Source organism: Nannobrachium achirus (genome assembly GCF_963921795.1).
Source record: "Nannobrachium achirus genome assembly, chromosome: 3".
Lineage (NCBI taxonomy): Eukaryota > Metazoa > Chordata > Actinopteri > Myctophiformes > Myctophidae > Nannobrachium > Nannobrachium achirus.
In genome coordinates this window covers 18,660,310-18,804,488 of record NC_137812.1, presented here as the reverse complement: position 1 = coordinate 18,804,488, position 144,179 = coordinate 18,660,310, and the positions used below count along the sequence as shown (strand labels likewise).

General features: G+C 43.1%; 8 protein-coding genes across 11 annotated transcripts; all 8 read right to left on the bottom strand.

Moving 5' to 3' along the window:
* Window positions 1–11,635: 11,635 nt before the first annotated feature.
* Window positions 11,636–22,210, bottom strand: LOC308281669 (uncharacterized protein). 2 transcript variants are annotated; one of them, XM_080721904.1, is made up of 15 exons: window positions 22,024–22,210; window positions 20,679–20,780; window positions 20,074–20,469; window positions 19,565–19,666; window positions 19,160–19,392; window positions 18,877–19,055; window positions 18,630–18,723; window positions 17,212–17,556; window positions 16,483–16,536; window positions 16,071–16,134; window positions 15,802–15,893; window positions 15,580–15,694; window positions 14,319–14,597; window positions 13,681–13,857; window positions 11,636–12,457 (listed from the first exon to the last, which is right to left on the bottom strand). In XM_080721904.1, exons 1-15 carry the CDS (start codon window positions 22,094–22,096, stop codon window positions 12,243–12,245), a joined length of 2,520 nt encoding a protein of 839 aa, XP_080578030.1. In that variant the 5' UTR covers window positions 22,097–22,210; the 3' UTR covers window positions 11,636–12,242. The 2 variants fall into 2 exon arrangements, with proteins under 2 accessions (XP_080578030.1, XP_080578031.1); XM_080721905.1 differs by having other exon boundaries at window positions 14,319–14,594.
* Window positions 22,211–27,802: 5,592 nt separating this feature from the next.
* LOC308281673 (transmembrane protein 187-like) lies at window positions 27,803–39,665 on the bottom strand. Its single transcript, XM_080721910.1, has 4 exons — window positions 39,387–39,665; window positions 31,337–31,545; window positions 29,963–30,099; window positions 27,803–29,538 (listed from the first exon to the last, which is right to left on the bottom strand). The coding sequence occupies exons 1-4, from the start codon at window positions 39,605–39,607 to the stop codon at window positions 29,299–29,301; spliced, it is 807 nt and encodes a 268-aa protein (XP_080578036.1). The 5' UTR covers window positions 39,608–39,665; the 3' UTR covers window positions 27,803–29,298.
* Window positions 39,666–49,173: 9,508 nt separating this feature from the next.
* Window positions 49,174–50,349, bottom strand: LOC308281520 (leukocyte elastase inhibitor-like; the record flags this gene model as incomplete). Its single annotated transcript, XM_080721738.1, has 1 exon — window positions 49,174–50,349. The coding sequence occupies one exon, from the start codon at window positions 50,347–50,349 to the stop codon at window positions 49,174–49,176; it is 1,176 nt and encodes a 391-aa protein (XP_080577864.1).
* Window positions 50,350–60,230: 9,881 nt separating this feature from the next.
* LOC308281671 (uncharacterized protein) lies at window positions 60,231–74,041 on the bottom strand. 3 transcript variants are annotated; one of them, XM_080721908.1, is made up of 6 exons: window positions 73,883–74,041; window positions 70,127–72,561; window positions 68,553–68,679; window positions 61,071–61,143; window positions 60,544–60,678; window positions 60,231–60,352 (listed from the first exon to the last, which is right to left on the bottom strand). In XM_080721908.1, the coding sequence occupies exons 3-6, from the start codon at window positions 68,605–68,607 to the stop codon at window positions 60,334–60,336; spliced, it is 282 nt and encodes a 93-aa protein (XP_080578034.1). In that variant the 5' UTR covers window positions 68,608–68,679; window positions 70,127–72,561; window positions 73,883–74,041; the 3' UTR covers window positions 60,231–60,333. The 3 variants fall into 2 exon arrangements, 2 of the variants coding, with proteins under 2 accessions (XP_080578034.1, XP_080578033.1); XM_080721907.1 differs by lacking the exons at window positions 60,231–60,352; window positions 60,544–60,678; window positions 61,071–61,143; window positions 68,553–68,679 and having other exon boundaries at window positions 70,078–72,561.
* A 7,648-nt stretch (window positions 74,042–81,689) lies between these two features.
* Window positions 81,690–86,337, bottom strand: LOC308281519 (transmembrane protein 187-like; the record flags this gene model as incomplete). Its single annotated transcript, XM_080721737.1, has 4 exons — window positions 81,690–81,929; window positions 84,283–84,419; window positions 84,802–85,010; window positions 86,282–86,337. The coding sequence occupies 4 exons, from the start codon at window positions 86,335–86,337 to the stop codon at window positions 81,690–81,692; spliced, it is 642 nt and encodes a 213-aa protein (XP_080577863.1).
* Window positions 86,338–89,154: 2,817 nt separating this feature from the next.
* LOC308282052 (uncharacterized protein) lies at window positions 89,155–106,792 on the bottom strand (the record flags this gene model as incomplete). Its single annotated transcript, XM_080722400.1, has 3 exons — window positions 106,669–106,792; window positions 91,231–92,460; window positions 89,155–89,165 (listed from the first exon to the last, which is right to left on the bottom strand). Exons 1-3 carry the CDS (start codon window positions 106,769–106,771, stop codon window positions 89,155–89,157), a joined length of 1,344 nt encoding a protein of 447 aa, XP_080578526.1. The 5' UTR covers window positions 106,772–106,792.
* LOC308281518 (leukocyte elastase inhibitor-like) lies at window positions 94,429–95,604 on the bottom strand (the record flags this gene model as incomplete). The annotated part of the gene is made up of 1 exon (XM_080721736.1): window positions 94,429–95,604. One exon carries the CDS (start codon window positions 95,602–95,604, stop codon window positions 94,429–94,431), a length of 1,176 nt encoding a protein of 391 aa, XP_080577862.1.
* A 25,243-nt stretch (window positions 106,793–132,035) lies between the features above and the next one.
* On the bottom strand, window positions 132,036–136,078 carry LOC308281670 (uncharacterized protein). Its single transcript, XM_080721906.1, has 2 exons — window positions 135,893–136,078; window positions 132,036–134,568 (listed from the first exon to the last, which is right to left on the bottom strand). Exons 1-2 carry the CDS (start codon window positions 135,993–135,995, stop codon window positions 133,022–133,024), a joined length of 1,650 nt encoding a protein of 549 aa, XP_080578032.1. The 5' UTR covers window positions 135,996–136,078; the 3' UTR covers window positions 132,036–133,021.
* Between the last annotated feature and the right edge of the window lie 8,101 nt (window positions 136,079–144,179).

Genomic DNA, 144,179 nt, shown 5'->3' with positions numbered 1-144,179 from the left:
CTCCCTCTGTCTCCTCTCAAACCAACCAGACTCCACTCTCTACTCCCTCTGTCTCCTCTCAAACCAACCAGACTCCACTCTCTACTCCCTCTGTCTCCTCTCAAACCAACCAGACTACACTCTCTACTCCCTCTGTCTCCTCTCAAACCAACCAGACTACACTCTCTACTCCCTCTACAATTCCTAAGAGGGGGAGGAAGAAGAAGGCAGAGGATGGGAATGGGAACCCTTCTCATCTGCCTGCCCCCTCTGTCTGTCCTCCCAACCTGACCGTCCGTAAGAGAGGGAGAAAGACTAAGGCAGACGATGAGAATGGGAACCCTTCTCATCTGTCCCCCACCTCTGTCTGTCCTCCGCCCCTGTCCGTCCGTAAGAGAGGAAGAAACATGAAGTCAGAGGATGGGAATGGGAAAAGAATGAAGAAAGCGGGTATGTTGTTTCCACTAATAATAATTGTAATAATAATAATAATAATATAAGAAACTTAATTAGTAATGCACATTTCATACAGGGTTGCAGTTCAAAGTCCTGAGCTTAAGAGGACAGGCATAAAATAGTCCATGCAATATGTAAAACGTAATAAAATTAAAAGTTTAATAAGTAGATCAAAAATAAAATAATACAAAAGCTGCCTCTCCTATTTACTTTTTGGGGTTAAGGTTTCTTTTACTGGTGTCATGTAAGCCTGCTGTGGAGGATCTCACTGTTCTGGATGGAGTGTATGCTGAAGAGTCTGTGATGTATGCAAGGCCTCGGCTATGGAGTGCTTTGTAAATCTTTAGTAGGACATTTAAATCTACTCTGTGAGAGACTGGGAGCCAGTGGAGGTGACTGGTGTGATGTGTTCTCTTTTTCTTTTATAGTCTAACAGCAGTGTTTCATGAGTGGTAGTCTGTCTATGGTCATTTTTGGTAGTTCTGTGAATAGAGTATTGCAGTAATCGAGACGGCTGGTGATGAAGACAAGGATATTTCTTTCTGCATCTGGTTGTGACAGGAATGGTCATACTTTTGCTGTGTTTCTGAGATAGAAAGAGGCTATTTTGGTTAGTTTGTTTATGTGCTGTACAATTTAAAGTCAATTATGACTCCGAGGCTGGTTACATGTAGTTACCCCATGCTGCTAGATGTCCTAGGGAGTTCATCCCTTTTGAGTTTAGGACCTACCAGAAGCACCTCTGTTTTGTATTCATTTAATTTTAAAAGGTGTGTGTTCATCCTGTTGGTTATGTCAGTAAGGCAGGAGGTGAGTGAGATACTGCTTCTTTTGTAACCCTAGAATTCTGGGACGAATATTGAGAATGAATTGCAGATCTACAAGCTCCCATTTATGTGCATGTCTTAAAACATTTAGACCCGAGGATGATTCTAAAAAAACGCTTTATAAAGCCTTGTTTAATGTTTATACTTAACGGTGCAACTTGTCCTTTGTGGGGAAATTGGCAGACAATACACACTTTGAGCTTGCAGATCTGGTATTTTCAACATCCAAGTCTGTCATATGGTGAAGTGTAAAGGAGGCTTTAAGAGTTTGAAAGATGAATGACTTGAACACACGCACGTGTTCCCAGATTGAAAGGTGTAACAACATATAGGTTATACCAGTCTGAATGTGTTGTGTACATTCTTTGAAAATATCCAAACTACAAGCTTATAGAGCCCCTGGGATTCAACCAAGTATAGGGTTTAAGTGGTTAACCACTTTGAACTTGTAGATGGGCTGTTTCCGCTGAATGTTCCCTGGGAAATGCTTAAGGTGTTTAATCTAATTATGGGGCTTTGTGTGTGAAACCCAGATGAGTAATATTTGTTTGCCAAATACTAGGGAGAATCTCACATTGACACAAACTATTAACCCATTCAGGCCTAGAGTTATTGAATGCTTTAACCAGGGAAAATAGCAGATATACAAGCTCACAACGCGGCACCGAGTGCCGCGCTTCAAGCTTGTAGATCTGCTATTTTTGAAAAAGTCGTGCAAATGTGTGCAAATCTTTGAATATATGTATGTTCAAAGCGAACGTTTGTAACTCAAATTTTGCTTCTGGGTGGACCCTGGAACTACATATTTTGAGATGGGGGTCCGTGGCCAAATAAATATCAGTTTGGGGGTCCTTGACATGAAAAGGTTAGAGAACCACTGACATAGTAGTCTCTCAAGAACCGACTAACTGAGCTCCAGTTGAAGTGAAAAGGACCTTTTCTTTGATGATGGCTGGCCAGATTGCTGACATAGAAACATAGGGTTTTCAAAAAACCTTTGAAGGATTCAAAAGACACTTATAGAATCGGGTCAAAATTCAAATTTTCACGATTTTTCAAAAATAGCAGATCTACAAGCTCTGGGTTAACAGGGTGATTTTGTATTGTCCAGGGGGGCGATGGGGAGCCAGTGCAGTGAGGGTCAGAATGGGAGTGATGTGTTTGGTATTTGCACACTCTCATCAGGATCCTAACAGCTCTGTTCTGGATGTATTGTAGCTTTTGAACACTCTTGCTACGGATCCCGATGAAAAGTGCATTTCAATAATCCAGCCTAGTGCAGACAAAGCTTGGAGCAGCTTTTCAGCATCAGGCAGAGTGAGGTTTTTTGCCTTCCTCTGCTGCAAACATCTCAGAAATATTATTTCTGAGATGTAAGAAGGAAGTTTTGGAGAGGTATTTGATATGGGCCTCATAGTTGAGGTGGGGGTCCATTTTAACACTTAGGTGGGTGACAACTCATGAGAAGTGAAATTCCTGGCCAGAGAAGGTGATCAGTATACTAGATCTTACCCGTCCGATCCTCGGCCGCTCGCGTCTAAAGATCGCCTATTTAGAGTCTTGATAAATACCCATACAGTCTTACCCGTTTAAGCCTCACCCGTATATTTATAGCCTGGATCATCAATAAGGATCCCCTCAAACACACAGAGATTTTCTTAATTGGCCTTATCCACAGCAAAGCGTTTATATCGTTTTACAACTTACAGCATTAACCCACATTGTCATTGTTTTGTAGTTGTCATTGTTTTACAGTAAGACATTATGATGTCATGTGAAGCTTGACCAATCATGGAGACACCACCCTTTGACCCTCTCTGATTGGCTATGGGCATAAACACAGACACAGATTTGGCCAATTTATAGACATGTAAAATATTGCAGGTATTTATGAAGCATCATCATGGCTTAATTAATGAATTGTCTTTATCCTTTAAGGTTGCAAGAAATGTTCCAAGGAAACACAACTCTGGCCATATAAGGATGTCATAGACACAAGGACACATCAGGTACAAAATATAAAACCCTCTCTCTCTGTCTGTCTCTCTCTCTCTGTATGTACACACACACACACACACACACACACACACACACACACACACACACACACACACACACACACACACACACACACACATAGGGGATATTTCTGTTTGGTTGATTATTGCTCTTGTAACAAAGCTTCTTGGCAATAACTGTTAGGGTCGATTCATACTTAATGTTTTTTTTTCTTCGTTTCGGCTCTGTCTACCCACCACCCCAATCCTCTGAATGACTCCATATCATAGTTTAGACAGAGCCAAACCGAAATAAACTCTGCTCTAAAAGTGGAGTACGTAGCGACCCTTAGGCTGTTGCTATGCATGTTTATTTAACATTTAAATTGTTCCCCATTTGTAGTGAAAATGCAATTATGGAATGACCGGAATTTGTGTTGATTTTCTTTTAAAGAGAGTGTGGGGTATACCCACTCTTAACAGACGTCTGGTAAAGCCCCTGATATGCGTAGCAATTCTTTCATCAATACCAACCAACAACGACCAGAGTAGTCAGGCCATTGGCAGCGTCATTGGATGAATCTTTTTGTGCCTTTGCGCGTGCAAGACACAGAAGTACATTTCCCCCCCTTTAGCCAATACCCAATTGATGCCTCTGGTCGTTGCTGGTTGATATTGATGAAAAAATTGCTACATCTATCAGGGGCTTTAGAGTGGGGTCCTACGGGGTGACACAGAGCCCAGGAGGTGCGTGACTTTTGAACTCTCCCCTCTTTGGATAAACCTCCATTAGAAAATCTTTGTAAGGGTGAATGTATAAATTAAAGCCTGTCTCTCAAATGAGATTATAATGTCTGTTATGCTCCGTTCAGACTGGCAGATACAACAGAATATATAGACAGGTATAATGGCATATCAGTGTCTTTGTATCTGCCTTTGTGAAGAAAGCATTAGAGTGGGATCCCCTCCATAAGATGTTTGCCATTGGCAGGAATGTATTTTCTTTTTTCTCTCCCCCCCCCCCCCCCCAACATACTACTCGCTGTGTTTAATCAATCTGTACATTAATTATCTTTAATGTGGCCCAGATCAGACACAGGTCTAAATGGGTTTATTAAAACAATCCACTGTTAGTGTAAGTTAACTTCACGTCACCAGGCTTTTTGCATTGCGGTAGTGTTTGGCACTGTAAGGTAATTTTAGTGCTCAGCACTCAGATCTCAGTTAGACTACTGTATCTAGTAATTTGCACGAACCAATTGTACACCAAGAGAAACCAATCACAATGGTTTGATGTGCAGATGAATATTTAATTGACATTGTCCAAGCCTAATGGTCTCACAGTGTAAAGATACAGGAAGCTGGGAGATTGAGTATGGGAATGACATGTAGCAACTGGGGACTCTGTGTCAGGGGTGGTATTTCCCAGAACCACTTGGCTATCGGACCCACAGAACCATGTTAAGTTGTATTTGTTTCTTTAGGCTGATCATCACTGAGACAAGCAACAGTACTAAAATATGTTATGCCTTAACCAGTGATTTATTATACTGTGTGTGTTTGTTTTTAGGGGAAACAAGAAGCGCTGGTGTGTTGGCAGCCTTGCCCTGCGTGGTAAGAACATTTTGATATTATTCAATTTACACTATTGCCCTAGCAGAGGGAGTAACTTCTGGTTGATCCCACAATTTTTCCTTTCCTCTCAAATTCGCCTTAAATTAATATTTTGGAAGGTTTCACCTCATCTATGTGGTGTTGCAGAATTGTCGACTGCCCACATTTTCACACCAAAAATTTGGAACTTTCGATTTTAAGGTCTCCATTCAATTTCATTTGATTTTCGATACGATATAGGATATACTTTTTTGTATACTCTTTTTACAGCACTGAGAGCTATATGACTATTAATTTGACTCTGAGTCAACTCCTTTGTTTGAGGTCTGTGCTCGGTGGGTGTCGCCTCTCTTTTTTTCTCGCCACCGTTGGCTGTTATTGAATCCGTAGGAAACGGTGGGGGAAAGAGCGCTTCTTTTCGCCTCACCTGCGTCAGGGTTACTGTGGTTAGGTTAGGGAGTGAAGACTTCAATATATTGTCCTAGGCCAAGTCAATGCCTAAGATGCAGTATAGAGAATAGTGCTTTCGCCATCTTGTTTTTAAAAAGAAAGAATGTTGCAATTTTAGATTGTGTTGGTTCCCCTGGTTCATAAAATCATACAGGTCATCTTGTAGTTTATGTCCTGTGGGTTTTATGTGTGAGACTGTGCATGGCACGATGGTCAATGATGGTCAGTTTTACTGATATTAGGGTTTGGGTTAGGTTTAGGCATAGAGGTTAACATTCACCCGTGTGGTCCAAGTGACCACAGCCGAGCACTCCAGACCTCCGCTCCAGCCAATCACAAGCCACCCCTTCTAATTTATTCAACTCTGTCTCCTACGGATTCCATTATCGCCCCCCGTTGCAAGCACACGTGTGCCGAATGCACAGAAAAAAACATAACAAAAGCCTTCTGGTTCAAACGTGCAAGTGATTCGCAATTCGGATTTCAATTCACTGAATCGAATGTCAATTTCGATTTGAATTGCGGTTCGCATCGGAATCATAACAGCCTTAACTGTAGGCAATAGGCTGCATGATACTCATGCAAACACTTTTTTTGCCCTGGGCACCAAATCTCTTCACCAAAAGTAGATGATCTACAAACTCATAACACATCTCGGGTGTGAGGCGTTGTGAGCTGTTAGATCTTGCTTCAAGTGGTTAATGTAAGAAGAAAAGAAAATGTGTCCCGGACACACATTTTCTCTAAATGAATTCCTCTAAATAATGTATTTTTACTTTACAGTGGCCGAATCTGGGATGACACATGGGAGCCAGCTGATAATTATCCAGAGGCCAACCAGTAGGCGTACGGCCGTTCACCTTTGTTGAGGATATGCCAGCCAAATGACCCCCCCGACAGGCACACACCCCAGCTTACAGCACACCAGCACCTCACACGTTCGGGTTTACAATACTGTTCGGCTGCCGAGCGGGGGCTTTTTTGTTTATTGTTACAAAATATACATGAACCAATTCAGCCTTATTCCAACCATTTGAAAATAACGATCTACAAGCTCACATTGAGTTGCAATGCAACACATTTTGAGCTGATCAGCTATTTTCATGTTTACATTTGGTTACTTGAAATGGGACCTTCTTGTTCCTTCTTATTTTATTTTATTTTATGGTTCTTTGAATACTTTTTGATGCTAATAATTTTGCACTTTTACTGATGCCAATTTCGTTTTACCCAAGTGAACAGTGAATTACAGACTTTTACTTGTAACATAATATTTCTTTGTAAAAGATGTGAGTACCTCCACTGCCCTTGTGAAAGGCTATATTTTGTTCTGTGATATATTTATTTTTTGTTTCATTAAAAGACATTTGCACATTGAATGCTTTGTTTCTTCCATGTTATCAATCTAGAAATACAATGTATGCAATTATTGTTGAACTTGTATTGAGTAACAAAACAATAGGAACCACAGACATGTGTTTGCCTGTATACATAATTTCACTAGCCATGTTATTTAACTTTTCTTTCCCCATGGTGTCTCCATTTTAGCCAGTGACCTGTAATGTTACACTAGTGCGTTTCACACACTTGGTTGGTGTCACATCAACATAATAGTTACAGTATATCTTTGACTTTACAGTAGTGAAAATGCCTTGTATACCAATCTGCAACTATAATGTACTAACAGTGATATTAACTATTTTGTCAATCAAATTAATGACTAGCCTACTAGATATACTAAGCCGGATACTCGAGTCTAGGTAATACAGTCACCTACAGATACACTACAACTCTATGGACAGTTGAATTAATACTATGTAAGCTACACTACATAACTATTAAGAGGCAATATATAGGCTACCATCTCTGCAGTGAAATAGATGACGCAACTATCTGGCGCTGTAGTGTAATACCTGTTTGCACCTGTAAATGTGATGTCATTCTTCAGACTCATCCAAGAGAACATGGTTTATAAAAATAAATGAAGTTGATGCAAGGAAATATACAAACAATGAGAATGTAAAGCCATACTCCTTTATGGCTTTAAAGCTATAAAATGTAGGCATCATATGCCACTCATCTATACTGAGTGGCAAAACATAAATCATCGTGAAGCATTTGAGTATGGAAGCACTTGTTGGGAAACCCCACACTCCTGACTGACTCTTCATGACGCTGCATGCATGATTTATGACATGAAAATGTATGTTTTCCGGAGGGGTAGTAGCATGCAGACAATAAACAAGGTGATCTAGGATTGGAAGCCTCGAGAACCCTGTGTAGCCGTAGAGGAAATGTCCTCAACAAGTGTTACAGAGAATGACCTGTTTGACCAATTTATTTTGTATCATAGGCCAAGCCATAAACAAAGAACAGACTGAGCTGTTTTCTGACCTTGTCATTTGTCATTTTAGACATGACTCTCCAATGCAGAATGTACTAGTCGAGGTCCATCCTGTTAGCCTGGAGAATAGGGTTCTAATAGGTTTCTTGCTACTTTATCTTAGTGGCATATGATATGATGCATACCCTCATTTAGTTATTACACTATAACAGTAGGAGTCATGAGGATTCAGTAGGAGTGAGGAGTCTGGAGGATTTCCCCAACGAGTGCATCCAAACTCCAATGCTTCATGCTGCTTTGTGTTTTGACACTCAGTTTAGAGTGGCATATTATGTATTGTTAAAAAATCACTGAAGATCTGGGGCCAATTTAGACGTCATTATGGCCTACAGTCTTACTCTATTAATGCCCCATTGGCTTCTAACCATGCATTTCATCCCTCCCTGCTAGATGGTGTCTTCTCAACCTGGTCGGGTCTTGGTATTCGTACCTTTAAGGACCTATATATTGAAAACGTCTTTGCATCTTTCCAACAACTTGCAGATGAATATTCCATTCCCAAACAGCATTTTTTTAGATATCTACAAGTCCGCAACTTTGTCCGTAATACATTTCCTGCCTTTCCCAACTTACCAGATGACACTGCAATAGACACTTTCTTGGCCCCATTACCAGTTCTTAAGGGTGCAATCTCACAGATTTATGAAGATATTTGTTGTTTGCGCCCTGAATCACTGAACACTATAAAAGCCCGCTGGGAGGAAGATCTGGGGGAGGAAATAACCGAGGAGATATGGGATGCTATCTTACTACGAGTACATGGGTCCTCTATTTGTGCGAGACATGGTCTGATCCAATGTAAGCTAGTACATCGTATCTATTACACTAAGGCTCGGTTGGCTAGAATTTATGACAACGTATCTTCTGAATGTGATAGATGTAAACATTCTCCAGCGGACCTCATTCACACGTTCTGGCTTTGCCCCTCCCTACACAACTATTGGACTGAAATCTTCCACTCTATATCAGACATAGTGGGGCAAAGAGTGGAGCCTACTCCCTTGGGTGCTCTGTTTGGGGTCTTCCCCTCACTACCATCTCTTTCCAAATTAGAGAGGGATGTTTTGGCCTTCGTTACTCTGTTGGCCAGGAGACTAATTCTAATTAACTGGAAATCCCCTACCCCTCCCTCATACACTCACTGGTTGAGAGACACTTTACACTGTCTCAAATTGGAGAAAATTAGACTCGCACTGAACGGCTCCACCGAGAAATTTGGGAAGATATGGGGTCCTTTCCTTCATTTTGTTACGAACCTGAATCCATCTCTGGTTGAGGACATACTATAAGGATACAGGAGGTCCATTGGGGTTTGGATATGATGGGTTTGCTGTGTCGGGTGTGTTGTCCTGCTATGCGGATTATATGGATTTCATAGACGTGGATGTGTTGTTTGACTGATGTTGATGTTTTTGTTTTATTTTTTGGTTGTTGTCTTGTCTTTTTTTGTGCTTGCTTGTCTGTAATAACATATTTTCTTTATCCTATATTATGTATATTCTTTTTTAATTGTTTTGGGTGAAAATGTCAATCCTCATACCACTGTTGTATATTTGATGTTTGTACAAAAGAGGCTGCTACTCTTATTATTGTACCACTTCATTGCCTTAAATGCTTCACTTGAAAATCAAATAAACAAAGTTAAAAAAAAAAAAAGTGGCATATTATGCCCACCCTCTATTATTGTATTACTCTATCACACTGTTACACTATTATGCTATCACAATAGTACTATATGACACTATTATGTTTTTAAAATATTACACTATTACATAATTACACTATTACGCTATTACACAATTAGAATATTACACTATTACACTATTACACTATAACACAACCCTTGGTGTCAAGTTTTACACAAAGCTCCATTTCGAGATTCCCAGGCCCCGTATGTCTTCGCCAGCTTTCTGATACTCATTACTTTCATACAAACACATTGTTAACACTATGTTATAGTTAAAAAGCATTATAATCTGCTAAGTGATTATATACTATAACAGATTCCTGTAATTTGGTGTTGTAGTATATTTACACTGCCAGCCAAAGCCAGTAATCACCTTTTAAAATCATATTTTGGCAGTGTGTGGTAATAGACTGGTCTACAATGATTAACATAAAATATGTTTATTGTGCTCAAGAAATTTCCCAACTCCACACCTTGAATGCTGTCCGCAAATTTGCCCTCCAGCTATTGTGAAAGAAAGCATGATTTGCAGTTTTGAATGAACTAAAATGTTATGAAATTGCTTCATAAGAAAACAGACATTTACATAAAGTAAAGTATTACTTGCATAGAATACAAAATATACAAGCTGTGATTTCCTGTTCTACAAGTAGCTTTAACTCATTTTATTCAGAATCAGTCTTATTGCACATTTACAGGCTATACAGATGCCTGTATTAATCTTCGGAGGAAAAGTATGTCGCCCAGAGGCAGCACTGCCAGTTACAAGATGACAGATAAACAAGTACTTTCAGATACAGCAATAGAGATGAATACATTCCAGAAGTATAAAAAAGGAGGCGTTGGAGCAACAAGGAAGGTTTATCTGGCTTTTATTAAGGTGCAGAGAACTTTATAAATCGGAACAGCATATCCGCGTTAATCACACCTTCATACGGTACAGAAGGAAAACAAAAGTAAATGTTTCGGCAAAGGTAAGGCTTCTACTTAGTATGAGTACTGTAGTGTCCACCTTTAAGTTTCTAAAGATTCACACAACTTGCAAATATTAATACTAAATGAGGCTCTCATACAGGATTATAAAATAATTATAAAAAAGTGTGAGCAGAGGATATTGTGGCGTCCCTGTTACATTCAAGACAGAATAACAAAAACCATGGTTGACCAGTTAACTGACCCCCCGCAATGTTCTCACAAAGAAACTTCTGTGCCAGGGACACTAAGAACACATTGAAATGAATACTAATGTTCTCAAATTCCAAATCAAAGCCTGTGCCCCAAGCCTGGAATGTCGTCATTTTAGAGGCAAGGCCACTTGGCCTTTGGTGTTGTCCATTTTTGGAGGGCACAAAGGCCAAATGCCAGGGCAGGAAGGCCATAAAATAAAACAAGATTTTAGTCCATTGAAAGAATTTGTTGAATTTAAGGGTTAGGTGTGACAACCTTATCTGCAGTGAAATAGATAAATGAGGCTATTTACTATCTGATCTATACCCAGCCCTGCACCAAAGTCACTGGATTGGTTTAAAGATGGGGACTCGAGGAGTTAAGATTTCAGAATCTCAATAAAAGAAACTGGTGTCTGCATGACTAGAAAGAGACACAGCTGTCTACATGACAACAAGAAAGACACTGGTGTTTACATATAAACCAGAAAGTGACATGGTGTCTACATATTAACCAGAAAGAGACACTGGTGTCTGCATATTATTAACCAGAGAGAGACACTGGTGTCTACATATTAAACAGAAAGAGAAACTGGGGTCTACATGGCTGGAAAGATACACCAGTGTCTACATGACAAGAAAGAGACACTGGTGTCTACTGTCAACATATTGACCAGAAAGAGACAGAGGATAAAGTGGTACAGTCAGCTGGGGCATTAAGGCCACTGTCGCCTCAGGTCATGCCATTGAGGGGCACAAGGCCAAACTGAGGTTTAACAGCGGCCATAGCATTCATGGCCTTCATGAAATGCATCCCATTCGATTCTCAAACATCAAAATGCGTAAAGGTATGAAGCTGTCTGTAAGTCACCATGTCCATTATGGAACCTATAGTAGCCTACCTACAGCACATACTGTGCAATAGACATACTTCTGTACTGTAGCACAAAACACTGTTTAGCAGGCAACAAGCTGATGTAACAGGTTTTGGTTAACGGTAAAAAAAAAAAAAAAAGATTATCATCCTACAACCAGCCATCCAAAATATATTTTTTGAATATAGAATGTGTTCCAGTTGGAATGTGAAACAGGGCAACAAGAAAACAAGACATTTGGCCTCTGGGCCTCCTGAAGAATATCAATGGTTTAGATGGATGTTTACTGTGATATTGTAATATAAATCTTATTTCAGGGGTTGACAGTAAGGTCTCAGTCCATGTCATGTTCTACTAAACACTGACAACAGCACATTAGGCAAACAGTGCTCTTATTTTACATTCCCCAGACAAGAAGAAAGAGTGCTCTTGTAACGTTCAGGCGTTTATGGCCGATATCTCATGTTGTGTTTAGAAAGATGGTTCCGTTGGCGACTTGGCGTACCCTCTCAAACAGCGGAGAGGGGACGTGCTCTCTGTATCCTCATGCGTTCTTCATAAATGTTTGGATTGTGTTCCTTGCTGAGGGCCAGAGTCACTGACCTCCTCTCTCCTTCTCCTCTCCCATGCTCCATCCAAAACAACACAACACAGCCCTGCTGTCCCCAGTCGGGCAACCTGAAAGCAAACTTCACCTGCCAGAGAGTTTTATTTATCTGCCAGGGGCAGGTGGGCAACCCTTAGTTCAGTAGTCCACATAGGGGTAAAATCGGGGTAAAAGAGTTGCCTATTCTAAATCGTCCTCAGACAAGTCGGAGTCACTCTGATAATCATCATCAGCATCTGGTGCGTTATCCAAAAAGCTGACATTCTCTGCCCCAGTCAAAACTAGCAGGTAACGTTCCCGTGACTGCGTCATCACTTTTCGGAGGTTCCACTGCTTGCTGAGGAGAATGCATTGCAGCCCTTTCACCCCCTCTTCGCTAAGGTCCCACGGTGAGTCTTGGGGGAGAACACAACATAATAACTGTTACTTGCATTAATCAGCGGTTTCCATTATATTCATGCAATGGTGTAACACTTACTATGCACCCATGCCTATAAAGTGTTATAAACATACTTATACAGTTTTAAGCATAGCACTCATAAATAATGCTTTATAAAAATAACCATAACACATTGTAAAGAATCGTATAATGACTTATAAGGCCATGTAAAAATGAATTGGAGTAAGCTTAGTAGCTTACTAGTAAGACGCCTTAGTGCGACATGCGACCTCACCCTAAAGGGCGAGGTCGCGCAAATTCTTGGCCATCTGGCTAGTGATGTATTTCGGACCAGTTACCCATATATGGAGATCCATGTATATATTATATGTACATCTGACTATATAGCACATCTCTTTTATGACCAGCCACACAGATATGGGCTGTCTTCCTCCATATATGGGCATTCCCACATGAAACCCTGTTAGATATGGGCTTAATATTGATGACATCAGGGAAGAATGGTTCCCATGACATCACAACATACAATATATTTTATGCCCATACATAGATATGGGCTTAATATTGATGACATCAGGGAAGAGTGGTTCCCATGACATCACAACATACAAGATAGTGTATGCCCATACATGGAGATCCCTATCTGAACCAGCCACACAGATATGGGCCATGTCTTGACCATCTGACCAGTGATATATATCGATGACATCAGGGATCTTCATATATGGACATAAAAGGGATTCTGGGGAATACCCATATATGGACTTTTACAAAGGTGATGTCACATGTGATATCACATGTGATATGTCAAGGGAACCAACCCATAGACGGTAAAAATGTGTACACACACGTCTACGGACACAGACAAGTGTCCGTAGACGTGTGTGTACACATACACGTCTATGGACACAGACAAGCTGTGACATTTCTCATGGTAAACTGCGACCTTTGTCGCAATAAAACTATAATTACAGTTGTAAGCCAATGACAAACAAATGTATAATGGTTAAATGGTGCACTTGTATATCGCCTTTTGTCCTAGGATTCACATGTTAATTGTCATAGTTGAAAGACAATGTCATAATGCTTTATAATCACTCTTCTAATGCATTATAATAATTGTAAAAATACATTATTAAGAATTAAGATACTTTGTTGGGGCTTATTATAATTATATTGTGTTATAAGCATACCTAAATGTGTTATTGCAATACATACTTATCAGTGTCCCAGAAGATACACTGCAGGACAGCTCCTTAAGGTCCTGGGCATAAACTGAAAGGCTTTTCCAGTGATGTTCCATCTCCGTCACCAGGATTTTCTTCTCCTCTGTGAGTCTCCTTACTGACATGATGATGTCAAACGCCCGTCTCTTTTTTCTGAGATCCACAGAACCTGAAATGCATTTATGACAAAGATTCACAGAGAAAATGAGTAGGATTAGCCAACAGACACTTGTACACTCAACAAGCAAGTGTGTATATTATGTGTAATTAAAGGGGGAGACCACCCATTTTCAATATTGAACTATGTCATTAATATACCTTAGAGGAGTTGTGTGGAAATAAAACAAAAGGTCCCCCCTCTTCTGTGTTGCCTAGAACTGGAGGATTGATTTTGGGGTTTGTATTGTAAAGTACAATGTGTGATGTCATCAAGTTGTGATTTGCAATACAAACCCCAAAATCAATCCTCCAGTTCTAGGCAACACAGAAGAGGGGGAACGTTTTCTTTTTTTTTTCTCCTTAACTCCTGTAAGGTATATTAATGACATAGTTCAATATTGAAAATGGGTGGTCTTCCCCTTTAATTATAGGTCAGATTTGGTGGATCAGTCAACAGGCTAGTGTACATACCACTGTCTTGTAGCTGCCATGGCCATGCTGTTTCAACAGATAGGATGGTTTCCATGACCAGGGCTTCTGTGCCAGGAACCATCCTGTTGTACTGCTCCACAACAGAACCTAGGATCTCTTTCTCCTTCCTTATCTTTCGAAGGATCCTGGCACGAGCTTTGGATCCGTCAGTGTCTTTCTGCAGACGCTGAGACCTCCTCTTGATCCCCAGCACCAGCATCTCTATCTTGTTGGACAAGGCATCTGGGCAATCTGGCTCATCGGCAGTAGTTGTTGCTGCTGCAGGGAAGAAATAGATGGATACAAAACCACAGTATAAGACATGGATTAAGAAACCAAATGTCAGTGAGCTCAGGAAATTTGACCATATCACCCCCATTTTAGCGTTCTTCAATGGTTACCCGCCAGAATCGATTTAAAGATTTTACTTTTAAAGCTGTGAATGGACATGCTCCCAGTTGACATGCTGGAACCTTACAAGCCTGTGCACAGCCTCAGATCCTCAGACAAGGCACTCCCAGGGGCTTCCACCCCACAGTTTATCACAAAGGCTGCTGGGGCTTTTGAACGGGAGTGTGTCACTGTTACTACATGTCATCTTTTCGACACCCGACTCTAACCCTCACCCTAACCCTAACCTCCGTGGAGTGAGTCGCTAACCCTCCGGTCTAAATGATGGTCGTTCGAAAGAGCGAGATTTCCCAATTTTGAACCCCCTACCAGTCGACCTTGCAAATTCAGTCATCTTTTAAATCCCCTCTTAAAAAACATACTCTATGTTAAAACCTTTTCTTAAATTCTTTCTGACATTTTTTTTTAATAATATCTGCATGTGTTTGTTACATTTTCTGCCTACTGTGTTATTTTATTCATTGACCTTTTGAAGTAGTTTTTCCTTAATTGCTTATCATGTTGCTCTTTTACCCTGCATTGTAAAGCACTTTTTGGCAATGTCTGGAAATGTGCTGTATGAATAAATTCCATATCATTATAATTTGTTTTGCCAATAATTGTACATACTTTAACCCCTGTGCTTAAGACGTCTCCTCGCCCTCCACCACCCCAGCTAGCACTTTGTCGTTTTGGATGTGCTTTTATGCACAGGGATTCAGAGCCCTATTGGTCTGGACGATGAATGTATCAGTTGTTGAACTTGACTGAACATACAAGATTCCAGAAATATAACTTTAGAACACATTATGCAAAGCCTAGATATGATTCTGCCACATAATGTGTGCATTAACAAAAATCAATTCCTCACCTTCTGCCCACTTCTGGACATCCTTTGCCCAATCCTCCAACTGGCTCTCTGCCACTGCGAACTCGACCTTCAATGCTTCTAGGTTCTGCAGTTGGCTTTGAAGACCTTTGACGGCCTACAATGACAAAGAATCAGAGACAAGAAAACAATGTTGTCTCAAACAGGTCAAATACTGCCACATGGAATATTAAAGATCTTAAATAACATCATTGTTGTCATTACCTTCTGATATCGGCGACTCAGTGAAGTGGTTAAAGCGTCAACCTTTTGTTGATTCCAGTGGATGGCCATTAAGCTCAACATATCTGTGCGTCCTGCAAATATAAATGTATGCAAATTTGCCAAAAACATTGAAAATGCCAATATTTTGCTGATTACAGCACATGGTCATTCGAGTCAACATGTCTGTGTGTGCTGCATATTTAAATTCATGTTAACTTATTATGTAAGTATTATTATACTAGTATACTTTTTTGATGTGGTCATCTCACCTGCTTTAGACATATGTTTTGTGGTCACTGCAATCCGAGAGAGGAAGGCATTGCATTGCTCTACCTAGATAGATAGAATGATAGATACCTTTATTATCCCAAGGGGGGAAATCGGTTGCCCAGAGGCAGCACAGCAGTTAAGGTTACACGCAACAGTATGAAAAGGAAAAGGTACTGTTATGTATAGTGAAAAAAGGCTAAAAAAATATGAAAAATCAACAATACACGTCAGTAGCTAATAAAAACCTAGAAAATAAAGTGTCTATAACAGTCAATGCTCCATAAATGTCACCTCAAAACATTAAGTAATACAAAGGTAAAACGTAACAATGCATTGCAAAACAAGAAGTGTCCTTAGCCCCAAAAAGTGTCCATAACAGTCAATGCTACATAATGATATCACGTATCTCACCTCCTCTCCCAAAGTTAAACCAGCCCCGTCTAGATGATTTCCACTCCATTTCACCTGGGAAAATTGTATACAACAAAAATAAAATGCACAGATTAGGGTGACATCCATGTGGTGATAAAGTAATTAAGTAAGTAATACTATCACATAACCAGTAAGACTCCCTAATCGGGAGATAAGCGACCGTCAGGTCGCAGCGTGATTCTAGGCCAAAATGTGTAGGAGAAGTGTCAAAAAATGTTTGTAAAAATCAGCCTGATGGTGGCGCTATATGGGACAGATCCATGTTGATGAGATGAGAGTAGACATACTGTGTACCGATTTGCGTGATTTTATGGCAAAATCTGTAGGAGCAGTGTCAAAAAATGTGTTTGCAAGAATCGGCCTCATGGTGGCGCTAGAAGAGGGCCATGTGAGACATATCCATATTGATGAGATGAGTGTAGACATACTGTGTACCGATTTGCGTGATTTTAGGGCAAATATTGTAGGAGCAGTGTCCAAAAATGTGTTTTGCAAGAATTGGCCTCATGGTGGCGCTAGAAGAGGGCCATGTGGGAATTGATGGGTGGAAGTTGTGGGTTGGCAGGCAAGGAGTGTGTGTGCAAAATTTGGCATGGATCGGGGCAACGGTTGCGGAGATATGAGCAGGGCAAAAGTGTGACGTGTGACGTGTGACAGACGGACGGACAGACAGACGGACAGACAGATCACATAATAATGTTTTCTTACTTCACATTTAAAATCGTGGGCCTTGGCGTGAAATATGCTGAGAAAAGGTTTCATGTGAAGCAGATGGTTTAACTCTGGACATTTCTCTGCAACTCTTTGAAGGTATGGCCAATATTTGCATGCTACGTCCATGCAGAAGAACTTTATTTGCCTATCGGCCAGTTGCTTCTGCAGGTACAATGGGTATGCAAATATTTCTCCCCTGAACATATTCAGAGCACCAAGTAGCAGTCCATGACGGCACGCCGCAATCTCCAGTCCGTGCTCATCAATGTTGCTTGAGGAACGGCTGGATACCTCTCTGGCAGCTGTCCACTGGCCACCACAAACACCTCTCCCAGGGACCTACAATATGGAAAATTGACGATGAAAAACCTTTCGTAGGAGCCAACTAGACTGCACTCTGTCGAGTTGCCGACTTGCGTCTTGTTATTTATATTAGGTCGCACTTCATGTTGGTGATGTCTGTCACGTCACCCTTTATTTTTTGAAATGGTTTTCCCATTGAATGACCAACACAGACACAAAAGCCACAGAAACACTGAACGCAGTACTTGCGCACTCTGCTTGCACAGGTAACAAAAGATCAAACATCATCATCCAGGGTGGGAACACAAAACAAAAGTACAACAAAACAAAGCATATATATGAATCACCACGTCAAATATCTGTTATACTGTTAATTCGTGAAAGCATAGATAGATGATTTATTTGTCCTTACAGAAATTCTTTTTGCACAAAGCAGCCATCAGGACACAAAATCTCAACACATAATACACAAACACAATACGTGAATGACAGAACCCACAAATCACCACTCTAACCTAACGCAGACCTGTTTGTGTAGGGCAGATGGGCGGGCGCGGTGAGTCTCTCCGCGAGTCTCTGGCCAATAGCATGTGTTCTCCTCCCCCCTCCCCCCTCTGCTCCTCTGCTCAGTGCAGAGAACGCTGCTGTGTCATGACGTCAACACATTCGGTGCGACGCTCTCTGCACTCTGATTGGTTAGGGAAATTCTACACTTCCTCCAACAGTGATCATAACGCGATCGCCCAGGCTTCTTTTTCTTCCGATCGCCTAAAGAAGTCTGGGTTTCCGAGGCTAACAAATCACTGACATGATACAAAAGTAGAATAGGCCACCAGTCATAATATAAACATTTTATGCGCTGAACTGAGATGGGACTTTCAGAAGCCCTATACTTGTGGGAACAAATGTCCTCGAAGCCCTAGCCTGCAACCCAAGTACGTGTACTCTTCCACAGTTTCTACCCCATAGACCAACCAGCAAACTAATCCACTCCTCCTCGATAGCTTATCTCATCATGATCCTCAATCAGACCAACGATAGCATGAACAAGTAACCTCAAAGTGAGAGGAGAGCGCATTTTGAAATATAATTATAGTATGCAATCTTACATGATTGGTGCTCTGGTGTATGTAGTCCACAAATCTGGTAACATCTTCATCCCTCGCTATGAAGACTCCATCAAAGATGGGCTTTTCCTCAGATCTAAAAAATAAAGAAAATTCAACGAAAAAGAGAAAGAGAGAAAGAAAGAATCAAAGAAAGAAAGAAAGAATACTCAACAACATTTTAAAATATATTTCAGCCTAAGGTTCTTGTTAATATAAATGCTGTTACATTATACTCATTTTGAAGTACCTGGATGCGCTCTTAAAGCGATAATGTTTGCGATTTCCATCGACTGAAATTGCAACCATTTCTGGTGTGCAAGCAGGACACACAAGGGGCTTCTCCTTGCACAGTTTTTCGACCTCATACTGTACAGCTGCCCACTGAAAATAGCTCTTCTGGAAGGCATCTGCATGGATCTTCCCTGTCTATTTCAAAAGAACAGCTTATAATGTGCAGGCAATAAATAAGAAACAAATTAAATGCACATAAAAAAGAGATATCCTGTAGACTAAATAAGTTAGATACTCACACGGCCAAAATGAACAGTTCGCTGATCCAGCATTTTTAAAAATGCTTGGCAGGACATTCCTGGTGAAGCCATCTTAATTTTTTCAAAGGAGAAGAATATATCCTGGGCATAAACTGTTGCAAACTGAAGTGTTGCAGGCCAGTAATTGCTACGAATTAGATCGTTCACTTCAGCAGTCCAACTGGCTTGGCATGACTCGCAACGCAGGTCAGGCATACTGAGATCATATCGCCCTAGAAAAATCAAGGAGATGCCCAATGTAATGTAAAACTTAGCATGGCATAAATTAGTCAATGGGCATTTGTTTGATTTCATAAATACACCTATGACAAACCTTGTGGGAATTACTAAGTACAAATATTTTTAAGATGCTTAAAAAAAAAGAAAAGAAAATTACATCCTTACCGTCCATTGTGATCACAGCAACAGCCTTTCCTGGGTTGACCCTCAATGCCTCTTTAGCACAACAACATATACTTTCTGGGATCCGCACGGGTACAAAGCGCTCTGAAAAAGATCATACATTTGAATATAGATCATTTGTCTCAAATAGGAAATACAACATTACGATTGCTGGAACCATTTGAAGAGAGTGAATCTTTACTTGAGAAAGGTTAAAAAGAGTCCATTGCCGTAAGACAAATAAAAATCACACTCGTGTGAACTGAGCGGTGGTGTGTGTGTGTGTGTGTGTGTGTGTAACAGCGCCCCTCCCTTAACATGTGTGGTCAGAAAAGGTTACTGCAGGCTACGGACACAGAGACAGACATACAGACATACAGACAGACAGACAGACCCACACACACGGCCACGTATAGGAGCGTTGTGACCACCGCTCAAAAAAAGGCTTTGTTTAAGTAATGAGATTAATGATCTGAGGATATGTTATGGTGTACTCACAAACAAGAACTTACCACAACGGCAATGAACCTTGTCTACAATACACGTCGTTGGAGGCAAAGGCTGGAAGAACCCTGCCGTCATGGCATCCCTGTTGTGCATCACGTTTCTTGTGTCTGTGTGCGTTTTGATGTCACATTCGGGACACAGGAATGGCCGTGGTTCACATCCATGGCAGCAGACAGCAGCTGGACTGAGGGCACATTGTTGGCACATGTGTGTGCCTACATCTGCCCTCGCTGCCACGCTGTTAATCAGCCGGGGTCTCTCTGTAAGCCATCTCTCTAAGAGAGAGTGGTTCCGTGTACTCCAGTCAGAGGAAGCCTGGAGGGGAGCTGTTGGGGTGGGTGCTTGCTCGATGGAAGCGGACACAACACTCAGGGAGTGCTGGAGCTCTTGTATGAAACGCTCTGTTAAGATAGTATGGGATATTGAAAGGCAACATTGTTATGTTTTACAATATAATTTGTATAATAATGAGTATAATAAGTATAACAATGGCTGTGAAAAGGGTAGTTGCACATTTAATTTGGTAAACGTGTAATACAAATATAATTAACATTCAAACTCATTGACATATTATTATGAACATATAGCTTTGCACTAATGAAATACACACCAACAGCATCTGCAGCAAAGGAGACCTCAGAGATTGTGTCAGGAACATCGTTGTCAGGAACAGGTTTCTTGCCACCTGGATGAGCCTTCCGACTCGGACCAGCTATAACAAAAACAAAACACTCATGTCAACATTTACTCTCTCCTCAGTGTCCTCCCGGCATGTGCGCTTAAGCCATTTCAAATTATCAAGAATGCCGCAAAGCATGATTGGTCTTCAACCAACCAAAGATTTCACGTCTACCCCTCTTCTTTGCTCCCTCCATTCACTAAAACACCCTGGACAAACCACTCGTCCTAGATGCTTCTTAACTCTTCCTAGACTCTTCTCCTCCTAGCCCTCAAACTGGGGAATGAACTCCCCATTGAAGTTAGAATTGTTAGAAAAGCAGACTCACTCCGTAGCTCCCGCCGTAATCTGAAGACACCTCTTCAGACCCCACCGTAGCCCATAGAACGTACTATAGCATTTGCCTTCCCTTGACCACCGTACAAGCTTATGCAATTGCTAAAATGTAATTTAGATTGCATTTTTACAGTATATAGACTGATGTTGAGGCTATAGTGTGTATAGCTTCAATGTACATATTATTGATGTGTGTTGTTGTTTTGATTGTTTAGTTTTATTGATTTTATTGAAAGATTCTTGGTCGATTACTTGTTCTATGAATTTGATGGATTACCTTGTGCTTTCCTTGTCTATTGTAAGTCGCTCTAGATTAAGAGCATCTGCTAAATGCATAAATTGTAAAATCTATAACTATATAACTATCCTTTTTGCTGTGACGGTAGTTACTGGTTATTATCATGAGATAATATTATCATAGACTATTTCCCAAACCATAATGTGGACAGTTCAGTCACTTATCTGCCTAGGAATATGCACATTTGGTCATTTTTTACACCTGGGGGTCCCCCAGGGTCCTTGGAGGTTGTAGTTTGGCAGGTAAGGAGTGTGTGTGCAAAATGTGGCATGGATGGGGGCAACGGTTGTGGAGATACTGTATGAGCAGGGCAAAAGTGTGACTGACTCACTGACTCACTCACTCAGGGACGGACAGCCGGTGGAGGTTTTGGTAGTAAAAAAATGATAATTAATATTAAAATGATTAATGTTAAAACCGTAAAAGCTTGAAAAACATATTGAGTCAATCTGGATCGTTTGATTGAACACATGCTCTGAAAATGCACGCGATCCACCCACATGACCACGGAGCATGGCAGCTGATAAGCTGCCGGGTGAAGTGGTCAGATGGGTGGGTGGATCGCAAAAGCTTTTTAAATTTAAAAGTGGATTTTAGAATCGGCCTCAGGTCTAAACAAGTTAATGGTATAACAATACTGACCCTGATTTCTGGTTGATCCTGGCCTTGCAGGGATGACATTTCCATCGCTGTCTCTCCTTTTCCACCTCACCATCGGTGCCTTTGCCTTCTTCGCTGGTGTTGATGGTGGTCGCCATTGTGGCTCTGGAGGAATCACGCTATTGAGACTACTGGCCACAGCTGCTGCTTTTGTGCGCTTTAAACTCCTTTCGAGTTCCGCAACCAGAGCATTTGGATCACTCATGGTGACGGATAACAACAAAAAACAGACAAAAACAACGATAAGACAAACAAGGGTACACACACACACACACACACACACACACACACACACACACACACACACACACACACACACAATAAGAGAAGGGTGTGGGGTTGGGGGGGGGGGGGGGGGGGGGAGGGGGGAGGGCGGGCGAGAGAGAGAGAGAGAGAGAGAGAGAGAGAGAGAGAGAGAGAGAAAGCGAGAGAAAGAAAGCGAGAGAGAGAGAAAGAGTGGCTCTTAAAAGTGCCTTTTGGTTTTTGTTGTTTGTTTAGGAGTTTGGTGGTTAGGAGAGTTTGGTTGGAAGGATCTGTAAGAGAAAGCAATTAAGCAAACTATTCAGAATGTCAATGTACAATAGTAAACACAGCCCTTAACCAGATATACAGAATCTTATACTTGTTCATATAGCCCAAAAACACTTTAATAGCTGCATACACTGTAATCCTGAGATACAGAATACACACAGACAGAATAGACCCTTATGGCAGTGGTTCTCCACGTTTTTCATGTCAAGCTAATTAGTACATAACATCTCAGTTTTAAGAGCTAGATCCATAAGCTCACAACATGTACATTGCAAATAATGCTTACGTTTCGTTTTGTCTTAGTGGTGGCAGATAGAATAAATATGGTAACCATGGGACAGTCCCCTAAATAACAACACACAAATGAAGAGGGACACACAGTGTAACCGGTAGTCGCCGGAAAGAAACTTGCAGAGATTTTCAATTCTTGTATTTGTTTTACTGAGAATAAGGTTAGAAATAATCTTTCCATAGAGCCCCAATATAGGTGAATTTGAAGTTGTTTATTACAATCAGATAGCAAAAAACTGTTTTGATGCATTGGCTATTGCAACCCTAGATTCATCCGATTAAAATAAAATCTAGTGTTGCAATTTGCGGCTAAGGTTAGGTTTAGGCATAGTTTACAAAGGTACGTAAGGATATTAAGTATTTCAATGGAAAATAACAAATAAGCCCGAGTTTCCTTTTAGTTGACACTGTACCAGTGAACTGTACTGTCATGAAACTGTACCTTTTCCTATCCAAAACAACTAATAAATACCACATTCAATCAATCAATCAATCAAAAGGCATTAAATATCAGCCCCTTTAATTCTACTCTATGATGAGCCCAGCAAGCTCATGACATGTTGTTGATGTTGTTGAGCCAAGTATAGCTTATCGTAGCTCCACAGTAAACCAGTTTTACACTTATACAGACCGAGCAACGTGCTACTTGATACACACCCTAACATGTTAACAGCGGTACCCCGTGTTGTGGTCCTATGATTTAGTGTTTAGTTCAGATTAAACAATGTATTTTATATAAACAAATGGAAGAGAGAAAATGTATTGGTCTTACCGCGCTGAGTTGAAAACAAACCGCAATGAATTATGGGAGGAGCAGAGCAGACGTAGATGCGCAGAAGTCCTTGCGTCATGACGCTTTTACCATCACCATAGCAACCCCAGTGTACACTGCTCTGTCTGTCTGAGCAACCCGCGATTACAGACAACCTTCAGAATCAACTTCAACATTGTTTACGTCCTAAATGTTACAAAAAACATGACATCGTTTTGAGAAAACATAAATGCTGCTATTTGTTCCAAAACGACTGCAAAAGATTGCTGCTATCTGTTTCAAAAAAATTCAAAGCAAGCCAAACCCAACGTTGGTTGCTATAACGGCATTTCCGGCCAAGAGAGGATACGGAAACGTTGTGTTATGCGGACGTGGTGACAATCCGGATGCAGTAGGCGGGATCTAATCAGTAAATGTAATCAGGAAATGAGAAATAACGATGTATTGCTGTACATTTTCATAAATTAGGCATTTCAGAGACAGAATAATTGATTTATGGACAGGCGCATCTATTATATAGATATATTATATTAAAAAAACAAGTTTTGATCAAAGCTTTACTACTGTCAATCATGTCGTGCATGCGGAAGTAATGTGACGTGACGTCACGCGTTGGAAACGTTAAATAAAAGTCTCGTTCTCAGAGAATACAAAACTATTAAATACAAAACTAGGATGGAAATGCTCACACATATTTACAGGTTTTTGTGTGTGCTGGCGTGTGGTTTGGTGCATTTTAAACAAGCTGTTTAGCGCACGTTTTGGATTTCTACCCTCCAAAGCTGACGTCAGCACCAAGAAGTTGCTGAGAAATTCGCTGAGTGCGCATGCGTGGGCGGGCAGAGACGGAACGGTCTGCCGTCTTTAGAATGAATGAATGTCTACGAGTGGACCCTGGAAGGCAGTTATTGCTGTCGCTGGCGGCCAGAGAAGGCAACCACTGCCTGCACCGGCTTCTGACGAATAGTAGTTCTCTGCCTTCGTCGATGTGATAATGTGTTGGTCGTTGAGTGGCTGGAATTGATAGTTTCCCAGTCTGATTACACTCTCCGTTGCCTGAGCGCACGCTGGCAGGCGCTGATGGGGACCCCACACAGCGTGCGCGCGCGCACCTGCAACGGAGAGTGTAATCAGACTGGGAAACTATCAATTCCAGCCACTCAACGACACAGCAAACAAAAACGTCAAGAAGACAAATGATTAAATGGATGTGTTGTCATGTGGTATGTCTAGCATGGTTATATATGTGAGATAAATGAGTACAGTATAATATTATTAATCCTCAAGCCCAATTGGCAGGAAGGATTCATAACAATATAGGCCTACAGTTTGCAAATTATTGATTTTTAGACAGTAATCATTATTATAAATAAACTAAAAATTGATGATGATAATTATATTATTATTATTATTATTATTACCCTAATTATATTCTTCACCAACATTTTGTAAAAAAAAAAAAAGAAAAAAAATATTGGTTTCGAGCATAGTGCTATGAAATTAGTAGGATTATTTGTTAATTGACTTCTTCACTCAACATTTGCAGGTCCATATAGGCAGGACCAGAACCTCAGGGAGTGGGTGAGGAAAGTCATGGCCATAGGCTACCTCCCCATTCCCACCCTGAGGCCAAATTTCAGGGCCTTCACTAGGAGCCCAGTCACCCGCCAGCTGCTGCGCCAATATCCCCCCATAGGTGACTTCCTACAATATATGGAAGACACCTATGTGGGGGGTCAGGCATTGTTCCCACCTGATGTCTGGTGCGTGTATGGCCGCCGCTCCGACAACAGGAGTAATAACTGGGTGGAAGGTAACACCATAGATTCATTTTATTATTATTATTATTATTATTGATCAAGAAGTTATTGATATTGATATTGTTGTTGTTGTTATTCTTATTCTTACTATATTAATCTGTCTGTTCTGTTTGCTTCAATAACACTGAGCAACAGGAATGAAATTCCAATGCATGGGCCATGTGCTATGTGTGTGCTTATGAATCTATGATTATTTCAGCTTGGCATCACAGGTGGAACGTGCGGGTGGAGGGGCGCCGCCCCTCCCTCTGGGTCTTCATCCGCAAATTGAAAGACGAGCAGACAAGAGTGGAGGCGGTGATCGGCCATGCAGACCGCGGGGATGCAGCACCGCCACAGCGGAGAAAATGGCGGGTTTTGGAGGACAGGTTTGAGAGTTTGATTGATTGAATTGATTGAAGACTTTATTAGAAGTTTGCATAGGAAAAGGTACAGTTTCATATGACGGTACAGTTCACTGGTACAAGGTCTACTAAAAGGAGATCCATGAAAAGACTAAGCTTATTTCCACAGGAAACCATTAAAGTATCTCATATAACATTGAGTTTCTTTACACTAAGGATAATTAAATAATAAAAGGCTGTATAGGTCCAGGGACAGGAGGCTTTGGCCTATTAGATGTATTAGTCATTTAAGGAGCATCCACAGCTAGAAGAACAGCGAGGATCTGAAGTTGGCTTGTTGAACTTATTGTGGTCAACAAAAATGTTTTCACCTACTAACATTATTATTGTATATTAATTAATCACCAATATTAATTACATAATGATTTTCTCAAACAGGCTTCAGAGGATCCGGCAGCAGTATGAAATCGGAGCCAGGACCCTGGACCAATATTGGGATGCGGTCCAATATTGCGTCCATAATTTTCTTTAGACACAGAGCTTTTTTTTTTTCCTTTTTTTTTTGATATGATTTAATTTCAAATAGAATTTAAGTTTATGTTTGCATTTTTAGAACTGGAACAGCTCATTTAATTATTTGTGGACAAGTACACTAGGTGTATGGTTAATTTTATTTCTACTTGGGGAAATCCCCTTAAGGCAAACCCCGATAAGGCAAACTGGGCAATGTACTGCCCGGGTCTCCTACCGTACTGATAGGGCAAAATTCCAATCTCCTTTTAAGGCAAAATGCAACAGAGTAGCCTCCTTTTGTTATGGTGAAATGAATAAAGAATTTTGAGCAATACAATGGTTATATGTCACAGTTATTGTCCACGACATTGCAAGCGCCGCGAAGGCCAGCGGACCTTAAATTATTTCCAATTCCAATACTTTTATTTCTACTTCAGCATAAGGCTGATATTGTACTTTACTACACTTCAAGTCTTTGTTTTTTGTAGATCTGATTTTCCAACTTAATGCATACCGTATATACAGTGGTGCTTTGGTATTTTCGTTTCAGGGCAGATGGTCATTTATTGATCTCATGTGCACGCGCACACTCGGCTGTAGAGACTATTTGGAAAGTCTGTGAGCAGATCTAATTGTGGGGATACAAAAACGATGTTTTCTAGTCTTAATTGCATTATGATTTTGTTTTCTTGTTTCATTTAATTCAATTAGAAAATACAGCGCTAATACAGGCAATGAAAGATTGGGCTCATGGTAGATCATAGAGCCATGTGCGGGTTAAATCCATATTATATAATATAGTTATGTTAAATCCCCCTCCCGACAGTCCGCTCCCATTATAGATTTCTGACCTAAGGCCCGTGGCCGTCCCCTCAAAAAATGATTTCATTTCCTCGATCGTGCATAGTTTATTTTGTGAGGAGTTGCTCAGAGAGTCAGATAAAAGGAAAGTGCCACTGGAGTGAGGAGAAATATTGTATGTATCCTATAGGCTATGCCTAAAATAGAATATTGCAGGCCAAATCGTGGCAAATGGAGACGTTTTACGCGCGGCGAAAGCCTGGTGATGCGAGGTTACGCGCGGAGCGGGCTGCGAGGAGAGAGTGATAGAACAGAGAGGGAGGGCGAGAGGAGAGACAGGGAGAGAGGAGAGATAGAGAGAGACGTTGAATATACATTCATATCTTGCTAAACTAAGTATAAGCTCTATATGATTTGTCTGGTTTATTGCAGGGTTTATCGCCGCTGGTTTTATTTTTTGATCGCCCGTTTCCGACCGAGATAAGCGCCGCAATTTTGCTGGGGTGCACTGTTGATTTGTATACATTTGAAAACTTGAATTGGGACATTGTGCATGAGTAGGCCTATACCGTTGTTATACTTACATTTTTATGTTAATAATCATTCATAATTCCATTGTTTTATTTGCTTTTTTTGCCGTGGAGTAAATCTCATGTCTACTTTGAAATAAATATACAAGTTCAGCTGTGAAAGATCACATTTTAAGCCTGGGCTTTGTTTAATTTGGCTTCTAATTTAGTGTGTAGACAAAACAATAAGTTAAGATAATACAATGTATAAAAAGCATAAGTAAAGTGTCCCGTCTCACAGCTGTGCGTGTTGAGCGCAGCTACAGCTCTGGGACGAAAGCTGCTGTTGGATGTTCTAAAAGGTCTGCGTTTAACTGTAAATTCTGCCTGGCATCATAACTTAGTTTCGAATACCGTTATGTGGTAGATGTGCGCACATTGTGTGTTGGGTCACAGGGGACGGGGACGGTGGGAGAGAATTAGAAATGAGTAGGCCTATAACAGACATTCATTGAGAATTATAGATCAGAAAAGGCCTTCTGAATGTTGATGGGTTTTTGGAGAGCTGTCCAAGAGCCCCAAATTACGCATGAACGAGAAGTAAGCTGCGTTTCAGAGAGAGAGAGAGAGAGAGAGAGAGAGAGAGAGAGAGAGAGAGAGAGAGAGAGAGAGAGGCCGCCGCTGCAATCCATTTTGTGCCCGACTGCGCACTTTTTCTATGCACCACCCACATATCAAATTAATTAAACAGAGCAGGCATCACAACCATTGATCTGGCATCACGCATGCTTGCTTGCATGCATGCATGCATGCAGTGATTATTTTTAGGCGGCGAAAATATGAGTTATTATGATGATCATGATTCTTTTTTCTTTTTCTCTCATTTTTTGGTGCACTTTGGCAGCGATGCCCGACGCACAGTGCGTGCGCGTAGAGAGAGAGAGAGAGAGAGAGAGAGAGAGAGAGAGAGAGAGAGAGAGAGAGAGATTGTGTTATAGGCTATTCGGAATGGAGGGGTGCTACAGAAAAATAAATAACACCGCCATTTCGAATAATAACGTCAATGTTCGAAAAGGCGGTGCTGTTTCCTTTCGGAATGGCGGGTCTTATATAACATTTGGACACACCGCCATTTCGAAGAATGGAATTCAATGGTCGGAATAGCGAGATTTCGGAAAGGCAACGTGCACCCGGGGGTCCGTGGCCAAATAAATATCAGTTTGGGGGTCCTTCAAATGAAATGGTTTGAGAACCACTGATATGGTAGTCTCTCAAGAACAGCCTAAGTGAGCTCCAGTTAAGCGAAAAGGACCTTTTCTTTGACGATGGCTGGCCATATTGCTGACATAGAAACCATAAAAACCTTAAGAAGGATTCAAAAGACACTTATAGAATCGGGTAAAAAATCAAATTTTCAAAAGTTTTCAAAAATAGCAGATCTACAAGCTTGCAGCGTGGCACTTCGCTGTGAGTTTGTATATCTGCTATTTTTCAATAGTTAAAGCATAAAATAATAATACACTATGGGTTAAGACAATCAAAATAGAGCGCTGAGGATTTCACAGTGCAGATGGGGGTCCCAGCTAGGTAAAACATCCTATCAAAAGGGGGTCGTGGCCTAGAGCATATCAGAACTGGGGGTTCCCTTGACATTCAAGAGGTTGAGAACCCCTGCTCTAGTCCATGTGTATGGTCCTCCTCTGGGTGAGGCTGGTCAGGAAACAGAAGCTGTAGTGCCACTGGAACACGTCACACACCTTGGACCAGAAGTGACCCGTCACGCGCTGGAAAGGCTGGAACTGGGCCAGCCAGTGATCCAGCAGCTTCAGCACCACGAAGCCCACGCAGGACAGAGCCGCCAGCAGGAGGTATCTCTGGGAGCGCACGTCTCCATGGGCCAGCTGCACCCGCACCGCCTGGAAACCAGGGTTTAATAGGGTTAGGGTAACTAAGACTGGAAACCAGGGTTTACTATGGATAACTAAGACTGGAAACCAGGCTTTACAATGGTTAACTAAGACTACATGAAATAACTAGAAATGGAAAAAAGTTGTGCATACACAACTAACTACAGTCATAGAGAAAATGTCAAAGAATCTTCAAAAAGAGCAAAAACAGCAGATCTACAAGCTCACAATGGCATTTGAAAATGGTTCGATTTTTCAGACTTTTTTTTTATCCTTCCCTTGAATAATCCATATGGTACAATAAGAAACTAAAACTAACTCTAACAACTAATACAAACTTCAAAACATAAATACCAAACTAAATTACCACACTTGCTTTAAAAACTAATCAAACTAATGAAAAATGTATTATTAAGTGATATAATAAGCGTGCCTGGAACAAGGTGAAGGCAACATGACAGCCCAACGCCACCTCGAAGCCATTCTCATGGAGCAGAGCCAGGCTGTAGCTGAGGATGGAGCACAGCTCCACCTGCAGGGCGTATCCAGAACTCCACACAGGACCATGGGCTGGAAACAAAGGTGGGAAATGTAAGCCATTTACCATGAGAGGGAGTGGTAAATTGCTTTTCTACCACTTTTTCCATATAAATGAAAGAAAACACAGTTGTAACTTGCAAGGATCTTTAGTTACAATCATTAATTGTTTCAGAATACACATATACTTCCGCCACAGCATATAGTCCCATAAACAACAATGATTGCAGCCACATTCACTGGCCAAAAACAGACAAACAAAGCAAAAAAGACATCATAACCTAGGCTACTTGTCATAAATATTAAACGGTGTCCGGAGTGCTGATGTCGCGCGAAATATACTGTTATATACAGTAAAGCTGGTGTGGGCTCACCTTCGGTCCGGCTATCACTGTGGCACTGGTGAAGTCTGCGATTCGTTTCCATCGCACGTCCACGTGCACGCAAAGTGCTCCCATCCAATAGAAAACAATGGATTTTCTCCAAAAAATACTTTTGATGCCAAGAATGGCATGGCGTTCTCGCTAAAATAGCACAACCATGATAACATAGATAGATCCTCCTCCTTGTTTACCATCTGAACCGGAACTAACGGTGGGTCAATCGTGAAGGTCGTCAATTGGGAATTGTGAGCTCAATCTACTTCCGGCCTTCAAAATAAGAGAGTAGCCGCGAATGGAGAAACTGGCCGGCACTTTTTGGGAGGCGCATTGATCTTGGAAATGTTAAAACTCAGAGGGTTGTTGGCCTATTTACCACTGTTTTAAACCAATCAGATTCCAGTATTTGAACATGTGAACATGTGAAAGTGGTAGAAAAGTACATTTTAAATAACTGTATTTAAAGCTAGCCCCTGTCCTGTTCTACCCCAGATTTGAACCCAGGTGAAACCAGTGAAATCCTTTGTTAATAATACAAATTCGGAAATCTAAGAGTGTACAAATTATGTAGCCTGGAAACCAGACGAATCTGCCACAGCCTAGACAGATTGGTCTGGCACTCCTCGGTTTGAATTACATTTTGCTCACCCCAGAGTGGTGGGTGACCAATCAGAGCTCACTATTCCAAGTGGGACATTCTTTTGCTGTGACCTTTGGCTATGTTTGTACTCTGTAACCGCCCAGGTCCGCCCTTTTGGAAATGAATCGTCCACACCAAAGTTTCAGACTAATAACCACGCAGTGGCAGACAAATGATGGTCCACTTGGTTCCGTGTTGTACACTCTCAGAGTTACACCATACTTCTACTTAAATAAAATAATGTGCTTACTTCCTCCACCGCTGGCTATGTAGTGGCTCCACACTGGGACCCAGGCAAAGATGGGCAGGGTGAACCACTGGTCCAGGACCGCTAGGGGGCGCTGCAGGGTGGCGAGGCGGGCCCACTGGATGGGAGCGTACAGGATGGCCATGAGGGAGAACACTTCTCTCACATAACAGCTGTCTGCTGTCTCTGCGCTGTTCCTCTGTCCTGTAGGGCTGTCAGTCACCACCATGACATTATCAATGACCATTCACTGTCATCCCGTAGGGCTGTCACCACCATAACATTATCAATGACCATTCACTGTCATACAGTAGGGCTGTCACCACCATGACATTATCAATGACCATTCACTGTCATACCGTAGGGCTGTCACCACCATAACATTATCAATGACCATTCACTGTCATACCGTAGGGCTGTCACCACCATGACATTATCAATGACCATTCACTGTCATACAGTAGGGCTGTCACCACCATGACATTATCAATGACCATTCACTGTCATACCGTAGGGCTGTCACCACCATGACATTATCAATGACCATTCACTGTCATACCGTAGGGCTGTCACCACCATCAATGACCATTCACTGTCATACAGTAGGGCTGTCACCACCATGACATTATCAATGACCATTCACTGTCATACAGTAGGGCTGTCACCACCATTACATTATCAATGACCATTCACTGTCATACCGTAGGGCTGTCACCACCATTACATTATCAATGACCTGACTGTCATACATATAATAGACATTCATGATTCAAAGGTAGGGTAAGTACATTTTCTTGGGTTCAAATAAGTGTTAAAGGACTAGTTCAGCCCAAATTATGTATTTTCTATCAATTACCCGCCAATTTACATTCCTATTAAGCCAATAATTTAATGACCAGCGGAGGAGACTCCCTGTTGACCGATGACCCGGTCATCAAATTGTTGACTAAATAAAAATCTCAGTGAATTCAAGGCTTCATGTGCTGTGTAATAAACATTTATAACTCAAATATTTGCTTCTGGGCTGGGGGGTCCATGGAACAACATATTCTGAGATGGGGGTCCGCGGCCAAATACATGTTATTTTGGGGGTCCTTGACATGAAAATCTTTGGGAACCACTGATTAAGAGGAAGGATTTAGAAGACATTCATAGAATCGGGTGAAAATATAAGAATAATACTTGCACAAATGTTCAATATTTTTTTTAAATAGCAGATCTATGAGCTCGCAGTGCAGCACTCAGTGTCATAAAATATGCGTTCCAGGCCTAAATGGGTTAAATATCTCTATATTCTTCTGATAGTAAGCTACTCATATAGTGTTTGTTCAGTAACACAGGTCTCAATGTCTCTCCAGCTCTTTAACTCTTATGCTGCCATGGCCGAAAATCCCGGAAAAATCCCGTTGTACCACCCTGCCATGCCCGTAGATCCCGAAAAAAAAAAGAAGAAAAATCCCAATTTTTTTTTTTTTTTTTTTTTTTTGACCCCAAAAAATGTAGTAGGCATGGCGTGATTCCTAAACCCACCAGGATTGAGTTAAGACCCGCCTCCTCTCGATAATCTTAAGTATGAAAGTGCCCATGAACGTTAGTGCTGCTCGCTCAAGTGCAAAGTACCTACTACCTAGTACTGATCCATTACAATAATACACGCAGCATAATAGGCCCAACGCCATATCCAAACCATAACAATTTAACTGATAATCAGTAAGAGTTTTTATTTTGAGCACAGTAGTGACAAATTAATAGCTTTCTCAGTACGTTTTTCTCTTTAGCAAAGTTACAAAGTTTTCCCTTTATTAAGCACAGTCAGTTTCAAGTTTTTTTTAGCACAGTTTATTTTGAGCACTGTAGTGAGAAATTAATAGTTGTGCATTGTGCAAATGCAGGCTTTTCTCAAGTACAAGTCTTCATGCCTCTGACTTTATCCACCCTCCATGTGTCAGGCAGGGATTTCAGCCACTCCTGGAAGTCCTTGCGTTTCCGCGAGGCGGGTCTTAACTCAATCCTGGTGGGTTTAGGAATCACGCGTAGGCATGATAGCAATCGCGAAATCGCATGTTTAACCCCCATAGCAACCCCATCTTCCAAACATGGCAGCCATCTTTGTTTACATTTTAGGAAAACATAATGGCTGTTATCTCATGAATGCCTGAACGGATTTCCATTCGGATTTTTTTGTTTGAAAGCTGTGAGCAAGGTGGACACACGTGGTGCATGATCTAGGCATGGGTGTGCATGATCCGTGCACTATGAATTACATGGAAGTCTATGGAGACGAATGGCATCTGAGAGTACGAAGGTATTGTTAAATGGCAGCAGTTGAGTTTTAATAAACAGAACATAGTGTAACGACCCTGCAAGAGATCCGGCTGTAACGCGCTCCACCAAGTGAGCTAGCTCTCTTGGTGTTGCGGGTTGCTTGCCTTGTCTGCTGAGTGGGGGGCCGGGGTTCGTCTCCCGTTTGGAGGCGAACTTCCCAAATCAGTCTGCTAAACGTTACAATACATTTTCACTTAAAATTGGGATACCAATGTTATCCAGACCAGGATAGAGAACTGGGATACTAAACAAGTTAAACTTCAAGTGACGACACAACTAAATGAGCAGACATAATTAGAACTGGAACATTATAATTAATAAATGGGTAGTATCTCCTGATTGGCTGAAATTGGCAACCCACCTGAAAATGTATTTTCTGAATATTAAAAAGCTGGGGTCACAGCTGGGTCATGTGACTGAACAAACACTCTTGTCTAGTCTATAGCAATGATGATCAGTATATACTATAGGCCTATAGTGCTTTAACAAAACAACACAAACAAGGTTTTAACCAAAGAATATCACTATAAATGTGTACAGTAAGTGTCATTTTTTTTCTCCAAAAGATTTGTATTTATTTATTTGTCAATACGTTGTTTGTTCAGTAAACTTATCACCAGAAATGACCGAACCATAATGGAATTAAGCCCTTGGGCTTTATATAATCATATCACTGACTGTAGTCTACTATTTGTAAAACTGTTATTAAAGAATTCATTCATTCAATCATTTCAGGAGACGATCACTTGGGTTAAGATATACTTTATTGACCAGAATGAAGGCAGAAAGCAAGCATCACACAGCATGGCATATTGAGCACCCTACTATAGAGACAGCATAGAATCTAAGCCTATATCTAAGCGCATAGTATTGGCAGCCTACCTTAGCTCTACTATAAGACAGCATAGAATCTATAGCCTAAGTTAGCATGGTTTGGCATGGGGTTCTGCCTCGGGCCATGGCTCGCTGAACCCACGATCCTCATGTTACCATGAGCATCGAGGGCATAATTTAGTTACAGCGAGCCCTGGCCCGATACCCCCCGAGGGGGATCAAAGGCAGAACCTGAAGGTGGCGCTGGGGTGGTGGCGGGGCAGTGCTATGCAACAAGACTGAGTCCCACCATCTGACTTCCCTAAGAACTATGGGTAAGGGGGGGGCAGGACCTAGTGACCCACCCCCCTCCGCGCGCGCGCTCCCTTGGGACCGCCCCCTGAACTAGCTTTGATCCTTACGAATCGTCGCACTATTTCAGGAGACGATCACTTGGGTTAAGATATACTTTATTGACCAGAATGAAGGCAGAAAGCAAGCATCACACAGCATGGCATATTGAGCACCCTACTATAGAGACAGCATAGAATCTAAGCCTATATCTAAGCGCATAGTATTGGCAGCCTACCTTAGCTCTACTATAAGACAGCATAGAATCTATAGCCTAAGTTAGCATGGTTTGGCATGGGGTTCTGCCTCGGGCCATGGCTCGCTGAACCCACGATCCTCATGTTACCATGAGCATCGAGGGCATAATTTAGTTACAGCGAGCCCTGGCCCGATACCCCCCAAAACTACAAACCCCCAAAGCACGCCAAAATCTCAGAATCCCATGCCAGTGCTAGCCAACTGCGAGGAAGGCAGCTCTGCTGTGACTCTAGCGATTAAGTTATCATTACTGCGGGGCAAACTATGAACTGCCTTCCTGCTAACGCAAAAATATAATAATTAAGCATATTAGCATCTGGCAGAGCGAATATTACTAAGGCAAAATACTAAGCAATGATATTGGCAGCTTGCCAAAAACGCTATAAGTACTGCTAAAGCAATTTAATAATTAAGAATGTTAGCAGCTGGCAGACCGAACCAACGGTGAGGAAGGTGGTACTGCTGACTATAACGATATACTGCAATCTGACTGAAGCCATACTAAAACACCCTAGAGAAAAGCAGGAGCAGCAACATGGACGTATATATATATAGACAGCAGAACCAGAAGCAGCGATGAAACCTTTAATTCATATAACTACAGCGCCATACAGCTTCACATCCTACCTAACTAACACCCCAGCAACCACCTAGCTTTTGCAAGATTGAAATATTAAAGCGTAATATTTATCGTGGCCCGCAACCTATCAGGGGCGCGTGCCCCGAGTAACGCAACAGAAGCAGCAAATAAAACACGCAACCTATCAGGGGCGCGTGCCCCGAGTAACGCAGCAGAAGCAGCAAAATGAACCCTATGGAACAACCCTGCTAATAGTGCCTGCAGCACTATTAGCATCAGCAGCAGAAGCGTTAACTGAAACGCGTCCAACTCCAGCTTGGAACCATTACGCTTCGGTCAGTCCAGTGTTGTGTGTGCTTGATAGCTTGGCGTGCAGGATCTTGAGTTAGCTGAGGGCACCAGAAGTGCTGGTGGTGTGGCTGCTCCGATCCGGAGAGAATGCAGAGTGAAGAGGGGCGGGCCGCAAATCTGGCAGCTCTCTCCGGGGGTCGTGAGACGAGGACGTCGGGCAGACAGCCCGGTGTTCAGCATGGACCTGCTAGAGTGTGGCTCCTCAGGGCATCTGGGAAAGCTGCAGCTGGCGAGAGGAATGGAGTTCCCACCGCTGGTGCTGGAACTGCAGCTTCCCATGTTCCCTTGCGACCTGGCGGTGGCGACGACGGTCGCAGCCTGACAGCGCCTCCGGAAGATGGGCCGGCACCACAGGCTTCCAGCACGACGCAGCGCTGGATCATGCTCATGGTAGCAGCAGTAATAGCATTAACTGATGCTGTAGCGGGCGGGCGGGCAGCCGGACGGGAGGGCCGACAGGCAGGTGGGAAGGCAGGCGGGCGGGAAGGCAGGCGGCGGCGGGCTGGCGGTAGGCCACTTCCGTCTGCTGAATATGGCGCGTGCAGGCGGGCAGCCAGGCAGGCATGCGGGCGGGAGGGCGGGCGGGAGGGCGGGCAGGCAGGCTGGCAGCTCATGGTAGCGGCAGAAGTAGCGGAAGCTGTAGTAGCAATGCCCTCTCCAGTGCTAACCGACTCCTGACTGGTCTCATGGAATTATGCAGTAGTGGACGAAACTATAAAGATAAACATGTTAGCAGAAAACACTCAGCCGCTGCAGCGCGACGCTGCAATGATGGCATGCTGTAGCAGCCGCTATGCAGCGGCTCCGGCAAGAAGCTGAAAGGACAAACCTGATGTTAGCAGCAACATGTAGCAGCCGTGGCCCAAAGCTATAAAGAAAAACGCGATTTAGTGGAACATGTAGCAGCTTTAGCATAAAGCTGCCATGCTATTCTGATGCCGTGGCGGGGGCATGCCGCAGCTCCGGCCTGGAGCTGTAATGATAAATCTGTTAGCAGAAAACCTCAGCAGCTGCAGCGCCATGCTGCTATGGCGACCTGCTGTAGTAGCAGCTATGCAGCAGCTCCAGCATGAGCTGAAAGGATAGAAATTATGTTAGCATTTAGACATGTAGCAGCCGCAGCAAGAAGCTAAAAAGTAAAACACGATTAGTGGAACATGTAGCCGCTTTAGCATAAAGCTGCCATGATAACCTGATGACGTAGCAGTGGGCCTGCAGCCACTCCGGCTTGGCGCTGAAATAACAAACAGAATGTTAGCAACCAACAAGTATTCGCTTTGGCGTGAGCTGCAGCAACAGACATGTAGCACTTTAGCCTGAGCTGAAAAGAAAGCATGGCGTTAGCAGCCTTTATCCTGGAGCTGCAATGGTGAACATGATGCAACAGTCCTGTGGCCGCTTTTAATGTGATTGTAAAGATAAACAACTCGTCATTTTTCACTAGCAGTAGCCTTAGCTGTAATTATTAGCTCGAGTGCCGCAGCTACGGAAACACCGCAAGGACATACAGTGCGATACGCAGAGACCCAGAACTATAACCTTAGATTGAAACAATACGGCAGCTCGATAGAGGATAGTATCCAATGACTTCAACGCTGCCACACTCGACGCCGCCCTGATGCCAACAGACACGCGGCAGTTTCTGGCCCGAGCTGCAAACAAACAGATGTTAGCGTTTTCACCAGAGTAGCATCGGCAACCATCATCAGCTGCTATGCCAGCAGGCAGCCGCAGCTTGGGCAAAGCTAGCATTAACCGAGACCAGGCAAGATCCTCATGAACAGCAAACGAAGCCTGTATGCTAAGCTTGTACAGTGCGCACAAGCGAAGCATAGACATGGATAATACATGCGCATCCCTGCCCTATGAACTGCGCGTGCACACAAAATAATATAATAACGAAAAAGAATCGTAACGGACCAGATGACCTGGAGGTAAAATGCTAGAGAGAGCCACATTACCCATGTGCTCAGAATGCGCAGACCGTGCGCCACCCTTCGCTTCCCTCTGCTAGCCTGTATGCTAGGTAGCTGCTGACCACGGACACACGCAACCCCCATGGAATAGGCAGCTTGAAGAGTCATTACGGAACGTTAGCAAACCTCTTTAGCTACATGAGTTCTGAGTTGCAAGCTAGCCGACCATCAACAGACAGCTCGTGGCTGGAATGAACGATGGCTCCTACCGTAGCAGAAGAGAATATTTAGCTGGAGCTACCGAGCATATAGAGAAGACTACGATTCCCTGCATGCACTAGCGAGTTCAACTGGTGACGTCAGGACAGACAGGCACGACTTGCGTTAGCGGAAGCAAAACATTGTTGCACGTAAACTGTGGCACCTATGAGCTTGCGGGTTTCCTCCTCTCAGGAGCCCACGCAGACAGACATCCTTTATAGGCTTCTCAAAGAGGCGATTACTGTATTTAATAATTCATCCTGCGAGGGCTTCTACGCCACGGTAACTGGCAGCAGCCCTACTGTGGTCCAAGAAGCGACAGAAACCATTTATTTACCAGCTAACAGCATCCTTACCGAAATAGCCGGCTAGCAATAGCCACCTAGCTCCTAGCTGACTGTACATTAAACCTGTTGTTCCGCGCTAGCTGATACGGCCCGCGCCGTTGCAAAGCACTGACATATCGACAAACCCAACAACTGAGATTACTTTAACTCATGGTAGCCCAGTATAGGCCCACCAGGGCACGAAATAAGTTAGCATTTAGCCCGTAGCCACAGCCAACTTCTATGATACTGAGTTTACCTTTAGCAACTTTAGCAAGCCTGTAGCACCTTTGAAATAGCTTTAGCAAACAAACAACTGAAAGTACAGAAATCAGCTAGGCACCAGCAACGATAGCAAGCAATCTGAACCTTGAAACAGCAGTTTAGAATTCAGCGATTACCAGAATAACAATCTCAAACTTCCCATACAACCTGGCCAATAACACAGCTTCTTAGTTTGGCAGCTAAGAATATGAATTGAGCGATAGTAAAATAGCAGAAACAGCCAGAAATACTCAGCCCAGTTAGGCACCCTCTCCAAGCGGTGGGCAACAGCACAGCTACCTGCAAGCAACAAGTGTGGCACTTGTGTGTGTACTGCAGCGTGGTAGCAGCAGCAGTGCTATGCAACAAGACTGAGTCCCACCATCTGACTTCCCTAAGAACTATGGGTAAGGGGGGGGCAGGACCTAGTGACCCACCCCCCTCCGCGCGCGCGCTCCCTTGGGACCGCCCCCTGAACTAGCTTTGATCCTTACGAATCGTCGCACTATTCAATCAACCAATCAATCAAGTAATCACTCAATCAATCATAACAGAGGTAGTATACCCTCCCCAACCCAATAATAATGTAATAAGTGTGCCATGCATACCTATAGATGAGCAGCCAGTAGATGCCCATCAGTACGTATGCCAGGTTGATCAGAGAGTTGCAGGGCATGGCCAGCCAGCTGGGCAGATGTTCCACTCTCCTCTCTGCGTAGTGAGAGGAGTCCACGTCCACGTGCACGCTGTCCAACAGAGACGTGCACCACGCGACGGCGATGCACGCCAGGTAAACCACTGACACGTGGAACAGAGCCCGCTTCATCATTAACACAAAATAGAGTTCGTTTTTGGATCGTTTAGCAGAGCTGCCTGTCAGTGCGAGAGCTGTTTGTGGACTCTGGTTTGGACTTTGTTGTTGTTCCGTATCCTCCTGAGTCACATGGTGTTGAATGCAGTGTTTCCATTGGTCTAAGCGAGAGTGTGTGTGTGTGTGTGTGTGTGTGTGTGTGTGTGTGTGTGTGTGTGTGTGTGTGTGTGTGTGTGTGTGTGTGCACGCGTGCGTGCGTGCGTGCGCGCGTGCGTGCTTGTCTTTCTTTCGTCATCACTGGCAGTATTTAAAATAACTTTAGTTCAGCTCCAAAATGACCTTTTTTTATACTGACCCCATGGTGAGTAAATCAATAATACTTTTTTTTGGAGCTGTGTGGAACACAAGCTCCCTATACGTGGCCGTGTGTGTGGGTCTGTCTGTCTGTCTGTCTCCGTCCGTGTCTGTATGTAGCCTAAACTTCGGCGCGTAACTAGTGCCGCACCATTTACGCCACTCGCGCAATATATACATCAAAATGTGCGGCTCGGCCGGGAATGGTGTTCTATTACCTTTCGTTCCGATCCGCCTTACCATGCCGACGTAATCGGCAAAAAACTACGCTTAATTGTCCCCATTGACTTATAATGGGACAATGCAAGAAATCACTTTCAAGTATTTTTCTCTCGTAAACCATAGGAGCTACAGTTTCAAACCTCGGAGAGGAGATTCATAATGATTTTAAGAATGAATCGAAAAATAATTACATCACTCGGCCTCATGGTGGCGCTATAACGGCCCACTTTACGTTTTGCCCCGTAACTCTTGAACAGTAGATCGGAAAATTAAAATTCTTTTTTCCCTGGATTCCATGGGTCAAGACGCATCTCCCCATATAGGCCACGCCCATTTGCGCCAGGATAGATTTTCCGCCATCTTGAATTTTCTCCAAAACACACTTTTTGCTCCTTTTCCTACATATTTTCTTCAAATGTCACAAAAATCGGTACACATGATCCTGGGTGACCAGAGAGGTGCTGTTGAGTCTAGCCTGCCCTGAGCATCAACTGCAATACACACACACACACACACACACACACACACACACACACACACACACACACACACACACACAGCTCCACTTCGAACAGAGGTTCGATTTTTTTCTTTCGCATTCCTATAATATTAAATAATAAATAATATTTCCCCAGTTGATTCCGGATGGCCATTGGCTCGGCTCCACATACATTTTCTGTCTAGGAATAGCCTACGACAAAACACAAAAATCACACCCGTGTGAAGTGGAGCTGTGTGTGTGTGTGCGTGTGTGTGTGTGTGTGTGTGTGTGTGTGTGTGTGTGTGTGTGTGTGTGTGTGTGGATCATGTGTACCGATTTTTGTGACATTTGAAGAAAATATGTAGGAAAAGGAGCAAAAAGTGTGTTTTGGAGAAAATTCAAGATGGCGGAAAATCTATCATGGCGCAAATGGGCGTGGCCTATATGGGGAGATGCGTCATGACCCAAGGAATCCAGGGAAAAAATATTTTTAATTTTCCGACCTACGGTTCAAGAGTTACAGGCCAAAACGTAAAGTGGGGTGTTATGGCGCCACCATGCGGCCAAATGACACAATTATTTTTTATTTAATCCTTGAAATCATTATGAACCTCCTCTCCAAGTCTTGAAACTCTAGCCCCTATGGTTTGCGAGAGACAAATAATTGAATGTGAGTTTTTGCGATTCCCATTATAAGTCAATGGGGAAAATTAATTCACTAATAAATTAATATCAATTAAACTATAGAACCTTTCTCTTAGAAAAGTAATAGCCCACGATTCCCGAGTAAGCCGGTCGATTTGACATATGGCGCGAGTGTGTGGTGGCAAAACTGTGGGACTAGTGGCGTGCCGAAGTTTAGGAAGTTCAGGCTACATACAGACAGACAGACAGACACACAGACACACAGACAGACCCACCCACACGGCCACGTATAGGGAGCCTGTGCTTCACACAGCTCCAAAAACGTACCTGGGGCGACAGAGCTTTTGCTTTTGCTGCCCCAACCCTCTGGAACGCACTCCCCAAAACCCTCAGAGACGCCCCCACCATTCAAACCTTCAAAACCGGCCTCAAAACCCACCTCTTTCATATTGCTTTCCCCAGCTAATCTACCTTTGTTTAATTGTTTTTAATTGTTTTTATTAGTCTTAGTGTTTATCATTCTTAATAAAGTTGTTTATTTTGTTTTGTTTTTTTGCCCCATGTAAAGCGTCTTTGGGTACTTAGAAAAGCGCTATATAAATTTGAGATATTATTATTATTTATTATTACAATAAAATATTATTGTTTAAGTCTCCAGTCCATGGGATGAGATGAGTAATCAATTGAAAAAAAAAAAAAAAAGATTGGGGGGTGAAATAGGCCTACCTACTCCTTTTTTTATAATATTCTACCAGTAGTCTACCAAAGACTACATTCACCATGGATGGGACCTTGATGTTGGAATGTGCGTAAATCTACTATTATTGTGCCCTTATTTAGACCAGGAACGCAAAACTGTGGTTTTGCGTTCGATTTTAACTTAGTTTAACCATTATATTTATATGTATAGGCCTACTTATACTTATATTTTATATTTATACTTGAAAAATAGCAGATATACAAGTACACCGAATTACATTTACTGACTAAATCTCTAAATCCGTGGTTCTCAAACCTTTTCATGTCAAGGAGCAAGGACCCCCAAAATGGTGACATGGCATTGCTCTGAAAGGTTCATCAAATCAGTTGGAAATATTTCATTTGAATGTGTTGTCATAGTTCAATCAAGAAAAGAAAAAAATGATACACATCTCAAGTTCACGTTCATTTTATTGTTTGTCCCAGAGGGCGATTTGGTGTGCAGCAAAGCATAACGTACTTTAGACCTGTACTAGGCAGAGTGGCAGACATGAATCACAAGGAAGACAAAAACACAGTATAAAGGGGTGCCCGCTGGTCTACTGGTCCAGGTGCATACCACTTAGTCATTGCCACATAGGCATGGATGCCTGGCAGCGTTGCTGGTTCGATTCCAGATCCAGACGACCTTTGCCGTGTGTCACTCCCCATCTCTCCCCCCATTTCCTGTCAGTCTACTGTCAATAAAAGCCCCCCAAAATCTTTAAAAAAAACACAGGATAAAAACATTTGATTTCTAAAAGAAATCAAATGTGTGTGTGTGTGTGTGTGTGTGTGTGTGTGTGTGTGTGTGTGTGGCCTGGACAACAGCGCCCCTCCCTTAACATGTGTGGACAGAAAAGGTACTACACAGGCTTGAGGCTACATACAGACCCACATACAAACCCACATACAAACAAACTAACAAACAAACATACCTACACACACGGCCACGCTATGGAGACGGTGTGACCACCGCTCAAAAATCAGGATGGCAGTTGAAGGTGTCCGTGTAAGTGCAGGTAAGCAGTAACTTTGAAATTCATAACAATTACAACATTTGTAATTAAGTCACATAAGAAGCAACAAATTACCTCCTCCTCATCAGCATTTAAAGCCTGGATAGAAACAGGCCCATAGAACCTTCATGTACAAGGTCAACTAAAAGGAGATCCTAGTAAGCTTTTTGGCTTATGGAACCACTTTCATATAACATTGAAAGACAGACGGATAGAACACAGTACTTTGCTTAGGATATCATCAATAACAAAAGGAAAAAGCATTCAAAAAGAAGACAAAAGGAAAATAAAATGAAAAGAAAAGGGAGATATTTACAGTGGAAAAGGGGAGGTACGTATGGGCTTAGGCTATTACAAGTTAAGAAGCAGCCGTCTGTAGGTGCCTTCTCATACCGATTTTGAAGGAGATTAGGGATTTACACTCCTTTAAGGCTTTCCTTTCGGTAGGGTGTTCGCGTCCCTCATGTTAGTGGTATAGCAGGAGAACGAATGAGCCTTTTTTTAGAGTCAAATCTGGGTTGAGCGTGATTTGTAGAGCTGCGTTCAAGTTTTTTAGCCAGGACATGAGGCTGGTGTGACTCTAAAGCCTCCGTGCGGTTTAGTCTTTTTGAGCGTTAACGTCGTAGTTTTATGACTCAAAAAGACTACACCGCACACCGCGGACCCGACTCTGTTCGAGGCTTTACTATACCTTCTAAATGTTTATAGAGGTTAATTAAGGTGGAATGAAGTGTCTTGCACACATCATCCAGGCAAATTGAAAAGGATCTAACAGAAACTTGTATATATATTTTTCTTTTTTACAAAGAGCTCTGTTTTAACTAGCTTTTCAAATTATTTCATAACCAGGGAGGTTAAGGCAATGGAAATCATTCAATACCATAGGGTTCTTTATTTTGGCAGCAGGCACCACTATGGACTGTTTTCAAAGAGATGGCACCTTCTGCAGGGAGAGAGACAAATTAAAAATGGGGCCTACAGGTAGCTGGTCACTGTCGGTACAGGTTTTTAACAAGGACCAGAGACCAGGACTTTTCCTGGGTTTACACCTCTTAAAAAAATGTTTCGAGGAGGGGCTATGAGACTATTTCTAATTTCATTGTGTTTGATATTAAACACCTTCTAAGCCTGGCCGCACTCCCTCGGACTTCCTACTGGGTCCCATCAGCCAATCGTCTATTCCCGTACTTCCCCGTAATTTATGAAATTAATCATAATTTTTTGAAAAATACAGTCGCAGGTCGTGCTCTGTCTCTTTAAGAGATGTTGTGCAATCGGATCACGTCAGAAACGTGATGACGTCATCGGCTGGCTCTGCCACTGGCTCCACGAGCGGCCATTACGTTCCCCTTCACTGTGTGTGCTGCAGCCTGGTTTAGCCCATCCCCTCGTCTTTTTCGACCAGACGACAGGCGAAATCAAGGCTTCGGAATGAGTGGAATACATGGAATTAGATCGATGTGCGTGCGACGAGGACGTAATGTACTTTCGAACGCTGTTTTTTCTCGCGGATTACCCCATCTCGCTCCATGCAAATGAACGGCAGAAATACAGCCAGCAGCAGCTTCTAAGTAAGTGGCAGCCCAAACACGTAGTGTGTGCACGTCCTGCTGGCTTGCACTGAACGACCCGCGCGCGTTGTTTATCATTTGGTGTGTTTGTTTTTTAAAATATGTTTATAAATAAAACGCTGATTGCACGGCAGTACCGGGGTTCAGGGGGTTCTGCCGCGGCTTAGAAGGTGTTAAAATCAGGAACATCAAACCTACCATAAAAGTTGGTAAGATCCTGAGCCAGCTCTACAACTGAATTGAATCCATTGAGCTGAACTTTTCTCTTGCCTTTTTTCCTGCCTGACACATCTGTAGGTGGAAGAGTGTAAAGGGTAAACTTACATTTTCAACCGAAACCCCATTGTTCTGATGTGAGGAGTTCAATACTGTGTTGCAGTCTTCTGTGTAATTCTTACTTTTGAGTGGTGCTACCCACTCCTACATATAGCTTTGTACATTTGTCCCGTCTGTAAATATGACCAGGGTTCATATTGGCCAAGCTTTGCGGGACAGTTCATAAGTAGCACTGCTCACTTCACACTGGGTGTGATTTTTTAGCAAAGACATGGATGAGACCTATTGCTTTGTATGTGCATTTCCCACACAGAAGTTAATTATTGGGGGACTGCCCCATAGGTCGAACTCCCGTTGGGTCGAATAGCGTCGGCAGGTTAGATAATCACCCACGAGCGTCGGCAGGTTAGATAATCACCCGCGTCATATAATCCTTCCAGTCTGAAACTGCTTTCCCAAAACTATACCTGACCTTAATGAGTCTCATCATCATTATATGTAATGGCATTCCCACGGTAACTTTAATCCACAATCCAAGTTATGATATAATAGAGAAAAAGGTAATTAGCCAGTAGCTATGCCCCTCCCCTAAAAGCTTTTGTCCAATGCTAGCTTAGCAACTGGCAGCTTGCCAAGGCTGTTGCCAAGGCAAACCTTGGCAAGCAGGAAGTTATTCTAAGCTAGCATTGGACAAAAGCTTTTTGGGAGGGACATAGCTACTGGCTAATTAAGTGAGTACTTTGGGTAGAATTTTCAAAGAGGTGCGTGTGTGTCCTTGTGTGTGTGCGAGCGCACGTGTCTGCGTGTGTGTTTGTTTGTGTTTGTGTGTGTGTGTGTGTGTGTGTGTGTGTGTGTGTGTGTGTGTGTGTGTGTGTGTGTGTGTGCCCAACCCAAAGTATCTTACACTGTGATATTGTTTGAGTTAAGACTTTTACTTTTACTAAAAATCTCCAATTGTCAGTAATAGGTCTACTTTCCTCTATGAGTTCTCTCATGATGTTTGAGACCACTGTTCTGCCTGAACCGTTTCCCACACTGGTCACAGGTGTAGGGCTTCTCTCCTGTATGAGTGCTCTGGTGTTGTTTGAGATTACCTCTCTCGCTGAACCGTTTCCCACACAGGTCACAGTGAAACGGTTTCTCTCCTGTATGAATTCTCTCATGACATTTGAGTTCACGGTTACTGCCAAACCGTTTCCCACACTGGTCACAGTGGTAGGGCTTCTGTCCTGTATGGGTCATCTGATGCAGTCTTAGATGAGCTATCAGGGTGAACCATTTCCCACAGTGGGGACATTGAAACGGTTTCTCTCCTGTATGAATTCTCTCATGACGTCTGAGATGACTATTACTGCTGAACCGTTGCCCACACTGGTCACAGTGATAGGGTTTCTCTCCTGTATGAATCCTCTTGTGACATTTGAGGTCATTTTTCCTGCTGAACCGTTTCCCACACAGGTCACAGGTGTAGGGCTTCTCTCCTGTATGAATTCTCTCGTGACTTTTGAGATCACCGTTCATGCTGAACCGTTTCCCACACTGGTCACAGGTGTAGGGTTTCTCTCCTGTATGAATTCTCTTGTGACTTTTGAGATTACTATTCCTGCTGAACCGTTTCCCACATTGTTCACAGGTGTAGGTGTAGGGCTTCTTGTTCTGTCCAGTATGAATTCTCTGATGCCATGTTAGATAACCTCTATGGCTGAAGCTTATCCCACATTGCTCACAGTGATAGGGCTTCTCTCCTCTATGCGTTCTCTCATGACATTTGAGATCACTGCTACTGCTGAACTGTTTCCCACACTGGTCACAGGAATAGGGCTTCTGTCCTGTATGAATTATCTGGTGCCGTGTTAGATTACCTATCTGGGTGAAGCTTATCCCACACTGAACACAGGAGTAAGGCTTCTCTCCTGTATGAATTCTCTGGTGTTGTTTGAGAGTACTTATCCGGCTGAACCTGGTCCCACATTGGTCACAGTGAAACGGTTTATCTCCAGTATGAATTCTCTGGTGTTGTTTGAGATGATTGCTCCGACTGAACCTGGTCCCACATTGGTCACAGTGAAACGATTTATCTCCAGTATGAATTGTCTGGTGTTGTTTGAGAGTAAAGCTCTGGCTGAACCTGGTCCCACACTGGTCACAGTGAAACGGTTTATCTCCAGTATGAATTCTCTGGTGTTGTTTGAGATGACTGCTCTGGCTGAACCTGGTCCCACACTGGTCACAGGTGTAGGACTTCTCTTTTGTGTGAATTCTCTGGTGATGTTTGAGATGTCTATTTCTGCTGTAGATATGTTTGAGTTGGGCAGGTTGGGCATCTGGGATGGATAAAGAGTAAAGAGAAAAGTTTTGAAATAACTCAGTATAACGACAGCAGCAACTGCCAGGCACAGATTGGCTGTTGGAACATTTAGGCAGATTCAACCTGCAGCTCTCTCTCTCGTCTCTCTCACTCTCTCCCACACTCGTGTGCGTGCGCACACACACGCACGCACGCACGCACGCACGCACGCACACACACACACACACACACACACGCAAGCACACAAGCACATACACACACACAGTGCTTATCTACAGTTATTCAGTTATATAGTTACTAGTAAGAAGCATCACGCAAGCATCTGCATGGGTTACTCAACGATAGAAATGATGGTCCTATTTTGGACGTTTACTTTAAACAATGATTTTGTAACACACTGCATGAGTAGTCTAAACATTAAGGTAAGGTAACACACTAGAAAACAGCCACATTTCCATCTATAAGGCCAAACTTCATTGAACAAAAAGATTGTCATGGGATGAATAATGATGAAAAGTTAAGTTAATTCTTTCTTTGGGAACAAACAAACTAGCAAAAATGTCTATAAAAATAAGACAAAAATGGTTTCTTAGTGGTTTGGAGAGATATCAGAAATGATTTTTTCCACACTGAAAGTAGACAAAATACCTTTGTATTAGTATGACCTTGACGTGCCACATAGACATGCTGCAGGCTGCAGGTTGAATAGCGCTGCCTTAAAGGGACCGGTCCAGCCACTGGTTTCCCCACTGTTATTTTACTCCTTTTGATTTGTTTGGTTTATTTGAATGATACTTTTGAGGTATCACCTGATTACCAGTCGAAGCGGGTGTACATAGGCCACAGACCTCCATTTGATATATTGTATTCTTTACGATGTCTGGGACCCAAATCAACTCTGTAAAATCCTATGCACGCACGCATGCACGAGCGCACACACAGAGTACCGGGCAATGATTAAACGATGCATTTCTGATAGGCACTTCTGGTAGACACTTATTTAGTTTTACAAAATAACTCGAAACAAACAAGCAAATAAAAAGAAACTAAAATATAAATAACAATGCCAGTTACAAGAATCATGCAGCAGTTGTGAATGCTAAAAAAGAGGAAGGAAAAGAAGCAAACAAATGCAGAGGCAGAGAGATGGAAAATGTTGATATTTAACTAATTCACTACCAACAATATTTAACCAAAAATAGCCCTCACTACCAGCAATTTCTTCAGATTTGATTTACCTGCGGGGCACGGTGGCGCAGTGGTTAGCACTTCGCCTCACAGCACGAAGGTCCTGGGTTCGATTCCTGCCGGGGGAAGCTGTGGGTGCTGGGGGCGTGTTCCTCCATCTGCGTCATCTGTGCCCACACCCTAGGTGGGGTTGGCGATAGGGCCTTTCTGTGGTGAGTTTGCATGTTCTCCCCGTGTCTCCTTGGGGCATAGGCCCTCACAAAAACATGCAGTAGTCCTGGTTTCTATACTACCTCCCCCTAGCTGACCGGGTGCTCCCCAGCCTCCCTGGGTGGCAGGGGGAGAGCAGAAACCAGGACTACAGGTTAGGTAGTCACTGGGTGAAAAAAAAATGGGTTGCAAAACTGTGGGATAAAAAACATTAAAGAAAAAAAAAGATTTGACTTACCTTTTCAAGTCGTCACAAAATATTTTTCGTGGCGTATGATTTGACCACCGATCAATCACGCAAACACAGTCTTTGTGATCATGTGAAATTGTCATTTGGACAAACGGTTCCAAAGTTAGAGCAATGAAAAAACCCTGCTACAGAACTGAATACACTGGGAGGTTCTCTGTGTGTGTGTGTCTCTCTCTCACGCACACCCACGCACGCACGCACACACACACACACACACACACACACACACACACACACACACACACACACACACACACACACACACTGCATGCCTTCAGTCATGTTCAGTGTTCATGTTCATTTTCAGTTCAGTGTCAAGCTGCTAAATATCCTCTGGTGAGGGAGGGGAGCAGCATCGGCCTGCAAAGAGGATGCTCATGGTGGGGTTGTCTCGGATGAAGAGGAGGAAGGGATGGTCAGCAAAGAAGGAGTTAGTGCGAGGCCGGGAGGGGGAGGAGCCCCAAGACTCACAAGTAATAAAAGTGGCGGCAGCTGCCTCAGTGCCCTCCTCGTTCACTTCCACAACGGCCTTATGCACCAGCTTGGAGAAAAACATCTTGGCTGGAGAAATGCCAGAGAGGTCACTGTGTTCTTCATCAAAGGCATCCTCCATGCCCATCTTGATCAAGATGTCTCTCATGTCATATGTCTCCTCCATCTTGAAACGAGGCAGGGCCAGGGAAACCATCGTTCGATCCATCATGCCTGGATTGGTCCAGTCAACAAAGTTTTCATAGGTTAGCTTCTTTTCTAGCTCCTCCAGGCCAGTCGTATTGTCCTTCATTTCAACGGGCAGAAAGATGAGCATGCTGAGATATTTCCCCATGTAGGGAAGCTCCAGGACCTGACAGCTGACTTCAGGAATGAAGGCAAAAGGGAACTTGTTCGTTTGGTACATCATATTAACTGGCTTGCTTTCAGTCTTGCTGAGTCTGAAGGATACAATGTCGGTGCAGCATGCAACAAACCTCTCGTCCCACATGGCTTTGAGGTTTATGGCATTGACCAACACCAGTCTGGCACAACTATGCACATCACCCGATGCAAGCAAGTCCTTGATTTTATCTCGTGTCTGTTTCTCCACCCAGCTGTTAATGTTCAGCCTGGCTTCTTCAGCGTTGCCAATGAAGTCCACAGGCTCAAGCTGTGCATCACAATGTTCTCTGGTGACGCTTAAGAACTCCTCAACAAACTGGTAGGACCGCTCTCCATACAGGCGGTTGGCAATGCTGAGGGTGTAGGACCCTGACTTGTTCAGGTCACTCATAAGCTCAGAAAGTTCCTTAGCAAGTTCCATGTGGATGTCATCCTTAAAGTGCAACACCTCTGACATCTGTGTGGCTGTGTTTCCGCGGGCCCCCAGCAGCACCATAGACAAAGCAGAGAATATGCTGATAGGAGAGTAGAAAAGATTGGCGGCAATGTTATTTTCGGACAGCTTTTTAAACAGAGACAGGGAAAATGTGTTGCATGCTGCTGACAGGGGTGTTGGTGGCATTGTGAGCAATGTTGTATCCAATGTCCTAATGTAAATGTCTGAGGACTAATATAGCCTTGAGAAATTGTGCATTAAAGATAGAGAAACTATGGAGTAAATACTGCTTGCATTTGAACTGAAGGGACAACAGCCATCCTTTATATAGTGCTTTGGGGGGTGCTAGTGACATCTCACTAATGTCATGATGAGTATCCATACATGGAGTTCTATATCAGGGTGAAGAAAGAAAATAGGCCTATTCAGGCCATGTATAGATATTCAGGCCTACTGGGACAGTGGGACTGGGAGTATGCGTGCAAGGATTCATGCTTCATTCATATTACAGTCAATGTAACAGAAATGGAGAATAATTTGGAATGATCAACTAATATGGTATATTGATTTAAACTAGAAGCACTCAACTAAAACTGGAATACATAGATAATGCATACAGCAGCAATCTTTATTCACCACATTAACCCTATTTTGGTCATAAAAATAACAGAAATATAGGGCTTAAGTGGTTAAGCTTGCGAACAAAGCCAGGTCACAACAATAGGACAAGTGGTCCATAAAGAGCTGCAGTCTATTTAAAAGGAGACAAGAATAATCAAGGCAAAACCCACACAGACATAACCATCAGATGGCCAGTCCTGGTGAAATGTGTGCACAAAATATTGTATTGGCGTTGTGTGAGTTGTTACTTACATCCACTATAGTGCATATGATTTGCTAATCTAATTGAGACGGAAAGCAAAGACATGGCTAATAATAAAACAGATATGGGCAACTAGCAGTACTGCACACGTTTCCCTCACCTTACAGGTGGTGTTGGCACCATCTGTCCATACCTACAAATATGGTAGCATCAGTACTTAAATGCATTAAAGGTAGTGATATTTTACTATTTAAATATGCATACAGATACTCAAAGATAATCTGCCGTCAAGCATTTTGAAAGTTATATGAAATCCAGTGCCTGGCCCTGAAAGAGCATGCATTTTAGCATTATATCAAGGTAGGGCTGTCACAATTATTACATAATCGTCTTAATCGTTTCCAGGTTGAAAAATGATTGGCTATTACCACAGTATTTTTTAAGTATAAAGCTGTCAAATATGTCAGTAATGTCTTTGCATATTCAAGTGTCATAATTGCCATGTGCAACTTCAAAGCCTAAAAGTCAAACAGAAATGTAATGGCATGATGGCAAGCTCAAAAGTCGTCGGGATGCGACACATCTGGTAGCTTGTAGATTGGCTATTTGTAAAGGATTTTTATAAATTTGAAGCAGAGATTTACAAAAGTTTGTTTAAAAAATATATAGATTTAAAGATTTGCTAAATTTTTCACGATTAAAAAGAAATAGCAGATCTACAAGCTCACAGTGCAGCACTCGTGATGCAGTGTGAGCTTGTATATCTGCTATTTTTCAATAGTTAAAGCATAAAATATTGGTTCAAGTGGTTAAAAGTAGATCCCGACCGATATATCGGCCAATTCGATATATCGGTCGTTTTGGAGAAATCGGAAGGGTATCGAACATCGGTGAATTATTCCACCGATATCCGATATATTAATTGTCTGTAACGTGTCTGCGGATAGAGCATGAAACCCTGAGTTGTATAGGCCTACGTGTGGGCAATGCCAGAATTATCCAGCAGAGTGCAGTATAATAGTCCAAGATGCAAGCCAACACTACTGGAGCTGCTGCCTCTCGTGTGTCGTTCACTCACCACATGCACTGTCTAATTCAGATTTTTCATGTTGCGGTGAAGGAAGGTGTGTAGGCCTATGTAAAAATCCACAGAGAAATATAGATGTCTGACTATAGACTATAGAACTTGTGTTGTTTAATTGCTTGGCAATGCATGGTGGCTGTCTGCACTTGTCAGAGCCGCCGTGCGAATCCATGAGCGAATCAAACTTTATGTTTGGATAAAAGACACATATTAATTCATAAACGAGACAAAACACAGCAACAAGCAATAGAAATTGATAACTGCGACAAAAAAGTTTGACATGAAAAGCACAAAAAAAAGCAATAATCTGACCATTTATCCGAGGGGCGAGCAGTCAATTAAATGATCTTAAATGAATAAAAAATGTTTTTTTTACAAAACATCGGTATCGGTATCGGTGCTCTAGCACTCTCCAACATTGTATCGGTCGGGCTCTAGTTAAAAGACAAAGACGCGTTCCCGGCCTTATGGTCAGTGTAACCAAAAGAAGTCTAAATATTATAGTGACTTGATTTGATGAGATGAATAGTTCACAAATTAGAAATCCCTTGCTCACTTGGGTACTACCAAACAGATATAGAAAACAAATACAACATACACACATGTTTTTAGTAATTCATTTATTCTAAAATATTCATCATAATGCTGCTCCTGTCAGTGCCCAGAGCTCTATCCATCAAAACCTGTGAAACAAATAAAAACATCAGGCATGTGTGTGTGTGTGTGTGTGTGTGTGTGTGTGTGTGTGTGTGTGTGTGTGTGTGTGTGTGTGTGTGTGTGTGTGTGTGTGTGTGTGTGTGTGTGTGTGTGTGCGCGCGCGTGTGTGTGTGTGCGCGTGTGCGTGCGTGCGTGCCCGTGTGCGTTATACAAAGCGTTCAATTACAGTTATTAACATTTGTAAGTACCAAGTTCCGCTACATTAACTTTGTTTGATTGTAGAACTTCAGCCTGTATGTCATCCATGTTCATGTGCAATGCCTCTGTGGAATCCTATCGATTATTCTCTCAGCCGAGCACTGGTCGTGAGCTGCTGGTGTATAGGAGGCACATGGGCTACTCAAGTATGAGAAGTTCTGTGGATCTTCCTTGGAAAGAAGTTGAGGGTCCAGACAGGGTTTCCAATGATGTCCAAAGGCTTTATTGACAGGCAGAGTTGACAAGTTTACAGCATTCGTGAGGCTCAGAGGCCCTCAGTTCCATATCACCAGATCCACACCACAGCATCTCTCCCACAGCATCCCACTCCACAGCCACCCTCCGGTTCCTCTCCCCACTAGCCCACCAGAGGTCCCTTCCAAGTCTCTCCCACTAGCACACCTCTCCCATCAGTTCAACACACTTATTTATACATGGTCTTTCACAGCCCATCCCCTCCTGCAGTGGGTGTGTTTCACCCCCCTTGGCTGTTGGTCCCCCCTGGGGAGACTAGCTCAAAGGGACGGTACTATTGTCTAGATTGAAGTCCTATATAGTATATGGTTTTAACACAAGTCATGTTACAGTTATGTCATCATGTTGATTCACCCAGTAAGATTAATGCTAGAAAGAATAGATCATAAAGGAACCTTTGGGTATGTCAGGCGTGGTCAGCCTGCCAGCAACTCATTAGAATCACCAGGGGGTCTCCCTTGAGTACCACAGGGCAGATAGTGACTGCATATCGTTAACTCTAGCAGTAACTCCACATTTCACAAACTGTTCCACTCTAATGCAACTCTGCAGTTATATTAATAAATGTAAGTCCAGTAATGTTAAGAACTAAGTAACTAATGTAAATGAGATCACCAACTGGAATAGCTGTTGGCCTGTAACCCTGGCCTGTGACCCCATCTCACGAGATCTTCACTGTTTTGGTTTGGTCTAAATTAAGATAAAAGACAGTAAACAGATGGCTGCTACCTTAAAGTCTTAAAGGTCCCAATTGCCCCCCACATTATCCCAAATGACTCAATGGGTTGATTGCGATCAACAGGTGACCATAGGGTCATCACCCCCTGTCTTCAGGCCTTGGAGCAACAAAGCCACTATGGTCTATATAAGATAAGAGACAGCTGGATCTTAAACATGGCTTGGTAGCCAACCTTTAACCTTTCGTACTCAGTGTGAGCCTGTACAGGTATATAATATTCCAAATATGATATGCTGTGGCCCGATACCACAATCCTCCCCCCTTGGCAGATTCATCTGCCAGATTCATCTGCCACAAACTCATAATCAGAAATATCATAATTTTGGAATATTATAATTTTTGAAATATCATAAAATAATATTTTCATATAAATATCTTTCCTGTTATAGGAACCGAATATCCATATGAAAAAACACCCCAATTGTCACAGTTCTCACAGTTCAGATGTCTTGTCCCCAATGTCCCCCCTCGACAGTTGAACACCTATGGGTCAGATAGTTAACACATCATCATCATAAACACATCAATACCCAAAATCATAACTCAAAACGAAAATGATAATAAAAAGACCTCTCCTTTTTTCTGGGCATGGCTTGGATGTAAAGATCACCATGATATTAGAGGAGAGTAATGTAGACTTATGCATGTATTCATTTACACACACTTATGCTACGAGGGAATTGTCATTTTCCTATGCTAAAAGAAATGGAAAAGCACAATCTTCTTCTTTGTCTTCGTACACAAAAATTCACAAAAAATACTGTCCATCGTGACTGAGCAAGAATAGAGAATAGAGAATAGATAGAGATAGATGGAGAGTTAGAAATAGAGTAGAGAATAGAATTAGACATAGACTAGAGCATAGAGATTAGAATGAAGATAGAGGTGGGGTGGTAGGGGTAGAGATAGAGTGATCCAAAGCTCAAGGTGTCAAAAGTGACTGTCATCCATTTTCTGACAGGGGGAGGGGCGTGCAGTGCTCCTCTCATCTCTCATCTCAGGCGGTTGCCTCCACTGTAGGTGTCTGGGCAATTAAACTGTCAGCACTTGTTCCAGGGGATAATAGTCATCCTCTCCATAATCAACCTCCCTCCAGTTGTTTTCATTCTGTCTGAAAAAGAGACCCATCTGGAGATCACCGTTGCCAGGGGATGATTCCATTTGCTCCCGCTGTTGGGCGTTGCGCCTCCATGGCGGACACTGCGTTCTGGGCAGTGGTTGGTCCATCGTTTTCTTGCACATTCTCCAGAAATGTGTTGTCTCGTTGCGTTTCTGCTGCTGTGGGAATAATCTGGGTGGAGTCTTGCATTCTCTTGCAAAATGTCCTGGTTTCCCACAGGAATGACACCCTATGAATCTCTGCGAGTTGAATGGCTGGTAGCCAGGTAGATTGCCCTGCGGATTCGAATTCTGAAGAGGTGGTTCTTGGAAGGTGGGTCCCCCCTGAGGAGGTAGATATTGGGAAATGGGTGCCCCTTGGGGCCCCACTCGGTCAGCATGCAAGTTGCCAGCAGCTATGACTGCGGCTTGTATTGTCACATTCTGCTTCGCGGCAATCAACTGTGTCTTGTTCAGTTCTCGGATTATGTCCATATCTTCGGCCTTCTGTGTAGTCTGGCATTTACGCACAAGGTTAACTGCATGATCCACATGAGTGGTGTAAGTGGGCGTGTCCGTGTTAGGTAACCCCACCACCATACCCAGCCTAGCCCGTGCCGCTTCTGGGAGTCCTGCTTCAATCTTGCGTCTGATGACATCTTCCTCCACTGGGTTACGGTCGGCATCCGCTCCCATGACATCCCTCCACTTCTGATATGCTCGGGATACAAAGGCACGTGGGTTTTCATTTTCTCCCAGCGCGTCAATCAGTATAGCGTCTGGATGCATACAAGTGGGATACCGATTCTTCAGGGCAAGGCACAACGCCCCCCTGTGCTGGGCATACAAGTCTTCATCTCCGGCTCCAGTAGTGAAATGGTCGATCAGACCAGCAGCGCTCAGGAGGTCCCCTAGTACGTGAGCTCCTGCTAGGCGATCTATCAACCTTCTCCAGTCACCCATTGTCAGCTGTATGCCCACCACGAGTTCATCAAACTTGGCAATCCATGGGAACGCACCATCTTCCAATCTGGGTAGCTGAGATTCCACCGTGATCATGTCCGTGTTAGACCATGGCCTGTGCTCCAGGTTCTGGTTTGTGATAAGAACTGGAGCTTGTATAGCAGTGTATTGTCTCTTAGCCTCCCCCCTGCTGGGTGAAGGACTTCTGCTCCTGCTCGGTGACTTCCACACCCTCTTCACACTTCTCGAACGGTTTGCATAGCAGCTGTCATGCCTGTCAAACCTGGAGTTCATGCGGTTGAATGTCTCTGCTCCAGCCTTGTCGTTCCTCTTTTCAGCTTGAAAATCCTTAATTTTCCGCACAGTGTCATTAAATGTCAGTTTCATGTCAGCTCCTGCTGCACGAAGTTCAATTAACTGTTCACTCAACAGAGAACACATCTTGTGGTGTCTCTCCAGTTGAGCTCCCACAGAGGTTAGCGTTTCAAAAAGCATTCTCTGCTCATGTCCATGTGTAATGTCCTCGCTGTCACTGTCACTTCCCCTTTGAGACTCGGCAGAGTCGTCCTCTGCTGTGCTGATGTCCGGTAGCCCGGACCGCTCTCTGCACTTCCTGCCGTGTCTGGCATGCTCCCAATGTCGGTTGTAGCACTCACGGTGCCCGATGTCACACTCACGGTGTCTGCTGTAATCACTGCGACAGTTAGCCGCTCCTCTCCTGTGCTCCGCTCGGATTCTGGCTTGAGAAACACCAGAACGCCCTCGATCAGCTGCTCTCCTCACTGGATCCTCCCCTCTGTGGCTGGTTTCCGTGCTTGGTCCAGGAGCTGCTGTTGTCCTCGCTGGCTCTCCTCCCCTCAGCAGCTTCTCCTCTTCAGCCCCAGTCACAGTGCGGGTTGCACTAGTTTGGGACCGTGGCAGACGAGGCACCCCTTCACATGGAGTCAACTCTGTCAATGTCTCTGGACAAGGAAACAGTTTGTTCTCTGCAGCCCCTTGTGGCAGGGGCAGTGGCAAAGGGTCCCCATAAAAAGTAGGAGGGGGATAAATGGTTGAAGAAAGCGGTGTCTCTTCACACACCGACAGGTGTGAAGCAATCAACCTCTTCTGTGCTTCCATAAAAAACAAATCTAACACAGCACGTTCTAACTGTCTCTTTCTCCTTCTTTTCCCCGTTTTCTGTTCAGCCCTAAAGGTACGGACTAACATCTGCATGTCCTTAATAAGGTCTAAATCAAAACTTCCTTGCTCTGGCCATGAAATTTCTAAGTCACACCATCTTACTGCCCACTTTTTTGAGATGTCTAAGATGCCTAATGGACTAGACTCCTGAATGATCTCAACTGGGGTTTGACGGACAGTTGAATCCATAATGAATTCTTAAAAAAATGACTAAAAGAATAAAAATCAAAACAGAAATAGTAGGGAAAGAGAAAGAGGCAAAAAGAAAGAATAAGCGATAGAGAGACACACACACTCAGAGCTCACTCACACAAGTGGGGGTCCTTATGCATCACATTTGCATGTACTGTAAATAGGCTAAAAATGGAAAAAGAGGACAATCAAAGTGTCTCTTCCTAAAGCTACGGTGTGGTGTTCTCACACACAGGGAGAAAGAGAGAGAGAGATAGACTGCATGCAAGATGCAGCATTTTTTACGGCTAGGACAGCCAGTAAAAACAGGAAAACAAAGATTTAGAAAGAGATCAGCTGTCAAGTGACGTAAAGACAGAGAGAGAGAGAGCCTCACAGATCCCCCCAAAGATAAACGACCCCCTTGATCCCAAAACCCCCTGACTCACCTTCCTCTCCACACACACACCAATCACTCACTCAATCGTCACTCTCAAACAATGCCTGCTTGAATTAAACAATCCCAATAGTTCAACTCAAAATGAAACCCCTTTAAGTTTGATATCCCAGCCTAACGTGTTGTGAACACATGAAATTTGCAAAACGAAATTGATTATGGTCATTGTCCTTACACTAAAACGTTAAAATCACTATTAAAATGTAATCTTACAAATTGTTTAGTCACATTAAAATCCCATTAAAGAATTATGTTTCCCTTATACCATACCCCCCCCTGTGAAACATAATAATTACAACAAGAATTATGTTTCACAAACAAACAAAACCCCAAAAATACAAATCAACCCCTTAACGCAAATTGTCCCAAGGCAGTAAAGCAAACGACACACACAGGCAATCCCCCTACATGCACAGAAACACACACACACACACACACACACACACACACACACACACACACACGCACGCACGCACGCACGCACGCACGCGCGCACGCGCACACACACACACACAGAAAAGAGAATGAAAAAATCTCGTTCAATGGAAAAATACCCGATTAACCACAGCTTGAGTAGAAACCACAAAAAGAAGCAAACCCACGACAAGCCAAAATAAATCGACCCGCCATGAAATTAAGAAATAGCAATTTAACGACACAAACCCACGACAAATCGAGTAATTAACCATTGAACAGATATAACCGAAGAGAGAGAGAGAAAAAGAGAAAAAACTAAAGGGCAAGAAGGGCCTAACACAGACACATAACACTCAAACAATCACCAAAGCTACCGAAGCTACACTGTCACCTAAGCCTAGCACCTGAGTAACCAAAAAAAGTAGTTAAAAACTAGTGTTAAAAACGAAGTCACAAAGTTCCATGTCCATGTTCCAAACGTCATCAAGTCTCGCCTTTGTCGTCAAAGCTGACACCCCCCTGCCGGGCAAGTCACACAAAAAAAACCACAGGCCATACTCACAGCAAAAAGCTCAAAGTGATTCCTCAGCCCAGCAGCTCACAATCAGAGCCCCACCGAAGAAAAAAACGAAGATGTCCCAAGTTCCTTGAAATGGAGATACTGTTATTAAAACAGAACCAACCATTTACCAGCTGACGAGCCCCCAAATGTGGAATCCTATCGATTATTCTCTCAGCCGAGCACTGGTCGTGAGCTGCTGGTGTATAGGAGGCACATGGGCTACTCAAGTATGAGAAGTTCTGTGGATCTTCCTTGGAAAGAAGTTGAGGGTCCAGACAGGGTTTCCAATGATGTCCAAAGGCTTTATTGACAGGCAGAGTTGACAAGTTTACAGCATTCGTGAGGCTCAGAGGCCCTCAGTTCCATATCACCAGATCCACACCACAGCATCTCTCCCACAGCATCCCACTCCACAGCCACCCTCCGGTTCCTCTCCCCACTAGCCCACCAGAGGTCCCTTCCAAGTCTCTCCCACTAGCACACCTCTCCCATCAGTTCAACACACTTATTTATACATGGTCTTTCACAGCCCATCCCCTCCTGCAGTGGGTGTGTTTCACCCCCCTTGGCTGTTGGTCCCCCCTGGGGAGACTAGCTCAAAGGGACGGTACTATTGTCTAGATTGAAGTCCTATATAGTATATGGTTTTAACACAAGTCATGTTACAGTTATGTCATCATGTTGATTCACCCAGTAAGATTAATGCTAGAAAGAATAGATCATAAAGGAACCTTTGGGTATGTCAGGCGTGGTCAGCCTGCCAGCAACTCATTAGAATCACCAGGGGGTCTCCCTTGAGTACCACAGGGCAGATAGTGACTGCATATCGTTAACTCTAGCAGTAACTCCACATTTCACAAACTGTTCCACTCTAATGCAACTCTGCAGTTATATTAATAAATGTAAGTCCAGTAATGTTAAGAACTAAGTAACTAATGTAAATGAGATCACCAACTGGAATAGCTGTTGGCCTGTAACCCTGGCCTGTGACCCCATCTCACGAGATCTTCACTGTTTTGGTTTGGTCTAAATTAAGATAAAAGACAGTAAACAGATGGCTGCTACCTTAAAGTCTTAAAGGTCCCAATTGCCCCCCACATTATCCCAAATGACTCAATGGGTTGATTGCGATCAACAGGTGACCATAGGGTCATCACCCCCTGTCTTCAGGCCTTGGAGCAACAAAGCCACTATGGTCTATATAAGATAAGAGACAGCTGGATCTTAAACATGGCTTGGTAGCCAACCTTTAACCTTTCGTACTCAGTGTGAGCCTGTACAGGTATATAATATTCCAAATATGATATGCTGTGGCCCGATACCACACCTCTGCTTTATCCTACAGAGAACAACAATAATAATATGTTTGGGGGTAGAAGGCAATGTGATTGCTACACTACAGTACATTCACGTTCTAGCATTTAAACCTTCATGGATAACTGATAATGAACTTACCATGATGGCTGCAATCAGTGCACTGCCCATTCCTCTTTGCACATGCTCTTCAATGTTCACACAAAGTGCTAGGCGGGTGTAGAAAGAGAGGAGGCAGAGAGAGAGAGAGAGAGAGAGAGAGAGAGAGAGAGAGAGAGAGAGAGAGAGAGAGAGAGAGAGAAATAATTAGGTAGGTATATGAAACTATCTCAAAGTCAAACCTCTGTGCTGTATAATCTGTTTGTATATAATTCACTGGATACAATTAAAGCCTTTGTACCTCCAGAGCCAGACTAGCTTGTATCTGAGCGTCAGCATGTTCCTGGTTGCCCATAGCATGTAACAGATGATGGACCACTCTGAGAGACAGCAGCTCCTGAGAAAGCTCCTGTCCTGACTGCTCTGGGACAGCAACCTGTAGCACAATTAATGTACAATGAATCACTGCTTGATAGGGCTGTGTGTGTGTAAGTAATACAATGAATTGGTGCATGTGTGTGTGTGTGTGTGTGTGTGTGTGTGTGTGTGTGTGTGTGTGTGTGTGTGTGTGTGTGAGTGAGTGAGTGAGTGAGTGAGTGAGTGAGTGAGTGAGTGAGTGAGAGAGCGTGCGCGCACGCACGCACGCACGCACGCACGCACGCACGCACGCACGCACGCACACACACACACACACACACACACACACACATATACACATATATTTAACAGTTTTGTGTGTACTGTGTAGCATAGCCTATATTTGTTTCCAGGAACCTACCGGTACAGTATATATGTATATTTGATTATTTACTTATTTTATTATTGTACCGTATTGCTTTGGCTGCAGCTGCTTGCTGGACGAAAGCAGGAAAGGATTCAGCCGCCTTGATCGCCTCGGGATCTGGAGGGAATACCAACAAAGCACATTGTAGTAATGCTTGGGAATGCGACCTATTAGATCTCACTCCTCCTCCAATTCTTTATAAACAAAAGTGATTCTAGTGCAGTGGTTCTCAAAGTGGATTCCAGGGACTCTGCTATAGGTTCCTTTATTAGGGGGGTCTAAATTGACCCTTACAAGTCTGTAACTCTGACGATACTGTCAGAGTTAAGGGAAGACCTTGAAACGTAAAAGATTGAGAACAATGCACTGTTCTACCTCATAACTGCAAAGTGAGAGGAATATTAAAGATATGACACCTTCTAGGAGCTGGGCCTTCTGGCAGGCCTCCTTGGCAGGCCTTCATTCTGTACATCCAAACGCAAAGACGTGCGTGCGTGCGTGCGTGCGTGCGTGCGTGCGTGCGTGCGTACTCCATACAGTAGGTCTTAGCTGTTACCTGAACAATGCTCAGAGTTTGAAGAAGCAGCCGCTGGGCCTTGGGGGCGGTACAAGCCGCATGAGAAAGAAGTAGTCGCCAGCACTCAAGGAATATCCTTTTTACATGATTTTATTTACCTCAATGGACAGTGTATGGACGCGTTTCGGCCCTACGGCCTTCCTCAGCGTTGCATGAATGCAAACTGGAAGTGACGTACATAAATATGTTGTGTTACAATCAATGTAATTAGTACCAGCTGACAAAGCCGTTATCACATAAAATAAAGAATAAACAACTTACAATGCAGTTACATTACATGCTTTGGTACCAAAGACAAATATCATGTGTATATCATTTTTTTTAACCAGTTGAATGTACAGAATACAAAAATACCAGTAAGACTCCCTAATCGGGCAACAATTTGTTTTTCCAAAATCTTCCTGATCCATGTTGATGACATGAGTGTAGACATGCTGTGTAGTGACTTTCGTGATTTTAGGGCAAAATCTGTAGGAGCAGTGTCCAAAAATGTGTTTTTCAAAATCGGCCTGAAGGTGGCGCTATATGGGACAGATTGATGTTGATGGGATGAGTGTAGACATACTGTGTAGCGATTTGCGTGATTTTAGGGCAAAAACTGTAGGAGCAGTGTCCAAAAATTTGTTTTAGAAATCGGCCTGAAGGTGGCACTAGAAGAGGGGCATGTGAGAAATGAGGGGTGGGGTCTCTGCGTTGCCTTGGCGGACAAATAGGTACGGGCCCCGGCTCTCCCGGACGCTCCTAGCACCAGGAGTGGGTGGTCCCCAGAAATTCCCCGTGAGCAGCCCCGTTGGGGTGGTCATTTTTGCACATTTGGTAATTTTTTTACACCTGGGGGTCCCCCAGGGACCTGTGGGTCCCTGGGGCTGGGGGGGTCCTTGGAGGTTGTAGTTTGGCAGGTAAGTGTGAGTGTGTGTGCAACATTTTGCATGGATGGGGGCAACGGTTGTGGAGATATGAGCAGGGCAAAAGTGTGACGTGTGACGTGTGACTGACTGACTCACTCACTCACAGACAGCCGGTGGAGGTTTTGGTAGTAAATGCGACCTACAGTCGCAACAATACCACTTATCATGACAGAGTCGACTCCCTATGACTAGGCGCCCCCTAGGGGTCTTGGACTAGTGGCCAGTCCTATGGCTTGTTAAGACCAAAATGACACTGATCAATAGTGCTATAAGTAGTAAATAGTAATATAAAGAGTAAGTATATAAATTGTAAAATGTAAAAAGTTAGTCGGAGGAAGAGGACAATTGGACACACTGTCTTTTTAAAGCCTCCAAGTAGGAACCTCTTAATGGACTCCAATGTATAAAGTATTAGACAAGTATAAGAAAAGTTATAATAAGAAAATATTGAAGATGCTGCATTTACAGCTCAGTAGGAGCTCTTCATTTAAAGGACAACTTTAGTTTTTTACAACAAGGGTTCATATTTTAGATTGTAATTAAAGAATATAAAAGATGAGTGTTAAAATTATTTCATTTACTTCTTTCTATTTTTTAGAGATTCTTATTTCAGTGGTTGGGGGCATGCGTACAAGTGGCTAAATATGTCATTTTACACAGAATAAGCACATTCCCAAGATACAACACAACCTTTCATGGTTGGATGTGACTTATGGGGGCTAGAAGTGTAACTGTAAATAGCAATAAAGAAACTGCTGGCTTACTGTGTCTAAAAAGAATATTTAGCCACTTGTACGCATGCCCCCATGAGTACGCATGCCCCACATTTTAGCACGGTAAAAGCGATAAAACAATAGAACGAAGCAAATGAAAACATTTTAACACTCACTTTGTCTTTTCTCTAATTACAATCTAACATATGAACCCTTTAAGCCCTTGGGCTGTTCAGTCTGAATAGTGTGTATCCAATATGCCTCTCGCTGCAACAAAGCTTTATCTCGATCACCACCTCTCTTTAGTGGATAAACCACTTCGATTCCCATGAACCGCAGAGTGCAAACATCATGACCAACATTATTAAAATGTCTAGCTACTGATGACTTTTCGTCTTTGTTTCGACTTTTGTGTTCCGAGAACCTGGTTTTGATTTCTCTGATTGTTTTGCCCACATAACACAGTCCACATGGACATTTTAATAGATATACAACATGTTTAGTTTTACAGGAAATACGGCCCTTAACCAAGTATTTTTTCCCAGAGTGTGGATGTAAAAATGACTCGCCTTTGATCATTGCATTACAATGTATACAGTTGTAGTCCCAGAAGGTAATGCGGACACAAAGTGTTTTGGGGGCTTGTAGAGATCTGCTCTCACCAGTGTATCTCTCAAGTTCTTGGCCCTCTTATGGGCAAATACAGGCTTCTCATTAAAGGCCTGACCTATGCTAGGGTCACTAGATAGAACATGCCAGTGTTTCTCAATGGCTTGTCTTATGTCTCTAGAGACGGGTGAAAAAGTTGTGGCACACACAATTCTATTTAACTTTCTGGCTCCATGTAGCTTTGGAGTTAACAGCTTTTTCCTGTCCAGAGCTCTTGCTCTCTGAAGAGCATTAGACAAGATATCTGGCCTGTAGCCTTTGACCTCGAAACTTGAGCATAAGTCAGCAGCCTGTTCCTCAAAACTGTTTTCAGAACTGCAAATTCTCTTTATTCTCACCAACTGGCTAAGGTTGCAATATGGTAACCCTTTTTTTAGACCGGGGGGGTGATAACTGGTGAAATCCAGAAAACTGTTACGATCTGTTTCTTTCCTGTATACTCTAGTATCCAGTGTTTCTGATTTTGTTGTGCTCCGAGGTAAATTTAATTGTAGGCATTCTGCTGTTTATGTAAGACTTAAAAGGAGCTATAGTCAACTTTTTCTTGAAAAACGGATGCTAAAATAAAAATAATGTTTCGAAAATATTTTATAAAAAAATAAGCTTCATATATGACCACAAAAAGCGGAAAAATAATGATAAAATAATCATTTTGGTCCTTTGTTTACATTTACAGGGCCCGTAAATGTAAACAAAGGGCCAAAATGATTATTTTATCATTATTTTTCCGCTTTTTGTGGTCATTTTTTAATTGAAACACATATATGAAGCTTATTTTTTTATAAAAAATTTTCGAAAAATTATTTTTATTTTAGCATCCGTTTTTCAAGAAAAAGTTGACTATAGCTCCTTTAAACTCTTGTAACTGGTCTAAGGACCCAGTGAAGATACAAAACACATCGTCAATGAACCTGTACCAACATCTTATCAGAGTAGAAAAAGGATTGTTATTGTGCACAAAGTCTTCCTCAAACTTCCCCATGAACAAATTTGCATAGCGAGCAGGGACTCCCCATACTAACCCCTTGGCATTGTAGATAGTAAGAATTCTCAAATTTAAAATAATTCCTGTTCAGAACCAGCTTCATGAGCTCTACTAGAAAGTCTGTAGGGGGAGTAGGGTTGTCCCTTTGGTTCAAATAATATGCTAAAGATAACATGCTTTCATGGTTAGGTACATTCGTGTACAGAGCAGTTATGTCTAGACTGCAAAGAAAATCATCTGGTTGAATATTCTCTATAGCATCTACCTTATTTAAGAAATCAGTTGTATCTTTTAAACAAAGCCGTTCATTGGAAGCGGTTTCCAAGCTTGACCAATCCTCAAAGTATCCATTCATCAGACCGGGAGGGACACTACACACATACATATTCTGGACGTACAGGTACAGGACAGATAAAACCTGTTCATTCTGAACTGAAATGACCATATATGGACATGGTAAACACATTACGACACCTATTGGTTCTGGACTGATATTTTGCACATACAGGACAGGAAAACCTGTTCATTCTGGCCTGGACTGACCATATAAGGTAATAAGGGAGCGGAAAATCTGTTTTTGAAAAAGCCTGTTCATTCTGAACTGAAGTGACCTTATATGGGCGTGATACACACAAAGCCGTTCATTGGAAGCGGTTTCCACCGCTTCAAAAAGAGGGGAGATGAGAAACTAGATCTTTGATGTGCACATCTACATATTGAGATAAGGGTTCTGTCAAAGATTGTATGCCTGCAACAATTGGCCTGCCAGGTACAGGTTCGACACAGGATTTATGGATCTTTGGCAAAGTATGGAACACAGGTCTAATAGGATGTTTCTGTAACATAAATTTAAATTCGTCTTGAGAAATAAACGCCTCATCCAGTGCTCCAGTTAAGAATACCTCTATTTCTTGTGAGAATTTCACAGTGGGATCACCCTTTAAAGGAGTGTAAAAGTCTGTGTTACCAAGTTGTCTGAATATTTCTTTTCTGTATGAGTCTATGTTTTGCACAACTACAGCTCCACCTTTATCTGCACTCTTGATTACAATATTGGTATCTTTACACAAGTCAGACAAAGCGTTTTTCTCATCAACCTCTATATTAGAGTGTACCTTTTCTTTATTTTTAACAGTCAACATAGAAGACACATCCTGTTCCACCATTCTGCAAAATGTTGCTACTGAGGGATTGAAAGCCTGTGGGACAAACGTGCTCTTAGGTTTTAGTTTATTCACTCTATCCAAATTGGATGTAGACGCCAAGGCGTCACTAAAAGTCTGCTGAGGAGGATTCACAGTCAGTTGGGGAGACCCCCCAGACTGTTGAGAGTGAGACGTAGAAGGAATGTTAGTGGGCCCCTTCGCAAAGAAGGCCTTCAATTTAACTGATCTAAAGAACTTGAAAAGTTCGATCCTCGTCGTGAACGAGTCCGCTCTGGTGAACGGAACAAATGACAATCCTTTAGACAGGATTGCAACCTCCTGAGTGTTAATGTTCTGTTTGACAAATTGATCACATTCAGTACCTCTGACCCCGTCTGCTGCTGTTGTGTCTTTGGGTGGTGACGTTTGCCCCCCCGCCTGGTCCGACGTCTCTTGATCTGGTGGTGTACCGGCCCGTGGCCGGAGTTGGGTCTAAAAAACGCAGATTTCCTCGCCTTGGTGCAGTGGATGGTGGGCCCTCACTACCCGACTCATCTGTGGAAGGTCCACTGGAAGCTGAGAAGTAACCTTGTCTCCGCTGTTGGTGGTGATGGTATTGTGGTCTGCGGCCCTCTGCTGTCTTCCACCAGGTGTAGACGCGGTCATGTTTGTAGTCCAAAGTGTCTCTGCGGAATTTGGACATTTTCATTTCAGTTATTTCTTTCTCATAAGTGGCTTTCAGTGCTGCGCATTTTTCTAACCCTAACCCTAGTTCAGTTGGATTCAGTTTGTTTTTTATTTCATTCTCCACTTCTGTTTTTTCAGATCGTATTTTAGCGAGTTCAGTATCCGAGTATTGGATAATCAGCAGCATTAAATCAAACGAGCATTTGTTTAAGATTGACTGCCACTTCTTAGAGAACTCACCGTCTTCTTTCCCCATTGCCGGCTCCTTGATGATTCTCAATCTCGGGATGCGCTTACTGCGGGTGTATTGTGCCAGAGTGGAGCCGTGTAAAGCTGTCCGAATCTCTTTCTTTTGGAGATAATGTAGTTTTTGTGACAACGCCACAGCAGAATCTGTCGCGTGGCCTTGAGATAAGAAGTCATCTTCTGGAAAACGCCCCGAATATTGTCTGAGTCCGAGTCTGAAAAGGCCAGGGTTGTAGCTCTAGCCTCGGTTAGGTTGTCGATGTCCTGGTACGACGCCATCTTTGTCCGTCCAGATAAGAGGTAAAGGGAACGTTGTCTCGCTGGGGAGGTGCGTGGCTCCGGGTAAACTAGTAGAGAAAGGTATCTGCAATGAAGCAGACAGCCCGCAACACTCCAAGTTGGATGAAGGCTTTTAGGTGCACGGCTCAAAGAAGCATCATGAGAAGGAAGTAATCGCCAGCACTCAAGGAATATCCTTTTTACATGATTTTATTTACCTCAATTTGTGGACAGTGTACGGACGCGTTTCGGCCCTTCGGCCTTCCTCAGCGTTGCATGAATGCAAAGTCAGGAAGTGACGTATATATGTTACAGGGAGTTTGGGTAACTCGGTTAGACTGTGGTAAAAGCGCTTGTTTTGTTGCGCTGACGTCACTCGTTTGCGACGCTCTTTCTTTATTTACTAGCCTAGCTCGGCGTTTATCGTGCGCTTGCACGATAAACGCGGTGGCGCTCGGGGGCGAAGAGCAGGACCAAGGACCGCTGGCCTTCGCGCCGCTTGCAGTGTCGCTTGTTCCGCCCCGTGCAACACGGCAAGTGCTCCGTTTCTCGAAAGTCCTGTTTCTCTAAGAAAACGTGACATTGTTACAATCAATGTGATTAGCACCAGCTGACAAAGCTGTCATCACATAATAAAAAATAAACAAATTAAAATGCAATTACACATTACATGCTTTGGTACCATAGACAAATATCATGTATACATTTTTTATAAAAACAGTTGAATGTACAAAATACAGAGATACAAAAACACTTATAATGACAGAGTCGACTCCCTAAGGCAAGGCGCCCTCTAGGGGTCTTGGACTGGCCAGTCCTATGGTTTGTAAAGACCAAAATGACACTGATCAATAGAGACACACGCGCCTACAAATATGGCCGCCCTATTGTTATAGCGACCCGACTTCGGGTAAGGATGAACGGTGAACTGCAGCTGCCAATGCAATCCCAATGAGAGGCATCGTGAAATATCATAATTTCAGTGGTTGACTACTGAGTCCATAGCGATTTTTTTTGTGTTCTAATAAAGTGTCACATGAGTTTAATTTTGCCTTTTTAAAGTGGCATATCTGTCATCTTGACACACTACGTACAATATACTTTAATATACTTCATCTGTGAGTCAAATCTTAATTGGAAATCTTAAGTTTAGGTGGTCGCATCATGGTACATACGTCATTGACGCATCCCTTGAGGTTTTCTATACCCAGATACGCTCGTCTCTCATGTGTAATTAGGCTGTTTATTTTTGGAAAATGATTGCATCTCGCTTCTTCCAAACGGAGTCTTGCAGGTTATTTTTGGATTAATACTAACCTGGAGAATCCACTCTGAAGCTGAAAAGGTCTGGGTCTTCAAAGTCGGTGCTCATAAACGCACAGCAGTAAAGACAGTGATGTCACTGAAAAGCGACAGGTTCTGTGTCTGCCGTTTCCACTCTTCTCTGTTAACATAACCCATTCAAGTGGCAAATTAAACGTGACACACATCATGTATTTAGAAAACAAGAAGATATGTTGTCAGGGTCAGGCCATACATCTGGAAACATATTTTTATTTAAATCAAGATAGTCTGCAGTTCGTGTAGGATTATTTTAATATTAGGCTAACCGCAGCTGAATTGCAATGAGTTAGTCGGAGGAAGAGGACACCTGGACACACTGTCTTTCTTAAGGCCTCCAAGTAAAAACCTCTTGATGAACTCCAATGTATTAAGTATTGGACAAGTATAAGAATTAAGTATTAGACAAGTATAAGAATTAAGTATTAGACAAGGATAAGAAAATTGTATAATGGGAAATCGCTGCATTTTACAGGAAGCAGCTCAGTAGGAGCTCTTCATTTAAGCCCTTAGGCTGTTCAGTCTGGAGTGTGTGTATCCAGTATGCCTCTCGTTGCAACAAAACTTTATCTCGATCACCACCTCTCTTTGGTGGATTCACCAATTCAATCCCCATGAAACGCAGAGTGCACACATCATGACCCACTTCGTTGAAATGTCTAGCTTACTATGGATAACTAAGACTGTAAACCAGGGTTTACTGTGGTTAACTAAGACTGGAAACCAGGGTTTACTAGGGTTAGGGTTAGGGTAACTAAGACTGGAAACCAGGGTTTACTGTGGTTAACTAAGACTGGAAACCAGGGTTTACTATGGTTAACTAAGACTGAATTAAATAACCAGAACTTTCACTAACTTTAAACTATATTGCCTGCTTTTTGCCTTGTTTTGCCTTTGACCTTGTTGAATATTTCCCCTCACTAATCCATATTACAATTACAAACTGACACTAAAACTAATACAAACTAGACTAAAAATACAAACCAAAAAAGTCAAACCAAACTAGCCTACAGTAGATTACCAAACCAAATATTTACAAAAACAAATCAAAACTAGACAAATCAAAAACAAAAATAAATTAAAAATCTTGACTAATGAAAAATGCATTGAGTGATATAATAATTAAGCGTGCCTGGAACAAGGTGAAGGCAACATGACAGCCCAGAGCAACTTAGAAGCCATTCTCGTGCTGAGGATGGAGCACAGCTCCACCTGCAGGGCTTATATAGAACTATAGAACTCCACACAGGACCATGGGCTGGAAACAGAGGTGGGACACTGTAAGTACATTTACTCTTACTCGTACATAAAGCTACCCTCTGTAACTGTCCTGCAGTGTCCGTACGATATGTTTGTGTCCGATACGATAACCGATTCGAGAGAGGGGACAGTCACCGATAACCCATATATTCAACCAATATATTTATGCATAATGAAATCTTTTGTGGATTGTACAAAGATTGTGCCCCAATATGATTATGCAAAGGTACAGTGACAGTTGTACTACAGACAGGTGCTTTCTTAAACCAATGTCTTTATTAAAGACTTACCTTTATTTGTACTTGTCAGTCTAGGTGTCTGAGAAAAAGAAAGTGACACAGAGCCATGTATACTATAGTATATACAGTATGTCCAACTGCCTGTCTGATGTGGGATAATGACTGTGAGGACAAGCCAGGCTTGTTACAAGCCTTTATCACACATGTTGTGCTGATATTTGAATATATATATACATTTTTTTTTTCTATCGGGGAGACATTTCACAGATACCGATATGATCCGATATGACCAAATAAGGGCATATCGGTGCCGGTCTGACACTACTGTCCTGTTCTATCCCAGATTGAAGTCATGTCTCCCACAGTAGTGCTGACATGTTTTACCACTGAGCTAATAGAGCCTGTTGGCTTGTTCAGGGGAGAAATTTAATTTTGATCTTCAAATGTCTCAATAGAATTGTAAGTCTAAAATAATCAATACTCTCTACTTTACTAAAGGTACTTGAGTATAATATACTACCTCATATTATGAGGTAGACATTGTATTTCTTTACTCTGCTACATTTATTTGCAAGCTTTAGTTACTACGTACTTAAATTTACATTATTAATTAATACCAAACAATATGTTAAGTGACGATGATGAAGCAGCTGCACAAACTGTAATTAAAATCAGCACTTTTAACAGCTGCAGCATTAACGTAATGAACACACAAATGAATTACTAATGAATTACATTCCAATGAAACTATTTGAGATGGACCATTCTGCATAATGATGACTACTTTTACATGTGGACAATGTGAGTATATTTGTAGGTACATTTAAAATATTACAAAATATGACATATTACAATTAAAAACTGACACTAAAACTAAACCAAACTAGACTAAAAATACAAACTAAAAAAGTCAAACCAAACTAGATTACCAAACCAAATATTTAAAAATCTTAACTAATGAAAAATGCATCTAGTGATATAATAAGCATGGAGATCTCTGTATCCGTCTGTCTGTGTGTCTGTCTGTCTGTGTCCCTTTATGCCCGTATATGGAGATCTTTGTGATTCTGCGTAAATTTTATGCCCATATATGCCATTTGCGTCCATTTTATGCCCATTTATGGAGATCTCTGTATCCGTCTGTCTGTGTCCCTTTATGCCCGTATATGGAGATCTTTGTGATTCTGCGTCCATTTTATGCCCATATATGCTATATATGGAGATATTCAGAGATTTTTTGTTGACTCATGTGACGTACGTGATGTCAGAGCCTTTTATGAGTGATGTCACAATGAGTCAGCGCTTGCGCCGATTTCCTCCGGAACAGCCTGATGTCAACAATCAGCTCCGCATAAGGATATTCCGAACGTTTCGCGCCGGTTCGGGAAAACCGCGCGTCGGGTCGAGGCCCGGCACTGCACTCCGCGCCGCGGCGGGGAACGCGCGTGCCGAATCTGAAGCCGGTGGGACGAGCGGTTCTCGAGATACGCGGATTACAGACAGACACACAGACAGACAGACACGCAGAGACTTCTCGCATTTATAGATAGATTAGGTCTACTTTCCTCTATGAGTTCTCTCATCATGACGTTTGAGACTACTGTTCTGGCTGAACTGTTTCCCACACTGGTCACAGGCGTAGGGCTTCTCTCCTGTATGAATTCTCTCATCATGACGTTTGAGATGACTATTCCTGCTGAACCGTTTCCCACACTGGTCACAGTGGTAGGGCTTCTGTCCTGTATGGGTCATCTGGTGCAGTGTTAGATGACCTATCTGGGTGAACCATTTCCCACAGTGGGGACATTGAAACGGTTTCTCTCCTGTATGAATTCTCTCATGACGTTTGAGTTCATTGTTCATGCTTAACCGTTTCCCACAATGGTCACAGGTGTAGGGCTTCTGTCCAGTATGAATTCTCTGGTGCTGTGTTAGATGACTTCCATGGCTGAAGCGTTTCCCACATTGGTCACAGTGATAGGGCTTCTCTCCTGTATGAATTCTCTGGTGCCGTGTTAGATGACTTCCATAGCTGAAGCTTATCCCACATTGCTCACAGTGATAGGGCTTCTCTCCTCTATGCGTTCTCTCATGACATTTGAGATCACTGCTACTGCTGAACTGTTTCCCACACTGGTCACAGGAATAAGGCTCCTCTCCTGTATGAATTCTCTGGTGCTGTGTTAGATTACCTATCTGGGTGAAGCTTATCCCACACTGAACACAGGAGTAGGGCTTCTCTCCTGTATGAATTCTCTGGTGTTGTTTGAGAGTACTTCTCCGACTGAACCTGGTCCCACATTGGTCACAGTGAAACGGTTTATCTCCAGTATGAATTCTCTGGTGTTGTTTGAGATGACTGCTCTGGCTGAACCTGGTCCCACACTGGTCACAGGTGTAGGACTTCTCTTTTGTGTGAATTCTCTGGTGATGTTTGAGATGTCTATTTCTGCTGTAGATATGTTTGAGTTGGGCAGGTTGGGCATCTGGGATGGAGAAAGAGTAAAGAGAAAAGTTTTGAAATAACTCAGTATAACGACAGCAGCAGCTGCCAGGCACAGATTGGCTGTTGGAACATTTAGGCAGATTCAACCTGCAGCTCTCTCTCTCGTCTCTCTCACTCTCTCCCACACTCGTGTACGCACGCACGCACGCACGCACGCACGCACGCACGCACGCACGCACGCACGCACGCACACACACACACACACACACACACACACACACACACACACACACACACACACAGAGCTTATCTACAGTTATTCAGTTATATAGTTACTAGTAAGAAGCATCACGCAAGCATCTTTACTTTAAACAATGATTTTGTAACACACTGCATGAGTAGTCTAAACATTAAGGTAACACACTAGAAAACAGCCACATTTCCATCTATAAGGCCAAACTTCATTGAACAAAAAGATTGTCATGGGATGAATAATGATGAAAAGTTAAGTTAATTCTTTCTGGAACAAACAAACTAGCAAAAATGTCTAGTATAAAAATAAGACAAAAATGGTTTCTTAGTGGTTTGGAGAGATATCAGAAAGGATTTTTTCCACACTGAAAGTAGACAAAATACCTTTGTATTAGTATGACCTTGACATGCCACATAGACATGCTGCAGGCTGCAGGTTGAATACCGCTGCCTTAAAGGGACCGGTCCAGCCACTGGTTTCCCCACTGTTATTTTACTCCTTTTGATTTGTTTGGTTTATTTGAATGATACTTTTGAGGTATAGTAGTTGGGAGGCATGATTATAGTTTGTATTTATAGTGATTATAGTAATTTGGGTTTTCTCTCCTACCTTGTTACAGTGTGACCTTTGTTCTGTTTGCACACAGTTTCCTCTCTCCTGGGACTGCACTGTGGGACCTTTGGGTGTTTATTGTGTATGTTAATCCCTCTGCATGTTTTTGTATTGAACATTTTATTATTGCATGAGTTATTTGGTGCCCCATAGAAACGTGTTAGCATAGTGTCCAACCCACCCTTCCTTAGCCAGAAGAGTTTTCCTATTTACTTGTCATTTGTTTTAGTTAAATCTTGCCTCACTTACACTATTCCTCGGATACTTCTTTTAGTAACGTTCAATTCACGTGTTCATTTGCTTTTCTGTAAAGGTTGTCCAATTGTGTGCCTCCTCTCAATAAGTTCCTGTTTAAGGGAAGTTTGGTCATTTGGATATTTTAAGGTCTAAACTTTGTGGGTCCCTCCTTACAAGAGGGAAGTGGCATAGTCAGGCTTATTACTCAGTTACTACATATAGAAGATGAAAGAAAAAGATAAAAAACATGAACACACACCTATTCTGTGTAACTTTATCACAGGCTGCTTCAGCATGGCTCGCTGGTAGATCTGTGGCTGTTCCTCCTCTGACGCAGCAGCGGAAAAGCTGTTGGACGACATCTCTCTCTTTTAATGGTTTTACCGTTACTTGTCAGTGAGCTGCAGTCCTCTGCTCCGCTTCCTGGGTAAACTCTCCCAGATCTGGACAGAACAGTGCTTACATAACCAGGACACACCCACTCTGACTCTCCACACAATCTCCACCCACTGCTCCAGCATTCACATGTCAAATCAAATCAAACTTTATTTATAGAGCACATTTACAACCATCACAGTGCTGAACGAGGTGAAACAAAAACATCATCAAGAAAGTATGCAAGAGCAACAGCAACCAAGCCACATGTACAGTATGGCTACATGCATCCAGATAGCTGCTGAAAAGTAACTGGGTACATTTACTTAAAAAATACTGTACTTGAGTAACGTTAAGGTACTTTTTCATAAACTTTAATATTTCAGTGTTCTTTTAAATACCATTAACTTCTACTCGACTACATCTCAGCCACATATTGTACTTACTCCACTACAATTATTTATTTGGCATCTTTAGTTACTTTGCAGATTTAGATGACTAGTTTTCAAATCTATTGCTGATCAGAGCCATGACAACAACGTTACCACCATTCTCAGACTATTCTCATAGTGTTGGAAGGTGTAAAGTAACTAAGTACATTTACTCAAGTACTGTACTTAAATACCACCCATTTTCAATATTGAACTATGTCATTAATATACCTTAGAGGAGTTGTGTGGAAATAGAAAAAAAGTTCCCCCTCTTCTGTGTTGCCTAGAACTGGAGGATTGATTTTGGGGTTTGTATTGTAAAGTACAACTTGATGACATCACACATTGTATTGAATTTGAGGCACTTTTAGAGCATGGTCACACCGCTCAAATATTCTACCTATGAGAGTGGATTTTGCCAATGCATATGATCAATGAGAATGGCGTGGATTATGCTTGAAGCACTGCTTTCCCCCTCTGTCCAATCGGATGAGCCTATTATTAGGCGGACCGTCCCAAGACTCAGGGAGTGACAAGTGGTTGTAGCTACGTGTGTCATTGGTTATTGGGAGAATCCGCTGTCTGCACAAATCATTCGGCCGAGCACAAAAAAAGTGCTCAAATTGACACATTACTGACGAGCCTCTGGGTGAGGCTGGTCAGGAAACAGAAGCTGTAGTGCCACTGGAACACGTCACACACCTTGGACCAGAAGTGACCCGTCACGCGCTGGAAAGGCTGGAACTGGGCCAGCCAGTGATCCAGCAGCTTCAGCACCACGAAGCCCACGCAGGACAGAGCCGCCAGCAGGAGGTATCTCTGGGAGCGCACGTCTCCATGGGCCAGCTGCACCCGCACCGCCTGGAAACCAGGGTTTAATAGGGTTAGGGTAACTTGACTGGAAACCAGGGTTTACTATGGATAACTAAGACTGGAAACCAGGGTTTAATGGATAACTATACTGGGAAACCAGGGTAACCAGGGTTTACTGAGGTTAACTAAGACTGTAAACCATGGGGTTTACTGTGGTTAACTAAGACTGGAAACCAGGCTTTGCTATGGTTAACTAAGACTGAATTAAATAACCAGAACTTTCACTAACTATAAACTATATTGCCTGCGTTTTGCAAGAATACCAGATCTATAGGGTGTGCCAAATGTAGTTCTAAGAGCGGCCATTTCTTGGGTAAACACAGCCTTACACAGGTGTTCTGATTAGACTATAGCATTAGTTCTATGCAATCAAACAATTGAAACACCTGTGTTTTGACCCAAGAAATGGCCGCTAAGGACTACAATGACGTAGCCGCTGGCACACACTATAAGCTTAAAACATTATTTGAAAATGTACATTTTTGCTCTTTTCCTGACCTTGTTGAATATTTCCCCTCACTAATCCATATTACAATTAAAAACTGACACTAAAACTAATACAAACTATAGACTAAAAAAAAATACAAACCAAAAAAGTCAAACCAAACTAGATTACCATACCAAATATTTACAAAAACAAATCAAAACTAGACAAATCAAAAACAAAAAGAAATTACAAATCTTGACTAATGAAAAATGCATTGAGTGATATAATAAACATGCCTGGAACAAGGTGAAGGCAACATGACAGCCCAGAGCCACTTCGAAGCCATTATGGAGCAGAGCCCTTTTCTCTTCGCAGATGAGTAAGCCTGGCTATGCGAGGCTAAGCAGAGCTAGCCTGGTATAACCAGCCTAGATAATGCATCTAGCTAACTAACTACTGCAGTATCCCTACCTTGTTTTAACATGGCTGGGATGTCTAGCTCAGCTAGGCTAAAGCAGAGCCAGGCTCTAGCTGAGGATGGAGCACAGCTCCACCTGCAGGGCGTATCCAGAACTCCACACAGGACCATGGGCTGGAAACAGAGGTGGGACACTGTAAGTACATTTACTCTTACTCGTACTGTCGTACATAAAGCTACCCTCTGTAACTGTCCTGGAGTGACCGAACGATATTTTTGTGTCCGATACGATAACCGATTCGAGAGAGGGGACAGTCACCGATAACCTATATTCAACCAATATATTTATGCATAATGAAAACAGGCCTTTTTCTGTGTGGATTGTACAAAGGTTTTGCCCCAATATGATTATGCAAAGGTACAGTGACAGTTGTACTACAGACAGGTGCTTTCTTAAACCAATGTCTTTATTAAAGACTTACCTTTATTTGTACTTGTCAGTCTAGGTGTCTGAGAAAAAGAAAGTGACACAGAGCCATAGTATATACTGTATGTCCAACTGCCTGTCTGATGTGGGATAATGACTGTGAGGACAAGCCAGGCTTGTTACAAGCCTTTATCACACATGTTGTGCTGATATTTGAATATATATATACTTTTTTTTTTCTATCGGGGAGACATTTCACAGATACCGATATGATCCGATATGACCAAATAAGGGCATATCGGTGCCGGTCTGACACTACTGTCCTGTTCTATCCCAGATTTGAAGTCATGTCTCCCACAGTAGTGCTGACATGTTTTACCACTGAGCTAATAGAGCCTGTTGGCTTGTTCAGGGGAGAAATTTAATTTTGATCTTCAAATGTCTCAATAGAATTGTAAGTCTAAAATAAGTAATACTCTCTACTTTACTAAAGGTACTTGAGTAAATGAGGTAGACATTGTATTTCTTTACTCTGCTACATTTATTTGCAAGCTTTAGTTACTACGTACTTAAATTTACATTATTAATTAATACCAAACAATATGTTAAGTGACGATGATGAAGCAGCTGCACAAACTGTAATTAAAATCAGCACTTTTAAAAGCTGCAGCATTAACGTAATGAACACACAAATTAATTACTAATGAATTACATTCCAATGAAACTATTTGAGATGGACCATTCTGCATAATGATGACTACTTTTACATGTTGTGAGTATATTTGAAGTTACAATTAAAATATTACAAAATATGACATATTACAATTCAAAACTGACACTAAAACTAAACCAAACTAGACAAAAAAATACAAACTAAAAAAGTCAAACCAAACTAGATTACCAAACCAAATATTTACAAAAACAAATCAAAAACTAAAATAAATTAAAAATCTTAACTAATGAAAAATGCATTGAGTGACATAATGAGCATGCTGGAACAAGGTGAAGGCAACATGACAGCCCAGAGCCACCTCATGGAGCAGAGCCAGGCTGTAGCTGAGGATGGAGCACAGCTCCACCTGCAGGGCGTATCCAGTGTGTGTGTGTGTGTGTGTGTGTGTGTGTGTGTGTGTGTGTGTGCGTGTGTGTGTGTGTGTGTGTGTGTGTGTGTGTGTGTGTGTGTGTGTGTGTGTGTGTGTGTGTGTGTGTGTGTGCGCCCAACCCAAATTGTCTTACAATGTGATATTGTTTGAGTTAAGACTTTACAGAGAAGCCTTACTAAAAATCTCCAATTTTCAGTATTAGGTCTATATACTACTTTCCTCTATGAGTTCTCTCATCATGACGTTTGAGACTACTGTTCTGGCTGAACTGTTTCCCACACTGGTCACAGGCGTAGGGCTTCTCTCCTGTATGAATTCTCTCATCATGACGTTTGAGATGACTATTCCTGCTGAACCGTTTCCCACACTGGTCACAGTGGTAGGGCCTCTGTCCTGTATGGGTCATCTGGTGCAGTGTTAGATGACCTATCTGGGTGAACCATTTCCCACAGTGGGGACATTGAAACGGTTTCTCTCCTGTATGAATTCTCTCATGACGTTTGAGATGACTATTCCTGCTGAACCGTTTCCCACACTGGTCACAGTGATAGGGCTGTTCTCCTCTATGAATTCTCTCATGACATTTGAGATCATTGTTCCTGCTGAACCGTTTCCCACACTGGTCACAGGTGTAGGGCTTCTGTCCAGTATGAATTCTCTCATGACGTTTGAGTTCATTGTTCATGCTGAACCGTTTCCCACAATGGTCACAGGTGTAGGGCTTCTGTCCAGTATGAATTCTCTGGTGCTGTGTTAGATGACTTCCATGGCTGAAGCGTTTCCCACATTGGTCACAGTGATAGGGCTTCTCTCCTGTATGAATTCTCTGGTGCCGTGTTAGATGACTTCCATAGCTGAAGCTTATCCCACATTGGTCACAGTGATAGGGCTTCTCTCCTCTATGTGTTCTCTCATGACATTTGAGATCACTGCTACTGCTGAACTGTTTCCCACACTGGTCACAGGAATAAGGCTCCTCTCCTGTATGAATTCTCTGGTGCTGTGTTAGATTACCTATCTGGGTGAAGCTTATCCCACACTGAACACAGGAGTAGGGCTTCTCTCCTGTATGAATTCTCTGGTGTTGTTTGAGAGTACTTCTCCGACTGAACCTGGTCCCACATTGGTCACAGTGAAATGGTTTATCTCCAGTATGAATTCTCTGGTGTTGTTTGAGAGTACTTCTCCGACTGAACCTGGTCCCACATTGGTCACAGTGAAATGGTTTATCTCTAGTATGAATTCTCTGGTGTTGTTTGAGAGTATTTCTCCGACTGAACCTGGTCCCACATTGGTCACAGTGAAACGGTTTATCTCCAGTATGAATTGTCTGGTGTTGTTTGAGAGTAAAGCTCTGGCTGAACCTGGTCCCACATTGGTCACAGTGAAACGGTTTATCTCCAGTATGAATTCTCTGGTGTTGTTTGAGATGACTGCTCCGGATGAACCTGGTCCCACACTGGTCACATGTGTAGGACTTCTCTTTTGTGTGAATTCTCTGGTGATGTTTGAGATGTCTATTTCTGCTGTAGATATGTTTGAGTTGGGCAGGTTGGGCATCTGGGATGGAGAAAGAGTAAAGAGAAAGGTTTTGAAATAACTCAGTATAACGACAGCAGCAGCTGCCAGGCACAGATTGGCTGTTGGAACATTTAGGCAGATTCAACCTGCAGCTCTCTCTCTCGTCTCTCTCACTCTCTCCCACACTCGTGTGCGTGCGCACACACGCACGCACGCACGCACGCACGCACGCACGCACGCACGCACGCACGCACGCACGCACGCACGCACGCACACACGCACACACACACACACACACACACACACACACACACACACACACACACACACACACAGTGCTTATCTACAGTTATTCAGTTATATAGTTACTAGTAAGAAGCATCACGCAAGCATCTTTACTTTAAACAATGATTTTGTAACACACTGCATGAGTAGTCTAAACATTAAGGTAACACACTAGAAAACAGCCACATTTCCATCTATAAGGCCAAACTTCATTGAACAAAAAGATTGTCATGGGATGAATAATGATGAAAAGTTAAGTTAATTCTTTCTTTGGGAACAAACAAACTAGCAAAAATGTCTAGTATAAAAATAAGACAAAAATGGTTTCTTAGTGGTTTGGAGAGATATCAGAAAGGATTTTTTCCACACTGAAAGTAGACAAAATACCTTTGTACTAGTATGACCTTGACATGCCACATAGACATGCTGCAGGCTGCAGGTTGAATAGCGCTGCCTTAAAGGGACCGGTCCAGCCACTGGTTTCCCCACTGTTATTTTACTCCTTTTGATTTGTTTGGTTTATTTGAATGATACTTTTGAGGTATAGTATACTTGGGAGGCATGATTAGTTTGTATTTATAGTGATTATAGTAATTTGGGATTTCTCTCCTCCCTTGTTACAGTGTGACCTTTGTTCTATTTGCACACAGTTTCCTCTCTCCTGGGACTGCACTGTGGGACCTTTGGGTGTTTGTTGTCGTGTATGTTAATCCCTCTGCATGTTTTTGTATTGAACATTTTATTATTGCATGAGTTATTTGGTGCCCCATAGAAACGTGTTAGCATAGTGTCCAATCCACCCTTCCTTAGCCAGAAGAGTTTTCCTATTTACTTGTCATTTGTTTTAGTTAAATCTTGCCTCACTTACACTATTCCTATACTTTTTTTTAGTAACGTTCAATTCATGTGTTCATTTGCTTTTCTGTAATAAAGGTTGTCCTATTTTGTGCCTCCTCTCTATAAGGTCCTGTTTAAGGGAAGTTTGGTTATTTGGATATTTTAAGGTCTAAACTTTGTGGGTCCCTCCTTACAAGAGGGAAGTGGCATAGTCAGGCTTATTACTCAGTTACTACATATAGAAGATGAAAGAAAAAGATAAAAACATGAACACACCTATTCTGTGTAACTTTATCACAGGCTGCTTCAGCATGGCTCGCTGGTAGATCTGTGGCTGTTCCTCCTCTGACGCAGCAGCAGAAAAGCTGTTGGACGACATCTCTCTCTTTTAATGGTTTTACCATTACTTGTCAGTGAGCTGCAGTCCTCTACTCCGCTTCCTGGGTAAACTCTCCCAGATCTGGACAGAACAGTGCTTACATAACCAGGACACACCCACTCTGACTCTCCACACAATCTCCACCCAGCATTCACATGTCAAATCAAATCAAACTTTATTTATAGAGCACATTTACAACCATCACAGTGCTGAACGAGGTGAAACAAAAACATCATCAAGGAAGTATGCAAGAGCAACAGCAACCAAGCCACATGTACAGTATGGCTACATGCATCCAGTTGAAAAGTAACTAGGTACATTTACTCAAAAAATACTGTAGGCCTACTTGAGTAAGTAATGTTACGGTACTTTTTCATAAACTTGAATATTTCAGTGTTCTTTTAAATACCATTAACTTCTACTCGACTAGGCCTACATCTCAGCCACATATTGTAGGCTACTTGTTACTGCACTACAATTATTTATTTGGCATCTTTAGTTACTTTGCAGATTTAGATGACTAGTTTTCAAATCTATTGCTAATCGGAGCCATGAGAACAACGTCACCACCATTCTCAGTGTTGTAAAGGTGGTGTAAAGTAACTAAGTACATTTACTCAAGTACTGTAGGCTACTTAAGTACAAATTTGAGGCACTTTTAGGGCATGGTCACACAGCCCAAATATTCTACCTATGAGAGTGGATTTTGCCAATGCATTTCAATGAGAATGTCGTGGATTCATGACCTTTCACAGCTTTCAGCGTTTATGCTTGAAGCACTGCTTTCCCCCTCAGTCCAATCGGATGAGCCTAAGGCGGACCGTCCCAAGACTCAGGGAGTGACAAGTGGTTGTAGCTACGTGTGTCATTGCTTATTGGGAGAATCCGCTGTCTGCACAAAACAGTCGGCCGAGCACAAAAAAAGTGCTCAAATTGTCACATTACTGTCATTTGGAAACCCAGCCAAAATCATGTGTGGACCCCCCTGCTCTAGTCCGTGTGCATGGTCCTCCTCTGGGTGAGGCTGGTCAGGAAACAGAAGCTGTAGTGCCACTGGAACACGTCACACACCTTGGACCAGAAGTGACCCGTCACACGCTGGAAAGGCTGGAACTGGGCCAGCCAGTGATCCAGCAGCTTCAGCACCACGAAGCCCACGCAGGACAGAGCCGCCAGCAGGAGGTATCTCTGGGAGCGCACGTCTCCATGGGCCAGCTGCACCCGCACCGCCTGGAAACCAGGGTTTAATAGGGTTAGGGTAACTAAGACTGGAAACCAGGGTTTACTATGGATAACTAAGACTGGAAACCAGGGTTTACTGTGGTTAACTAAGACTGGAAACCAGGGTTTACTGTGGTTAACTAAGACTGGAAACCAGGGTTTACTATGGTTAACTAAGACTGGAAACCAGGGTTTACTGTGGTTAACTAAGACTGGAAACCAGGGTTTACTATGGTTAACTAAGACTGGAAACCAGGGTTTACTATGGTTAACTAAGACTGGAAACCAGGGTTTACTGTGGTTAACTAAGACTGGAAACCAGGGTTTACTATGGTTAACTAAGACTGGAAACCAGGGTTTACTATGGTTAGGGTTAGGTTAACTAAGACTGGAAACCAGGGTTTACTATGGTTAGGGTTAGGTTAACTAAGACTGGAAACCAGGGTTTACTATGGTTAACTAAGACTAAATGAAATAACTAGAAATGGAAAAAAGAAAGTTGTGCAAACACAACTAACTACAGTCATAGAGAAAATGTCAAAGAATCTTCAAAAAGAGCAAAAACTGCAGATCTACAAGCTCACAATGGTATTTGAAAATGGTTTGATTTTTCACACTTTTTTAAGAAACTAAGAAACTAAAACTAACTCTACAACTAATACAAACTAGACAAATATTGTTCCTTCGAAACAATTGTGGGCTCGCTTCAAGCCAGAAAACAATGGCTATAAAATCACAAAATGTCAAGATCGCAGGCAGTGCTCACTTTGACGTTACTGACGTCAAAGATTGGTCCATTTTGTTCCAAAAAATTGTTATGCAAAAGTTGACCCGCTGGTGGCGCTATAACAGGCCAATGTGAGAAGGGTGGTATCTGTTCCTTGACCTATTGGGAATGTGCTTGCAAGATTTCACGCACATTGCAGGCTGTGTTCATGATTTGAGGTGTTTTTGGCTTTGGCCACTTTATCGCTGCTTGCAGCTATATTTATTATTATAATATTTTTGTGTGTGTGTGTGTGTGTGCACTTCATAGGCATATTAGATAAAGGTCCTTAGATAGTGTGTAGAATGTTTCATGCAAATTGCTAAAGAAATCCTAACAGGTTTAAGCGTTTCACAAACTGCTCAAAATGATATAGCGCCCCCGTTTGGCCAATTGGGGTAAGATTGGTTTTAGTGATATTTGGACTAACACTCTACATCTTTGCCAAATGCCATGAACATGTTACTTTGCATGTATGATTTAGAGGCAGAAGAATAATTTGCATAAAACTGCAATAATCATTGAATTTATTAAAAAAGCATGTTTCAATTTTAAAGAAATCCGATCTGACAGATCTTTAGAGATTGGTCCAAAGTTCACGTAAAAAAAGTTTTGTGCACGTGGAGCGAAAATTCCATTTTGAGCAGTTTTACAAACTGCTCAAAATGGCGGAAAATTTAAGGGCGGAGCTTACTTAACAACGACACAGATGTCTTCCGCTTGAGTCAAAGCACGCGTGTAACAAGTTGCATGTCTTCAAACAAAACGAGTCATGACTTATGCCCGTTTGAAGTTTGAATTTTCAAACGCTTCGTATAGCGCCCCCCTTTGGCCGATTGGAATAAAATTGGTTTCGGTGATACTTTGACTAACCCTCCACATCTTTGCCAAATGCCATGAACGTGTAACTTTGCATGTATGATTTAGAGGCCGAAGAATAATTTCCATAAAACCGCAATATTGATTGAATTATTAAAAAATTATATTTCACTTTAAAAGAAATCCGCCGAGATAAATCTGACCGTATTGGTCCAAAGTTCATGTGAAAAAAGTTTTGTGCGCGTAACGAAAAAAACCCAGGAGGAGATAGATTTTTACTGTTTTTCATATTATTCCGAATTGTGGGAGACCTAAAGGTCAGAGGTCAAAAGTTAGAGGGTAAAAGTTGTTCGGCATGAGGAGACGCATACATGTATACAGGTTTCATGGCTGTACCTAAAACACAGCATGAGCTATCCATTGTTCAAAATTCGCACTTTCGAAGGCTTCCTACAGCGCCACCATTTGGCCGATTGCTGTATAAAATAATAGCACACTTCGCCACTGTAAGCTGAACACATTGATGTTTTTATTTTCATTTTCTCACTAAGTATGTAGGAGTAGAAAGGAACCGAAGTTCCCGTCTACAGTATGCATGATATGACTGATAGATAAATAATGACAACATCTAAAGTGTGCTCGCCTTTATAGGCGAGCCCACAACTATACCAAAACCTTTCAAAACAAAAGATAAATACCAAACTAAATTACCACACTTGCTTTAAAAACTAATCAAACTAATGAAAAATGCATTATTAAGTGATATAATAAGCGTGCCTTGAACAAGGTGAAGGCAACATGACAGCCCAGAGCCACCTCGAAACCATTCTCATGGAGCAGAGCCAGGCTGTAGCTGAGGATGGAGCACAGCTCCACCTGCAGGGCGTATCCAGAACTCCACACAGGACCATGGGCTGAAAACAGAGTGGGAAATAAGTACATTTTAAATCACTGTACTTAAAGCTAGCCTCTGTAACTGTCCTGTCCCCAGATTTGAACCCAGCAGACGAATCTGCCACAGTCTAGACAGATTGGTCTGGCACTCCTCGGTTTGAATTACATTTTGCTCACCCCAGAGTGGTGGGTGACCAATCAGAGCTCACTATTCCAAGTGGGACATTCTTTTGCTGTGACCTTTGGCTATGTTTGTAGCCGCCCTTTTGGAAATGAATCGTCCACACCAAAGTTTCAGACTAATAACCACGCAGTGGCAGACAAACGATGGTCCACTTGGTTCCGTGTTGTACACTCTCAGAGTTACACCATACTTCTACTTAAATAAAACAATGTGCTTACTTCCTCCACCGCTGGCTATGTAGTGGCTCCACACGGGGACCCAGGCAAAGATGGGCAGGGTGAACCACTGGTCCAGGACGGCTAGGGGGCGCTGCAGGGTGGCGAGGCGGGCCCACTGGATGGGAGCGTACAGGATGGCCATGAGGGAGAACACCTCTCTCACATAACAGCTGTCTGCTGTCTCTGCGCTGCTCTTCTGTCCCTTAGGGCTGTCAGTCACCACCATGACATTATCAATGACCATTCACTGTCATATATATAATAGACATTCATGATTTGATTGATTGATTGATTGATTGAAGACTTTATTAGAAGTTTGCATAGGAAAAGGTACAGTTTCATGACGGTACAGTTCACTGGTACAAGGTCTACTATTGATTCAAAGGTAGGGTACTGGATGTGATTTTCTTTGGTTCAAATAAGTGTTAAAGGACTAGTTCACCCCAAATTATGTATTTTCTATCAATTACACACCTCACGAAGCCTTGAATTAAGCCAATTTACATTCCTATTTAAGCCAATAATTTAATGACCAGCGGAGGAGACTCCCTGTTGACCGATGGATGACCCGGTCATCAAATTGTTGACTCAGGAATGTGACAAAAACAAATAAAATCTCAGTGAATTCAAGGCTTCATGTGCTGTGTAATTGATAGAGAATTAGTGATTTTTTGGGGGGGGGGTGACTAGCCTCTCTCCTGATTGGCTGAAATTGGCAACCCACCTGAAAATGTATTTTCTGTAGGCTATATTAAAAGCTGGAGTCACAGGGGTCATGTGACTGAACAAACACTCTCGTCTCTAGCAACCAATGATTATCATTATATTGTGCTTGTTTAGTGTTGATGATGTCTATATAGGATATATTATTAGTATTGTGTGTTTACATTTTAAATTATAAATTAAATTAACAGAACCACTTACTGTGGCTACTATTTGCTAAACTGTTAATAAAATATTCAATCAATCATAACAGGGGTAGTAGAGCCTCCCGCATCCCCTACCCAATAACAACAATAATGTAAAGGGATATTTCACTTTCTATCGTCTATCGTCTAATCAGTTTTTGAATTTCTTTATTCAGTATTTAGATATTTGATATTCATTTCCCCCCATTTCCCCCACTTCCAGGACCTTCTTATACAAACCCATTATAACTTCAAACTCCATTTTAACCATGATAGATTCAATGAACCACTTATAGGGCTTGGTATAATTGTTTACATTTTAAATTATAAATTAAATTAACAGAACCACAATGGACTTATAGGGCTTTGTATAATTGTACCACTTACTGTGGCTACTATTTGCTAAACTGTTAATAAAGTATTCAATCAATCAATCAATCAATCAATCAATCATAACAGGGGTAGTAGACCCTCCCGCATCCCCTACCCAATAACAACAATAATGCATACCTATAGCAGAGCAGCCAGTACATGCCCATCAATATGTAATGTAATAACAGTGCCATGCATACCTATAGAAGAGCAGCCAGTAGATGCCCATCAGTATGTAATGTAATGACTGTGCCATGCATACCTATAGAAGAGCAGCCAGTACATGCCCATCCATCAGTATGTAATGCAATACCAGTGCCATGCATACTGGCGTGCATCGTGGACTCCTCTCACTACGCAGAGAGGAGAGTGGAACATCTGCCCAGCTGGCTGGCCATGCCCTGCAACTCTCTGATCAACCTGGCATACATATAGGGCATCTACTGGCTGCTCATCTATAGGTATGCATGGCACTGGTATTGCATTACATACTGATGGATGGGGGTTACACCCTGTTACTCCGAAAGACCGTTTTTCCGAACGTTGACTTGCATTATTCGGAGTAACGGTGGTTCCAATTTTTATATAAGACCCTGCTATTCCGAAAAGCCTATTATTTAGGCTATTATTTAATATTTAGTCCATGAGTCCCTATAGTCCGTTCACACCGTTCGAACAGTGTTTAGGCGCAGTCCGTTCTCTCTCTCTCTCTCTCTCTCTCTCTCTCTCTCTCTAACTTCTGTATCAATCTCTCTCTCTCTTTAACTTCTGTATCAATCTTGTGATTACAATGTAATACAATAATATAGTTGAAATGTGGATGCCCGCATCAAAGATGCAGCCCTCCAATAAGCCACTCACACATTCAGAAGAAGGCCTTTCTCTCTCCTAATGATTCTAATTTCACTGTCATGTCAGCAGCAGAAGTAGGCTATAATATGATCATGAATTCCTTATAGACCTATATCAGACTTCGCGCTAGGATTTTAAACTGCCGGTCACCGTGACCAGCATGATTAAAATTTACCGGACAACTGAAAAAAATACCGGACTTAATAATTGTAATGCATAAATTACAAGCAGGTGCACAAACAGCCAATAGCAACAGTTAAAGTAGCCTATTAGAACAGTTAAAGTAGCCTATTAGGCCTACTCCATGGGACTGAAAACGAATTGAATGAAAAGTAGGCTAAACAAAAAAAAAAACAGCTTCAATCTTGCATAAGGGAATTAATTGGACTACAATCGCGCAGGCTGTGTCTGCATGTGGCACACTTCTTTCACAACAAGGTGTTTCTGTAGGCTATTGCATCATGTTTCATGGCAACAAATTACAATAGGCCTACAATACGTCTTGACAATTGTTTCATATAAGGTTGATAGATTCATCTGGCCAGCAATTAATTAAAAAGGCTACTCAGTAGGCTACTCACTGTCGAGTGGTGACACAGTGCATCCATGCGCACGTTGTGCAACTTTGGGAGTTTAAAAGACTTTGGTGGTGTTCTTCCTACTGTCTCCACTCCATCTCCTCATAAAGAACTTAAATCAATTGTATCATCATGTTTGTTTATGGGTTGATTGTTGACCTTGTGTGCATTCCTTAATTCCCATGGCTTTACATGCATTGCGTGCATCGCAAACTGAGACTGAAATGAGAGAGAGCGGGGGAGCGGGCGAGCAAGTGAGAGAGAGAGGGGGGGGTGGAAGAGTCCTATACAAATCATTGAGAGAGGGAATGGGTGATGGCTGTTTTAAGTAATGAGCGCGAGGGGTGAGGGGGGGTTGAGAGAGGGGGGGGGGAATGAGCGAAGGGGAGAGAATCCTATATTCGTAATAGAGGTGTCTCTATTTTTTTTTTTCGTAATAGGGGTCCGTCGGAATAGCGGTGTTTCGGAAAAGGGGACCGTCCCCCGCCAGGTTAACCACTGACACGTGGAACAGAGCCCGCTTCATCATTAACATTAAATACAGTTAGTTTTTGGATTGTTTTTTAGCAGAGCTGTCAGTGCGAGGGCTGTTTGTGGACTCTGGTTTGGACTTTGTTGTTGTTCCGCATCCTGAATCACATGGTGTTGAATGTAGTGTTTCCATTGGTCTAGGCGAGGGCACATTGTGTGTGTGTGTGTGTGTGTGTGTGCGTGTGTGCGTGCGTGCGTGCGTGCGTGCGTGCGTGCGCGTGTGCGTGTGCGTGTGCGTGTGTGTGTGTGTGTATGCGTGTGCGTGGCGTGCGTGCGTGCGTGTATGTGCGCTTGTCTTTCTTTCGTTGTCATCACTGGCAGTATTTAAAATAACTTTAGTTCACCTCCAAAATGGCCTTTTTTCTAGTAAATCAATAATACTTTTTTGTTTTTTTTCTTTCGCATTCCTAGGGCAATAATTTCATAGTAATATTTCCCCAGTTGATTCCGGAAGGCCATTGGCTCCCCATCTGGAGTCAATGGGGGTAGCCTACATTTACTAGAATACTACAAAACACAATAAACTATTATTATATAAGTCTCCATGGGATGAGATGAGTAATCAATTGGAAGAAAAGAAAAAAAAAACGTTTTGGGGGTGAAATACTCCTTTTTATTCTACCAGTAGTCTACCAACGACTACATTCACCTGCAGGATGGGACCTTGATGTTGGATTGTGTACTCATCTACTATGTTATTTCTGTGTGTGCCCTTATTTAGACCAATAACGCAAAACTGTGTCACGTTAGATTTTGACTTAGTTTAACCATTATATTTATATTTATACTTATACTTATATTTTATATTTATACTTTAGCTATTGAAAAATAGCAGATATACAAGTACATAAGGTGGCACCGAATTACATTTAGGCTACTGACTAAATCTCTAAATCCGTGGTTCTCAAACCTTTTCATGTCAAGGAGCAAGGACCCCCAAAATGGTGCCATGGCATTGCTCTGAAAGGTTCATCAAATCAGTTGGAAATATTTCATTTGAATGTGTTGTCATAGTTCAATCAAGAAAAAGAAAAGATACACATCTCAAGTTCACGTTCATTTTATTGTTTGTCCCAGAGGGCGATTTGGTGTGCAGCAAAACATAACATACTTTAGACCTGTACTAGGCAGACATGAATCACAAGGAAGACAAAAACACAGTATAAAGGGGTGCCTGCTGGCCTACTGGTCCAGGTGCATACCACTTAGGCATTGCCACATAGGCATGGATGCTTGGCAGCGTCGCTGGTTCGATTCCTGATCCGGACGACCTTTGCCGTGTGTCACTCTCCATCTCTCCCCCCATTTCCTGTCAGTCTACTGTCAATAAAAGCCCCCCAAAAATCAAAAAAAGAAAAGAAAAAAAACACAGTATAAAAACATTTGATTTCTAAAAGAACAATAAAAATCAGGATGGCAGTTGAAGGTATCCGTGTAAGTGCAGGTAAGCTGAGCAGGTCCAGTAACTTTGAAATTCATAACATTTGTAATTAAGTCACATAAGAAGCAACAAATTACCTCCTCCTCATCAGCATTTAAAGCCTGGATAGAAACAGGCCCATAGAACCTTCATGTACAAGGTCAACTAAAACTTTTTGGCTTATGGAACCACTTTCATATAACATTGAAAGACAGGGTTCACACAGAACACAGTACTTTGCATATGATATCATCAATAACAAAAGGAAAAAGCATTCAAAAAGAAGACACAAGGAAAATAAAATGAAAAGAAAAGGGAGATATTTACAGTGTAAAAGGGGCTTAGGCTATTACAAGTTTCAAGTAGCAGCCATCTGTAGGTGCCTTCTCATACCGATTTTGAAGGAGGTTAGGGATTTACACTCCTTTAAGGCTTGCCTTTCGGTAGGGTGTTCGTGTCCCTCATGTTAGTGGTATAGCAGGAGAACGAATGAGCCTTTTTTAGAGTCAAATCTGGGTTGAGCGTGATTTGTGGAGCTGCGTTCAAGTTTTTTAGCCAGGACATGAGGCTGGTGTGACTCTTACTATACCTTCTAAATGTTTATAGAGGTTAATTAAGGTGGAATCAAGTGTCTTGCACACATCATGCAGGCAAATTGAAAAGGATCTAACAGAAACTCGTATTTTCTTATTATTTTTTTACAAAGAGCTCTGTTTTAACTAGCTTTTCAAACCATTTCATAACCAGGGAGGTTAAGGCAATTGAAATCATTCAATACCATAGGGTTCTTTATTTTGGCAACAGGCACCACTATGGACTGTTTTCAAAGAGATGGCACCTTCCGCAGGGAGAGAGACAAATAAAAAATGGGGCCTAGCTGGTCACTGTCGGTACCGGTTTTTAACAAGCAACCACTCAAGTTTAGTAACTACTAACCACTCAGTAACTACTCAGTAACATCTTGCTCGTCAAAAATATATATTTAGAGGAGGGGCCGACATGAGACTATTTCTAATTTCATCGTGTTTGACATTGTAGTAGATTAGAGATTATCATGATTGATTATGTGTGACATTATAGAGTAGATCATTTGTTCATTGATTATATTAATATCTACCTCTTATGATACATCATTGATACTGGATAGCTTGTAAGAGTCTAGATGTCTCACTAGGATTGAGTATTTTGCTTTGGTAAAGGTTATCTTGTTATAGAACAACAGTTTATCTTGTTAGCTCGTCCCAGGGGCCTTGGCTACACACTAGTATAACTCCTGTGTCTCACAACACCTTGGGGCAGAACTACCTTACCACTGCCCAGAGTGTTAATTGTACTTCTGTCCATGATATCATGTTACATAAACTTGACCACCACCGCCTAATATAAAAGTTGGTAAGATCCTGAGCCAGGTCTACAACTACATCTGAATTGAATCCATTGAGCTGAACTTTTCTCTTGTCTTTTCTCCTGCCTGACATCTGTGTGTGTGTGTGTGTGTGTGTGTGTGTGTGTGTGTGTGTGTGTGTGTGTGTGTGTGTGTGTGTGTGTGTGTGTGTGTGTGTGTGCCTAACCCAAAGTATCTTACAATGTGATATTGTTTGAATTAAGACTTTACTAAAAATCTCCAATTGTCAGTAATAGGTCTACTTTCCTCTATGAGTTCTCTCATGATGTTTGAGACCACTGTTCTGCCTGAACTGTTTCCCACACTGGTCACAGGTGTAGGGCTTCTCTCCTGTATGAGTGCTCTGGTGTTGTTTGAGATTACCTCTCTCGCTGAACCGTTTCCCACACAGGTCACAGTGAAACGGTTTCTCTCCTGTATGAATTCTCTCATGGCATTTGAGTTCACGGTTACTGCCGAACCGTTTCCCACACTGGTCACAGTGGTAGGGCTTCTGTCCTGTATGGGTCATCTGATGCAGTCTTAGATGAGCTATCAGGGTGAACCATTTCCCACAGTGGGGACATTGAAACGGTTTCTCTCCTGTATGAATTCTCTCATGACGTCTGAGATGACTATTACTGCTGAACCGTTGCCCACACTGGTCACAGTGATAGGGTTTCTCTCCTGTATGAATCCTCTTGTGACATTTGAGGTCATTTTTCCTGCTGAACCGTTTCCCACACAGGTCACAGGTGTAGGGCTTCTCTCCTGTATGAATTCTCTCGTGACTTTTGAGATCACCGTTCATGCTGAACCGTTTCCCACACTGGTCACAGGTGTAGGGTTTCTCTCCTGTATGAATTCTCTTGTGACTTTTGAGATTACTATTCCTGCTGAACCGTTTCCCACATTGTTCACAGGTGTAGGTGTAGGGCTTCTTGTTCTGTCCAGTATGAATTCTCTGATGCCATGTTAGATAACCTCTATGGCTGAAGCTTATCCCACATTGCTCACAGTGATAGGGCTTCTCTCCTCTATGCGTTCTCTCATGACATTTGAGATCACTGCTACTGCTGAACTGTTTCCCACACTGGTCACAGGAATAGGGCTTCTGTCCTGTATGAATTATCTGGTGCCGTGTTAGATTACCTATCTGGGTGAAGCTTATCCCACACTGAACACAGGAGTAAGGCTTCTCTCCTGTATGAATTCTCTGGTGTTGTTTGAGAGTACTTATCCGGCTGAACCTGGTCCCACATTGGTCACAGTGAAACGGTTTATCTCCAGTATGAATTCTCTGGTGTTGTTTGAGATGATTGCTCCGACTGAACCTGGTCCCACATTGGTCACAGTGAAACGATTTATCTCCAGTATGAATTGTCTGGTGTTGTTTGAGAGTAAAGCTCTGGCTGAACCTGGTCCCACACTGGTCACAGTGAAACGGTTTATCTCCAGTATGAATTCTCTGGTGTTGTTTGAGATGACTGCTCTGGCTGAACCTGGTCCCACACTGGTCACAGGTGTAGGACTTCTCTTTTGTGTGAATTCTCTGGTGATGTTTGAGATGTCTATTTCTGCTGTAGATATGTTTGAGTTGGGCAGGTTGGGCATCTGGGATGGAGAAAGAGTAAAGAGAAAAGTTTTGAAATAACTCAGTATAACGACAGCAGCAACTGCCAGGCACAGATTGGCTGTTGGAACATTTAGGCAGATTCAACCTGCAGCTCTCTCTCTCGTCTCTCTCACTCTCTCCCACACTCGTGTGCGTGCGCACACACACGCACGCACGCACGCACGCACGCACGCACGCACACACACACACACACACACACACACGCAAGCACACAAGCACACACACACACACACACACACACACACACACAGTGCTTATCTACAGTTATTCAGTTATATAGTTACTAGTAAGAAGCATCACGCAAGCATCTGCATGGGTTACTCAACGATAGAAATGATGGTCCTATTTTGGACGTTTACTTTAAACAATGATTTTGTAACACACTGCATGAGTAGTCTAAACATTAAGGTAAAGTAACACACTAGAAAACAGCCACATTTCCATCTATAAGGCCAAACTTCATTGAACAAAAAGATTGTCATGGGATGAATAATGATGAAAAGTTAAGTTAATTATTTCTTTGGGAACAAACAAACTAGCAAAAATGTCTAGTATAAAAATAAGACAAAAATGGTTTCTTAGTGGTTTTGGAGAGATATCAGAAATGATTTTTTCCACACTGAAAGTAGACAAAATACCTTTGTATTAGTATGACCTTGACATGCCACATAGACATGCTGCAGGCTGCAGGTTGAATAGCGCTGCCTTAAAGGGACCGGTCCAGCCACTGGTTTCCCCACTGTTATTTTACTCCTTTTGATTTGTTTGGTTTATTTGAATGATACTTTTGAGGTATCACCTGATTACCAGTCGAAGCGGGTGTACATAGGCCACAGACCTCCATTTGATATATTGTATTCTTTACGATGTCTGGGACCCAAATCAACTCTGTAAAATCCTATGCACGCACGCATGCACGAGCGCACACACAGAGTACCGGGCAATGATTAAACGATGCATTTCTGATAGGCACTTCTGGTAGACACTTATTTAGTTTTACAAAATAACTCGAAACAAACAAGCAAATAAAAAGAAACTAAAATATAAATAACAATGCCAGTTACAAGAATCATGCAGCAGTTGTGAATGCTAAAAAAGAGGAAGGAAAAGAAGCAAACAAATGCAGAGGCAGAGAGATGGAAAATGTTGATATTTAACTAATTCACTACCAACAATATTTAACCAAAAATAGCCCTCACTACCAGCAATTTCTTCAGATTTGATTTACCTGCGGGGCACGGTGGCGCAGTGGTTAGCACTTCGCCTCACAGCACGAAGGTCCTGGGTTCGATTCCTGCCGGGGGAAGCTGTGGGTGCTGGGGGCGTGTTCCTCCATCTGCGTCATCTGTGCCCACACCCTAGGTGGGGTTGGCGATAGGGCCTTTCTGTGGTGAGTTTGCATGTTCTCCCCGTGTCTCCTTGGGGCATAGGCCCTCACAAAAACATGCAGTAGTCCTGGTTTCTATACTACCTCCCCCTAGCTGACCGGGTGCTCCCCAGCCTCCCTGGGTGGCAGGGGGAGAGCAGAAACCAGGACTACAGGTTAGGTAGTCACTGGGTGAAAAAAAAATGGGTTGCAAAACTGTGGGATAAAAAACATTAAAGAAAAAAAAAGATTTGACTTACCTTTTCAAGTCGTCACAAAATATTTTTCGTGGCGTATGATTTGACCACCGATCAATCACGCAAACACAGTCTTTGTGATCATGTGAAATTGTCATTTGGACAAACGGTTCCAAAGTTAGAGCAATGAAAAAACCCTGCTACAGAACTGAATACACTGGGAGGTTCTCTGTGTGTGTGTGTCTCTCTCTCACGCACACCCACGCACGCACGCACACACACACACACACACACACACACACACACACACACACACACACACACACTGCATGCCTTCAGTCATGTTCAGTGTTCATGTTCATTTTCAGTTCAGTGTCAAGCTGCTAAATATCCTCTGGTGAGGGAGGGGAGCAGCATCGGCCTGCAAAGAGGATGCTCATGGTGGGGTTGTCTCGGATGAAGAGGAGGAAGGGATGGTCAGCAAAGAAGGAGTTAGTGCGAGGCCGGGAGGGGGAGGAGCCCCAAGACTCACAAGTAATAAAAGTGGCGGCAGCTGCCTCAGTGCCCTCCTCGTTCACTTCCACAACGGCCTTATGCACCAGCTTGGAGAACAACATCTTGGCTGGAGAAATGCCAGAGAGGTCACTGTGTTCTTCATCAAAGGCATCCTCCATGCCCATCTTGATCAAGATGTCTCTCATGTCATATGTCTCCTCCATCTTGAAACGAGGCAGGGCCAGGGAAACCATCGTTCGATCCATCATGCCTGGATTGGTCCAGTCAACAAAGTTTTCATAGGTTAGCTTCTTTTCTAGCTCCTCCAGGCCAGTCGTATTGTCCTTCATTTCAACGGGCAGAAAGATGAGCATGCTGAGATATTTCCCCATGTAGGGAAGCTCCAGGACCTGACAGCTGACTTCAGGAATGAAGGCAAAAGGGAACTTGTTCGTTTGGTACATCATATTAACTGGCTTGCTTTCAGTCTTGCTGAGTCTGAAGGATACAATGTCGGTGCAGCATGCAACAAACCTCTCGTCCCACATGGCTTTGAGGTTTATGGCATTGACCAACACCAGTCTGGAACAACTACCCACATCACCCGATGCAAGCAAGTCCTTGATTTTATCTCGTGTCTGTTTCTCCACCCAGCTGTTAATGTTCAGCCTGGCTTCTTCAGCGTTGCCAATGAAGTCCACAGGCTCAAGCTGTGCATCACAATGTTCTCTGGTGACGCTTAAGAACTCCTCAACAAACTGGTAGGACCGCTCTCCATACAGGCGGTTGGCAATGCTGAGGGTGTAGGACCCTGACTTGTTCAGGTCACTCATAAGCTCAGAAAGTTCCTTAGCAAGTTCCATGTGGATGTCATCCTTAAAGTGCAACACCTCTGACATCTGTGTGGCTGTGTTTCCGCGGGCCCCCAGCAGCACCATAGACAAAGCAGAGAATATGCTGATAGGAGAGTAGAAAAGATTGGCGGCAATGTTATTTTCGGACAGCTTTTTAAACAGAGACAGGGAAAATGTGTTGCATGCTGCTGACAGGGGTGTTGGTGGCATTGTGAGCAATGTTGTATCCAATGTCCTAATGTAAATGTCTGAGGACTAATATAGCCTTGAGAAATTGTGCATTAAAGATAGAGAAACTATGGAGTAAATACTGCTTGCATTTGAACTGAAGGGACAACAGCCATCCTTTATATAGTGCTTTGGGGGGTGCTAGTGACATCTCACTAATGTCATGATGAGTATCCATACATGGAGTTCTATATCAGGGTGAAGAAAGAAAATAGGCCTATTCAGGCCATGTATAGATATTCAGGCCTACTGGGACAGTGGGACTGGGAGTATGCGTGCAAGGATTCATGCTTCATTCATATTACAGTCAATGTAACAGAAATGGAGAATAATTTGGAATGATCAACTAATATGGTATATTGATTTAAACTAGAAGCACTCAACTAAAACTGGAATACATAGATAATGCATACAGCAGCAATCTTTATTCACCACATTAACCCTATTTTGGTCATAAAAATAACAGAAATATAGGGCTTAAGTGGTTAAGCTTGCGAACAAAGCCAGGTCACAACAATAGGACAAGTGGTCCATAAAGAGCTGCAGTCTATTTAAAAGGAGACAAGAATAATCAAGGCAAAACCCACACAGACATAACCATCAGATGGCCAGTCCTGGTGAAATGTGTGCACAAAATATTGTATTGGCGTTGTGTGAGTTGTTACTTACATCCACTATAGTGCATATGATTTGCTAATCTAATTGAGACGGAAAGCAAAGACATGGCTAATAATAAAACAGATATGGGCAACTAGCAGTACTGCACACGTTTCCCTCACCTTACAGGTGGTGTTGGCACCATCTGTCCATACCTACAAATATGGTAGCATCAGTACTTAAATGCATTAAAGGTAGTGATATTTTACTATTTAAATATGCATACAGATACTCAAAGATAATCTGCCGTCAAGCATTTTGAAAGTTATATGAAATCCAGTGCCTGGCCCTGAAAGAGCATGCATTTTAGCATTATATCAAGGTAGGGCTGTCACAATTATTACATAATCGTCTTAATCGTTTCCAGGTTGAAAAATGATTGGCTATTACCACAGTATTTTTTAAGTATAAAGCTGTCAAATATGTCAGTAATGTCTTTGCATATTCAAGTGTCATAATTGCCATGTGCAACTTCAAAGCCTAAAAGTCAAACAGAAATGTAATGGCATGATGGCAAGCTCAAAAGTCGTCGGGATGCGACACATCTGGTAGCTTGTAGATTGGCTATTTGTAAAGGATTTTTATAAATTTGAAGCAGAGATTTACAAAAGTTTGTTTAAAAAATATATAGATTTAAAGATTTGCTAAATTTTTCACGATTAAAAAGAAATAGCAGATCTACAAGCTCACAGTGCAGCACTCGTGATGCAGTGTGAGCTTGTATATCTGCTATTTTTCAATAGTTAAAGCATAAAATATTGGTTCAAGTGGTTAAAAGTAGATCCCGACCGATATATCGGCCAATTCGATATATCGGTCGTTTTGGAGAAATCGGAAGGGTATCGAACATCGGTGAATTATTCCACCGATATCCGATATATTAATTGTCTGTAACGTGTCTGCGGATAGAGCATGAAACCCTGAGTTGTATAGGCCTACGTGTGGGCAATGCCAGAATTATCCAGCAGAGTGCAGTATAATAGTCCAAGATGCAAGCCAACACTACTGGAGCTGCTGCCTCTCGTGTGTCGTTCACTCACCACATGCACTGTCTAATTCAGATTTTTCATGTTGCGGTGAAGGAAGGTGTGTAGGCCTATGTAAAAATCCACAGAGAAATATAGATGTCTGACTATAGACTATAGAACTTGTGTTGTTTAATTGCTTGGCAATGCATGGTGGCTGTCTGCACTTGTCAGAGCCGCCGTGCGAATCCATGAGCGAATCAAACTTTATGTTTGGATAAAAGACACATATTAATTCATAAACGAGACAAAACACAGCAACAAGCAATAGAAATTGATAACTGCGACAAAAAAGTTTGACATGAAAAGCACAAAAAAAAGCAATAATCTGACCATTTATCCGAGGGGCGAGCAGTCAATTAAATGATCTTAACCCTTAAGTTCTGTTCAGATTCACTACACCTTCGTTCTGTTCGGGTCATTTTGACCCGGTGGATATTTGGTTTAAAAAAAACAACACTAATATAAATTTTAACTTAACAAATCATCATGATACATTGACTTTGACTCAATACCAAACAATTCATATGATATATTTGGTAAATGTTTGCATTTCTGCTTTGCTATATCACATTAAACACTGAAAGAGCTAGGCGTTTTTACTGATTTAGCTGAAATCCATGTAAAAAAAACTACTTCATTTAATACTGGGCAATATTGCTCATGCTTATAGGAAGGGGGGGAGGGTTCGGAATGGGGCTTCGGAAGGGGGGTGTTAGAAGTGGGGGTGACTGTGTGTCTGTGTTTTGGCATAATACTGTGTATTTCTGTGCTTCCGGGTCAAAATGACCCGAACAGCACTTAAGGTTCAAAAAATATGAGGGGGGTGTAGCATGGGTGTAGTGCAAAAATATTTTTTTTACATGTTCATCTCAGAAGAATATTTAAGGCCAGTGAGTTTCAGGTGGAAACATTTTTAACTTCTACCTTTTTTTTCCAAATGAAAATGTAAAACGGGTCACAATGACCCGAACAGCACTTAAGGGTTAAATGAATAAAAAATGTTTTTTTTACAAAACATCGGTATCGGTATCGGTGCTCTAGCACTCTCCAACATTGTATCGGTCGGGCTCTAGTTAAAAGACAAAGACGCGTTCCCGGCCTTATGGTCAGTGTAACCAAAAGAAGTCTAAATATTATAGTGACTTGATTTGATGAGATGAATAGTTCACAAATTAGAAATCATTAGCTGCTGGTGTATAGGAGGCACATGGGCTACTCAAGTATGAGAAGTTCTGTGGATCTTCCTTGGAAAGAAGTTGAGGGTCCAGACAGGGTTTCCAATGATGTCCAAAGGCTTTATTGACAGGCAGAGTTGACAAGTTTACAGCATTCGTGAGGCTCAGAGGCCCTCAGTTCCATATCACCAGATCCACACCACAGCATCTCTCCCACAGCATCCCACTCCACAGCCACCCTCCGGTTCCTCTCCCCACTAGCCCACCAGAGGTCCCTTCCAAGTCTCTCCCACTAGCACACCTCTCCCATCAGTTCAACACACTTATTTATACATGGTCTTTCACAGCCCATCCCCTCCTGCAGTGGGTGTGTTTCACCCCCCTTGGCTGTTGGTCCCCCCTGGGGAGACTAGCTCAAAGGGACGGTACTATTGTCTAGATTGAAGTCCTATATAGTATATGGTTTTAACACAAGTCATGTTACAGTTATGTCATCATGTTGATTCACCCAGTAAGATTAATGCTAGAAAGAATAGATCATAAAGGAACCTTTGGGTATGTCAGGCGTGGTCAGCCTGCCAGCAACTCATTAGAATCACCAGGGGGTCTCCCTTGAGTACCACAGGGCAGATAGTGACTGCATATCGTTAACTCTAGCAGTAACTCCACATTTCACAAACTGTTCCACTCTAATGCAACTCTGCAGTTATATTAATAAATGTAAGTCCAGTAATGTTAAGAACTAAGTAACTAATGTAAATGAGATCACCAACTGGAATAGCTGTTGGCCTGTAACCCTGGCCTGTGACCCCATCTCACGAGATCTTCACTGTTTTGGTTTGGTCTAAATTAAGATAAAAGACAGTAAACAGATGGCTGCTACCTTAAAGTCTTAAAGGTCCCAATTGCCCCCCACATTATCCCAAATGACTCAATGGGTTGATTGCGATCAACAGGTGACCATAGGGTCATCACCCCCTGTCTTCAGGCCTTGGAGCAACAAAGCCACTATGGTCTATATAAGATAAGAGACAGCTGGATCTTAAACATGGCTTGGTAGCCAACCTTTAACCTTTCGTACTCAGTGTGAGCCTGTACAGGTATATAATATTCCAAATATGATATGCTGTGGCCCGATACCACAATCCTCCCCCCTTGGCAGATTCATCTGCCAGATTCATCTGCCACAAACTCATAATCAGAAATATCATAATTTTGGAATATTATAATTTTTGAAATATCATAAAATAATATTTTCATATAAATATCTTTCCTGTTATAGGAACCGAATATCCATATGAAAAAACACCCCAATTGTCACAGTTCTCACAGTTCAGATGTCTTGTCCCCAATGTCCCCCCTCGACAGTTGAACACCTATGGGTCAGATAGTTAACACATCATCATCATAAACACATCAATACCTAAAATCATAACCTCTCCTTTTTTCTGGGCATGGCTTGGATGTAAAGATCACCATGATATTAGAGGAGAGTAATGTAGACTTATGCATGTATTCATTTACACACACTTATGCTACGAGGGAATTGTCATTTTCCTATGCTAAAAGAAATGGAAAAGCACAATCTTCTTCTTTGTCTTCGTACACAAAAATTCACAAAAAATACTGTCCATCGTGACTGAGCAAGAATAGAGAATAGAGAATAGATAGAGATAGATGGAGAGTTAGAAATAGAGTAGAGAATAGAATTAGACATAGACTAGAGCATAGAGATTAGAATGAAGATAGAGGTGGGGTGGTAGGGGTAGAGATAGAGTGATCCAAAGCTCAAGGTGTCAAAAGTGACTGTCATCCATTTTCTGACAGGGGGAGGGGCGTGCAGTGCTCCTCTCATCTCTCATCTCAGGCGGTTGCCTCCACTGTAGGTGTCTGGGCAATTAAACTGTCAGCACTTGTTCCAGGGGATAATAGTCATCCTCTCCATAATCAACCTCCCTCCAGTTGTTTTCATTCTGTCTGAAAAAGAGACCCATCTGGAGATCACCGTTGCCAGGGGATGATTCCATTTGCTCCCGCTGTTGGGCGTTGCGCCTCCATGGCGGACACTGCGTTCTGGGCAGTGGTTGGTCCATCGTTTTCTTGCACATTCTCCAGAAATGTGTTGTCTCGTTGCGTTTCTGCTGCTGTGGGAATAATCTGGGTGGAGTCTTGCATTCTCTTGCAAAATGTCCTGGTTTCCCACAGGAATGACACCCTATGAATCTCTGCGAGTTGAATGGCTGGTAGCCAGGTAGATTGCCCTGCGGATTCGAATTCTGAAGAGGTGGTTCTTGGAAGGTGGGTCCCCCCTGAGGAGGTAGATATTGGGAAATGGGTGCCCCTTGGGGCCCCACTCGGTCAGCATGCAAGTTGCCAGCAGCTATGACTGCGGCTTGTATTGTCACATTCTGCTTCGCGGCAATCAACTGTGTCTTGTTCAGTTCTCGGATTATGTCCATATCTTCGGCCTTCTGTGTAGTCTGGCATTTACGCACAAGGTTAACTGCATGATCCACATGAGTGGTGTAAGTGGGCGTGTCCGTGTTAGGTAACCCCACCACCATACCCAGCCTAGCCCGTGCCGCTTCTGGGAGTCCTGCTTCAATCTTGCGTCTGATGACATCTTCCTCCACTGGGTTACGGTCGGCATCCGCTCCCATGACATCCCTCCACTTCTGATATGCTCGGGATACAAAGGCACGTGGGTTTTCATTTTCTCCCAGCGCGTCAATCAGTATAGCGTCTGGATGCATACAAGTGGGATACCGATTCTTCAGGGCAAGGCACAACGCCCCCCTGTGCTGGGCATACAAGTCTTCATCTCCGGCTCCAGAAGTGAAATGGTCGATCAGACCAGCAGCGCTCAGGAGGTCCCCTAGTACGTGAGCTCCTGCTAGGCGATCTATCAACCTTCTCCAGTCACCCATTGTCAGCTGTATGCCCACCACGAGTTCATCAAACTTGGCAATCCATGGGAACGCACCATCTTCCAATCTGGGTAGCTGAGATTCCACCGTGATCATGTCCGTGTTAGACCATGGCCTGTGCTCCAGGTTCTGGTTTGTGATAAGAACTGGAGCTTGTATAGCAGTGTATTGTCTCTTAGCCTCCCCCCTGCTGGGTGAAGGACTTCTGCTCCTGCTCGGTGACTTCCACACCCTCTTCACACTTCTCGAACGGTTTGCATAGCAGCTGTCATGCCTGTCAAACCTGGAGTTCATGCGGTTGAATGTCTCTGCTCCAGCCTTGTCGTTCCTCTTTTCAGCTTGAAAATCCTTAATTTTCCGCACAGTGTCATTAAATGTCAGTTTCATGTCAGCTCCTGCTGCACGAAGTTCAATTAACTGTTCACTCAACAGAGAACACATCTTGTGGTGTCTCTCCAGTTGAGCTCCCACAGAGGTTAGCGTTTCAAAAAGCATTCTCTGCTCATGTCCATGTGTAATGTCCTCGCTGTCACTGTCACTTCCCCTTTGAGACTCGGCAGAGTCGTCCTCTGCTGTGCTGATGTCCGGTAGCCCGGACCGCTCTCTGCACTTCCTGCCGTGTCTGGCATGCTCCCAATGTCGGTTGTAGCACTCACGGTGCCCGATGTCACACTCACGGTGTCTGCTGTAATCACTGCGACAGTTAGCCGCTCCTCTCCTGTGCTCCGCTCGGATTCTGGCTTGAGAAACACCAGAACGCCCTCGATCAGCTGCTCTCCTCACTGGATCCTCCCCTCTGTGGCTGGTTTCCGTGCTTGGTCCAGGAGCTGCTGTTGTCCTCGCTGGCTCTCCTCCCCTCAGCAGCTTCTCCTCTTCAGCCCCAGTCACAGTGCGGGTTGCACTAGTTTGGGACCGTGGCAGACGAGGCACCCCTTCACATGGAGTCAACTCTGTCAATGTCTCTGGACAAGGAAACAGTTTGTTCTCTGCAGCCCCTTGTGGCAGGGGCAGTGGCAAAGGGTCCCCATAAAAAGTAGGAGGGGGATAAATGGTTGAAGAAAGCGGTGTCTCTTCACACACCGACAGGTGTGAAGCAATCAACCTCTTCTGTGCTTCCATAAAAAACAAATCTAACACAGCACGTTCTAACTGTCTCTTTCTCCTTCTTTTCCCCGTTTTCTGTTCAGCCCTAAAGGTACGGACTAACATCTGCATGTCCTTAATAAGGTCTAAATCAAAACTTCCTTGCTCTGGCCATGAAATTTCTAAGTCACACCATCTTACTGCCCACTTTTTTGAGATGTCTAAGATGCCTAATGGACTAGACTCCTGAATGATCTCAACTGGGGTTTGACGGACAGTTGAATCCATAATGAATTCTTAAAAAAATGACTAAAAGAATAAAAATCAAAACAGAAATAGTAGGGAAAGAGAAAGAGGCAAAAAGAAAGAATAAGCGATAGAGAGACACACACACTCAGAGCTCACTCACACAAGTGGGGGTCCTTATGCATCACATTTGCATGTACTGTAAATAGGCTAAAAATGGAAAAAGAGGACAATCAAAGTGTCTCTTCCTAAAGCTACGGTGTGGTGTTCTCACACACAGGGAGAAAGAGAGAGAGAGATAGACTGCATGCAAGATGCAGCATTTTTTACGGCTAGGACAGCCAGTAAAAACAGGAAAACAAAGATTTAGAAAGAGATCAGCTGTCAAGTGACGTAAAGACAGAGAGAGAGAGAGCCTCACAGATCCCCCCAAAGATAAACGACCCCCTTGATCCCAAAACCCCCTGACTCACCTTCCTCTCCACACACACACCAATCACTCACTCAATCGTCACTCTCAAACAATGCCTGCTTGAATTAAACAATCCCAATAGTTCAACTCAAAATGAAACCCCTTTAAGTTTGATATCCCAGCCTAACGTGTTGTGAACACATGAAATTTGCAAAACGAAATTGATTATGGTCATTGTCCTTACACTAAAACGTTAAAATCACTATTAAAATGTAATCTTACAAATTGTTTAGTCACATTAAAATCCCATTAAAGAATTATGTTTCCCTTATACCATACCCCCCCCTGTGAAACATAATAATTACAACAAGAATTATGTTTCACAAACAAACAAAACCCCAAAAATACAAATCAACCCCTTAACGCAAATTGTCCCAAGGCAGTAAAGCAAACGACACACACAGGCAATCCCCCTACATGCACAGAAACACACACACACACACACACACACACACACACACACACACACACACACACACGCACGCACACACGCACGCACGCACGCACGCGCACACACACACACACAGAAAAGAGAATGAAAAAATCTCGTTCAATGGAAAAATACCCGATTAACCACAGCTTGAGTAGAAACCACAAAAAGAAGCAAACCCACGACAAGCCAAAATAAATCGACCCGCCATGAAATTAAGAAATAGCAATTTAACGACACAAACCCACGACAAATCGAGTAATTAACCATTGAACAGATATAACCGAAGAGAGAGAGAGAAAAAGAGAAAAAACTAAAGGGCAAGAAGGGCCTAACACAGACACATAACACTCAAACAATCACCAAAGCTACCGAAGCTACACTGTCACCTAAGCCTAGCACCTGAGTAACCAAAAAAAGTAGTTAAAAACTAGTGTTAAAAACGAAGTCACAAAGTTCCATGTCCATGTTCCAAACGTCATCAAGTCTCGCCTTTGTCGTCAAAGCTGACACCCCCCTGCCGGGCAAGTCACACAAAAAAAACCACAGGCCATACTCACAGCAAAAAGCTCAAAGTGATTCCTCAGCCCAGCAGCTCACAATCAGAGCCCCACCGAAGAAAAAAACGAAGATGTCCCAAGTTCCTTGAAATGGAGATACTGTTATTAAAACAGAACCAACCATTTACCAGCTGACGAGCCCCCAAATGTGGAATCCTATCGATTATTCTCTCAGCCGAGCACTGGTCGTGAGCTGCTGGTGTATAGGAGGCACATGGGCTACTCAAGTATGAGAAGTTCTGTGGATCTTCCTTGGAAAGAAGTTGAGGGTCCAGACAGGGTTTCCAATGATGTCCAAAGGCTTTATTGACAGGCAGAGTTGACAAGTTTACAGCATTCGTGAGGCTCAGAGGCCCTCAGTTCCATATCACCAGATCCACACCACAGCATCTCTCCCACAGCATCCCACTCCACAGCCACCCTCCGGTTCCTCTCCCCACTAGCCCACCAGAGGTCCCTTCCAAGTCTCTCCCACTAGCACACCTCTCCCATCAGTTCAACACACTTATTTATACATGGTCTTTCACAGCCCATCCCCTCCTGCAGTGGGTGTGTTTCACCCCCCTTGGCTGTTGGTCCCCCCTGGGGAGACTAGCTCAAAGGGACGGTACTATTGTCTAGATTGAAGTCCTATATAGTATATGGTTTTAACACAAGTCATGTTACAGTTATGTCATCATGTTGATTCACCCAGTAAGATTAATGCTAGAAAGAATAGATCATAAAGGAACCTTTGGGTATGTCAGGCGTGGTCAGCCTGCCAGCAACTCATTAGAATCACCAGGGGGTCTCCCTTGAGTACCACAGGGCAGATAGTGACTGCATATCGTTAACTCTAGCAGTAACTCCACATTTCACAAACTGTTCCACTCTAATGCAACTCTGCAGTTATATTAATAAATGTAAGTCCAGTAATGTTAAGAACTAAGTAACTAATGTAAATGAGATCACCAACTGGAATAGCTGTTGGCCTGTAACCCTGGCCTGTGACCCCATCTCACGAGATCTTCACTGTTTTGGTTTGGTCTAAATTAAGATAAAAGACAGTAAACAGATGGCTGCTACCTTAAAGTCTTAAAGGTCCCAATTGCCCCCCACATTATCCCAAATGACTCAATGGGTTGATTGCGATCAACAGGTGACCATAGGGTCATCACCCCCTGTCTTCAGGCCTTGGAGCAACAAAGCCACTATGGTCTATATAAGATAAGAGACAGCTGGATCTTAAACATGGCTTGGTAGCCAACCTTTAACCTTTCGTACTCAGTGTGAGCCTGTACAGGTATATAATATTCCAAATATGATATGCTGTGGCCCGATACCACACCTCTGCTTTATCCTACAGAGAACAACAATAATAATATGTTTGGGGGTAGAAGGCAATGTGATTGCTACACTACAGTACATTCACGTTCTAGCATTTAAACCTTCATGGATAACTGATAATGAACTTACCATGATGGCTGCAATCAGTGCACTGCCCATTCCTCTTTGCACATGCTCTTCAATGTTCACACAAAGTGCTAGGCGGGTGTAGAAAGAGAGGAGGCAGAGAGAGAGAGAGAGAGAGAGAGAGAGAGAGAGAGAGAGAGAGAGAGAGAGAGAGAAATAATTAGGTAGGTATATGAAACTATCTCAAAGTCAAACCTCTGTGCTGTATAATCTGTTTGTATATAATTCACTGGATACAATTAAAGCCTTTGTACCTCCAGAGCCAGACTAGCTTGTATCTGAGCGTCAGCATGTTCCTGGTTGCCCATAGCATGTAACAGATGATGGACCACTCTGAGAGACAGCAGCTCCTGAGAAAGCTCCTGTCCTGACTGCTCTGGGACAGCAACCTGTAGCACAATTAATGTACAATGAATCACTGCTTGATAGGGCTGTGTGTGTGTAAGTAATACAATGAATTGGTGCATGTGTGTGTGTGTGTGTGTGTGTGTGTGTGTGTGTGTGTGTGTGTGTGTGTGTGTGTGAGTGAGTGAGTGAGTGAGTGAGTGAGTGAGTGAGTGAGAGAGCGTGCGCGCACGCACGCACGCACGCACGCACGCACGCACGCACGCACGCACGCACACACACACACACACACACACACACACACACACACACACTCCCCGGAGGTGGAAAAGTTCCAGCTGCTGTAGGAGCCCCGATGGCTGAAGGCTGAAGAGTTTTTCCTATTTACTTGTCATTTGTTTTCGTTAAATCTTGCCTCACTTACACTATTGCTCGGATACTTATTTTTTAGTAACATTCAATTCATGTGTTCATTTGCTTTTCTGTAAAGGTTGTCCAATGTTGTGCCTCCTCTCAATAAGTTCCTCTTTAAGGGAAGTTTGGTCATTTGGATATTTTAAGGTCTAAACTTTGTGGGTCCCTCCTTACAAGAGGGAAGTGGCATAGTCAGGCTTATTACTCAGTTACTACATATAGAAGATGAAAGAAAAAGATAAAAAACATGCACACACCTATTCTGTGTAACTTTATCACAGGCTGCTTCAGCATGGCTCGCTGGTAGATCTGTGGCTGTTCCTCCTCTGACGCAGCAGCGGAAAAGCTGTTGGACGACATCTCTCTCTTTTAATGGTTTTACCGTTACTTGTAAGTGAGCTGCAGTCCTCTGCTCTGCTTCCTGGGTAAACTCTCCCAGATCTGGACAGAACAGTGCTTACATAACCAGGACACACCCACTCTGACTCTCCACACAATCTCCACCCACTGCTCCTGCAGCATTCACATGTCAAATCAAATCGAACTTTATTTATAGAGCACATCTACAAAAATCGGCCTGTTATAGCGCCACCATGAGGCTGATTTAAAAAATGTGGGGCAGAGGTTCTGAATTAGCATCCAGGGAGTGTGTGTGCTCAGTTTGGCAGCGATCGGGCCAACGGCGCCGGAGATTAGCTGGTAACAACCAGGCCACACAAATCGGCCTGTTATAGCGCCACCATGAGGCTGATTTGAAAAAATGTGGGGCAGAGGTTCTAGATTGGCATCCAGGGAGTGTGTGTGCTCAGTTTGGCAGCGATCGGGCCAACGGTGACTGAGATTAGCTGCTCACAAACTGCGAGGACGCACGGACGGACGGACGGACGGACGGACGGACGGACGGACGGACACACGGACGGATGGAGGGGAAAACATACTCTCCCTCAGCCTTCGGCTGGTGGAGACAACAATCACAATTGACCATAGTGCTGAACGAGGTGAAACAAAAACATCATCAAGAAAGTATGCAAGAGCAACAGCAACCAAGCCACATGTACCGTATGGCTACATGCATCCAGATAGCTGCTGAAAAGTAACTAGGTACATTTACTCAAAAAATACTGTACTTGAGTAACATGTTAAGGTACTTTTTCATAAACTTTAATATTTCAGTGTTCTTTTAATAAATACCATTAACTTCTACTCGACTACATCTCAGCCACATATTGTACTTGTTACTCCACTACAATTATTTATTTGGCATCTTTAGTTACTTTGCAGATTTAGATGACTAGTTTTCAAATCTATTGCTGATCGGAGCCATGAGAACAACGTCACCACCATTCTCAGATTATTCTCATAGTGTTGTAAAGGTGGTGTAAAGTATCTAAGTACATTTTACTCAAGTACTGTAGGCTACTTAAGTACAAATTTGAGGCACTTTTAGGGCATGGTCACACCGTCCAAATATTCTACCTATGAGAGTGGATTTTGCCAATGCATTTCAATGAGGATGGTGTGGATTCATGACCTTTCACAGCTTTCAGCGTTTATGCTTGAAGCACTGCTTTCCCCCTCAGTCCAGTCGGATGAGCCTAAGGCGGATGAGGTATATCAAAGTGGATCAAAAACTACATATTCTTATTTATGGTTAATATGCATCCACATAATTAATTTGTTGTTACACGCTCCATTTTGTTGCGTTTGGGATTACAATGCAAGCAAAGTACTAGGCCTAAGTAGGCCTACATTTATGGTCTGGTTATGTCCATACTTGTACAAGATGGTACATCCAAGTCATTGTAACACCTTACGCTAACGTACACACTCATATGATGGGTACATGCAGGTTAGGTAAGAATGAGCCAACATATGTTTATGTAAGTGACTGACCAACAGCTGGGGTCGCTCTCATCCTATTTGTGGCTCTTTTCAAGGTTTGGGTCAAGATAAGCCCTGTAATGATTGACAGAAATTAACAATATAAGTAACTCTGAACATGTAAGTTTAGAGTGAGAGTAAGAGAGTGAGTGAGAGTGAGAAGTTTAGGGGTGAGGTGTGTCTCGCACTGAGCGAGCCGATGGGCTCGTTCAGTCTCCGCTGCTCCGCTGTCTCTGTCTGTCCAATAAACTGATGGAAGAACTTGATCACCTGCCTGCGTCTCTTGTCGCCTCTCTCCAGCACAAGGCTAAGAACTATGCACAGCAACTTCGTACTTATGAATTCAGTCTAATATTTGTGTCAGAACTCTCCGATGTAGTGTTTCCAATACACGTCAGAATGGTGCCTTGAAACCCGTCGTCATTGGAGCAGACGTGTTCCACTCCACACGGATGGACTTGTTCCGCTGCATGCGACAGAACCAGAGAGTGCGAAGTCTGTGTATTTTTTTTTCTTTCTTTTTTTCCTTGTTGCATTGGGACGGTGATTTTTGAGCGCTCACCAGATCCAGATCCAGATGCCAGGTCGTGTTCCTACACAGAGGAGGCCACCACGTCACCTGGGTGGCCACTGGAGCAGTTCTGTGAACCAGGCCAGTCTTCCTACAGAGATGGGGACGCTGCGGACCACCACACCAATGGAGAACATCAGCTGATCTACGAGCACGTACCTCGCAGGCTCTACACCAGTTCCTGTGATGATGCCACGCTTCGACCTCACCGATGCGGTGATGATATGATAGTGTTAAAGGACAAAAAAGAAAGAAAAAAGGGAGGATAGGACAGACTTCTGTGGGCAATGGACAGCAGTGGCTAACACCATGAAGGGAGGCCAAGGTGCAATATGGGCCATTCCTCCATATCAGCACCAAGGGAGGCCACTGTGCAATGTGGGCCTCTCCAACTCCTTTTGCTCGGGCTGAATCAGGGGGCCAGCATGTCCCTGCACACTCACAGGATACAGAACTCAACTCTGCTCGTAAGTGAGAACACTGACATTTGCGAACATTTACGAAAAGACTGCAAGAGCATTATCGAAGAAGAGATCAACAATTCAAGACCAGATGGATGGGTTAACATGTTTGCTGTACATTATAGGTTATATTGTATATTTGTGATGATTGTGATTTCCACTACAGGGCTATTGGCAGCAATTGGCAATATAGTGTTGTGAAGGAGGTTCTTTTCACTCTCTGGTCTCTTGGTTTTAATGTGGATTTTGAGTTTCTCCGCTTTTTATGGCGTGGAGGTTTTGATGAACATGATGACTAGAAAGGGCGGAAGGTCCCTCAAGAGTACATGTTTCATTGTGGTATTGTGTCTATGATGTTTATGATGTTTATTATTTTTTGGCATTTTAGCTCAAGAGTTTAAGGAAGAACAGAGAGATCCTGCACACTGAGAGTAACACACAAGTAGATGAGTGGACAAAAATATCAGGCGTACGACTGGTTCAGTGCTTTGCCTTCTGCAGTCAGTCGAAGTTACGCATCAGATGTAAGACGGCACGTCCAGTCTCCTGATATTTATGTCCAAATAATAAGTTTGGACCTACATGTTTTCACGCTAATGATGTGACGTAAATCACCTGTCTTTGTGACAATACAATGTAATCTTGATGTCCGTATGTATGTTGATCTATCTTTCATACTGTTTTTGTTCCACTTTTTCTGGTGTTGAGACATAGTGTTTATGTCTCAAAGGGAGGATTTGAGGTATATCAAAGTGGATCAAAAACTACATATTCTTATTTATGGTTAATATGCATCCACATAATTAATTTGTTGTTACACGCTCCATTTTGTTGCGTTTGGGATTACAATGCAAGCAAAGTACTAGGCCTAAGTAGGCCTACATTTATGGTCTGGTTATGTCCATACTTGTACAAGATGGTACATCCAAGTCATTGTAACACCTTACGCTAACGTACACACTCATATGATGGGTACATGCAGGTTAGGTAAGAATGAGCCAACATATGTTTATGTAAGTGACTGACCAACAGCTGGGGTCGCTCTCATCCTATTTGTGGCTCTTTTCAAGGTTTGGGTCAAGATAAGCCCTGTAATGATTGACAGAAATTAACAATATAAGTAACTCTGAACATGTAAGTTTAGAGTGAGAGTAAGAGAGTGAGTGAGAGTGAGAAGTTTAGGGGTGAGGTGTGTCTCGCACTGAGCGAGCCGATGGGCTCGTTCAGTCTCCGCTGCTCCGCTGTCTCTGTCTGTCCAATAAACTGATGGAAGAACTTGATCACCTGCCTGCGTCTCTTGTCGCCTCTCTCCAGCACAAGGCTAAGAACTATGCACAGCAACTTCGTACTTATGAATTCAGTCTAATATTTGTGTCAGAACTCTCCGATGTAGTGTTTCCAATACACGTCACGGACCGTCCCAAGACTCAGGGAGTGACAAGTGGTTGTAGCTACGTGTGTCATTGGTTATTGGGAGAATCCGCTGTCTGCACAAATCAGTCGGCCGAGCACAAAAAAAGTGCTCAAATTGTCACATTACTGACCAGCCTCTGGGTGAGGCTGGTCAGGAAACAGAAGCTGTAGTGCCACTGGAACACGTCACACACCTTGGACCAGAAGTGACCCGTCACGCGCTGGAAAGGCTGGAACTGGGCCAGCCAGTGATCCAGCAGCTTCAGCACCACGAAGCCCACGCAGGACAGAGCCGCCAGCAGGAGGTATCTCTGGGAGCGCACGTCTCCATGGGCCAGCTGCACCCGCACCGCCTGGAAACCAGGGTTTAATAGGGTTAGGGTAACTAAGACTGGAAACCAGGGTTTACTATGGTTAACTAAGACTGGAAACCCTGACAGTGTACAGATGGAACCAAATGGACTGTTACTGTAACACTGAGAGTGTACAAATAGAACTAAATGAACACTTAACTTTCTGAGGATTACTTAGAATATGAAATGTAAAAAGAAAAGGAAATATTTTATATGAATTGTAAGTCCTATAGTGAGGGTCTTCAACAGGGGGTCTGGGACCCCGAGGGGGTCCTCAGAGTTATAGGGGGACCGCCAAATCTTTGTGTGATGGGATCTTTATTTCTTATTTGTTGGGAAGAGCATGGGGAGCGACACGGGAATCGAACCAGTGACATGCTGTCAGGCTACACTCAGTACAATGAGGCTGCGCCTATGGTATGCTACTGGACGGGTAGGCTAGTGGGCGCCCCAAGTTATAGATGAATAAATGGTTAGGTAGCCTAGTACCTACTGTATCTGAAAACACATTAACATGAATCCAACAGAAAAGACAATGTGTAAATAATTAATAAACAAATAAATAATTGACAGACAGTATCTGTCAAACAAGTCTATGAAACTCTTTGAAATCTATGAAATGTTTTAATCTGCAAAACCATTTTATACAATATGTAGTGGAGGTCCCTGCTTCATCTTTCTCTCAGCTAAGGGGTCCCTGCTTCATCTCTCTCTCAGCTAAGGGGTCCCTGCTTCATCTCTCTCTCAGCTCAAGCCCTTTGAGGACCCCACCCTGTGGTCATATAAATATAAAATACCAAGCCTACGGTGCAACTCTCAGTCCATCTATACGGGGGTTTCCTCTCATATACACTGAAAAGACTATTTATAAACCTGCATTACTTGAAACTCATGAGTAATAAATTGTCTGCATTTCTGTAGCTTAGCATGCATCCAAAGTGGTTTACGATGTGCATTATATTCACACACACGGCAGAGTTAACCAAGCATGCAAGGCAGGCACCAACCTGCTCATAGGGAGCAGTTCAGACTGACCCTTCTCTGCTCCCTCCACTGGCTCCAGGTTGTGGCCTGTACTGAATACAAAACACTGATGCTGACCTTCAAAGCAGCCAAAGGTACGGATCCTCCATACTTCCAAAACCTGATCAACCCCCACAACTAGGGCTGGGGCGGTATGGATTTTTAGTTATCGCGGTAAATAAGTCACTGTTTACTGACGGTATGGCGGTATCTCCCCAAAAAGGTTGTTTTGAATGATAAAAAAGCAACGAAGTATGCATTACAGAACCAATGTATTGCAGTTATTGCACCCAGCCCTAGACCGCACCAATGCAACCCCTTGCAAATAGTCACAACTTCTTGCAACAAAACAGTTTTAAGGCCATGTCACACCAATGCAACACCTTGCAACAGCCATTGGGGATAATGGTTGCAAGTAGTTTCATGAACAGTTTTGTTGCATTAAGGGAAGTTCACACCAAGCACTATAACGATAGCTGTCATAGTTCTGGTATGAACTCTTGTCATCCTCTTAGCTAGAAGTTTTTTTTAATAATATATAAAAGATTATAAAAATAATCGCGGTTATGAACTCTGCGCCACGGTATGCATTACACAACCGCGGTATGGCGGTATTGCGGTAATTGCTCCCAGCCCTACCCACAACCCCACCCGTTCACTCAGATCATCCAAAACAGGGACTGACAGAACTGACAGAACCCTCGCTAAAAACCCCAGGACAAAAATCCACTCGTCCTAGACAATTTGCCCTCCTTGCCCCCAAACTGTGGAATAAACTCCCTGTCGTACTTAGCACTACAGACTCACTCCTTAGCTTCCGCCGTGGACTGAAGACTCACCTCTTCAAACTCCACCTAAACCCATAGCACTACTCTAACACTTCCCTTCCCTCAATGACCATACATGAAGCTCGATAGCATTTGTAGGCTTTTTACTGATATAGGTGCGTGGTCTACCCATGATATTATTTTTCTAGATTGATATTCCTATGCATTTGTTGTATTGTTGTTGATGTAGTGACACATTATCTTGCTTAAGTCTCTTTGGATTAAAAGCGTCTGCTAAATGCCTAAATTGTAAATTGTAAATTGTCATTGGTTTGAACACGCAGGACATTCCACAGGACGCCTCAGGCAGTGACTGACCGTCCAAACGTCAGCCTTAGCCAATCAGGCTCCTCAGGCCAACAGGTCAGGAAGTGGTAAGTACTGTAGGTAAAAAGTGTTTATAGCCTCACAGCTGTTTCTTCACTGAGGAGGAAAGAGCAACAAGCAGGTCTGAATCAATCCACTTATAACCTTCCATTAATGCTGCATGACTGCTGTGTTGTTGCTTTTACGGTGTGTGTGTGTGTGTGTGTGTGTGTGTGTGTGTGTGTGTGTGTGTGTGTGTGTGCGTGTGCATGTGCGTGTGTGCGTGCATACACGCTTTTGTGCGTGCGTGCACTACTTGTGAGGGACCAAATGTCCACACAAGTCTAGCAGAATACTGTATAGTGAGGATTAGACATTTTAGAGGTCAGGTTTAGGGAAAATGAAATCGTCATTTTTTTCCCGTACGGATAAACGCGCCTGTGTGCAAAGGGCTTTAGTGTCCAAGAGTCCTTGAGAAAGACTCTGAACCCCTAGTTGTTCCTGATGAGCAAGTTGGTGCCTTGGATGGTTTCCTCTGCCATGAATGTGTGGGTGAATTAGTGAATATAATGCACAATCATTGTAAAGCTCTTTGGAATAAAGCCATATAAATAATATATAAATGCAACATTTACCATAGACTTGTTGGACATAATTGATTGAAGACAGAAAAGGTACAATTTCACGACAGTTACAGTTCACTGTTAAACGGTCAACTAAAAGGAGATCCTATCATCCTAGTAAGCTTTACGGCTTATTTACACAGGAGCTGTTAAGGAAGAAATATATAGTCCATTCGGAAGATGAATGCAGATGTCCACGTTTATTTATTCATTAAAAGTAACAAGTCGTATCAGCATATCCAGCCCATGTCCATCTCTCTCACAAGAAGTCCTTCTTCTTTCACATCTCAGATCCCTTTATCTCTCTCTCTCTCTCCCAAGCTAAGCCCTGGGGCTCCCATAACAATGACAATACAGTAGGTGTTAGATGGCTGTCAAGTGGCTTGATTCCATCAGAGGAGATAGAAACAAAAGATGTGTCTCCCCCTGGCCAGGGGATGGGGAGTGGTAGCCTGGGGCCAGCCTATATACTAATGCAGCTAACTAACTGCAGTATAGATCCATCCCCTCCTTGTTTTAACATGGCTGGGGATGTCTAGCTAAGCTAGGCTAGGGGAGTGGTATTCGGGCAGGACACCAAGGGTGTCAGAAATGGCAACTTTCATACAAATAATGAAGACAGTCCAAATATTGCCATGACAGAAACACTTTATGTATCTCATATAACATTGAAAGACAGACTGATGTACACAACGCCTCGCGGTGCAAGGCGTTGTGTACTTGAAGATCGGCTGTTTTCACTAGTTTAAATTATTTTTAAGATGATAAATACAAAACAAACGGTTTTGGACATACAAGGTTTCCACCCAACAAAGACGATTTTTTTTCTTTTTTTTAGTTTAGTTTATTTGATCACTCACATTCACTTAGTCATTGTTTCATGTGATCAAAAGGAATAGGCTGAAGCTGAAAGCTTGTAGAAGCCTATCCTACTAAATTAAATATAACTCATGTAATTGGCCCACTGGCTTGTCACTTGCCATGATCTGAAATGGCAAATCTTTGAGTAGCAGCAGCGCTATAGAGAGAGATCTCTCTCTATAGCGCGCAATGAGGGCCTCTCCAACTCTTTTTCCCGGGCTGAATCAGGGGCCCAGCATGTCCCTGAAAGCAATAAAAGAATGAAGTTGACACTTATGATCTGTTTGTATACAGGAATCCACCATGGGCACACCTAAGGATCGTTTGTTGAACACTCTGCAGCAGCTGGGTTCAGACGAGTTCAATGACTTCAATTGGCATCTTCAACAGCCCGAAAATGTCAAAGGTCACCCTCCGATCACAAAGTCAGCGTTGGAGAATGCCAAGAGGACAGACACCGTCGACCTCATGATACAACATTTTACTAGCGAGGCTGATGAGGTCTTGTTGATAGTTTTGAACAAAATCAAAAGGAGTGATTTGGTGAAGCTGTTGGGAAATGCATTCAAAGGTTGGTGAAGAGAGGGTGGAAATGTTAACGTTAGTGTTATATACCGGTATATATAGTACTCACCTGTCAACCCGTAACACTTACCTGTCAGCCCCTAGCACTCACCTGTCAGCCCCTAGAACTCACCAGTCAGCCCCTTGTACTCACCCCCTAGTACTCACCTGTCAGGCCCTAGTACTCACCTGTCAGCAGGGCCGGACTTACCATTGGGCCAGGGTGGGCACGCGCCCGGGGGCCTCAGGGGAGGGGGGCCTCAAAAAAATATATATATATATTTTTTTTTCAAAAAAAAATGTTTTTTGGACCCCAAAAAATGCAGTAGGCATGATCGCAATCGCGAAATTCCATGTTTAACCCCCATACCAACCCCATCTTTCAAACATGGCAGCCATGTTTGTTTACATTTCAAGAAAACATAATGGCTGCTAGCTCATGAATGCCTGAACGGATTTCCATTCGGATTTTTTTGTTTGAAAGCTGGAAACAGTGTGCACACACGTGGTGCATGATCTAGGCATGGGCGTGCATGATCCGTGTACTATGAATTACATGGAAGTCTATGGAGAGGGAGGCGGTGTGGAACTTGGAAGCCATTTTGAAAATTTAATTTAATGATGACATTTTAAAGTATTGCAATCCAAATAAAGTGATATTTGTATTTAGTTATAGTACATTTTGTTTTATTATTGAGAGCTTCTGCTCTGCTGGCCGCACTGCATAGCTGCTCTGAAAGCTTAGTGCAGTCTACAGCCCGCCCACTCTATGTATCCGGTACTTTCCACATATATAGGCTACACACATGCACACACACCCCACTTCTGTATCCGTGTGTGTGTGTGTGTGTGTGTGTGTGTGTGTGTGTGTGTGTGTGTGTGTGTGTGTGTGTTTCGCTGCATGCTAAATAGTAACAGGTATCTGCAGCTCCTTGTTAGACTGTTGTGTGGGGAATAAACACCCGAAATTGATATAAAAAGCACCCAAAAATGGGTAAAACCCGTTTTAGATGTTGGTCAAATTACGCCTCTGCACACAGTCACATTATGCACGGAGGGTGAGGTCACGGTGTGGTCAGGTGGACCGGAGGTGGAATTTTTGCGTGCGCACGAGGGCCTCTCATGTCATATAAATCCGGGCCTGCCTGTCAGCCCCCAGTACTCACCTGTCAGGCCCTAATACTCACCTGTCAGGCCCTAGTACTCACCTGTCAACCCCAAGCACTCACTATGGAAAATGGCAAATATGAGGTGAAAGCCTCCGCAACAGGTGACGCCCCACGTGGAAATCTGTAAAATGCCAAAGAAGTCAAGATGTACAAACGTTAGAGTGGTCGTTACAAGCATAGACAGAAAGGTAGACGCCTCCTTCGGCTCTGGGGCATATGCATCGAGGAACCGAGGGAATCTGCATCGCTTCCACCACGTGCATCGCTCACGCACATACGCCAATAAAGCTCTGTTGAATTCAAGTCCCGGAAAAGATGCGCTGTGATTGATTGGCCAGTAGTCACTTTGACTGGCAGCGTTCCCTCTGTTTTTCCTGGATGCCCTGACTCCAGTTGTTACACATCGCTCCAATGAACTGCAGCGGCGGATGAGGTATCTATAGTAGTGTTTCATATCTATGGTTACATGGGTGGGGTATGTTTCTGGTTTGTTTGTGTCTCTGGACCGTGTGGAGGTGATGGAGAGGATGGACCATCTAGAGGAGGTGGAGCAATGGATGGACCATCTGGTGGAGGTGGAGCCATGGGTGGACCATGTGGAGGAGGTGGAGGAGAGGATGAAGAGGATGAGGAGGTCGTTGAAATGTATCTAGCCGATGGTTCACATCAAGCAGATCCACCGGCCAGAATACCCCTTAAAATATGTGAGTATGTCTGAAAATTAAATACATAAATAGACCAGTCAATGGCAATAGTGTCCCCAAGAGTGAGGGGACGTTCAGGACCTTCTCCGGCCCCTATGCATCATCAGCAGCAGCAGCAGCACCACTCACTTAGCATTGGTGTGATTTTTAAACAACACATCTTGTCTCCATCTGTCTGTGTCAGGTTTTTTACAGTCTACCGGTTTGACACTCTGACATCACACTGTGACATCACTGTGATGTCAGGGGAACCACACTTACAGATTCCCTTTTATGCCCATATATGGAGATCCCTGATGTCATCAATATTAAGCCCATATCTAACAGGACTTCATATGGGAATGCCCATATATGGAGGCCACATACACACTAACAGAATCCATATATGGCCAAGACAGATGGCCAAGACAGCCCATATCTGTGTGGCTGGTTACAGACAGGGATCTCCATATATGGGCATAAAAGGGATTTTATGTATGATGTTGATGTCATAGACGTCATAGGACTTTCACATAACGAATAACTGAGTAGGCATGTTTGGGTCTCACAGCATATCTCCATACACAGTTCATGGATCTCCATATATGGGTACCAGGGGTCTCTTGGCGTAAGCTTGTCGCCCTTATGCGTCTTACTGGTAGTTCCAGTTCCCATTTTGTCTGCTCATTTTCACTTCCAATTTCACTTGTTTATCCTGCATTCCTGTGCCTTCTCTCTTCTGATTGGATAAAAAACGGTATTGTTGCTCGTATGAATAGGAAATAATGATGAGTGTGTGTGTGTGTGTGTGTGTGTGTGTGTGTGTGTGTGTGTGTGTGTGTGTGTGTGTGTGTGTGTGTGTGTGTGTGTGTGTGTAGGCTGTCCATGCGTGGGTGTGAGTGTGTTAGTCGTTGCGGTCGTGTGTTTGAGTGTGCTTGCAGGTGTTGCGCTTAAAGAGAAAGTCAACCTGGCCAAAAACCTGGACCTGCTACAGTCCAAACACAACGACGTAACTGCAAAGAGAGATGAGCTGAAGAGGAGGCAGTGTGGTCAGTGAGACTTCACTATTTTCATTCACTGTTAGATCACGTTGTTCATCATTTATCATTAATATGAGAAAAGAAATGGCTAACTTTATTATTTTGGGTATTAATTAAAATCAGGTGGATTTACATTATTGGACAGTGGCCTGTGTTACTTCTACAACTCTACTGAGAAGAAAACCTGGGACGAAAGCAGACGATACTGTAGAGACAAACAATCTGACATGATCATCATTAACAACCAAGAGAAAAAGGTATGGTGTGTGTGTGTGTGTGTGTGTGCGTGCGTGCGTGCGTGCGTGCGTGCGTGCGTGCGTGCGTGTACGTTTGTGAATGCCATAACCTGTTCCACTTTAAGCCATACATCTATTGTATAGTTTTTACTTAAAGCTGAAATCTATGAATTAGATATTTTAAACAATCTTATTATGGTAAAATATGTTGATACAATATAACTTATACAATCTGTATGATACAGTATGTTAATACAATATAACTTATACAATCTGAATGCTAGAGTATGTTACTACAATATAACATAATACAAGAGTATGTTAATACAATATAAGTTATACATATATGGTACGGTATGCTATAGTACATGTACAGTGGCCATTACACTACGTGACTACTACACTACTACTAAGTAGCCCTGTCTGAAGCTCTTCAGTTTAGTATCTCTCCTACTAAAGGGCAGATTCCCTCTTTGTTGAGCCGCGGGTATAGGTTTGGTTACCCACACGGCAGACCTGGGTTCAAATCCTGTGTTATAGTAGAGACCTCTGTCTGGAGAAGACATGAAAGTTACTGATTGTAGCTTTAAGTAACTAAAAGCATTTCTGTCCAGGACCTTCTCTACAGCATTGTTCAAAGAGACAACGGTGTATGGATGGGTCTGACTGACCGTGCCACAGAAGGATCCTATGAGTGGGTTGATGGAACTCGTCTGCTGACCTCAATGAAGTAAGACTTTACCCTTATTAATAATAATAATAACTAGTAAGGGCAAGGTTGCACCTCCTGTCTTGGCCGTCTGTCTTGGCCATATATGGATTCTGTTGGTGTGGTTCCCCTAACAGGACATCATCTGGGAATACCCATATATGGACTTTTATTTTATCCTTTATTAATATACAGTATATTGGACCAGTTACCCATATACTGTATGGAGATCTCTGATACCCATATATGGAGATCCATATACATTATAGGGAGTTATGGGCATATTGGTTAGACTGACATATTGGCATTCACAGATATGGGAGTAATCCTGGTGATGTAGAGTTGATGATGTCAGTGTTGGTCAGCTCCATATAAGGAGGTCCATGACATCAGGGATCTCCATATATGGGCAGGTCAGCCTTCATATGGGCAGGATGACATCAGGGATTTCTATATATGGGCACGTCAGCCTCCATAAGGTCAGCTATAGACAATGAGGTGTTACGGAATCGCGGACCTACTGACAGGATGTGCCGGTTATACTTAACTGCGAGCTTCGGTCACAATAATAGAGACTCTGGGGTTTAAGAGATTAAAAAATGAAACATTTATGGATTCAATAAGTCATTGTTATAAATGTTCTTTGTTTCTACAGCTTCTGGTATCCTGGTCAGCCTGATGTAGACCGTAGAGGAGACCAGGACTGCGTGGCCTATTATGATGGAGGATTGTCTGATAAAGGATTGCGGGTCTATTCATGTTCTTCCCCTTACCGTGTGATGTGTGAAAGAGTTGTTCAGTGAAATCCTTATGGTCAACACAGAGTTATTATTTATAGAGCGGGCCTTAAGGGGAGAACATGCTAATTTTGTGCAAATCAGTCTAAAAGCACCAAATTTTGCACAGATGTAGCCCAGGGCATGCTCTAATGATTTAGCTAGGGCGCCCGAGTTTGCAACCTTCGGGGTCACCACAGCGGCCAAACCAAGTTGGGCTCCTGTCGACTTTCTATACAGGAGGAAAATACCCAGAATAAAATGTGCTTTAAGTAGGATGTGAGGTGTCTAACTAAAAGTTTGTCATGTTTCTGAATCCATTGCAAGCATTTGTTTTGCACAAAAAACATTCCTTGGGCTACAAATGGCCCCTCAAAACGATGGTTTAGTGATGAGTTTTTTGAGCAAAACAAATGCTTGCAATGGTTTCAGAATCATGACAAACTCCTGGTTAGACCCCTAACATCCTACTTAAAGCCCATTTTCCCCCCTGGGTATTTTCCTCCTGTATAGAAAGTCGATGGGAGCCCAACTTGAATTGGCTGCTGTGGCGACCCTGTAGGTCGCCGACTCGGGCGCCCTAGCTAAATCATTAGAGCATGCCCTGGGCTACATCTGTGCAAAAGTTGGCGCTTTTAGACTGATTTGCATGAAATGAGCATTTTCTCCCTTTAACGCCCTGCACTATTAGGAGAAGCCTAATACTTTTAACACCTTTAAAACCTTAAAACTTTAAATACTTTAGGAGAGAGAGAAAGAACACTGTCACCATCTAGGGAACACTTTCAGAAACACACACGCACGCACACACACGCACGCACGCACGCACGCACGCACGCACGCACACACACACACGCACGCACCGAATTTCTACCACGAATGAGCTTGACATCCTGGGTGTCACAATAGACTATAAGCTGTCTTGGTCGAAACACCTGACCAAAATCTCCATCCGGGCTGGTCAGAAGATGGCAGCACTGAGGAGAGTAGCCAGTAAACTCACCACGAGAGCCGAGCAACTGTGTCATGGAGTACGCCTCACTCAGCTGGATGGGTGCTCCACCTGCACATCTTGGTCTACTTGACAATATTCAGAGGAAGACCCTCAAAATAATTGGAGTTGCCCAGGACACTGCCAGTGCAACACTCTCCATCGATAGCCTTAGCCATAGTAGACAGGTTGCTGCCGCTACGGCCCTGTACAGAATGCACACCCCCCACCAGGATATGCTCCCTCCTCCATACGTCAGACGGCAAACCACCCCCCTATTCAAAACCATGAACATGCTTGCAGTCTCCCAGGCTCCAATACACACACACTGGATAGAACCTTTCTCCACACTGCTGTCCGGGTGTGGAACAGCCTGCCAGAGCATGTGGTCGACTCCATCACAGACAATGGCCTTCAAGCCTTTGAACGCAGAGTTCATGGACATCTCCTGACCACCCCTCACACTGACTGTTGAGCTGCAGTGAACCGTATGATTGGCCAATGGATGGTATACATTATCTTATATGGCACTCTCTCTCTCCACTCCTTTTGCAGGAGTGTGTGCATAAGCCAGTTCGCAAATAGCGCCATATTGGATATACCGCAATGCATTTTGGGGATGCGCAAAGATCTCTGGGATGCATTGGGTCCATGCGCACCCAACTCTAGGGGGCGTATCGCAGAGTCTTGTAGGATGACGGACGCAGCGACGCAGATGAGACCAATATTAGTAATTTAACTGTTCCTCAGCTAAGACGGTATTTATTAGACCGTGATATTGTTGTGTTAAATGCATTAAAGAAGGATTTAGTTGCCCATTGCTGTGCAGCATGTCTTTTAAATCTGCAACCTATACACCAAAAACAACATGCTACAGAAATAGGAGGACCAGAGGAGGTCCAAACTACTGGGTCATAGGGACATAATTTGTCTTACCGATCCGATCCAGATACCCTCCGAAACGGCTGGGAGGACATCATGTTATCCACAGTTGTTAAGTGAGCTATAAGTAAGTCTAATAGTCCGTTATTGTCTCTCCAGGTCGGCAGAGGAAGTGTAGCGCCCAGGATTACATTAGGATAATTGACACCGGGTGAAACATGGGTTATAACATCGTGGGATAAAAACAAACAAACAAACAAATAAATAAATAATAAGTCTATTAATAAGAATCATATCAAGTTTGCTGCAATAAATAGGCATATAGGCCTATATGCCATTGGCCGTTCAAATGTTTAATTGGCCCTTAATTATAAAGACCACCGGCTACTGCCGCCTGGGGAAATGCTGTTATTAGGCTACTTTATAATTTAAGCCCATCATTAATATTATTATTTGGATAAAGTATTACAACCATTAAAACATCATAATCAAGTTTGTATCGTCACTATCGTGATCGGACACTAGCTGGTTTAGTGCCTGGCAGCTTGCTACTGCTGCTCATACTCTATGCTGCTGCTGCTCCTCGCAAGCCTCGCATCATAGTAAAATATAAAGACATAATATATAAGAGCTACTGGGCTCACAGCACGTGTGGCAAGGTTAAAAAGTATAAATATTATTGTTGCCAACAACGCCACCTGGAGGAGAGCCCAGGAACTCTATTCAGTATTACTCAACAGTGTGCAAACAGGTTCTTTTTATCAGGTTTGGAGCAGAGAAATGATCAAGCAAGTTTGTGCAATAAATAGTTTTATTGCTAAAAAACACTAAGTTAAAGATAAAATGAACAGATAAAATGAACAGATAAAATGAACAGTTTACAAAACAGGTAAAAAAGGGCTCCTTCTGATTCCCTACAGTGGCCTCCACAAAGCGTTCCAGGCAGTCCGTTGGAACAGCACACACTAGAGTCCTTTTCTCAATTGTCCAAGTTCTCCTCCTCGCTCACAGGCCTCCTTGAAAGGGTCAAATAAAAAGCTGGTTTTAATACAAAAGCCCCCAATGGCCTATTTGGCCGTTTCACTCAAACAACACACTGCACACTTAAAAATATAATAACTCTAATAAAACAATATTAAAGTGTAAAAGGAAACTAAAAGCATGCAGTGGTTATAATAAAAAACAGTGGGGACCAGTAAAACAAAACTTAGCTAAAAATGACCCAAAACGGAGCCTTTATACAGGGAGAATTAAGAACATAAAAGGGCAATTAAAAGGACTAAAACGAAAGCTAAAAACAGGGCAGCACAGGCAGAATATAGGCGACGTGTAGAGGGGACTTAACTTTAGAGAGGGGCAAGTCGTAACTTGGCCCCTCTGCTGCGGATGTAAGGCCTCCCCTCTCTCCTCTGGTCAAAGCGCTGAATGAGACGATGGCCGAGTCCGTCCGTCCGTCAACCACGGCTGCTGCTGCTTCACTGCTCGGCTGCACCGTGTCTGGCTGTTACCGGACCGTCTGGCTTTCTCTCGGCTGTCGTTTCGTCTCTCGCTTCCTCGGTTCTGCTGCTTCCGTGCCGTCTGCTTTGCGTGCTGCGACTGTCTGCTCTGCTCACGTTCGGGCGTGTGTCGTGTTCTGTGTTCCGTCTCTGTCTGGCGTTGTGCTCTGGGGGACTTAACTGGCTGTGCACCTGCGGCGTTTACGCAGCCGTCGCTGATGAGTGTGATTGTCCGGGGCTGCCCATTATTGGCGTGGGAACTTTGCTAGGGGTAGTTAACACAGAAATATTGTGCACCAAAACAAAACACAGCAAAAGTAAAACACAACTGATCAAATAAGCACACAACTCATAAAATAAGCACACAATAATAGTAAAAAGGAAAACATAACTTCAGTGCAAAACTGACCCCATTACATCCCCCCACGGCTTTGAGTTGGCAGTCCCTGCAACATTTACATCCCATAACGGGCTGGTGGAACTCCTCGGTTCCGTCTAAATGGGAGCCGTACAGGTTCCGCTTCAACATCAATATCATAGACAGGTGTGCAATAGAAACTTGGAACTTCTGGAAGTCTCTCTCTTGGGACTGGTAAGGGTATGGGCTTTGGTTGTAGCGGTGGGCCTGTGCACAGCTTAAGGGAGTTCCTATGTAAAACCTTTTCTTTCCCTCCCCTCTCTGGCTTCACCCTGTACACTAGCCCTGTGTCTCCCACTGTTTCACAGATGCGGTACGATTCAGGGTCCCAACCCCCGTGGAGCTTTCCCTGCCCCTGTCTGTCTCGACAACGGACCCATACGCGCTCACCAATCAATAGTGGGGTGGCGTTTGCTCGCTGGTCGTAGTGGCGTTTAGACTGGTCTGCAGCTTTAGTCATTCTATCACGTGCCAAATCATAAGCATAGGTCAATTTTTGATTGTGTTCACGAACCCAACCTCCCAATTCACAATTTGGCTGGTCTTGTACAGCCCCCAACCCAACATCTACTGGGAGCCTAAGGTGCCGGCCAAACATAAGGTACGACGGGGCGAAACCTGTGGCGCTATGTATGGTGTTATTATAAGCCTGCAGGAGCTCGGGCAAATGCTCAGGCCATCTACTTTGTTTCTCAGCTCCCAGGGTACGGAGCATAGTGAGCAAAGATCGATTCATCCTCTCACACCTGCCATTTCCGGCTGCATGATAAGGAGTTGTTCTACTTTTAGAAATGCCATACATCTCACATAGCTGCTTCATTAGTTCTGACTCAAAGCAAGCCCCCTGGTCTGAGTGATAACGAACAGGGCAACCAAAGGTTTGAATAATTTGAGACCAAATTGCTCGCACTGTGGTTTTGGCCGTCTGGTCACGAGTGGCCACCGCCCAGGAATAACGAGTGAACATGTCAGTCATAACCAAAATGTTTTGGTACGAATCACTGGGTCTACCGAGAGTCAGGAAGTCTAGAGCGATTACCTCTAAAGGATATGTAACAGTCACTGGGTTTAAGGGAGCTCTTGGTTCGGCCCTGTCTTTCTGTAGGCTGCAGACAACACACTCCGACTGGAAAACACGCACCTCTTTCTCCATGTCAACCCAAAAGAACCGGCGTCGCAAGGTTGTCATGGTTCTCCCTGCTCCAGCATGCGCCGCTGCCTCGTGGTGCTGCTTCCACACATCGTGGCGCTTCGGACCTGGGCACACAATCTGGGACCACTGGTCATGGGTGTTAGGATCAATAAATCTGCGACATAAAATGCCATCACGAATACTGAGTCTCTTGAATTGTTTTAGCAATCTGAGGGTGCCAGTCGGTAGGGTTCTCTGTCCAAGCTTGGTAGGATGTCGGCCCTGTTCCACATACCTCATCACCGCTTGGATATCTGGATCGGCCCGTTGTTCTGCCACCCAGTCCAGTTCCGGTGCCAGGGGACTCTCCTCTTGAGTCACTGCAGCTGTTGTGCAAACGGCTACGGAGTCAGTCGTCTGTTCAGGTAGAGTCCTATTTGTGGGAAATCGAGAGAGAGCATCTGCGTTGGTGTTCTCCCTCCCGGCCCGGTACTTTACCTCGAAGTCAAAAGATGCCATCTGGGCTACCCAGCGTTGCTCTACAGCACCCAATCTCGCTGACTGTAAGTGAGCAACAGGATTATTGTCCGTGTATACAACAAACTTAGCCCCTGTTAAATAGTCTTTAAACTTTTCAGTAATCGCCCATTTTAACGCCAACAGTTCCAGTTTAAATGAGCTGTAGTTGGCATCGTTCTGTTCAGTGGGGTGTAAGCTGCGGCTAGCGTAAGCGATCACCCGCTCTTTACCTTCCTGAGTTTGGGCCAAAACTGCTCCCAGTCCATGGTTGCTGGCATCTGTGTAGAGAACAAACGGTTTAGAGAAGTCTGCATATGCGAGAATAGGGGCCTCGGTTAATGTCTTTTTCAACTCGTCAAAGGATGCTTGGGCCTCTGTGGACCAACTTAGATGACGGGAACCCATGCGCTTGTCGTTCGGTATCCCCACTAGAAGAGAGTTCAGAGGGCGGGCAACCTTAGAGAACCCCGGGACAAAACGCCTGTAGTACCCAGCTAGGCCTAAAAAACCCTTCAGTTCTTTAGCTGTAGTGGGGACGGGCCAATCAACCACAGCGGACACCTTCCCGGGGTCTGGGCTTACTCCATTTTTGTCCACTACATGCCCCAAGAACTTAACCTGTTTGTGGAACAGCTTGCACTTGTCAGGTCGAAGTTTTAGGCCATTTTTCCATAAACGCTCAAAGACCTCCTCTAGGTGTCTCAAATGTGTGGCAAAGTCAGGGGAATAAACAATGATATCGTCTAAATAGACTAGTAAGGAGTCAGTGATGTGACCACTGAGGCACTGCTGCATTAGGCGCTGAAATGTTGCTGGGGCATTGCATAGGCCAAAAGGCATACGTTGGAACTCATAAAGACCTAGGGGGGTGGTGAAAGCTGTTTTCTCACGGTCTTTTGGCTCCACTTCTACTTGCCAGTAGCCGCTAGCAAGATCCAAAGTGGAGAACCACTCCGCCCGGGTCATCGAGGTCAGCGTCTCTTCGATCCTGCTAGCAGGATTCGCATATCTTGGTACAGCAGGGGTGGCAGTGGTCGAAAACGCTCTCGTACAGGGGCTGCGTCACCTGTCGGTATAACATGCTTCACAGCGTCGGTCCTCCCGAAATCCTCCTCATGGGCGGCAAAAGCCTTCCCCCACTTGTCCAGTAGGGCGGTCAGTTGGCCTTGCTCATCCGGGGTCAGGTCCGGCCTTTCCGCCTGCTTGAGCCCTTCGTATAGTTCGTCTTGCTCCGGTCCAGCACAGACATCCACCACATTGACCTCAACGACGCCATCGGGCCCAGGCTTCAGGCTGACATCACGCGCTCCATGGATGTCACCTTTCCCCACCTGGAATAGCCTGCCCAGCTTCTGGTAGCGTCCTAGGAGGACAGGGAAGTCTTGCAGGTTACGGACACGGACAGGAACCCTCCCTTCTCTTACCACAGCTATTGTTCGAGCCACAGAAATGGTGCCAGGTTCTGGGAGTGCCTCAATCAGCCCGTGGTAGTCGCTGTTTCCAGCCACGGCTCGCCCCCAGATTACCACTTCGCTCCTTGCAGGTATGGCCACTCTTCTTTGATAGGCGGGCCTAATGTAGCCCCGGAACCCATCTTCCGCTGTCACTGTAGTTCCACGGCATGCTGCAAAGGCTGCTCTCCAGGCACCCTGAAACTTAGGATTCTGACTGTTAAAAGACACGGGCCCATTGGCATTCTTAAATACAGCATCCCAGCAGGCCTGTACGACATTCATGCCTATGAGAAGGGGGTTAGATGAAGAGTCGTCTTCCACTACAAAAACCCCTCTTGGTTCGAGTTTGTGGCCCTCGACATCAAAATCCATCATCACATAACCCAAATAGGGAATACGGACATTGTTTGCAGCTTTAAGTTTAATCATGGTTGGGAGCTCTTTGACCGCATAGTCTGGGAAATGTTCAAGAAAAAGGCTATGTCGTATTATAGATATCTGTGAGCCGGTGTCTAACAGTCCAGTCATCTTAACCCCACCCATCACAACCTCAACCTGTGGGCATTGTCCAATCAATGCTTCCATTGGCCCTTCTAACACCTCCGTCTGTCCTAACCCCACTGCCCGAGCCTCAGTAGTGGGGGCATTTAGTTTAAATGTTGTGTGGGCTGGCTAGAGCTTCTACACGTACGAGCAAAATGCCCCACTTGACGACAGAGTCTGCAGATAGGCTTACCATCCGGTGTCCAATCAGTGGACGGTGCAGGTGCTTCCTGGCGGTGCTCAGGTCTATTTCGAGGAACGTAACTGGTCTGCCTGGGTGGGCTCCTGGATCTGGTCTGTCTTGGTGGGCTCTTTGGCGCAAGCTCCCGCAGAAACTCCTGGGCCCAGTCCTTCAGCTGGTCTTTCATTTCAGTCATGATCTCCTGTTTAAACTCTATTTTCCAATCAGCTTTCTGTGGGTGAGGAGCCTGAGGACGAGAGCCATTTGCCCCCCCCACAGCAGCACAGCTTACCTCTGGCCACTTACGTCCACATCCATCCTCCTCTAGAAGCAAGGCCTCTTGTTGTAGGGCATTAAAACTACCTGCTGCATTTTGCCGAGCGTATCTCCTCAGAGTCTGGGTTAAAGGGCCTTCTTCTAGGCCAAGCAAGAATTGTGCTCTCAGGTGTTCATCAGTAGGGGCCTCATCTTCGTCATGTTGCTGCAGCCTACTATAGAGCTCCCTTAACCTGAGAACATAAGACTGTACAGGTTCGTCTGGTTTCTGTCGACACCCATAAAACTGTGCCCTGACTGCGGAGACTGGAACCTTCACCTTATAGAGCTTGTCTAATGCTGTGAACAATTTATCAACAGTGTTACGTTCTTCTACTATTAAAACATTTATCTGTCTTTTAGCCACTCCCGTCAGTGCCCCCATTAAAACACTCACTTTCAGCTGTTCTGTTTGGCCTGCATATTGCACTAGTCCCTGTAACTGTTCTTTCCATTCACCATATTTCATTTCCGAGTCTGCACCACCAAACTTTGGCACCCAGGGTGCACCCGGAAAAACAGGCATCATCATCATGTTTTAAAATAAAACAAAAATAAAAAACGTTGATAAATCTCTGCTCAATACACCTGATCCTGCCGACCTACGTCAGAATTTGGGTCTGTGGCAAGGTTAAAAAGTATAAATATTATTGTTGCCAACAACGCCACCTGGAGGAGAGCCCAGGAACTCTATTCAGTATTACTCAACAGTGTGCAAACAGGTTCTTTTTATCAGGTTTTGAGCAGAGAAATGATCAAGCAAGTTTGTGCAATAAATAGTTTTATTGCTAAAAAACACTAAGTTAAAGATAAAATGAACAGATAAAATGAACAGATAAAATGAACAGTTTACAAAACAGGTAAAAAAGGGCTCCTTCTGATTCCCTACAGTGGCCTCCACAAAGCGTTCCAGGCAGTCCGTTGGAACAGCACACACTAGAGTCCTTTTCTCAATTGTCCAAGTTCTCCTCCTCGCTCACAGGCCTCCTTGAAAGGGTCAAATAAAAAGCTGGTTTTAATACAAAAGCCCCCAATGGCCTATTTGGCCGTTTCACTCAAACAACACACTGCACACTTAAAAATATAATAACTCTAATAAAACAATATTAAAGTGTAAAAGGAAACTAAAAGCATGCAGTGGTTATAATAAAAAACAGTGGGGACCAGTAAAACAAAACTTAGCTAAAAATGACCCAAAACGGAGCCTTTATACAGGGAGAATTAAGAACATAAAAGGGCAATTAAAAGGACTAAAACGAAAGCTAAAAACAGGGCAGCACAGGCAGAATATAGGCGACGTGTAGAGGGGACTTAACTTTAGAGAGGGGCAAGTCGTAACTTGGCCCCTCTGCTGCGGATGTAAGGCCTCCCCTCTCTCCTCTGGTCAAAGCGCTGAATGAGACGATGGCCGAGTCCGTCCGTCCGTCAACCACGGCTGCTGCTGCTTCACTGCTCGGCTGCACCGTGTCTGGCTGTTACCGGACCGTCTGGCTTTCTCTCGGCTGTCGTTTCGTCTCTCGCTTCCTCGGTTCTGCTGCTTCCGTGCCGTCTGCTTTGCGTGCTGCGACTGTCTGCTCTGCTCACGTTCGGGCGTGTGTCGTGTTCTGTGTTCCGTCTCTGTCTGGCGTTGTGCTCTGGGGGACTTAACTGGCTGTGCACCTGCGGCGTTTACGCAGCCGTCGCTGATGAGTGTGATTGTCCGGGGCTGCCCATTATTGGCGTGGGAACTTTGCTAGGGGTAGTTAACACAGAAATATTGTGCACCAAAACAAAACACAGCAAAAGTAAAACACAACTGATCAAATAAGCACACAACTCATAAAATAAGCACACAATAATAGTAAAAAGGAAAACATAACTTCAGTGCAAAACTGACCCCATTACACACGTCGCAACGCGGCAGGTTGTGAGATTGTGTGTCTGACATTTAGATATGCAGAAACACTGTTGTACGGCAAAGGCTTCTCCAGTTTATCAGCGCTGTGTACGGGACTCTTGGTTCGCTCAGCGTCGGGGCAGCTTTACTGTTATGACAAACAGAACCGGCCGGCGTGATCTGAAGAACCAAGCCGGACTCAGTTGACGATAATAAAACAGGGATCCAACCTTCTATGGGTCGTGGAATAACTTGGATACGAGCAAGCACAGTGACTGTCTGATCGTAGCAATGGATTAAGTGCCAAGTGGTGAAAGTTGTGACAAGATTCACGATGCAGGCAAGTTGCTTGCACCATCGGCATCATGGCATAAAATTAACAAAACAAAACATTTTTGCATATTACGGTTGAATGAGATGTAAAAGCCCAAATCATTAATTGGTAGGTTACTGTACGAACGCATCGCACAAGCAAAAAGTAGCCTAGTTTGGACCTCCTCTGGTCCTCTATTTCTGTAGTATAGAGCATATTGTTTTGGTTAGGTTGCAGACTTAAAAAGACATGCATTTAAATGAATTTAGTCCACCGACAAAAATTGGTCGTCTGCGTCTGTCATCTTCCAAGACTATCAAACCCACTGCGTGTCTGAGATGCGCCCATAGAGTATATGGATGCGCCCTCTAGTGTTGGGTGCGCATGGACCCAATGCATCCCAGAAACCTTCACGCATACCCAAAATGCATTGCGCAATATCCAAGATGGCGCTATTTGCGTACTGGCTTATGCATGCATGCGTGCGTGCGTGTGGGGACTGGATAGGGGGGTATTTTTTCTTTCTTTGTCATCACTGACAGTATTTAAAGTAGCTTACCACCGAAAAAATCCAAAGACTACATTCATCATTGCAGGACGGGTCCTGGATTGTTTGTTAACATCCATCATATTTCTGGATTTTCCCTTAGATTTTGCTTGTACATTGAATACACATCTACCGTACACTGTATCACATTGTGTGCGTGTAGCTGTGCTATTTTCTCTATTTGTGATTCTGGTAAATATATAAAAAAAATCCTATTTATTGGGATAGAGTGACACATCTGACACATCTGGTAGTCAGAGTGCACTGCATGGTTACAATACAATTCAAGGGAAACTTTAATTTTCAACCAAAACCCGGTTATTCTGATGTGAGGAGTTCAATAATGTGTTGCAACTTTATGTCTTCTGTGTATTTCTTCGCACAATGGGATTTACGGTAGGTTGAATATCAGTGATGTTTTCCATTAAATGGACATACAGTAGGCCTACTTTTGAGTAGTGTTGTAGTGGAGTCCACCTACAGTAAAGCGAGTCAAGACCAAGTCCAAAGGGGGTCGAGTCTGAGGCGTCAGGCGAGACCAACTGGTGTCGAGACCAAGTCAAGACCGAGACCAGATAAAAAATAAATACAATAGAAAATCCTCATTCAGTGTTCAGTGGGTTTTATCAGTTTTCATTGCATTTGTAAGTTAAATGTATTGTTCTGGTGCACTTTCAGAGCAAAATGAAGAAGATAGATCTATGAATAATATCATGGGATTCTCAGGACATCATTTAACATCTTGAAAAGTAGATGACTCATTTTCCGGACTATGGGTTTTCTTACTAACAATTTACTCTCATCATCTAGTATAATTCATCAATGAAAAGCAGCAGACAGCTCTCTTAATAAATGTTAATGTGAATGGGCTCCTCATAATATGGATATAATACAATTATTTCATTGCATTGTCTTGACTCTTGACTCGAGTGGACTCAGTGGGGGAGGAGTCCCGAGTCCCTTAGTCCGAGACTGAGTCAAGGCAGAGTAAAATCATGGGCGGTCGAGACCGAGTCAATGAAAAATTGGACTCCAGTCCTGACTTGAGACGAGTCATTGACTTGAGTACTACAGTCCTGCGTCTATTTATGGTCACATTGGCTAAGCTTCATGGGACACTTAATGAAATTAACTCATAAATAGAACCGCTCACTTCACACTGGGTGTGGTTTTTGAACAAAGAAATGCTACAGTATGTGCATTTCCCACAAACAGGTTAATTATTAACATTGTAGGACGTTTTTCAGAAATTTGCTGGGAGTTTTCAGACCCTTGTGCAGCCGTAATCATGAATAATCCTTCCAGTCTGAAACTTCTTCTCCACAACTACGCCTGACCTTAAAGACCAAAGTTTCATCATCATTGGTCATGACATTCCCATCTTCAACTTCAAAGAACTTTATTCTCCTTTCAGAACTTTGTTTGTGCAGTGATTAAAAAAGACAATAAGGGTACTAAGGGTAATAATAATAATAATAATACATTTTATTTGTAACGCACTTTATATTTTGAAACAAAATCTCAAAGTGCTACATTAAAATGGCAAATAAATGAAGCAAAAGCAAAACAAAACCAACAAAAAGATTAATAAAAAGGACTAGAATGGAACAAAACAGTTAAATCAGAAAATTAGGAACAGTGCACACCTATTATACACAGCTCAGAAAAATTTAAAAGCACATTGTGATCACCAAGAGAGGGTTAAAAAGCACCAGGGGCATTCAAAAAGGTCCTTCTGGGCAAATGCCTTATTAAAAAGAAAGGTCTTTAGTCCCCTTTTGAAGGCGTCCACTGACTGTGGTGCTCAGGTGGTCAGGGAGGGCATTCCACAGCAGAGGAGCAGCTGAACAAATTAAAAAAGACAACATACATTCACACAGTACATAAAACATAAATGGTCGTTCACTATAATAAAAAGCACTACCTACATTTAAAACTAGTTATTAAAAGCATGATATAAAAAAATCATATGGAGCAAGTCATAATTAAGATAAATGATGATATGCAATTCATGTGTTCGCTAGAATCCATGGGGAGGGGATCTGTAGTTAATTATAGCGTTTTTAGGGTGAGGTGGGGCGGGGCCATCAAGGCATGCTCCACCAGACCTGGTTCTTCCCAAAGATCTTCCCTTTGGGGGGAGGGTTCCTGGTGATGGCCCGCATCACACCAAACCATGCTGTGATGTTAAAGGTCATTATGGATTCTACAAACGACTTGTAGAAAGCCTGCAGGATCGATGGTCGGACCTGAAGCTTCGTCATCTTCCTCAGGAAGAACAAGTTGTTGTTGGCACATGGAGTGAATGTTCTAAACGTTGGTCATAAAGGTGAGCTTGTGGTCGATGGTGGTGCCAAGAGTTAAGACTTTACAGAGAAGCGTTTTACTCAAAATATCCAACTGTCAGTAATAGGTCTACTTTCCTCTATGAGTTTTCTCATGACTTTTTAGATCACTCTTCCATCTGAAGTGTTTCCCACACTGGTGTAGGGCTTCTCCCTTGTATGAATTCTCTGGTGTGTTTTCAGATTACTACTCGTCCTGAACCTGGTCCCACACTGGTCACAGTGGTAGGGCTTTTCGTCTGTATGAATTCTCTGGTGTTGTTTGAGAGTAAAGCTCTTGCTGAACCTGGTCCCACACTGGTCACAGGTGTAGGGCTTCTCTCCAGTATGAATTCTCTGGTGTTTTTTGAGAACACTGCTCTGGCCGAAACTTGTCCCGCACTGGTCACAGGTGTAGGGCTTATGTCCTGTATGAGTTCTCTGGTGCCCTGTTAGATGCCCTCTCTGGGTGAAGCTTGCCCCACATTGGTCACAGATGTAGGGCCTCTCTCCTGTATGAGTTATCTGGTGCTGTGTTAGATGGCCTAACTGGGTGAACCATTTCCCACAGCGGTCACAGTGAAACGGTTTCTCTCCTGTATGAATTCTCTGGTGTGTTTTTAGACTTCTGTCATGGCTGAAGCTTTTCCCACAGTGGACACATGTGTAGGACTTCTCTCCTGTATGAATTCTCTGGTGTGTTTTTAGATAACTGTCATGGCTGAAGCTTTTCCCACAGTGGTCACATGGGTAGGACCTCTTTCCTGAATGAATTCTCTGGTGTGTTTTTAGATTAGAGTTATGGCTGAAGCTTTTCCCACACTGGTCACAGGAGTAGGGTTTCTCTCCTGTATGAATTCTCTGGTGTGTTTTTAGATTACTGACGCCTATCCCACATTGGTCACAGTGGTAGGGCTTCTCTCCTCGATGAATTCTCTCGTGAAGTTTGAGATGACCTCTCTGGCTAAAACATTTCCCACACTGGTCACAGCTGTAGGGCTTCTGTCCTGAATGAGTTCTCTGGTGAAGTTTGAGATTACCTCTCTGGCTGAACTTTATCCCACACTGGTCACAGGTGTAGGGTTTCACTCCTGTATGAGTTCTCTCATGAAGTTTGAGACTACTGCTGTTGCTGAAGCTTGTCCCACATTGGTCACAGGTGTAGGGCTTCTCTGCTGTATGAATTCTCTGATGAAGTTTGAGATGACCTCTCTGGCTGAACCTGGTCCCACACTGGTCACAGTGAAACGGTTTCTCTCCTGTATGAAATCTCTGGTGTTGTTTCAGATGACTGCTCTGGCTGAAACTTGTCCCACATTGGTCACAGGTGTAGGGCTTCTCTCCTGTATGAATTCTCTGGTGTGTTTTTAGATAACTGTCATGGCTGAAGCTTATCCCACACTGGTCACATGTGTAGGGCTTATCTCCTGTATGAATTCTCTCGTGAAGTTTGAGATTACCTTTCTGGGTGAAACATTTCCCACATTCGTCACAGGTGTAGGGCTTCTCTCCTGTATGAATTCTCTGATGAAGTTTGAGAGTATAGCTCCAGCTGAAATTTGTCCCACACTGGTCACAGGTGTAGGGCTTCTCTCCTGTGTGAATTCTCTGGTGATGTTTTAGATGTCTATTTCTGCTGTAGATATGTTTGAGTTGGGCAGGAAATACATCTGGGAAGGAGAAAGAGTAGAGAGAAAAAACAAAGAATGTTTTGAAATAACATACAAGCTGTGTTCTATCACCAAATGATGATGTTCTTAATTTAGAACGACAGCAGCAACTGCCCGGCACAGATTGACAGTTGGAACATCGAGCAGATTCCTGGCCTGCCGGATGACTGATTCAACCTGCAACTGTCTATTTCTGTCTCTGTCTCTCCCTCTGTTTTCTATGTTCCCCAGGTTCTATGTTCCCCGCTTACCCCCACAAAAAAGGTTATGTTCCCTGCTTACCCCTACAAAAAAGGTTCTATGTTCCCCGCTTATCCAAAAAAAGGTCCTATGTTCCCCAGGTTCTGTGTTCCCCAATTACCCCCACAAAAAGGTTCTATGTTCCCCGCTCAACTAAAAAAAGGTTCTTTGTTCCCAGCTGATCCAAAAAGGCAGGAAACAATCATTTCCAATTATTAATAACAACTCTAAACACACCCAACAGAGCATAATGGGGAGAAATTATGAATACTATAGTGGGACAGGGGTGCACTAGGGACATCTGGGCACCATATTTTGTTATGACTTGGCATCTGAATGAGTGGGCACCTGGACATCTGGGCACTAGGGACATGTGGGCATTTGGACGAGTGGGCACCTGGACGAGTAGGCACTTATGGGTGGAGACATCTGGGCTCCAGGGACGAGTGGGCACCTGGACGTTTGGGCACCTAAATAAGGATTGCCCACATGTCCCACCATTTCCTGCTTTTGAGTTCGGAAAATATACCTTTTTTGTGGTGGGGAACAGATCTTATTTTGGTTGATCGGGGTACATACTGTAGAACCTTTTTTTGGTGGGGGGGAGGGCGGGTGGAGAACATAGTACCTGGGGAACATAATCAGACAGACAGAACATAGAACATGGTCTGTCTCTCTCTCTCCTGCATTCACGCACACAGGCATGCGCGTGCGCGCGCGCGCGCGCACACACACACACACACACACACACACACACACACACACACACACAGAGTGCTTATCTACACCCATACACACAGTGCTTATCTTCTCTCTCTCTCTCTCTCTCTCTCTCTCTCTCTCTCTATCTATCTCTCTCTCACACACACACACACACACACACACACACACACACACACACACACACACACACACACACACACACACACACACACACACACACACACACACAGCTTATCTACAGTTATTCAGTTAGACAGTTATTACATCTGCGTTATACTTCACAGAGTGCAGACAATATTTCTGTACTGTACTCTGCCTTATTATAGAAGATGAAAGAAAATACATAAAAACATGCACACACCTATTCTGTGTAACTTTATCACAGGCTGCTTCAGCATGGCTCGCTGGTAGATCTGTGGCTGTTCCTCCTCTGACGCAGCAGCAGAAAAGCTGTTGGACGACATCTCTCAGTTCTTCTCCTTCGTTCCACTTCTGATGGTCAACATTTGAGGCCCGGTTTGACTGTTTGGGATGACGTTAGTTTGCTGACATGTTATGGTCTTGTGGTCAGTGAGCTGCAGTCCTCTGCTCTGATCAACACTGGACAGAACAGTGCTTACACAACCAGGACACACCCACTCTCCACCCTCTCTCCACCCACTGCTCCAGCATTCACAGAGTCACATATCAGATCCAATCAAACTGTATTCATAGAGCACAATTACAACAATCACAATAATGACCATAGTGCTGAACAAGGTGACACAAAGACATCATCAAGAAATTATGCAAGAGCAACTCCAACCAAGTTACATCACATGTACTGTAGGCCAGGGGTTTTCAAAGTGGGTGACAGGGCACCCTGGGGTGCCACGACGGCAGTCCAGGGGTGCCGCGAGATCATTTTAAACTCGAAGTACAAAGTTATTTTCAGTCAGTTCTAACCAAAATGGCTATTATCTCAATGTTTTCCTCGCAACATAATCACTAAAATATCGTCACTGTCGGGCAGAAACCTTGTATCTCCAATTTTCACGGTCGCAAAGCCCTGCTTCATTATACAAGACTGTCGCACAAAACTAGTGAAAACAGCCGATCTACAGGCGTTGTGTGCTTGTAGATCTGCTGTTCACTAGTTTAGTACATTGTATAGATGATCAATACAAAACTAACGGTTTTGGACCGTTGTCGATATGCTATAAATATAAGGTGCTGGGAGTGAAAATTATAATGTAGGGGTGCCTCGGATTAAAAAAATATTTATCGGGTGCCCTAAGACAAAAAGGTTTGGGAACCCCTGCTGTAGGCTAAGGCTATGCATCCAGATAGCTGCTGGAAAGTAACTATTGTAGGTACATTTACTCAAGTACATCTCAGAGCCACATATTACTCCACTATAATTATTTGTTTGACATCTTTAGTTACTTTGCAGATTCAGTTGGCTAGTTTTGACTAGTCAAATCTATTGCTGATCAGAGCAATGAGGACAACGTTACCACCACTATTTCCATGCAGTGGTGTAACTAACTAGATACCGGTACATTTACTCAAGTGGGCTACTGTACTTAGGACGTTAGGAGTAGTTCACCCCCAAAATGCCTTTGTTTCTATTGATTACTCATGCCATGGAGACTTGAGTTCAATAATATATTTTTGTATTTGTTGCATTCCTAAGACAAAAATGTGCTTATAGTAAATTTACAGTTACACCCATTGATTCCGGATGGGGACCCGGATGCATGGCCCTGGTTGGGGACCCAAATGAATGGCAGTGGATGGGGAAACCGTCAGACAATAATTTTTAATTATTGTCTTAGGAATGCGACAAAAACCAAAAAAATATTATTGAACTCAAGTCTTTATGGCATGAGTAATAATGTCATTTTGGGGGTGAACTACTCTTTTAAGTACAATGTTGAGGCACAGCTTTTACTCTACTGGAGTACTTCCAATTTTCAATAATATTACTTCTACTTCCACTACATCTCAGAGGCAAATATTATACTTTTACTCCACTACAATGATTAGATTTTTAAACATTGAGACCATCATTACAATACAGTGCAGTGCTTTTATGTCCCTCAACTATTTTGTTTCATCTTCTATAGAAAGCAGTTGTACAGAAATGTTGTCTGCACTCTGTGGAGTAACACAGATATAATAACTGTATAACTGAATAACTGTAGATAAGCACTGTGTGTGTGTGTGTGTGTGTGTGTGCGTGCGTGCGTGCGTGCGTGCGTGCGTGCGTGCGTGCGTGCGTGCGTGCGTGCATGCATGCGTGTGTGTGTGCACATGCGCGCATGCAGGAGAGAGAGACAGAGACAGATACAAAATACAATTTATTCCCCAATTGTAGCTATGAATATACTGAGCTACAATTGGGGAATACATTTTATTCTATTTGTATTTCTATAGCCAACAATCATTTGGATGAATTGTTGCCCATCCCAGCACTGACACTGTATAATATAACTACCGTAGCACTCCCATGTCCGTGCTAATTAATGTTTGTATGTTTTGAAACAATCTCTGGTGACTAGATTGTCTCATTGGACCTGAAAATTAATCATTTTCCAACAGCGCACCTGTTGACCCCTCTATTTCATAGCCTCTGGCCCTGGCCCAGATGTCATCACTAATAAACACATACTACTGTATGCCTACCTTTGATTGCCCAAGTCTCATGTTTCATTCATACGTCATGGGAATAATAATGTTGTGATGCCAGACCATCAGAGTAAGCAAATTCAGGAACAAACGTAAGCTTTGGACACAGAATGGGGCAATTTCACTGACCCTAAATGAAGTACCAGTATACAGTTGTGTAGCGTTTAGAAGGATGAATTTTCCAGGTGCTGGAGCGAGCAAACAAGCTGTTCCTCTCTAGGGCAGGGTTTCTCAAAATGGGTGCTCTGACGCAAGCCCAGTGCCTCAGGATACTTTGATAATATTTGGAAATGTATCAATAACACATCAGTTTAAAAGGGAAAACCACCCATTATCAACATTGAACTTTAATATACCTTAGAGGAGTTCTGTGAAAAAAAAAAAAAAAAAAAAAACCCTCCCCCTTCGGTGTTGCCTAGAACTGAAGGATGGATTGTGGGTTTGGCTTGCAAAGTACATTTTGATGATGTCATCAAAGGTATATTTAATGTTGAAAAATTCCTAGTAAAACAGAACCGAATTTCACTGTACTTGATACGTTCTTTTTTTCAATCTACACCAAATCCCTTCTGACAAAAATAGCAGATCCAGAAGCTCCCTCCAGAATAGGGAGCTGGGGTTCAAGTGCATATACGCTAGGCCTACATCCAGTATAAGTTATTATTATTTTCAATCTCTGTCCTCGCCCTAAAGGGCGAGGTCGTGCCATCTGTCTTAGAAAGAAGAAGAAGCCATCTGTCATGGACATATATGGATTAGTGTGGTTCCCCTAACAGGGCATCATCTGGGAACATGGACTTCTATTTTATTTTATCCTTTATTATCTATCGGACCAGTTACCCATACTGTATATGGAGATCCCTGATACCCAAATGAGATCCATGTATATGGAGATATGGGCATATTGGTTAGACTGACAAGTAGGCCTATATTCTATAGGTTAAACTGACATTCACAGATATGGGCTTAATATTGATGACATCAGGCCGGGATCTCAATATATGGGCAAAAAAGACAAGCGGACTCTGTTATGGGAATGCCCATATATGGAGGCCACATACAATCCCTTTTATGCCCATATATGGAGATCCCTGTCTGTAGAACCCGCCACACTGGTTAGACTGACATGTTTATATATTGGTATTCACAGATAGGGGCTTAATATTGATGACATCAGGGATCTCTATATGGTGATAAAAGGGATTATGTTAGTGTGGTTCCCCTGACATCACAGTGATGTTTTTCCCTGCCAATTTTCAACCAGCTCAGAGTGTTTCCAATTGAGAACAAATTGATTCAGAACCCTATAAGTTGGTTCAGAACTGGAACCAAAAAGACCCTGAACTGGGTCACTATTGTACAGGTTTGAAGATGCAGATGCAATATAAACAATGGCAAAAGAACTGGCGGAAAGTGAAAAATATTCATTAAAACAAGAAAAGAATGAGTCTGTGACTATGATGGCCTCCACTTGTTATCACATTTTTAGGTGATAGCTTATCACCTAAAACAGTGGTTCTCAAAGTGGATTCCAGGGAATATCTAGGTTCCTTAAGGGGGGGTCTAAATTGACCCTTACAAGTCTGTAACTCTGACAGTGTACAAATGGAAATGAACCCTAACGGGTTCATTTGGTTCCATTCGTACACAGTCAGAGTTATGGGCAACACTATGGGAAGACCTTGAAATTTTAAAGTTTGAGAAACACTAACCTAAAAGTTGAGGTGATAGCTCTTCACCTCGGACTATGATAAAGCCTTGACATTCACCAATTGGGTCTTATTATCAAAATAATATTATTATTATAATGTTATGTAAAAAATCAAACCTCGGTTCGAAGTGAAGCGGTGAATTTGTATTCTATGTGTTCTAGAGCTATGAAATCTGTGTTCTAGATCTATACATTCTGTGTTCTAGATCTATACTTTCTATGTGCTTTAGTTCTATATTTTTATGAATTCTGAAGGAATGAATGATTTTGTCTGGAGGGCCAAATTGTCATTTGACCCTCAATTGACCAATCCTCAATTCTGCATGCACGGGACATGTACGGGACATGTACGGAACATGTACGGGACAGACAAGGCTACTCCTTGGGAATCTATGGGAATCCTCCAAAAAAACATGTACGGGACAGACAAAGCCACTCCTTGGAAGCGGCTTTCACCGCTTCAACAAAAAAAAAAGCCACAGACAAGGACAAGTCTTGCCGTGGACAAATTTGTCCACGTGTACGGACATAATGATGTCCCCCGGTTATGGTTTGTACTTAGATAGCAGATCTACAAGCTCACCATAAATTGGGCATAACTCGTCTTACTAGGCTTACTAGTAGTCACACATTCACATTGTAAGAATGATAGCAATTTTGGCTTCCCTGTCAAACGGGAGGTAGACGAACAGGTTGGATCAGTTGCTGTGAGGAACAGGGACGTGCAGAGAATGTTAGAGAGGCAGGGGCTGACATTTCTAAAGGGGCCTTTTGGTGGAAATATCGGAAATAGCAGTGTGAAAATAGCAGCGCTCAATAGCAGCGCTCAGAACGCGCTGCGACACGTTGTGAGCTTGGAGGTCGGCTATTTTCGGTGCGTGGTACCACACCAAACTAAGCATAATCAAGTCAATACTGGAGATGTGACGTACAGCATGGATTTCTACACAGAGAGGACAATACTTTAAACAAAAGATGCTGCATGCAAGTTCAGGAGAGTTTGGACAAGGCAATTCTCTTGAATGCTGCCTTCAGGTATGGCATGGAAAGGAGGCATTTGCATCTCTTTCACCATGGTAAAAACTGCATTCATGGCCATGAGAGGGCACTTTACTGACTGATACAAGGGCAGGGGCTCAAGCCCCCTTTGATGTCTATGTGTGCATGTGCCTGGTGAGGAAGGACTGTAAGCACCGCAGAGCTCTGAGGGAAAACCCCAAAACACCACAGCTATAGGACGACACAGCAGAGGAGGGCCACAACAACACAGAACTCTGACAGAGAGACACAGACACACAGAGAGAGAGAGAGAGAGAGACAGAAGAGAGGAGACAACAAACCCAGACGTGTCCGTGAACCTGTCCAGGGACCCGAGTGGTAAGAAATGTTCAATCTTGAATGCAGTGGTGGAAAAAAGCAAGTGAAAGTATTAATAATGCCAATATGGAAATATTCTGTTAAGTAAAAGTCCTGAGTTAAAAATGCACTTGAGTAAAAGTACAAAAGTATTGGCATCAAAATGTACTTAGAGTACCAAAAGTATAAAAGTACAAGATGTTTGAAAATAGCAGATCGGCTATTTTCAAATAGTCTAGCTATGAAATATTGCTAAAGTGGTTAATGTATGTTTTATAATATTATAATTGATATCTGCTAACAGTGCTAAGTAACTAGTCAGTAAAGTTTTCAAATAATTGTAGTGGATTAAAAGTACAATATTTGGATCCGAGATGTATTGGAGTAGAAGTAAAAGTATTAGAAATACTCAAGTAAAGTACAGATTAGAGATGTTACCGATCAATCGGCAATGGATCGGATTGGGCCGATCAAAGCGTGATCGGCGATAATCGGTGGTTTAGATCAAAAGGTAAATTCACCGATCCGATCCGATCGGTGCATCCGATCAACCAGCCGTTCAGTATGCCCACTTGAGGCCATTTTGGGGTATTGATTTCCACAGTGCTGAAGGAATAATTAGTTACTGCTATGATAATAAATACATAGTAATGCTGGTAAATAACTATAAGGCAAATATATAAATGAATTCATGAGTGAATTAATTAATTAAAGTTAAAACATTAACATTTAGAAAATATAAATAATATATAAATAATAACTTGATCGGATCGGTGATTGATCGGTATCAGGTGATCAAACTTTTGTGATCGGTGCTCGGTGATCGGTTCCAAAAAACCTGATCGGACCATCCCTAGTACAGATACCTCAAATTTGTACACAAGTGCACTACTTAAGTAAATGTACTTAGTTACTTTACACCCATGCTTGAATGAAATGCAGTACATGACCATAATGCACAATACTGTACAAAACAGTACAGTAAAAAAGGTGTGAATTTAACTCTGATATTTCACTCATACGATCCCAGAGTTACAGACCCATACGGGTCCATTTGGTTTGTCCATTTTTGCACACTCGAGTTTAAAGTAACACTCAGGATTTGTGGGACTGATGTAGTGAGCTAATGTTGTTTTTGAAGAATTGCTGATAATTTTAAATGAATGGTGTATTAGATTGTTCAAACCGATACTGCACAATGTATACTGCATACACAAACTTAACTGTATACATTGTTATGCCTTATTGTACATTCTATAAATAAACTACCCTAGCTGTACCCCTCATTATTTGGTGAAATCTACATGCCTTAGCAATTCAATTGCCTTATAAGGTATGTTGTGGTGTAACACTTCATAGAGGTAAAAAAAAAAAGCATGCACAAAAAATACAATCTTTTGAAATGTATATTTTTTAAATGTCAAGATAATTAGATTTTTACTCGAGTCGTGACTCGTGACCCATAAATGGGTCCCAACCCACTGTTTGGGAATAGAATACTCACAAATAAGACAATAATTATGTTTGTCCATAACAACTGTGTGCAGTGATATGTGAAATCTAATCGGATTTAGAGTCTCATACCCTATTTCTGTTGAATCATGTATTGTTTTGTACCAGACAGCGGCCCTCTACTGCGCTCCTCAGGCTGGCTGCATCTCATCGGCTAACACAGGGAGCCAGACAGGGATGCGTGGTGATGCACGTCTGCTTTCATCGCTGATGATCACAGAACAATGTCAGCTTCGGCTGTATGACATGCACAGATCTTGTTATGGCAATATGATTATATGAATTTTACAAGACACCCTGTAGGTCTCCTGTCAGGCCCTAACCCAAACTGATACCCCTGGCCCTGGCCAGTGGGTCAGACACCTACCTCTTCGTGCACATACTGACCTACTCTTGCTTGCAAGCGTGAGCAAAGAAGATTTGCGGACAAACCCGGGTCTATACCAGATATGTACCGTGATTGCACACGCTCAAACAAGACGCGTAAGGCCCTTAGGTGTTCGGGTCTTCGTGTGGCTCCGGAAGTCGGCGTTGGCGATTCTGCAGCGAGTGCAGAGGGGGAAGATGGATCTGACCACAGAGAAGACAATGCAGGTCACTGTCAGCAAATCAACCCTCACTCTAGCCAGAAGATCATTGTTGAAAAGGACGTGATTGACTACGGTGTGAATTTCTGTCTTACAGAAATGTCAGCTCCAGCACGGGCAATTCCAAGCGTGGAGGAATCAGGCGGGTCCTCTCCCGCTGCCAATGCTCTACCCCCTTCCATGGAGGCCATGCAAACTCCCCCCCCGGTGCCCCCCAAGCCCTGGTTTAAGTCTAAGGGTACAGGTCCTGGGAGAGCGGTTCCGCATTTGTCCTCTTCTCCCTATGAGAACTATCCCATGACAGGGAAAACATTAGACCACGATCTTGATGTTGAAGACCCCAGGAAAGGGTCTATGTTATCCGCCACTCCGCCCAATAAGCAGATGACTCCCGAATTGTGTCAGGTCATAGGTCTGAGCTTCAACCACGGGTTAAACAATGACCCTGGAAAACACTGCCTCACCGTGGCGGGGAGCGGAAGCTCGCCAAAAGCAGGACAGAGGCTCTCGCCATCGCTACTCCCTCCAAGTCCACCTCCAAAACCTCAGAAACGCTTCACAGCGCCAGAGGCAGGTGGTGAGGAGGGGAGGAAAAAGGGGGAGGAGGAGGATGTGGCGATAAATGAAATGTCCAACTTAAGTAAAGCTACGTCGTCGGGTGCAAGTCAAGAGGAGGAAGACCCGGGAGGTGGAAAGGGGAAGGAAAAGAGACAAGAGGAAGAAGCGGAGGACGAGACACATTTCAAGGTGATCTCTGTCATAGCTGAGAACTCCTCCCAGCAGGGAGAAAGGGCAACATTGGGATCCGTCCC

Coding starts and splice junctions, on each gene's coding strand:
- LOC308281669 (XM_080721904.1), bottom strand. CDS start 22,096: ATGGTGAGGTGGAAAAGGAGAGACAGCGATGGAAATGTCATCCCTGCA. Junction 20,781..22,023: donor AGGATCAACCAGAAATCAGG/GTCAGTATTGTT, acceptor TTTTTGTTATAG/CTGGTCCGAGTCGGAAGGCT. Junction 19,393..19,564: donor TGCTGTGATCACAATGGACG/GTAAGGATGTAA, acceptor TGATTTTTCTAG/GGCGATATGATCTCAGTATG.
- LOC308281673 (XM_080721910.1), bottom strand. CDS start 39,607: ATGATGAAGCGGGCTCTGTTCCACGTGTCAGTGGTTTACCTGGCGTGC. Junction 30,100..31,336: donor CATAGCCAGCGGTGGAGGAA/GTAAGCACATTA, acceptor CTTTGTTTCCAG/CCCATGGTCCTGTGTGGAGT. Junction 29,539..29,962: donor TTGCCTTCACCTTGTTCCAG/GCACGCTTATTA, acceptor CCTGGTTTCCAG/GCGGTGCGGGTGCAGCTGGC.
- LOC308281671 (XM_080721907.1), bottom strand. CDS start 73,985: ATGTCGTCCAACAGCTTTTCCGCTGCTGCGTCAGAGGAGGAACAGCCA. Junction 72,562..73,882: donor GATAAAGTTACACAGAATAG/GTGTGTGTTCAT, acceptor TCTCCATCCCAG/ATGCCCAACCTGCCCAACTC.
- LOC308281670 (XM_080721906.1), bottom strand. CDS start 135,995: ATGTCGTCCAACAGCTTTTCTGCTGCTGCGTCAGAGGAGGAACAGCCA. Junction 134,569..135,892: donor GATAAAGTTACACAGAATAG/GTGTGTGCATGT, acceptor TCTCCTTCCCAG/ATGTATTTCCTGCCCAACTC.